The 110,296-nt window shown below is 44.6% G+C and overlaps 4 protein-coding genes across 5 annotated transcripts; 2 read left to right on the top strand and 2 right to left on the bottom strand.

Annotated features, from left to right (window-relative positions):
- Positions 1–518: 518 nt before the first annotated feature.
- NUP205 (nucleoporin 205) lies at positions 519–26,927 on the top strand. Its single transcript, XM_075275282.1, has 43 exons — positions 519–591; positions 2,044–2,186; positions 2,649–2,820; positions 3,158–3,302; positions 4,860–5,019; positions 5,128–5,356; positions 5,511–5,675; positions 5,799–5,974; positions 6,250–6,366; positions 6,465–6,602; positions 7,035–7,185; positions 7,292–7,491; positions 10,132–10,314; positions 10,411–10,461; positions 10,645–10,854; positions 11,008–11,107; positions 11,381–11,518; positions 11,933–12,122; positions 12,278–12,398; positions 13,957–14,038; positions 14,133–14,297; positions 14,400–14,524; positions 14,904–15,018; positions 15,529–15,678; positions 16,748–16,822; positions 16,931–17,088; positions 17,229–17,309; positions 17,399–17,590; positions 17,701–17,971; positions 18,064–18,162; positions 19,089–19,237; positions 19,329–19,520; positions 20,201–20,322; positions 20,796–20,934; positions 21,156–21,282; positions 21,481–21,557; positions 22,338–22,466; positions 22,579–22,708; positions 23,598–23,764; positions 24,555–24,678; positions 24,998–25,123; positions 25,408–25,478; positions 26,728–26,927. The coding sequence occupies exons 1-43, from the start codon at positions 564–566 to the stop codon at positions 26,878–26,880; spliced, it is 6,036 nt and encodes a 2,011-aa protein (XP_075131383.1). The 5' UTR covers positions 519–563; the 3' UTR covers positions 26,881–26,927.
- Positions 26,928–28,470: 1,543 nt separating this feature from the next.
- STMP1 (short transmembrane mitochondrial protein 1) lies at positions 28,471–30,723 on the top strand. Its single transcript, XM_075276479.1, has 3 exons — positions 28,471–28,590; positions 29,244–29,297; positions 30,312–30,723. Exons 1-3 carry the CDS (start codon positions 28,576–28,578, stop codon positions 30,384–30,386), a joined length of 144 nt encoding a protein of 47 aa, XP_075132580.1. The 5' UTR covers positions 28,471–28,575; the 3' UTR covers positions 30,387–30,723.
- A 2,033-nt stretch (positions 30,724–32,756) lies between these two features.
- Positions 32,757–54,035, bottom strand: SLC13A4 (solute carrier family 13 member 4). 2 transcript variants are annotated; one of them, XM_075276476.1, is made up of 16 exons: positions 53,893–54,035; positions 52,347–52,475; positions 47,083–47,219; positions 46,144–46,325; positions 45,900–45,954; positions 44,099–44,138; positions 43,794–43,874; positions 43,511–43,698; positions 41,748–41,867; positions 41,548–41,649; positions 41,043–41,144; positions 40,766–40,872; positions 39,088–39,224; positions 38,782–38,943; positions 37,637–37,774; positions 32,757–32,967 (listed from the first exon to the last, which is right to left on the bottom strand). In XM_075276476.1, the coding sequence occupies exons 1-16, from the start codon at positions 53,992–53,994 to the stop codon at positions 32,830–32,832; spliced, it is 1,920 nt and encodes a 639-aa protein (XP_075132577.1). In that variant the 5' UTR covers positions 53,995–54,035; the 3' UTR covers positions 32,757–32,829. The 2 variants fall into 2 exon arrangements, with proteins under 2 accessions (XP_075132577.1, XP_075132578.1); XM_075276477.1 differs by having other exon boundaries at positions 43,794–43,871.
- Positions 54,036–59,232: 5,197 nt separating this feature from the next.
- FAM180A (family with sequence similarity 180 member A) lies at positions 59,233–72,927 on the bottom strand. Its single transcript, XM_075276475.1, has 3 exons — positions 72,625–72,927; positions 62,860–62,960; positions 59,233–59,791 (listed from the first exon to the last, which is right to left on the bottom strand). The coding sequence occupies exons 1-3, from the start codon at positions 72,698–72,700 to the stop codon at positions 59,444–59,446; spliced, it is 525 nt and encodes a 174-aa protein (XP_075132576.1). The 5' UTR covers positions 72,701–72,927; the 3' UTR covers positions 59,233–59,443.
- Between the last annotated feature and the right edge of the window lie 37,369 nt (positions 72,928–110,296).

Genomic DNA, 110,296 nt, shown 5'->3' with positions numbered 1-110,296 from the left:
CATTTGTCAGAGATAAGAATTTCCTTTCTTACAACATACAATGTAATGTAATGGTCCTATTCTGGGTAATAAAATGAACAGACTCCGGTGTACTTTCCCCTTTTAGGACCTGTAGCAGTGACTGCCCAGCAGTCACTGCTACAGGTCCTAAAAGGGGAAAGTTCTCCCCGGACGATACATGTTACCCATTTTAACTACACCCCAGAACCTAGGCCCATTACATTACATTGTATGTTGTACCGAAAGGAAAACATCCCGTGAAGGCCCTCTAGCGGTGGCCGCTGGGAAATGTAGTTCTCTTACCTGCTTAGTCAACGTCATAAACTGCACCGCAAACTACAACTCCCAGAAGACCTTGCGCTCCGATCGGTTCTTACAGAAGGAGAAATAAGAGATTAAAATCGATATATCTCTGTGCATACGATATTGATCGGACAGTGAGACGCGACTGAGGCGGATGCGGTTTCGTTTTGAGAAGGATTACGAGTTTTTTTTTGGACAGGCCAAAGTGAAGGCAGCCTGACGTGAACAGGCGGGAGCAGGCTGGGAAGTTCAGTCCCAAGATGGCAGCGCCGTTGGCGGTTAATTCAGGTAAAATGGAAACTTATGTGCGAGGGTCGTGTGTGGTGTTAGTGAATGTGAATGAGGTGTTATGTGAGGTGAGAGCTCAGTCAGGGAGGGGGCGAGTCCGGAGATATGGAGGTGGCGGAGACCCTGAGTGCAAGGGAATGGCATGGGGGCTGGTGCAATGACTGTAAACATGTGCTGAGGGCGGAGAGGGAGCTCTGAGGGACTACAGGTCCCAGCATGACAGGGTGTATTGTTACTGGCAAACCCTAATCTGTAATAACCTGCAGAAGTATGAGCGCAGCTCTGGAGTATAATACAGGATAAGTAATGTAATGTATGTACACAGTGACTGTACCAGCAGAATAGTGAGCGCAGCTCTGGAGTATAATACAGGATAAGTAATGTATGTACACAGTGACTGTACCAGCAGAATAGTGAGCGCAGCTCTGGAGTATAATACAGGATAAGTAATGTATGTACACAGTGACTGTACCAGCAGAATAGTGAGCGCAGCTCTGGAGTATAATACAGGATGTAACTCAGGATTGTACAGAACATGTTATGTGTGGTCGGTGATGGAGCGTTCACGCTAGCGTCAGTGTCCGACAGGTAGTGTCCGCTCAAAATCTTGCATGGACATTAGGAGCGGACACTAGCTGTGTCCGTGACATTTTTCATTCATTTATATGGCGATCGGGTGCGTTCTTTTGCACTCCGTGCCCTTCCTTCACTGTCCGTTCCTAAAGACGTCCGACTTTTCAAGCGGACAGAAAAAACCTACGTCGGGTTTTTCTGTCTGCTTGAAAAGTCGGACATCTTTAGGAACGGACAGTGAAGGAAGGGCACGGAGTGCAAAAGAACGCACCCGATCGCCATATAAATGAATGAAAAATGTCACGGACACAGCTAGTGTCCGCTCCTAATGTCCATGCAAGATTTTGAGCGGACACTACCTGTCGGACACTGACGCTAGTGTGAACGCCCCCTAAGAAATTACTAATGAAACAGATTTCGGTGTACACTTTTCCCCCTGTGTTTAAGGGTCTCGGTTTAGTAGAATAGAAGATGCAATATCCAGACAATAAGAGTCGGGGGGCTGCTGTGATTAGTGCTATACAGATAAGCAGCTCAGTATATATCACACAGCAGAGTACTCCGGCCTTTATTATCGGAGTATTTCCATCCCAGGTTGTCCCCTCTCTGTTGTCTATATTGTAGGGGTCTGACCGCTGAGCCCCCCATTGAGCGGTGGTCGGACACTCCTGTTGTACTTCCGCTGTCTCCGGCGCTCTGTGTGCAGTGAATGGCGCCGCGTTCCCACCTGCCGGACCAGCGCACTATGCAGAATGTAGCATAACCCCTGCTGTTATGACTAGTGAGGTCTTAGCGGTCGGACCCCCCGCCAATTACCCGTTATCCTATGGTCCGCTATGCAGTTTGTGTGCTGATAGTGTTGCCTGACTTGTGTTTCAGGGGCCAGTTTGTGGGGTCCGTACAAAAACATCTGGACCGCCGTGGAGAACGCGCTGCTGAGGAGACAACCGGAGGCCGTCCATGTCCTGGACCTGCTGCTGAAGAAGCACAAACCCGACTTCATCTCCCTCTTCAAAAACCCCGTATGTTGTTATGTAATGAGACCCCCTATGGCACACGTTACCCCCACCCCACGGTACTGCCGTGTTTAAGGGGGTTGCTTGGATCCAAATCAAATTTCCAATGCGAGGAGAAGTCATTTGTACGTGATCAATTGGGGTCTGACATCCCGAATTCTCACAGATCAGGGGACAGGTGACCTATTCTGCATTGGTCCTATACAAGTTATACAAGGGGCGCTCCAGGTACCCGTACGGTGTGTTTGGGGCTGCTGTGCAGGAGCGATGCAGCAAATCCAATAGCAGATTCAGGGTGCCAGACCCCAAGATCACATAACTGATCCGATTTGGGGCCAGACACCTTCTTTGACAGCCATCTTTTCTGGCACTTAAAGGAACTTTTGTTTGAGGGTAGAGGGTGACTTTAACCTCCATAGAAGTGAATAGAGCTGCAGTGAGTTTAACCCATTCATTGTTTCCTTGCAGGCTAAGAGCCCCCAGCAACATGAGAAGATCCAGAAGGCCAGCACCGAGGGCATCGCCATCAAGGGGCAGCAAGGAACCCGACTCCTGCCAGAGGCCCTCATCAAGGAGGCCTTCATCCTCAGTGACCTCTTCAATATCGGGGAGGTGGCCGCGGTGGAGCTTCTGCTCGCAGGTACTTCCTACCTCTGACGTTCATATATATCCCATGTATCTTAAAGGGATATCACAATCTCAGGACATTTAGGTCCCCAACCTCCAGGACCTGCACATGTCACCCGACTTCTCCATGCTGACTGGTGGTCGCACGTCTGGAGGTCTATATCGCGTCAACAATAGCCGTCACAGGAGCACGGGTAGACATGTACGTCTGATCTAAGGATAGGTCCGAAATGGATTATGAGATTGCGATACCCCTTTAAAACCCAAATATTGTACATTAGTGCTATAGTGAGCCTGCAGTACCAGTGTCTGCATGCAGGTGGCGTGACCAGTAACTGTTACTATTACAGGAGAGCACCAGCAGCCTCACTTCCCCGGCCTCACGCGGGGTCTGGTCGCTGTGCTATTGTATTGGGATGGGAAGAGAAGTATCGCCAACTCCTTGTGTACCCTCATCCAGTCCCGGAAGGGGAAGACGTTCACCATGGACCTCAGGTAAGGCTTGTATCTCCGCACGCGGACCCCGGGACCAAAACTTACAGTCCCAAGTTCTGCAGCAGTTGGACCTCAAGCAAAGTGACTCTTCCCCTGTGTCCATAACCCCTTTAACCCTTTACTGCCGATGGCATTTTTTGATTTTTGATTTTCGTTTTTGACTCCCCTCCTTCTAAACCCCATAACTTTTTTATTTCTCCGCTCCCAGAGCCATATGAGGTCTTAATTTTTCCTGGGACAAATTTTTCTTCCTGATACCGCCATTAATTATTCTATATAATGTACTGGGAAGCAGGGAAAAAAATTCAGAATGGGGTGGATTTGAAGAAAAAATGCATTTCTGCGACATTCTTACGGGCTTTGGTTTTATGGCGTTCACTGTGCAGCCAAAATGACCTGTCCCCTGTATTCTGTGTTTCGGTACGGTTCCGGGGATACCAAATTTATATGGTTTTATTTACATTTTGACCCCTTAAAAAAAAATCCAAAACTGTGTTAAAAATTTTTTTTTCTAAAAGTCGCCATATTCCGACGGCCATAACTTTTTTATACGTGCGTGTACGGGGATGTATAGGGCGTCTTTTTTTGCGGGGCCGGGTGTACTTTTTAGTTCTACCATTTTCGGGAAATGTTATTGCTTTGATCACTTTTTATTCAAATTTTTATCAGAATCAAAACAGTGAAAAAACGTCGGTTTAGCACTTTTGACTATTTTTCCCGCTACGGCGTTTACCTAACAGGAAAAATATTTTTATAGCTTTGTAGAGCGGGCGATTTCGGACGCGGGGATACCTAACATGTATGTGTTTCACAGTATTTAACTACTTTTATATGTGTTCTAGGGAAAGGGGGGTGATTTGAACTTTTAATACTTTTTATATTTTTTTATATTTTTTTTTACTTTTTTTTAAAAAAATTTTTTGCATTTATTACACCCCCTAGGGGTGTTGAACCCCAGGGAGTCTGATCACTAATGCAATGCATTACAATGCTAATGCATTGCAAAAAAGCATCCTTTCTTTTGCAGGCTGCATAGAGCAGCCTGCAAAAGAGAGAATTTGCAGACAAGCCTGGGAGCCTTGTACAGGCTCCCGGCTGTCTTGGCAGCGTGACGTCGGTCCTAGAGCATGCTCCAGGAGCTGGCGATCACCAGCAAAATGGCAGCGCCCATGCGCCGCCGGGTAAATGGCACCTTTGACCGCGGCGCCGGTGGGGTTAATGCCTCCGATCGGTCCGGGGACCGATCGGAGGCATTAGAGCCGGTTGTCTACTGCTTAAAGCTGTAGACACCCGGCGGCTATGGCGGCCGCCATAATTACAGACCCAACATGCGCCGTACTATTACGGCGCATGTCGGGAAGGGGTTAAAGGGGTAAACCCTGTCCATCTGCCCTATATCACCCTCGGGTCACCCCTCCCAGTATGGGCTGTCATGGCGGCCTCTCTACCTTCCCATCTCTGCCGTATTGGTTGGAGTAGCAGCTCCGGAGCACAAACCGCTCCTGTATACGGATTAGATAGCCTTCTAGTCATTCAGGAGTACTTACTTCTTCACAGCCCGGAGTTGGAGTCCATGACGACTCGATTCACCGACGACCTGATGGACAGCGGCCTAACCCAGAAAATCCTCACCCTGGTGTCCCAGATCGACGTGAACAACGAATTCGATAAACTTCAGAAGGAGCGAGGCCTGGGCAACGAGAAGCACCGCAAGGAGGTGAGCCACAAGGGGGCGATAGCATCATGATAGGAGCGATGGCTGCAGCAGGAGCCTCCCCCCACAAATCGATCACCTCATAAGGAATTTTGTTGTTTCCTCTCACAGGTGGCAGATCTCATAAAGGAAAGCCGCCAGTCCCTTGCCGATAGTGTCTTCTCCTGGGCCTGTCAGAAGCCGCTGAACAAGGACGATACGCTGCTTCTGATTGGCTACCTGGAGAAAGTCTCGGTGGAAGCGGACGGTACCTTGGACAGCGTTAACCTCTACCTCCTCATGGCCCTGCTCTACTGCTTTGATGTCGGCTTCTTGGAGCAGGGGACAGAGGACAGGGACGGTAGGTCGACTTATTGCAGATAGCTCTTAATTTTTGAGCCGCAGTGAGCTCCCCCTAGTGGTGGCAGCCGGCACTCCAATTAGAGATGCGGATTTGGAGAAAGGGAGACAGTACGTGAATAGCTCACTGGATCTTTTCCTGTCTTGTGTCCCAGAGTTGATGCAGCAGACTCCTCTTCTGACCGAGAGACAGTACGTGGCAGCCATTCATCAGAGGCTTCAGGATACCCAGCCCTGGAAACTGTCCGGTCTGCAGGCTACCGTACGCCTGGCCTGGGCGCTGGCACTCAGAGGCGTCTCTCAGCTCACTGAGGTCACAGGTAGGACGCCATTATTCCTTACATCCAAGTGTGCAGGTCAGCGTGGCTGAGCATCGGACCCCCCATCTGGCCCCCGTGGCCTGTACGTTCAGTCTAAGGCCTAACTCTTCTTCTGTGTCTCAGCATTAGCAGAATTCACAGAGGCAGACGAGGCCATGGCGGAGATGGCCATCGGAGGTAACGCCTTCCTCTTCCTCACCGACGCCGTGGTGGCCGCTGACGTCTTCTCCCAGGAGGAATTCTTCATCCGTAGGATTCACACCCTGGTTACCGATTTCCTGACTAGGATGCCTATGAAGGTAGGTGACGCCCGGGACCTCCACCAATCAGCCGTTCCTTACGGCAGCAGCTCAGTCCCATTCACTCGAATGGGCCTGTGCCAAACTGCCAGGCTATGTGAGCAATGAATGTGACATCACATGGCCTATGAAGCCAAAGCAGCACTCAGGGGGGCGGCACTGCTCCTTCTAATGGCTGATCTGTAGCATCCTAGGATTCGGACCCTCACGGATCTGAACGTCCGAGACAACAGAACGTGAGCGCCACGCCTTGGTAGTGACTTGTGTCCTCTTAGGTCAAGCAACTGAGGAACCGAGCGGAGGAGGACGCCCGTTTGATCCACATGAGCCTGCAAATGGGTAATGAGCCCCCCGCCTCGCTACGCCGAGACCTAGAGCACGTCATGCTGCTGGTAAGGAGATACTTCCCATCAGTTGTACCTATAAGGTTCCTGTAGGTGGCGCCGCACTGTTTTTAGCTTTTACACTCACTCGTTCTTGGTTTTGACAGATCAGCGAACTCTACAAGAAAGACCCGTTCCATCTGGAGCTGGCGCTTGAGTTTTGGTGCCCGACTGAACCCCTGCAGAACACCACCTTGATGGGCTCCTACCTTGGAGTTGCTCACCAGAGACCTCCTCAGCGCCAGGTAAGTATACGGGACCCTTATAGGAAGGGTGTTAACAAACATAAATTAATTTAAGGAAATGTATACAAAATTTTTTAAATATTTTCCACTAGTGACCACTAGAGGGGGCATCCTCTGTGTCATCATTGCACCACACAGTACACAGATGAGATCTAATGGCTAAAGGACCTTTGATGACATCATTAGAGGTCCTTAAACAGTTCCGGATTGTCCATAGACTATATAGGTCGGGGGGGGGGGGGATGTACCAACCTAGGAGATAGGGGTGACTTGCATCCTAATTCTCCTATGGACGATGCTCCCTCTGGTGGCAAATCATGTTAAATATCAAATATTTTTTCTGTAATTTGAAAAAAAAAATCATAAAAATGGCCAAAAATCCTGCAGTACTAATACAGAATAATCCGAACTTGTTTTTCCCCTCTTTTACAGGTTTTGCTATCAAAGTTTGTGAGGCAGATGAGCGACCTGCTGCCCCCCACTCTGTATATTCCATATCTGAAGATGCTGCGGGGTCTCGCCACCGGCCCTCAGTGCGCCCATTACTGCTTCAGCTTCCTCAAAGCCAATGGCAGCAGCCAAGGTGAGTAATCCGCATGCTATCCATTATTTGGGGGCACCCCTGTATTACTCAGAGCGGAGGACTCCTATACTGTGACATCACCAGGTCTTACATGTATTACTTACAGCAGAGAACCTGCAGGCCGGCAGCCCCGTGTCCTGGGACCACTTCTTCCACTCTCTGATGCTGTACCACGAACATTTACGGAGGGCCATACCGAGCGCCGACATCATCCACCAGCGGCACCCGCCATTGAGGGGCATCACCCAGCGCGAGATGGACGGACTTATGGCATTCCTGCAGCTCACCACCACAGTCATTGAATGGGTACGTTGGCATAGTGGTATGTATGTACCAGCAGAATAGTGAGCGCAGCTCTGGAGTATAATACAGGATAAGTAATGTAATGTATGTACACAGTGACTGTACCAGCAGAATAGTGAGCGCAGCTCTGGAGTATAATACAGGATAAGTAATGTAATGTATGTACACAGTGACTGCACCAGCAGAATAGTGAGCGCAGCTCTGGAGTATAATACAGGATAAGTAATGTAATGCATGTACACAGTGACTGCACCAGCAGAATAGTGAGCGCAGCTCTGGAGTATAATACAGGATAAGTAATGTAATGTATGTACACAGTGACTGCACCAGCAGAATAGTGAGCGCAGCTCTGGAGTATAATACAGGATAAGTAATGTAATGTATGTACACAGTGACTGCACCAGCAGAATAGTGAGCGCAGCTCTGGAGTATAATACAGAATAAGTAATGTAATGTATGTACACAGTAACTGTACCAGCAGAATAGTGAGCGCAGCTCTGGAGTATAATACAGGATAAGTAATGTAATGTATGTACACAGTGACTGTACCAGCAGAATAGTGAGCGCAGCTCTGGAGTATAATACAGGATAAGTAATGTAATGTATAATGTACACAGTGACTGTACCAGCAGAATAGTGAGCGCAGCTCTGGAGTATAATACAGGATAAGTAATGTAATGTATGTACACAGTGACTGTACCAGCAGAATAGTGAGCGCAGCTCTGGAGTATAATACAGGATAAGTAATGTAATGTATGTACACAGTGACTGCACCAGCAGAATAGTGAGCGCAGCTCTGGAGTATAATACAGGATAAGTAATGTAATGCATGTACACAGTGACTGCACCAGCAGAATAGTGAGCGCAGCTCTGGAGTATAATACAGGATAAGTAATGTAATGTATGTACACAGTGACTGCACCAGCAGAATAGTGAGCGCAGCTCTGGAGTATAATACAGGATAAGTAATGTAATGTATGTACACAGTGACTGCACCAGCAGAATAGTGAGCGCAGCTCTGGAGTATAATACAGAATAAGTAATGTAATGTATGTACACAGTAACTGTACCAGCAGAATAGTGAGCGCAGCTCTGGAGTATAATACAGGATAAGTAATGTAATGTATGTACACAGTGACTGTACCAGCAGAATAGTGAGCGCAGCTCTGGAGTATAATACAGGATAAGTAATGTAATGTATAATGTACACAGTGACTGTACCAGCAGAATAGTGAGCGCAGCTCTGGAGTATAATACAGGATAAGTAATGTAATGTATGTACACAGTGACTGTACCAGCAGAATAGTGAGCGCAGCTCTGGAGTATAATACAGGATAAGTAATGTATGTACACAGTGACTGCACCAGCAGAATAGTGAGCGCAGCTCTGGAGTACAATACAGGATAAGTAATGTAATGTATGTACACAGTGACTGCACCAGCAGAATAGTGAGCGCAGCTCTGGAGTATAATACAGGATAAGTAATGTAATGTATGTACACAGTGACTGTACCAGCAGAATAGTGAGCGCAGCTCTGGAGTATAATACAGAATAAGTAATGTAATGTATGTACACAGTAACTGTACCAGCAGAATAGTGAGCGCAGCTCTGGAGTATATTACAGGATAAGTAATGTAATGTATGTACACAGTGACTGTACCAGCAGAATAGTGAGCGCAGCTCTGGAGTATAATACAGGATAAGTAATGTATGTACACAGTGACTGCACCAGAAGAATAGTGAGCGCAGCTCTGGAGTATAATGCAGGATAAGTAATGTAATGTATGTACACAGTGACTGCACCAGCAGAATAGTGAGCGCAGCTCTGGAGTATAATACAGGATAAGTAATGTAATGTATGTACACAGTGACTGCACCAGAAGAATAGTGAGCGCAGCTCTGGAGTATAATACAGGATAAGTAATGTAATGTATGTACACAGTGACTGTACCAGCAGAATAGTGAGCGCAGCTCTGGAGTATAATACAGGATAAGTAATGTAATGTATGTACACAGTGACTGTACCAGCAGAATAGTGAGCGCAGCTCTGGAGTATAATACAGGATAAGTAATGTAATGTATGTACACAGTGACTGTACCAGCAGAATAGTGAGCGCAGCTCTGGTGTATAATTCAGGATAAGTAATGTAATGTATGTACACAATGACTGTACCAGCAGAATAGTGAGCGCAGCTCTGGAGTATAATACAGGATAAGTAATGTAATGTATGTACACAGTGACTGCACCAGCAGAATAGTGAGCGCAGCTCTGGAGTATAATACAGGATAAGTAATGTATGTATGTACACAGTGATTGCACCAGCAGAATAGTGAGCGCAGCTCTGGTGTATAATACAGGATAAGTAATGTAATGTATGTACACAGTGACTGTACCAGCAGAATAGTGAGTGCAGCTCTGGAGTATAATACAGGATAAGTAATGTAATGTATGTACACAGTGACTGTACCAGCAGAATAGTGAGTGCAGCTCTGCAGTATAATACAGGATAAGTAATGTAATGTATGTACACAGTGACTGTACCAGCAGAATAGTGAGCGCAGCTCTGGGGATCTCTAGTAAATGTAAAGGTGTTCTCTTTAGATTCTCCAGTAATATAAGGGTATGTGTTTCCTTGTGCACAGAGTGAGAGTGCCCGTCTGGCCCTTTGTGAACATGCCCAGTGGACCCCGGTTATCGTGATGCTCGGGCTCTTGCAGTGTAGCATTCCTCCTGTCCTGAAGGCAGAGCTGCTGAAGACTCTGACCGCCTTTGGGAAGTCTCCGGAGATAGCGGCTTCCCTCTGGCAGTCACTGGAGCACACGCAGGTACGTTGAGCACTGTCCGTTTATCAGATTTCCAGACCATTTTTCTTCGTACAGATAATTTGCTGATCTCCGCTTACTCATATTCTGTTTTTGCAGATTTTGCAAACTGTGAGACCGACTGGGCAAAGACAGGCAGCCGGGATTGAGGTATTGTCATTTATAGTGATCCTAGTCATGTGCGGGGACGTTCCCATCTTGTAAGGTGACGGCACATTGCTAGGGAATGTCCTCATTTTGGCACGATTGCTTGGGCCTATCTGATAGCCTGTTGCCCTTAGAAGGTCTCCTAAGCGAAATTGGATTTAAGACATTTTGGTTTATTGTGATCAGGTGGAACTGAATGAAATTGAGTCCCGGGCTGAGGAGTATCCGCTCACCATCGCCTTCTGCAACCTCATCGGTACTTTGGTGGAGAGTTATTTCCCCGTTAACCTTGGAATTGGAATAAGAGCCCCCGGATTCGAGCCATACCTGCAGTTCCTCCGTGACACCGTCTTCCTCCGTTTCCGCACCAGAGCGTACAGGAGAGCTGCAGAGAAGGTAGGACTTCCTCCGTGACTACACATCCCATACACAAGTGGTCACCTACTATTAAAGGGGTGTGTCCTAGATTAGGGAATACAGGAGAGCCCCTTGATATAGGTCAGTCCTAGTAACCTCGCCGTCTGTCTTCCTTTTCTATTCTCCCCTCAGTGGGAAGTGGCTGAAGCTGTCCTCGAAGTCTTTTACAAGCTCTTGAGAGATTACGAGCCCCAGGCCGATGACTTTGTGGAGCAGTACGTGGAGATGCAGGGTAAGCACTTCCTACAATGGCCGGTCATAGTGAGGCAGCTCCTCTCCGTGTGCCTCATGTCTTGGATTTGATGAGTGCGTGTCAATGGTTCCCGCTGGCCCATTCAATGACCAGCGTGTAATACCTCCTTTTACCTGTAGTGGCCACTGCAGTAATAAGTGCACAGCTCTCTCTGATGACAAGAGGCGATCACTGACGATCGCTGAAGATTTTTGCTTTATTTTTAGGTGATGATTGGCCGATCTTCTGCTTAATGTGCCTTTCTCTTTATAGGAGAGGAGAAAGCCGCTTACAAGCCGCCCGGCTTCAGTTTAATGCATCACTTGCTGAACGAGTCCCCCATGTTGGAGCTGTGCCTCAGCTTGCTGGAAGAGGGCGTCACCCAGCTGGACACTTACGCCCCCTTTCCTGGTACCGTATCCCATATGCTATATTACCTATAGAGGTTCCATTATCTCTGGGGCTGTAAGATCTGGACATGGGGGCAGATATTGGAGTTGGATATGAGACAGTACTTAAAGGGATTGTCTTATAAATTAAAAGCTGCAAGACCTTTGTCCCGCTCCACATTCGACCAGTGCACCCATTGAAGTGAATGGGAGCACCAGTGATGGCCAAGTGCGGCACTTCAGCTATCTCCGGCCTGAATGGTAGCGCCGACTGCCCATATTCAATATGGTTGAATGTAGAGCAGATCCAAGGTCCTGCTGCGTTTACTTTGTGCGACAACCCCTTTAAGGACAACCCCTTTAAGTAGGATTCCTTGTTCAGAGGTCCAGCGTTCCTGCGCACGATAACAAGGCGCGCGATGTTTTATGTCTCCAGGTAAGAAGCATTTGGAGAAGGCGGTGATGTGCTGCTTCAGGCTCCTCAATCTGACGCTGCAGAACGAAAACCTCTTCAAGGACCTCCTGCGGGAGAGTCACCTGTCCCTGATCGTCACCCCTCTGGAGCAGTTGTTACAAGGCATCAACCCCCGCTCCAAGAAGGCCGATCATGTAGTGAATATCGCCAGGTAGGTCCTCACACCCACTCACATAGCCATTGTGCTTGATGTGAGGTTTAGGGGAGCACGTGGCGAACCGAATCCTGCAAACACAGTGTGTGCTGCCTTAGTCTACCGTTGTCGTCTTGAGAAGCGGAAGCAATAAAGTTATTCTTGTTGTGCAGGTATCTCTATCACGGCAGCAGCAATCCAGAGCTGGCCTTCGAGAGCTCCAAGATCTTGTGCAGCATTTCCAGCAACGCCAACATCCAGGCCAAGCTGGTGGGAGATTTCACCCAGGACCCGGTAAAGGAAACTTCATTGTTCTCTTTGTATCCGTACTTCAGAAATCTTTGCGGTTTTGGCTCCGAACGACAGACGATGGCTGCAGGTCCCTCCCCCACACTCACTTGTGACGCCTGTATGCCCCTATAGGATATATGGACAGGGATTGTTGATATTAGATGTATCACCTATGTATGGGATGGCACAGACTGTAAGGTGTCTTGACGTCCTTTAGAGCTGCTTTACATTGCCGTGCCCTGGAGAAGACAGCAGATGACATCTTAAAGGGATTCTATCCTTAAAGAGGACCTTTCACCACTTTTGGGCACAGGCAGTTCTATATACTGCCAGAAAGCTGACAGTGCGCTGAATTCAGCGCACTGTCGGCTTTCCCGATCTGTGCCCGGTGTGAAGAGCTTATGGCCCGGTACCGTAGCTCTTCTATGGTCAGAAGGGCGTTTCTGACCATTAGCCAGAGACGTCCTTCTGCCTCGCGGCGCCTATCGCGCTGTGCTGTGGAGCGGGGAGGAACGCCCCCTCCCTCTGCTCACACAGCTTGTCCGTAGACTAGCATTATCAGGAGCGGGAGGGGGCGTTCCTCCCGGCTCCACAGCACAGCGCGATAGGCGCCGCGAGGCAGAAGGACGTCTCTGGCTAATGGTCAGAAACGCCCTTCTGACTGTAAAGCGCTACGGTACCGGGACCGATAGCGCTTTACACCGGGCACGGATCGGGAAAGCCGACAGTGCGCTGAATTCAGCGCACTGTCAGCTTTCTGGCAGTATATAACACTGCCTGTGCCCAGATATGGTGAAAGGTCCTCTTTAAAATCACATTCTTGTTCACACGTATGAATAGCCTTAAGAAAGGTTATTCTTCTCCTACCTTTAGATGTCTTCTCCGCTCCGCCGTTCGGTAGAAATCCCGGTTTTCATTGGTATGCAAATGAGTTCTCTCACAGCACTGGGGGCGGGCCTCAGCACTCAAACAGCACTGGGGGCGTCACCAATGCTGTGAGAGTAATCTTCAGCAACGCCTCCATCTTCTTCAGGAACATCCTGTTCACGCGTCTTCTTCCGGCGCAGGCGGTCAAACCTCTGGGCCTCAGGCAGAGGCGACTGTGCATGCCCGCAGCCACAAGAAAATGGCCACTTACACAGTAAGTAAGCGGCCATGTTCTTGTGGCTTGTGGGCATGCGCAGTCGGCTCTGCCTGAGGACTAGAAGTTTAACCACCTGCACCGGAAGAAGAGGCCGTTCCTGAAGAAGATGGAGAGTTCTCTCACAGCATTGGGGACGCCCCCAGTGCTGTTTGAGTGCTGGGGCCCGCCCCCAGTGCTGTGAGATAACTCATTTGCATACCGGTGAAAATCGGGATTTCTACGGAACGGCGGCGTGGAGAAGACTTCTAAAGGTAGGAGAAGAATAGACTTTCTTAAGGCTATTCCTACGTGTGATCGGAAAAAAAAATGCGATGATAATGATAGGATCCCTTTAAGATCTCTACAAGAATAGTAAGAAGCCTTATGTAGGACTCGCTCGCTGACTGGTCCCGTCTTTGTTCTTCTTCCTCCTGGTAGAAAGTGAGTCAGAAACTAATGGCCGGCTTTGTGGAGTGCCTGGACAGCGAGGACTCGGAGGAGGTGCGGAACCCCCTGGAAGGTGCGCTCATCTGCAGGGATATATATATACACCCGCCATCCTATGTGCTGTGATCTGTCACCTACCGATACTATAACGTCATTTATTGCTATAGAAATCGTGGAAGAGAGGAAACTGGCGACGGTCCACCACGAGACCAAAATCCACATCCTCAACTTACTGATCACCTCCCTGGAGATGAAACCGCCCAACCTGGCCTTGTATCTGCTGGGGTTCGAACTGAAGAAACCCGTCAGTACGACCAACCTGCAAGACTCAGGTACAGGATACAACGGTATATCAGGGCTCCGGACCTCGTGTGCAGGCCCTGACCCCATGAAGGGTCACCTCTAATAAAGTGCATTGTCTTCTTTCATTTTAGGAGTCTTAGGTTTCCCCCGGACCTGTCTACATTCAATCTTAGATATCCTTAAGAGTGGAACGGATGGCAGGATGGGGCCGGTGGCCGTTGTGGAGTGTCCGCACCTCGCTGAGCTCTGCTATCAGGTAGGTCTCACCATATATACCAACCTTAATAATATATGCAACTTTTTTTTTTTTTTAATTAAAAAAAATTTTGGTCGGTGGCGGTCCTATATCCAGCCCCTACACTGATCAGCTTATCCAGCAACAATAATTGTTGCAGCTTCGGCCCCATCCAGTCCATAGTGGTGACGGTGGTTGTCTATTACTTGAATAGGACCGTAGCTGATTCCTGCCCTATAGTAGCATCCGCTACCAGATCAGCTGATCTGTACAGGATCCCGGTTTCGGATCCCAAATGATTGAATACTGGTGACCGTGCTGTGGATAGGTCCAAAAAAAGCAACTGCAGGCCTGAAACCCCTTTAATTCTTGAGCTGACCCTGGTTTTCTTCCTCTTCAGGTCATCCACCAGCTCTGCGCCTGCGCAGACACCTCCGGCCCTACCATGCGATACCTCCGGACTAGTCAGGATTTCCTGGTCACCCAGCTGCATCACCTGCCCTTCTCCGTCAAAGGTAAATCCTCTTGTAGCTCCACGTTCCGAAATATTGAAGACCTTTGTTTAGTAGAGGTCATCAGTATCTGAATGGTGGGGGTCTGACACCCAGCACCCCTGTAGATCAGCTGCTTAATGAGGCTGCAACATTGGGGTGAGCACTGTAACCTCTGCACTGAATGCCAAGCACAGCGCCGTACATACTATAGTGGCTGTGCTCGGTATTGCATCTCAGCCCCATTCACTTGAATGGATTTGAGCTGCTGCTGTACCATGTGACCCATGAACGTGACATCACTGGTTTCTGAAGTGAAAGCAGTGTTGATCGAAGTGATGCTGCCGCTTTGAGTAGCTGATCAGTGTCAGTCCTGGATGTTGGTTCCACCAATCGGATATTGATTAACTATTTTACGTATAGGTCGCCAATATTTAACTCTTAGGAAACTGCTCAATCTGTAAGGGGTGGACCGCTCTGTCCTCTGTCTAATTAATGGAACAGTCATCATACAATTCCCTTCTTCTATTGTAGCCAATGAGATCTCTGCCCTCAATCAGATGTCGTGGCTGATGAAGACGGTGTCTATAGAACTGCGCATTACATCCCTGAACCGCCAGCGCTCCCATACACAAAGACTGCTCAGCCTCCTGCTAGATGACGTGCCGGTCCGTCCATATATAGGTGAGGGGGTGATTACAGCTCTGAGGCATGTAAATACAGCTCTGGGGTATAATACAGGATAAGTAATGTAATGTATGTACACAGTGACTGCACCAGCAGAATAGTGAGCGCAGCTCTGGGGTATAATACAGGATAAGTAATGTAATGTAAGTACACAGTGACTGTACCAGCAGAATAGTGAGTGCAGCTCTGGAGTATAATACAGGATAAGTAATGTAATGTATGTACACAGTGACTGCACCAGCAGAATAGTGAGCGCAGCTCTGGAGTATAATACAGGATAAGTAATGTAATGTAAGTACACAGTGACTGTACCAGCAGAATAGTGAGCGAAGCTCTGGAGTATAATACAGGATAAGTAATGTAATGTATGTACACAGTGACTGCACCAGCAGAATAGTGAGTGCAGCTCTGGAGTATAATACAGGATAAGTAATGTAATGTATGTACACAGTGACTGCACCAGCAGAATAGTGAGTGCAGCTCTGGAGTATAATACAGGATAAGTAATGTAATGTATGTACACAGTGACTGTACCAGCAGAATAGTGAGCGCAGCTCTGGAGTATAATACAGGATAAGCAATGTAATGTATGTACACAGTGACTGTACCAGCAGAATAGTGAGCGCAGCTCTGGAGTATAATACAGGATAAGTAATGTAATGTATGTGCACAGTGACTGCACCAGCAGAATAGTGAGCGCAGCTCTGGAGTATAATACAGGATAAGTAATGTAATGTATGTACACAGTGACTGCACCAGCAGAATAGTGAGCGCAGCTCTGGAGTATAATACAGGATAAGTAATGTAATGTATGTACACAGTGACTGTACCAGCAGAATAGTGAGTGCAGCTCTGGAGTATAATACAGGATAAGCAATGTAATGTATGTACACAGTGACTGTACCAGCAGAATAGTGAGCGCAGCTCTGGAGTATAATACAGGATAAGTAATGTAATGTATGTACACAGTGACTGTACCAGCAGAATAGTGAGCGCAGCTCTGGAGTATATTACAGGTGTATTATGTACCAGTGCTGTTTCTGAGCTCTTTCTCTCCCCCCTGTAGCTGATGGTGAGTCCGGTATGGAGGACGACAGCCGTAGTGTGAATACATTTCTTCACTTTGACACATCCTCTAAAGGTAACGTAGAATTCTGTCCCTCGTCCTGTTCTCTGGTTCGTTACTTCTTTGTTACGGCCATTTCTCTGGGTCTCAGTGTTTCCTCTCAAACTCCTCTTCTTTTAATAGTTCGCAGAAAAATCTTGAGCATCTTGGACTCCATTAACTTCACTCAGGAGATCCCGGAGCCGCTCCAGCTGGATTTCTTCGACCGCATCCAAATAGAACAAGTCATCACGAACTGCGAGCACAAGGACCGTAACGGCCAGACGGTCTGCAACATCCGAGTGAGTGAATGCTATACATGAGGAGTGTGAGTCTATGGAGAGTATATAGGGAGCGTATATAGGGAGAGTATATAGAGAGAGTATATAGGGAGCGAATATAGAGAGAGTATATACTGACTGTCTCCTGTCTGTCTTCTCAGCTCCTCCATCGAGTTCTGGTCGCAGAGGTCAATGCCCTTCAGGGGATGGCTGCCATCGGACAGAGGCCGCTACTATTGGAGGTAAGGTCACTCGTACCGTCCAATAAATTTTATTTTTAACCCTTTCATGTCCGTCTTCTATAAGATGACCTTATGTCGCGTCTCTTCAGGAAATAAACACCATCCTGCAGTACGCGGTAGAAAGAAACAAGATGTTCCAGTGTCTTCACGCCAAACGTCACGCGCTGGAGTCCTGGAGGCAACTGGTGGAGATCATCCTGACCGCCTGCCCTCAAGATCTGATCCCGGGAGAGCAAAGACAGCTGATCATCAGGGATCTACTGCAGGACCTGCACGACAAGGTAATGTAACCTACGGGATGTCCGAGAACGACGTGGCCTTATATTATTCGGATATGTTTCTGATCTGTGTTGGTCTGCTTGTATAATGCAATATCTACCACTGCTTTCAGATTCTGGACGACGAGGCGACTAAGGACCTGATGCCAGTGGTGGCGGGGGCCGTGTTTACACTGACCGTGCACCTGAGCCAGTGTATACGCACGGAGCAGAAGCAGCCGATGAGCGCTCTGGGGGTCAATCAGTCGCAGTACGTGCTGATGCTGGATGGCTCCTTCGCGGCTCCTCCGGGTACTGACACCTTGTCTGCCGGATTCGCCTCCATCGGAGACTCCTCGCTCCATATGATCCTGCGGAAACTGCTGGAGTTTATTCTTAAGACAGGTCAGGCCTTCATCTTACCTACATACCCTAGTACTGTTGTCATCGGTCCGGCACCAGGTGGCGCCATTGTCAATCTCCTTTTTTTTCCGCAGGTGGCGGGCTGCAGCGGGTGCGGGCTCATCTCTACGGGGCGCTGCTCTACTACCTGCAGATTGCACAGAGACCGGATGAACCGGACACGCTTGAGGCAGGTAGGTGCAGGTTGTATGGTCACGGGGTGTGGAGAAGGGGTAAATACTTAAAATCTATGCGGTGCCGTTTCTTTGTCGGGGTTTAGAATACAAAATTGCTTTGCTTTCCCAGTAACGGCGCCACTCTTACCTAGTGGCTGTGTCTTGTATTGCAGTTTAATTCACTCTGCAATACCAGACACGGCCTAAGGACGAGAGTTGGCGCTGTTTTTGGGGAGGGAAAAACCAGACCCCTCCAATTTTAAGACTGTTTTACGACACTCTTACTTAAAGGGATTGCACTTGACTATCAGGGAGTCAGAAGTCTTGTTCTTCCGCCTCCCCTGCTGCAGTTTTGCTTTTCTTAGTCACGTGACCCTGCCCTACTCTATGTCTGAGTAGCAGGGGTAGAGCAGAGTCGATCACATGACTGAGAGTTGGGGAGGAAGACATATGGCCTCCTAGTGGTGGCAACAGGTAACTTATTTTACTAAGTGGCTGCATGCTTAAGGAGTATTTCTTGTCCTGTCGCAACGGCCGGGATGGGGAAAATCTCAGATCCCTGCGGTTAACCCCCTTCATTTACGCCTGCGCAGATTTGGGGCACAACCCACAGCAGAATTATTCCTTGTGGATGTTTCCTTAAAGGGATGTTACATTGATTTAAGGTTAATACCTATCAATTGGAGGGGATCCAAATGCAGGATTGCAGGAACGTATAAACGCAGTGAGTTTGTCGCGCATGCGCAGCCGCATTTACTTTTATGGCTGAGCACAGTGGTGGATATCTCCAGCTCTTAGCGCTCCATTCAGATGAGGGAAGGGGCCCCCATTCTTGTGGGAGCCCCGGTGGTCAGACCCCTGCTGATCAGACGGTTCTTGCCTATCCCTTTAAGCGGATATAATACATACCGTAATATACACTGCAACGTTTCTTACCGTCTCAGCTACTAAGACCATGTGGGAGAGACTGACGGCCCCGGAAGATGTATTCAGTAAGCTCCAGAGGGACAACCTGGCCATATTTGAGAGCTACGGGGCGGCCCTGATGGAGGTGATCTGCAGAGACTCCTGCGACGGGCGTGAAATTGGGCGAGTAAGTAGAGACTGATCAGCCAGGTGTCCAGTGTTGGCGGTTTTGCAGCAGATGGCGGTATTCTTATTATTATATGTTATCTGTTTTCCAGATGTTGGCGCTCGCCCTGCTGGATCGGATCGTCTGCGTGGACAAGCAGCAGCAGTGGCTGGCGTATCTGTGTAACAGCGGGTACCTGCAGGCGCTGGTGGACAGCCTGGCACAGGATGACGCCATCTTACAGAGCCTGCTCAATCCTCAGCCGCCGCTGCTCAAGGCTCTCTACATCTACGAGTCCAAAATGGTAGGAATAAGGCAGCAAACCAGGGTCTTGTCTTAAAGGGATCTATCAATCCTTAACGTGGGTCATCATTTGAAGATTTGGGGGTGGGGTTCAATGCGACCTCTTCACCACTGTGACCTCTTGACCATTGATCGAGCACAGCGCCATACGTTGCCTAGTGGCGGATCTTGGTATTGCAGCTCAGCCCTATTCACTTATACGGGACTGAGCAGTGATCAGACCATGTGATTGATTGAACATGATGGCCGGGTGTTGGATCCCCACCCCTCAGATATCAATGAGCTATCCGAAGGGCAGGTCCTTAGTCTCTTCATACCATTAATAATCAACCTGTATCTTAAAGGGAATGTCCAGGGTTAAGGTTTTTATAGCCTATCCTGATCAGTGGGGGACTGACAGTTTCCGCTGTCTGTTCTATGCATAGGGCCATAAGCAGAAAGCGCCATCCTTTGTATAGTGGCAGGTGCCGGTACTACTGCTCAGCTCCTAGTCAGAGGGCGCTGAGCTGCCGATGGGTCCACAAGTCAGCGTCTGCCTCCCATAAAAACCATCAACCTGGACAACCCCTTTAAGAAACCAGCTCCTTACACGTCTTTCTCCGTATTAACCCTTTACCAGATCTGTTCCATTCGTTCTACTGTTTCTCTCACGTCTTAGTATTAACCGTTTCCTCTCTGCAGGCGTTCCTGACCCGTGTGGCGAAAAGCCAGCAAGGAGCCCTGGAGCTGCTGCGGACGGGGGTCATCGTCAAACTAGCACAGTGCCAAGTATATGACATGCGACCGGACACCGACCAGCACGGGTAATGGCAGAGAGTAACACGTGGTGTTGGTTACTGAGGAATTTGTGGAGTATCTCAGGGTATTCCTGTGCTATGGGGGGGGGGGGGGGGAGGGGTGATTTAGGACTTGTACCTGAAGCCTATGGAAGAAAGGTTCGGAAATGATTTAACCCAAGGAGCCCTGAGTCACCTGTTCATACTGAGATCAGTAATACAGCCCTGACCACTAGAGGGAGCTCACTGCAGGCTGTCCACAGGATTGGTCGTCATTGCGCGGTCTGGGTCGAACCTCTACAGATCAGCAGAAGCGGCGGTACTCCTATACCTGTGCAAATGGGGTCGGGCACCCCCTTTAATAAATCAGTATACAGGAGGCTCCCTCTAGTGGCGGTTCCATACAGACAGAATTAGGGATTGGGATCAGAAATGTATCGGACAGTTGGTTACGTTCACCCTATTATAAGTTACATCTCGCTTTTCTGCTTTGCATTCAGACTGTACGGCATGAGAGACACCCCAGTATTCATCCCGGCACCCCTAGAGAGGTACAGACAGATCCTGCTCCCCGCTCTACAGCTCTGCCAAGTCATCCTCACCTCCAGCACAGCACAACATCTGCAGGTGGCCGGACAGGTGAGTGTTCAGTCATGTACAGGCTGCAAAAAGCCAGGACATCAGATATTAAGGGGGGGTGGGGGAGACCCCCGAGTCCTCAGGTAAGGTTGCATTCGGCAGCCATGTCCAGGCAGAGTGTGACCAGTGAGGGGCTCCGCATACTCCTGCCAGGCGGGGGCGCCCCAGAGCTGTCTGTGCCTATGCCACACGTTATAACGACTTTCTGACGTCCCCACCAGGTCTTACAGTTCCTGATCGCACATTCGGATACCATCCACGCCATTCTCAGGAGTAAAGAGGGCAGTCTTGGCTCTCTCCAGGAGCTGGCGCTACTTACAGGCATCATCAGTAAGGCTGCGCTGCCAGGTAACGTGTCAGTCTGGACCTTCCGTCATCCTAAATAATGGGGGTAGATATTTATGGTGTATCCGCTGTATGTCCATTAGATTCAGGCCTCACCTTTGGGGCTTGCACGTGTCTCCAGATTTGAGGTCCGTCTTGTCCTGCCTGCTGCTGTAACCACTTTTATGGGAATCCTAATCTCTCCCTCTTCTCCTCGTGCAGCGGTTGTCAATGATCTGGCTTCTGTCCTGAACGAGGGTCCCACCATCGAACTGCACGGACATGTTGGCCGATTCCAGGTAAAGCAGAGGGTTCCCCCATCTTCCATGGCACATGCACTCTCGGCTGAGCCTAATATGTGTGTGTATGGGGGAGTTGGAAGAGAGAGCGGTCACCATGTCATACCACTTTTCTCCTGTAGTGGCCGCTGCAGGATTGGGGCATGTGTCAGATCAGTACGTAGTGCGCGGTTGATTTTTGAGCTGCTAAAGGTCCTTTGACAACAACCTCAAGGTCCTTAGGCAATAATTCATTAAGCTGTTCTGGTTGGTGCAGTTATCTGAGCGATGTGTATTAAAGGGGTTGTGCTATTAAGGACACCAGGACCCCCAACGAGGGGAATGGCAGACCCAAAGTTCCCTGTGCCTCCTCCTTTAGAATGGAGCCCCAGTGTGGTTGCTTGACCATTGCTCCAATGACGGCCCATTGTGGGGACAGCTCTGTAGCAGTGGTTTGGGAGAGGCATTGGGGACTTTGGATACCCCCTTTCTCCTCATCACGGTGGCACCCGTATTAGCTATGTGACATTTATTCCCTGTCCTGTGCATAGAAGTGTATATGTGTTATTGCTATTGCTTAAGGACCCGTGATGACATCATCAGAGGTCCTTATGGGCTATATTCATTGACACAGATGATGCTCCATCTAGTGGCCAATAGTGGAAACATTTTTTTTTTTTTTTACATTTACAACCAACGCAAGTATAAAATTGAATTTTTTTTTCCTTCCATTTTATTGGGGTCGTAAAGCTCCAGTATTTCCCGCTCCCGTGTGACTGACACGTCCATCTTGCTTTTCAGCGCCTCTGCTTGGCTTTATTAAACCGCTTTGGGGGTTCAGACAAACTGCGGCAGCTCAGTCTGCAGGATGACGGCTCCCACGTGGATGGGGTGAGCAAGAAGGACGACATGGAGCTGGCCATGCAGCAGGTGAGTCAGACGGCCGGGAGCTCGGCCCATTATCAAGCCCAGACACAGATTTCTCAAGTGGCGCAGGTTTTGATCATTCTCCTCCATGTTGTTTTTTTTTCCACCCCGGTAGATCTGTTCCAATGTGATGGAGTACTGCCATACGCTGATGTTACAGAACTCCCCCAACCTCCAGCAGATGGTCTGCCTCTTCACCCCTAGTCTGACGGAGAGCAGCAGCAGCAGAGACGCCTCCAGAATAGGTACGTGGTGGGTTAATATAGTCAGACCAGACAGTGACATTATGAAAGGGGTTGTCCAAGATGGTGCTAACCTGTCCGGAGCCGAGGCAGCGCCCCCTACTGGATCCATTTTAACCATTCCATTCTGGTCTCAAGCCTAATTTCTATGCTGCTGCATTATGTAGTTGCTTAAGGACCTGTGATGATGACAGAACAGGTCCTTAGACAACAGTAGTGAAACATATACAGCTGTATACAGTGTGCAGGAAAGCTGGTGAAATTGCAGGGGTTATTCATATACCTTGTATATGGATTCCAGCAACTGAATCCGTTGATCGATGCGGGGTCCGGGTGTTGGACCCCCCACCAACCTGATACCGATGACCTGCCCTGTGGATAGATCGTTGGCATCCTTTGCCAATTCTTCTTGGACAGCTTAGAACAGCGCCACACTTGTCCACAGGCTCTGTCGGGTATTACAGATTACGTCCATTCATGTCAATGCAGTACCAATTGCAGCCTGTGGAAAGAAATGGCGCTGTCTTAGGAGCAAAGCGTCCCCATTCTCGGGATTGGTGGGATTTCTAGCAGTCAGCCTGCCCCCAAACTTATCCCCTAGACAATCAGTAGGGGGTAACGTTATAACTTGGTACAGCCCCTTAATATTTACCAAGCATATTGCTGCTGTATTCGGTCATGGCTGTGCCTGGTGCTGCAGCTCAGTCCCGTTAAAGGGTGCGGCCAGTACTAATAACATGGCGGTATGCCTGGTAAACCATGAAGGGATGTAGTGATGGTGCCGAAAGTCAGACCCCTCTGAACTGATCAATGGCCAATCCTAAGTACAAGCCATCAATATCCAAGTCCCAGAGAACCCCTTGACTTTTTGTGCTTCCCCCCCCCCCTACAGAACCTCAGACCTCAATGTTTCCCTCCTGGCGTCTGCCCAGTTTGGGGATCGTCCTGTCTCTGCTGAAGCAATGCTCCGGCGACTTCTTCACTTACTACGACATCCACCGGCAGAGCGTCAGCAAATTACAGAACGTGGAGCAGCTGCCCCCGGACGAGATCAAAGAGGTAACGGCCGAGCCCTGATCGAACACATAAGTCATGTATCTGTATCTGCCCCATCATATATCTGTATGTGCCCCCGCCATCCTGCCCTATGTGCCCCAGCCATCCTGCCCCCTCATATATCTGTATGTGCCCCATCCATCCTGACCCCTCATATATCTGTATGTGCCCCATCCATCCTGCCCCCTCATATATCTGTATGTGCCCCATCCATCCTGCCCCCTCATATATCTGTATGTGCCCCATCCATCCTGCCCCCTCATATATCTGTATGTGCCCCATCCATCCTACCCCCTCATATATCTGTATGTGCCCCCTCATATATCTGTATCTGCCCCATCCATCCTGCCCCCTCATATATCTGTATGTGCCCCATCCATCCTGCCCCCTCATATATCTGTATGTGCCCCCTCATATATCTGTATGTGCCCCCTCATATATCTGTATCTGCCCCATCCATCCTGCCCCCTCATATATCTGTATGTGCCCCATCCATCCTGCCCCCTCATATATCTGTATGTGCCCCCTCATATATCTGTATGTGCCCCCTCATATATCTGTATCTGCCCCATCCATCCTGACCCCTCATATATCTGTATGTGCCCCATCCATCCTGCCCCCTCATATATCTGTATCTGCCCCATCCATCCTGACCCCTCATATATCTGTATGTGCCCCATCCATCCTGACCCCTCATATATCTGTATGTGCCCCATCCATCCTGACCCCTCATATATCTGTATGTGCCCCATCCATCCTGCCCCATAACCCATCTGACCTCTTTCTCTTGTAGCTCTGCCAGTCTGAGACACCCGTCGGAGTAGATAAAATATCCACCACCCAGAAGTATCTGCTGGCTCGGCGGCGACTGGTGAAACTCATCAATAGCCGAGCTAAGCTGCTGTCCGTCTGCTGCTGTATCCTTCTGCTGGGCCAAAGCTCTCGTACAATCGATTGTTCTCTATTGCTCTCTGTTAGCAGCCACTTCCAGCTGGCAGGAGCTAATGTCCCATAATGGGATCTGTAAATGAACCCGATACATTGTATAAACCTAGTCTCAGATCCTCAGGGGCGGTTCTTTGAATGTATCATGCTCCGCCCCCTACACAGGGCATAAGACAGTGTATGGGGGCTGTTAGGAGATTTTGGACTTGTGTGTGCCCCCTCTTAGACTGTGCCGCTCATCTCTGCCTATACATACACCTACTCATTATCCTTAACCAGGTGGTTAAATAGATATCATAGAAACCTGCCTCTTCATCCTGTGGCGCCACCTAGAGTATTATTTGCTCCAGTGCACCCCCAGTGACAGCCAGGACTCCTTATTCTCCAACGCGACTTTTACCAGCAAAAGATTCCAAGGTAAATCCTAAACCTGGCAATACCCATGAGATATATCGACCACCCCCGTACATAGTGCACACTTGGTCTGGCCGAGCATGCGTGTCGCAATAGGGAGGTCTGGACCGTACTAAGAATCTGATCCTTCTTTCCCCAAATATCCTGGTAAGGCTCCAGGCGGCGGCTCCTCTTAGGATTGATTGGTTTGGCGGTATTAATCTAACGGGTATTGCCACCTTATTGATGCCGTAGACGAGTGTGGAGTCCGGTTGTCCACAATATTGACATTTGCTTTTTTTCGGCAGACACACTAAACAGCGACCGGAACACGGACCTCAGGAACCCGAATAAACTGAGCCAACAGGACATGGAAATGGTGAGACCGATCTGTGAGCTGTACGATTGTGATTAAAGGGATTCTACCATTAAAACCTCTTTTTTTGGCGATCACACGTCGGAATAGCCTTTGGGAAGGCTATTCGTTTCCTACCTTTAGATGTGATCTCCGCTGCACCGTTCCTTAGAAATACTGGTTTTTACCGGTATGCAGATTAGTTTTCTTGCAGCGATGGGGGCGTCCCCACCACAGCTCGAGAACACGATCCTGCAACGCCTCTATCTTCGGCTGGATATTCCCCTTCTCTGTCGTCTTCCTCCTGCGTCACCTCCGACGCCTGTGCAGTTGGCTCTGCCAGTGAGACACCAGCAGAGCCGAGTGCGAATGCCGGCCGGCGGCCATTTTTGGGAGGCCGCTCCTGCATTGAACTGCAAGAGCGGCCTGCCAAAAATGGCCGCCGGCCGGAATGCGCAGTCGGCTCTACTGGTGTCTCACTGGCAGAGCCAACTGTGCAGGCATCGGAGGTGATGCAGGAGGAAGACGACAAAGAAGGGGAGGATCCAGCCGAAGATAGAGGCGTGACAGGATTGTGTTCTCGAGCAGCAGTGGGCCCGCCCCCATCGCTGCCAGAGAACTCATTTACATACCAGTAAAAAACGGTATTTCTAAGGAACGGCGCGGAAGAGATCCCGTCTAAAGGTAAGAGACAAATAGCCTTTCTAAAGGCTATTCCGATGTCTAAAGCACACACAAAAAAGAGGTTTTAATGGTAGAATCCCTTTAAAGGTGTGATGGGACGTAGAGAAGTGCTTGGAGTGGGGGGCAGATACTTTCCTACCCCATCAGCCTCTCCTGGCCTGAAATAGTCCGGTATCTAATCTGGACTTGAAGATTGGACACGTGTCCTGTCCATAGATGTAAATGGGAATTACTGCAGCCCTTTACTTTCTCCCTGCTAAGAGAAACCTAGATCCATATATTAGCCTGACATAACCCAAAAGAGTACGGGAGGGGGGGGCTATGGCTGTGATCCCTCCCAAGTGGACCCTGCAAACTGTTAGTTCAGGCTTAAAGTAGCGGGAGACCTCCTCCTCCTCCTGTGTACAGGGGTCCTACTAGAAGCCATGTGATCGCAGCAGCATCAGTGTCCATACAAGCAGGTAACCTGTTGGGAAGAGCGCAAGCTCTGCAGCACAAACAGCTGAACCTTGAGAGGTCACTCACACGTGTATAGGGGATATCAGACAAGATTTGGGCACCTAACACTTGGTTATTTCTTCCTCTACAGCTTCAGAGGGAAGGCGCGAACCTGTTTGGAGAGTCTCTGCAGAAGAGACTGCTGGATATAGAGAGCATGTACTGTAAGGTGCGGTCTCGGCACAGCTTCATCCAGGCCCTGCTGCGGAGGATACGAGGTCTCCTGCGAGTCTCCAGAGCCTGAGCCAGACATTACAAACCTTCTAAATTATGAATGGACTTTTTTCCAATTTTTTTTCCAGACTGTAACAAAAAAAATAAACCTTTTTTATTGCTCAAAAAAACAAAAACATTAAAAATTTCCCTTTCCTATGATTGAGATTTTTTTTTTCTGCTGACTATTATGGCATGAAGCTCCAAACCCCCTGCCTAGGCTTACATGATAAAATTCTGGCTTTCAGAAATCACCACTAGAGGGAGCTCTATAGACTGTAGAGTTTAGTGGAGCTGTGTAGACTCCTATGTAGTGAGCTCCCCCTAGTGGTGGCTTCAAGCAATCACAATTTTACAATTTAAAGGGAATGTCACATTGATAGAGGGTGGGTTCACCATGCAGGACCCTCATCAGCTGAAGCCAACCCATTATACAGTCCTCCTAATCAATTCACTGGGAAATGTGTAATGCCTTGTTTGTCCTTTGGAGGCACTGCAGGAAAACTGAAACCACTGCTGATGTGGCATGTGCAAGAGCGCCATCCATCGTGGGTTGTGAATGGTATTGCAGCTTTGATCCTGTCTTTGGAAGAAAGAAGCCATGTTTTTCAATGCCTGTACATTCTTTAATGTGGATTTAGATGACTACTGCTGCTAGTGTGAACAAGGACTAAAATCAGTCTATGTCTTGTGTAATAGAACTTCCTGCAGTCACCACTAGAGAGCACTGGATTCAGTGTATACGCACAGGGCAGTGAGCTCCCTCTAGTGGTGACTGACAGTCTGTGGAATGGACCTGATTACTGACATGGGATCATGGACTCCCAACATCATAGTCGTGTGGGACTGATCTGAGAAATATGGCTGACATCTGATCCCTATCTCATGGTCCCAAGTTGGCCTTAGGCAGGGAGGGGCATTTGTTTCAAGGGGATGATCAAGATTTCAAAACCATGGCGGCCTCCTTCCAGAAACGACGCAACTCCCCACTAAGTGTAATGAATGACACTGCAATACCACACACAGCCTGTGGACAGGTGTGGCACTATAGGCAGATAAAAACTCCTGCACTGTATATGCCTTCTGTTGTGCAAGTACAGCTGGCACTGTATGGGGTTACATATAAGTGGGCGCTGACTGACATGGAGGGCGACAATAGCGGAAGGGCGTGGCATGTGAGTATTAGTATGGCAGTGGCTGTAAGGGGTGAATCAGTGGCGCACTGTGACCTGTAGGTGGCACCGTTTGAGGATAATATGGCAATGTCATGTTTGTGGGTTTACGTTACGTTGGAGGGCTGTGGGTGGCATTAAGGGGGCGCTATGACGTATATGACTTGTATGTTTATGTGTGTCACACAGCTCATGGTGATTTCTATAGAAATATTCTATACTGTATATATTGTATTAGTATATATATATATATATATATATATATATATATATAATACTGCACTATTTCATCTCTCTGGGGTATTATTTATCCTTTTGGAGACACCAGCTGACCTAAGAAGTCTTCCAGGCAATGCTCCCTGGGAAAATGTATGCAAATTAGCCCTGAAGGCATTCTCACTGTCGACCACTAGAGGTCACTGGAGATCTGTATAATGTTCTGTACAGCCAATAACTTGCCCATTTTAAAGATGGCTGCCTGAGCACTTCCTGTTGCTGCCCATACTACTTCCTGTTCCTGGTGGACGCTTGTGCTGGGAGGAGAAGCTGCTACAATGTTACAGTTCATAGTAAGTTTGGAGGGGCCGGTTAACCCGTATTTGTGGGGTGGGGAGGGCGCATGGCCAGAAGTAAGAGGGGGGTCACTTTGTTTTTAGTGGTTGCCCTTCCTGAATGGCGGGAGGGTTAAGGTTACCCGTGAGGGCGAGGAGTGAGTCACCAGTTACACTACCTGTTCCTAAAACTTCGTCAAGTCTCCCACCCCCCTCTGTCTAATATAGTTGGGGGGGAGGGGGTTAAGCTGCAGATTACTTAAAGGGGAGTTCCATTTGAAATGTATTATTCCCTTCAATGCCTCTGTCTACCTGGGGCATGCGTCCAGGAGGCTCCCGAAAAAAGGGGCGACCTCCCTCCCCACTCCTCCCCTTGGTGTTCGGGATCCTGGTCACAATATATGTGACGTGGGCGCTTTAAGTGCTCGTCCTATCCCAAAAAAATGGGGCACGTTACAAAAAGGGGGTGTGGCACACTGAAAGGGGCGGGTCTATAATAAAAGGGGCCGGTCACCAAAATTTTCACAATGTTGAGATTCCTGGTTTGTCGTTGGAAGCTTAAAGGGGTAGTCCACTCAAAGCAAGTGCTTCCCCCCCCGCCCCTGAGGATAGGGGGTCACTTGCTGATCATTGGGGGTCCCATCCATGACTTGTGCGCTTTGTCTTTACAGCTCGGATTTGCCTTCGGCAACGTGGTGGGGATGTACCTGGCACAGAACTATGAGGTAAGATGGAGGCCGGCAGACAGGGGGCGCACATGGTCATGTAGAAGATTTGTGACACCCATACATGACACTCTACCTTTTTCTTAAAGGGATTGTCCAGATTAGAAAACTCATTGTCATACGGCCTTTTATGGATTCTAGATTAATAGTGGGGGAGGGGGGCGTCCTCTACTCAGGATCGTTATTGCCAAAGAGGGGAGGGGTCACAAAGAGCGTCTCCGTCCCTGGAGGACTCAGGCAACCAATGGATGTGAATGGACACACTTGAGGGGGCGGAGCTGGACTCCCTGTAGTTGAGTCCCTGTGTCATGCTCCGCCCACTCAGGCCATGTGATTATTTTTTGAGTATGACCGCCCTGTTTATGGTTCTGGCAAATGGCTGGCCTTGGTCTAAAAAGTGTTGGGAGTTATGCAAATTCTGCCTAAAAATGGGCGGTCCTTACAGTTCGGGGGTGGTTCGCAAGGAGAAGACTTAAAGGGGCGTTCTGGTCACATCACATTACCCCTTATCCACATTTCTGACCTATTTAAAGGGGTATACTGATCATACCTAATAACCCCAAATCCAAATTTCCATCCTATTTAAAGGGGTATTCTGGACAAAAAATGTTACACTATCCACATTTCTGTCCTACTTAAAGGGATATTCCTATCACGACAAGTATTCCCAATCACATTCCCACATTCTGAAATTTCCCCAATATGGGACTATTAAAGGATTATCTTATCTACTTAAAGGGATATTCCGATCTCAGCAAGTTACGCTCTATCCACATTTCTGGCCTACTTAAAGGGATAGTCCATTCACTACTAGTGATCCTCTAGCCTCTATTTGCAACGTATCAGCCCTTTCTAGACCAGGCTGCACAAATCTCATGATTAGTGGTTGGACCCCCATCTTGTTGTGTCCCGAATCCCCCTTTAAGTCCCGTCATCAGGGGTCACCTCCCCCTGTATACGGTGTCCGGCCTTCTACCTCCGGCATCTCATACTGTCGCTCTCGCCTTCCTCCAGGTGCCGGATATAGGAAAAAAAGTTGAAAACTTCAAAAAGGATCTAGAAGCCAAAAAGAAGCCCCCAAGCGAATAGTGACGAGAAGTCGCCAAGAACCTTTATTTAGTAGACGCGGTATATACATATATATCTATAAGCTGCAGTGGAGACACGGGACAGAGGGCGCCACCAACCTGGAGGACTGAGCTCGGACCCGACACTCCGGACAGCTGGACCTGTTATGTGACTTCCTATACTAATGGGAATTTTCCAAAGATGTCCCTGGCCGTTCCTCTACTGTTCCTCCTGGCAGAATTTCTGATGGTTTCCATTAACCTGGGAGTTAGAGGAACGTTAAACCGTGCCGTGTGTTATTCCGATCGCTGTTGCTTTTAGCTTTGGAAGGGTTTAATAAAGTTATTTGTTTATGGTACGATGGAAAATTTTTGGAGGTCTGTAGGAGGTGTCCACTATTTACCAACCATTGGGCAGACGGTTGTGAGGCCATTTATAAGAAAAAAATTCTAAAAAATTTCCCAGATCTTAAGAATCCTCTTTGTACCACATGCCAACCCTTAGCTTTTATTTGCATCTCGTAGCCTCTCATTCTGATATTTTTGTGATATGATCATGTGACTGTTCTTAAAGGGGTTCTACCATTAAAATCAAATTTTTTTTTGTCGATCACACGTAGGAATAGCCTTAAGAAAGGCTATTCTTCTCCTACCTTTAGATGTCTTCTCCGCGCCGCTGTCCGGTAGAAATCCCAGTTTTTCTTCAGTATGCAAATGAATTCTCTCGCAGCACTGGGGGCGGGTCCCAGCGCTCAAACAGCCATGGGGGCGGGCTCAACGCTGCCAGAGAACTCTCCAGCGTCGCCTCCATCTTATTTAGGAAGGACTCTTCACGTGTCTTTTTTCGGCGTCGGGGGTCAGCCTTCTAGGCCTCGGGCAGAGCCGACTGCGCATGCCTGAGGCCACAAGAAAAATGGCCGATTACACAGTAAGTAAGCGGCCATTTTCTCGACCCCTGGCGCCGGAAGAAGACGTGTGAAGAGGACGTTCCTGAAGAAGATGGAGGCGGTGCTGGAGAGTTCTCTGGCAGCATTGGAGCCGCCCCCAGTGCTGTTTGAGCGCTGGGGCCCGCCCCCAGTGCTGCCAGAGAACTCATTTGCATACTGACGAAAACCGGGATTTCTACCGAATGGCGGCACAGAGAAGACATCGAAAGGTAGGAGAAGAGTAGAGTTTCTTAAGGCTATTCATACGTGTGACTGACAAAAAAATTTAATTTTAATGGTAGAATACCTTTAAAAAAGGTCAAAAAATGTTCAAAAATTTCCCAAATCCTCAGTTTCACTAGGTCACTCTAAGCCTTTGGGTTTCCATTCTTGGGATCCACTTGGGAATCCAAAAATAGAAACTCAATCTGCTTAAAAAGCATTTACCTTCAGAAACCCACTGCCCCCATAGACTATAAGTTGGGTCTGTCGGGGTTTCCACCCAAAAAATGGGGAGAGAAAATAGACCATAGAGCGAATGATGGTGTGAATTCAGCCTTAATCATAGACCTAACCCTTCGAACTGACCAACCCTGGCCTGGAGAGAGTCAGTGGTCCCACCCACAAAAATTTCAGACAGGTGACCACTTTGAGGGGTCAATTTGGGAAGTCGTACCTGCCACCAGGGTGATATGTCTTGGGCACAAGTGAGTCCACAGCTACAAACAACCTAGAGGACACCGAATTAAGGGGCCAAAGTTAAAGGGATTGTATGTTATCACCAGGAACAGCGCCACCCCTGCCCATGTGGCCGTTTCGGGTATTGCAGATCACTCCCATGTAAATGTATACAATGCCGTTGATCACTAGGTCTGATTATTTTGTCTCTGTTTTTTATCAGTCATCCAATGGTTAATAATATTTTTTATTACAGGTGGTGTAAAGTGAATTCAGATTTTTTTTTTCTCTTCTTACAAAATATTACAGAATTCGTTTTATTATTTCGAACGATTGTCGGTACTGTCTTGTTTACTATGGTGACTTCCATCTTATACTCTAGTCACATCCAGAGCTGCATTCCCAATTCTGCTGCTTTCCTGTTCGTTGTCAGGCTGCAGACTCTATAGGTCTCCGCGCTCGGACTACGTTGCTGCGTTGCGTTGTGAGAGATGTGGTGTGTACTGCACAAAGAAGACTACAAGCACCATAAGATCTCTAGTAAGAGGTTGGGGGGTCTTGTACGTGACTGGAGTATAAGAGTGGCCCCCAATGTTGCCCCCTGGGGGTCTCTGACTGGCACTGCCCTGGGGATTGCCACAATGACTGGCCAGGTCCATGTCATCTAAATACTGCAATAAATATTCTGGAGGGAAGTGACGGTATGTACAGGGGGAGGGGGATCTGGTTCCCAGTTTAGGGGGAGACCGGCACGCTGGTGTCCTGTGGTGGCAGCTTGTGCTCCTGTGGCCGCATTCCCGCCCCCTCCATAATCTTCTCCATATGACAAGTTCAGACTCTGCTTCTCCTGCCGCTGCTCGGTCACAGGTGCTGAGTAGAGTTATCAACCATCGCCCAGGCCGGGAACGTGTTCAGCTGGAAGAGGCTAATGCCCCAAGTATTAATGGCCACCATGATGATACCCAGGCCGATGACATTCACTCCGAGGCCGGCCTTCACCTGAGGAGCAGAAAGCAGAGGTAATACACAGAGTGATGTCACAGTACAGGATAATACACACAGTGATGTCACAGTACAGGATAATACACACAGTGATGTCACAGTACAGAGATAATACACAGAGTGATGTCACAGTACAGGATAATACACACAGTGATGTCACAGTACAGGATAATACACACAGTGATGTCACAGTACAGGGATAATACACACAGTGATGTCACAGTACAGGATAATACACACAGTGATGTCACAGTACAGAGATAATACACACAGTGATGTCACAGTACAGAGATAATACACACAGTGATGTCACAGTACAGGATAATACACACAGTGATGTCACAGTACAGGATAATACACACAGTGATGTCACAGTACAGAGATAATACACACAGTGATGTCACAGTACAGAGATAATACACACAGTGATGTCACAGTACAGGATAATACACACAGTGATGTCACAGTACAGGGATAATACACACAGTGATGTCACAGTACAGGATAATACACACAGTGATGTCACAGTACAGGATAATACACACAGTGATGTCACAGTACAGAGATAATACACACAGTGATGTCACAGTACAGAGATAATACACACAGTGATGTCACAGTACAGGATAATACACACAGTGATGTCACAGTACAGGATAATACACACAGTGATGTCACAGTACAGAGATAATACACACAGTGATGTCACAGTACAGAGATAATACACACAGTGATGTCACAGTACAGGATAATACACACAGTGATGTCACAGTACAGGGATAATACACAGTGATGTCACAGTACAGGATAATACACACAGTGATGTCACAGTACGGGATAATACACAGAGTGATGTCACAGTACAGGATAATACACACAGTGATGTCACAGTACAGGATAGTACACACAGTGATGTCACAGTACAGGATAATACACACAGTGATGTCACAGTACAGGATAATACACACAGTGATGTCACAGTACAGAGATAATACACACAGTGATGTCACAGTACAGGATAATACACAGTGATGTCACAGTACAGGATAATACACACAGTGATGTCACAGTACAGGGATAATACACACAGTGATGTCACAGTACAGGATAATACACAGTGATGTCACAGTACAGGATAATACACACAGTGATGTCACAGTACAGGATAATACACACAGTGATGTCACAGTACAGGATAATACACACAGTGATGTCACAGTACAGGGATAATACACACAGTGATGTCACAGTACAGGATAATACACACAGTGATGTCACAGTACAGGATAATACACACAGTGATGTCACAGTACAGGATAATACACACAGTGATGTCACCGTACAGGATAATACACACAGTGATGTCACAGTACAGGATAATACACACAGTGATGTCACAGTACAGGATAATACACACAGTGATGTCACAGTACAGGATAATACACACAGTGATGTCACAGTACAGGGATAATACACACAGTGATGTCACAGTACAGGATAATACACACAGTGATGTCACAGTACAGGATAATACACACAGTGATGTCACAGTACAGGATAATACACACAGTGATGTCACCGTACAGGATAATACACACAGTGATGTCACAGTACAGGATAATACAGTGATGTCACAGTACAGGATAATACACACAGTGATGTCACCGTACAGGATAATACACACAGTGATGTCACAGTACAGGGATAATACACACAGTGATGTCACAGTACAGAGATAATACACACAGTGATGTCACAGTACAGGGATAATACACACAGTGATGTCACAGTACAGGATAATACACACAGTGATGTCACAGTACAGAGATAATACACACAGTGATGTCACAGTACAGGGATAATACACAGTGATGTCACAGTACAGGATAATACACACAGTGATGTCACAGTACAGAGATAATACACACAGTGATGTCACAGTACAGGATAATACACACAGTGATGTCACAGTACAGAGATAATACACACAGTGATGTCACAGTACAGAGATAATACACACAGTGATGTCACAGTACAGGGATAATACACACAGTGATGTCACAGTACAGGATAATACACACAGTGATGTCACAGTACAGAGATAATACACACAGTGATGTCACAGTACAGGGATAATACACAGTGATGTCACAGTACAGGATAATACACACAGTGATGTCACAGTACAGAGATAATACACACAGTGATGTCACAGTACAGGATAATACACACAGTGATGTCACAGTACAGGATAATACACACAGTGATGTCACAGTACAGAGATAATACACACAGTGATGTCACAGTACAGGATAATACACACAGTGATGTCACAGTACAGAGATAATACACACAGTGATGTCACAGTACAGAGATAATACACACAGTGATGTCACAGTACAGGGATAATACACACAGTGATGTCACAGTACAGGATAATACACACAGTGATGTCACAGTACAGGATAATACACACAGTGATGTCACAGTACAGAGATAATACACACAGTGATGTCACAGTACAGGATAATACACACAGTGATGTCACAGTACAGAGATAATACACACAGTGATGTCACAGTACAGAGATAATACACACAGTGATGTCACAGTACAGAGATAATACACACAGTGATGTCACAGTACAGGATAATACACACAGTGATGTCACAGTACAGAGATAATACACACAGTGATGTCACAGTACAGAGATAATACACACAGTGATGTCACAGTACAGAGATAATACACACAGTGATGTCACAGTACAGAGATAATACACACAGTGATGTCACAGTACAGGGATAATACACACAGTGATGTCACAGTACAGAGATAATACACACAGTGATGTCACAGTACAGGGATAATACACACAGTGATGTCACAGTACAGGATAATACACACAGTGATGTCACAGTACAGAGATAATACACACAGTGATGTCACAGTACAGGGATAATACACAGTGATGTCACAGTACAGGATAATACACACAGTGATGTCACAGTACAGAGATAATACACACAGTGATGTCACAGTACAGGATAATACACACAGTGATGTCACAGTACAGGATAATACACACAGTGATGTCACAGTACAGGGATAATACACACAGTGATGTCACAGTACAGAGATAATACACACAGTGATGTCACAGTACAGGATAATACACACAGTGATGTCACAGTACAGAGATAATACACACAGTGATGTCCCAGTACAGGATAATACACACAGTGATGTCACAGTACAGGATAATACACACAGTGATGTCACAGTACAGAGATAATACACACAGTGATGTCACAGTACAGGATAATACACACAGTGATGTCACAGTACAGAGATAATACACACAGTGATGTCACAGTACAGGGATAATACACACAGTGATGTCACAGTACAGGATAATACACACAGTGATGTCACAGTACAGAGATAATACACACAGTGATGTCACAGTACAGGGATAATACACAGTGATGTCACAGTACAGGATAATACACACAGTGATGTCACAGTACAGAGATAATACACACAGTGATGTCACAGTACAGGATAATACACACAGTGATGTCACAGTACAGGATAATACACACAGTGATGTCACAGTACAGGGATAATACACACAGTGATGTCACAGTACAGAGATAATACACACAGTGATGTCACAGTACAGGATAATACACACAGTGATGTCACAGTACAGAGATAATACACACAGTGATGTCCCAGTACAGGATAATACACACAGTGATGTCACAGTACAGGATAATACACACAGTGATGTCACAGTACAGAGATAATACACACAGTGATGTCACAGTACAGGATAATACACACAGTGATGTCACAGTACAGAGATAATACACACAGTGATGTCACAGTACAGAGATAATACACACAGTGATGTCACAGTACAGGGATAATACACACAGTGATGTCACAGTACAGAGATAATACACACAGTGATGTCACAGTACAGGGATAATACACACAGTGATGTCACAGTACAGGATAATACACACAGTGATGTCACAGTACAGAGATAATACACACAGTGATGTCACAGTACAGGGATAATACACAGTGATGTCACAGTACAGGATAATACACACAGTGATGTCACAGTACAGAGATAATACACACAGTGATGTCACAGTACAGGATAATACACACAGTGATGTCACAGTACAGGATAATACACACAGTGATGTCACAGTACAGGATAATACACACAGTGATGTCACAGTACAGAGATAATACACACAGTGATGTCACAGTACAGGATAATACACACAGTGATGTCACAGTACAGGGATAATACACACAGTGATGTCACAGTACAGGATAATACACACAGTGATGTCACAGTACAGGGATAATACACACAGTGATGTCACAGTACAGAGATAATACACACAGTGATGTCACAGTACAGAGATAATACACACAGTGATGTCACAGTACAGAGATAATACACACAGTGATGTCACAGTACAGAGATAATACACACAGTGATGTCACAGTACAGAGATAATACACACAGTGATGTCACAGTACAGGATAATACACACAGTGATGTCACAGTACAGGATAATACACACAGTGATGTCACAGTACAGGATAATACACACAGTGATGTCACAGTTTCTCTTACCATATCTTTGATCTGGCAGTGCCCGTAGTTATATACAATGGCGTTCGGAGGATTCCCCACTGGTAACATCACAGCAAAGGAAATGCACATGGCGACAGGAATCAGTGTGTATAAGGGGTTAATGTGAAGAGCTTCAGACTGTAAGACAGTAGAATATAACATAAGGAGTCGCCTGTAACAACCAGTCAAATTTAGGCCTAATGGTTTCCTCAGCAGCACAACTGGGCACATGCCAGGGCTCACTTAGCTCAAGGGGACCATAGGCAGGTTCTGTTTGTAGTTGTCTGTCAATGGGGAGGTCCCTTGTAATGGGCTAGTAACCAGTAGTTTTAGGGGCCATTTAATAAAGCAGATGCCCCATTACCCGCTGTGTGGCCCTCAAAATTGTAAAGCCAGGAAAATATAAAAGAAGTCATTTGATGTTTGTTGAGCAGGGAATTGCCCACCCAAGTGGCCCCTGTGTCCCATCTCACCCCTGTGACCCATCTTACCCCTGTGACCCATCTCACCCCTGTGACCCATCTCACCCCTGTGACCCATCTCACCCCTGTGACCCATCTTACCCCTGTGACCCATCTTACCCCTGTGACCCATCTCACCCCTGTGACCCATCTCACCCCTGTGACCCATCTTACCCCTGTGACCCATCTTACCCCTGTGACCCATCTTACCCCTGTGACCCATCTCACCCCTGTGACCCCTGTGACCCATCTCACCCCTGTGACCCATCTCACTCCTGTGACCCATCTTACCTCTGTGACCCATCTCACCCCTGTGACCCCTGTGACCCATCTCACCCCTGTGACCCATCTCACCCCTGTGACCCCTGTGACCCATCTCACCCCTGTGACCCATCTCACCCCTGTGACCCATCTCACTCCTGTGACCCCTGTGACCCATCTCACCCTTGTGACCCATCTCACCCCAGTGACCCCTGTGACCCATCTCACCCCTGTGAGCCATCTCACCCCAGTGACCCCTGTGACCCATCTCACCCCTGTGAGCCATCTCACCCCAGTGACCCCTGTGACCCATCTCACCCCTGTGAGCCATCTCACCCCTGTGACCCCTGTGACCCATCTCACCTCTGTGACCCATCTCACCCCTGTGACCCATCTCACCCCAGTGGGGTTCTTAGTGCTTACCAGACTGCATAGGATGGGCAGGAATATGGTAATGGTAGCCGGGTTACTGACAAATTCGGTGACAGCGGACACCAGAGTACAAGCCAGGAGGCTGACGGCCCAGGAGGGGAGGCTACTGAGACACTCCATCTGGCGGCCAATCCAAGTGGACAGGCCCGAGGTCTGCAAGAAGAAATGGTCAGACTTAGAAAGTGATGCTGAAAATCCCTCAAATCTCAGTTATAAGATCAGATTCAGGGGGGACAAATTGGGCATTGGGTACCCATTAAGAATTGGAAATCCATCCCACAGTGCTGTCTCAGTTACCTTGCACCCAGCGGCGAGGGCATAACCCCCTCCAACCAGCACCACAATCTCCCAGGGCATATGTTTCTGGAATTCCTGCCAAGTCAGCATGGGGCCTCCTAGATACGGTTCCTCTTTCTCCTTCTTCTCATTCTGTCCTGAAAGCAAAAATCATATTACATGTGTGCAAGGATTTACCCCAAGTATTCTGGGTAAGGGGCAGGAGAGGGCGCAACACGAAAGTGCGAAATGAACTCTACATCTGCCTCATAATCAGTGCCACCATATAGTGCCCCCATACACAGTGCCCACATTAGTAGTGCCAGCCAGAGTGCCCCATACAAAGTGACCTCATTATCAGTGTCAGACATACAGTGTCCCCCTACAAAGTGCCCTTATTATCAGTGTCCCCATATATCTAGGGCCAGCCATACAGTGCCCTCATTAACAGTGCCATCATATACAGTCAGACATACACAGTGCCTTCATTATCAACAACAGCCATACAGTGCCCCCATATACAGTGACATCCCTAAAGTGCCCCCATATACAGTGACATCCATACAGTGCCCCCATACACAGGCCCTCATTATCAGTGTAAGCCGTATAATGCCCTCGTACACAGTGCCCTTATTATCAGTGTCCCAATGCACACTTTACACAGGCTCTCATTATCAGTGTCAGCCGTATAGTGCCCCCATACACAGGCCCTCATTATCAGTGTCAGCCGTATAGTGCCCCCATACACAGTCCCTCATTATCAGTGTCAGCCGTATAGTGCCTCCATACATAGGCCCTCATTATCAGTGTCAGCCGTATAATGCCCCCATACACAGGCCCTCATTATTAGTGTCAGCCGTATAGTGCCCCCATACACAGGCCCTTATTATCAGTGTCAACCGTATAATGCCCCCATACACAGGCCCTCATTATCAGTGTCAGCCGTATAGTTCCCTCGTACACAGTGCCCTTATTATCAGTGTCCCAATGCACACTACACAGGCCCTCATTATCAGTGTCAGCCATATAATGCCCCCATACACAGGCCCTCATTATCAGTGTCAGCCGTATAGTGCCCCCATACACAGGCCATCATTATCAGTGTCAGCCGTATAGCACCCCCATACACAGGCCCTCATTATCAGTGTCAGCCGTATAGTGCCCCCATACACAGGCCCTCATTATCAGTGTCAGCCGTATAGTGCCCCCATACACAGGCCCTCATTATCAGTGTCAGCCGTATAGCACCCCCATACACAGGCCCTCATTATCAGTGTCAGCCGTATAGTGCCCCCATACACAGGCCCTCATTATCAGTGTCAGCTGTATAGTGCCCCCATACACAGGCCCTCATTATCAGTGTCAGCCGTATAGTGCCCCATACACAGGCCCCCATTATCAGTGTCAGCCATATAGTGCCCCATTCACAGTCCCCATATCAGTGTCAGCCGTATAGTGCCCCCATACACAGGCCCTCATTATTAGTGTCAGCCATATAGTACCCCCATTCACAGTCCCCATTATCAGTATCAGCCGTATAGTGCCCCCATACACAGGCCCTCATTATCAGTGTCAGCCGTATAGTGCCCCCATACACAGGCCCCCATTATCAGTGTCAGCCGTATAGTGCCCCCATACATCATACTGGTCAGTTTACTAGATGCACTCACAGGGCTCCTTCCACCTAAACAATTCTCACCTGCCTCCCCTTTTCCAAAGCAGGTAAATTGGGGTCTCTTAGATGGAATCAGGAACAGCAGGAACCCCAGGAACACCGACACGGTAGCGTCTGTTCTGTAACCCTTCCTAACACACAAAGAGATGGCAACAGAGGTGAGCGGGTCAGTGGTCAGTGGGGCGGTATAGTACAGATCATTCAATAGGAATATTGACCATTAGGCCCGGATGACCCAGACCGCTGACCCATTACAATCAGAGCGACCGGCTGCTAACACAGAACTTTTTATGGAACTTACTTTTCAAATAGGGATTCCCAGCCTGGAACAAACCCGGGTTCTCGTGTAAACCAGAGCAGGGTCATCAGGATGAAGAAGAAGACGGTGACCTTCTCGGGGTAACTACAAGAGAAAAGAAATACAGGAAAATCTGAACATATCAGGACTCAAACTTCATATGATAAACAGGGACATAACCACAGATACTTCATGTGTGTGACATACTGGTAGACATATTAACGCACACGTGTGGATTGTTCAGTGTGTTACATAAGCCCAAGCGTTATCTGATACAGCCGCATCAGGGCTACACTGTGTGATTGTGTCCTTAGTATCCTAATAACACTGACTGTACCTACACATAGTAACGTTATAGCACTGACTGTGAGTACACAAAGGCACGCACTCTCCCTAATGTGTACGTAAGTACACATAGTAAACATAGTGCCCATTGAGTACCCACAACGTAATATACAGCACTCACATATAACCCAGTGTTAATAATAATCCTATATATAACTCCTACCTCATTTTGCCCAGTTTCTCATATTCCTCCTGGATTCGTCGCTCTGATATCTCTTCCTGTCTGGTCTTCTTATGTTTACTGAGGGAGCAGGTTTCACTAAAACTATATATAATAATCCAAATCACATATAGCAGCAATATCAATGCAAGGGAAGAATTGGGAAAAATACCGTCCTCTAGTTTAAAAATACCGCCACTTACTTGCAGCCAAGAAACAACCAGTGAAGCCAAACCCAGGTGAGAAACAGAACAATGACAGTGATGGGAAAACTAAAGACAAACCAAGTACCGAAGTTCACAACCTTGGCATCAGGATACCGACTGCAATGTAAAAATACGGGATATGAGAAAATATCTTGCTATATTTTTGTACATAGGAGATAGGTTTATAGTAGTTATATTCTTGTACATAGGGAGCAGTATTATATAACTACTATAATACTGCTCCTATGTACAAGAATATAACTACTATAATACTGCTCCTATGTACAAGAATATAACTACTATAATACTGCCCCTATGTACAAGAATATAACTACTATAATACTGCTCCTATGTACAAGAATATAACTACTATAATACTACTCCTATGTACAAGAATATAACTACTATAATACTGCTCCTATGTACAAGAATATAACTACTATAATACTACTCCTATGTACAAGAATATAACTACCATAATACTGCCCCTATGTACAAGAATATAACTACTATAATACTACTCCTATGTACAAGAATATAACTACTATAATACTACCTCCTATGTACAAGAATATAACTACTATAATACTGCTCCTATGTACAAGAATATAACTACTATAATACTGCTCCTATGTACAAGAATATAACTACTATAATACTGCTCCTATGTACAAGAATATAACTACTATTCTTGTACATAGGAGCAGTATTATAGTAGTTATATTCTTGTACATGGGTGCAGTATTATAGTAGTTATATTCTTGTACATAGGAGGTAGTATTATAGTAGTTATATTCTTGTACATAGGGGCAGTATTATAGTAGTTATATTCTTGTACATAGCGGCAGTATTATAGTAGTTATATTCTTGTACATAGGAGCAGTATTATAGTAGTTATATTCTTGTACATAGGAGGTAGTATTATAGTAGTTATATTCTTGTACATAGGGGCAGTATTATAGTAGTTATATTCTTGTACATAGGAGCAGTATTATAGTAGTTATATTCTTGTACATAGGAGGTAGTATTATAGTAGTTATATTCTTGTACATAGGAGTAGTATTATAGTAGTTATATTCTTGTACATAGGAGCAGTATTATAGTAGTTATATTCTTGTACATAGGAGTAGTATTATAGTAGTTATATTCTTGTACATAGAGCAGTATTATAGTAGTTATATTCTTGTACATAGGAGTAGTATTATAGTAGTTATATTCTTGTACATAGAGCAGTATTATAGTAGTTATATTCTTGTACATAGGAGTAGTATTATAGTAGTTATATTCTTGTACATAGAGCAGTATTATAGTAGTTATATTCTTGTACATAGGAGTAGTATTATAGTAGTTATATTCTTGTACATAGGGGGCAGTATTATAGTAGTTATATTCTTGTACATAGGGGGCAGTATTATAGTAGTTATATTCTTGTACATAGGAGCAGTATTATAGTAGTTATATTCTTGTACATAGGAGCAGTATTATAGTAGTTATATTCTTGTACATAGGAGTAGTATTATAGTAGTTATATTCTTGTACATAGGGAGCAGTATTATAGTAGTTATATTCTTGTATATAGGAGTAGTATTATAGTAGTTATATTCTTGTACATAGGAGCAGTATTATAGTAGTTATATTCTTGTACATAGAGCAGTATTATAGTAGTTATATTCTTGTACATAGAGCAGTATTATAGTAGTTATATTCTTGTACATGGGTGCAGTATTATATGAATAGAGAGGACATTCCTAATTTCTTACTTCTTGAAGTGCTCCAGAAAAATGAGGCTGGTGGAGGTCCCAATAATGGTGGTGAGGCCTCCAATGGTCGCTGCATAGGACACGCTTAGGGACAGGCACTTGCAGATCATATGGTCGTGTTTCGATCTGTATTTTCCTTGTTCCTTTGGATCTGTAGTTTCGGTCGATGGTAAAACCAGAATCTGGGTCTGTAGTGGACAAGAATACAGTATTATTATTATATGTATTGCACCATATGGTGTAGGGACCCTTGTGCTGCCATGAGGAGGCAGTATTGTCTTACCTGCGGTAGAGACTGGCCATTTGTAGGGGGCTTCACAATTCTCATAGGGTTGGCAATCATATGTACGCCATTGAGATTCTGCTGGTGGAAATGAAAGACATATAACAAGATCCACAAACCCACCAGGGCTGACATGTCCTCACCTTCCGGCCTCCTCTTGCCCACCCACGTTGACCTACAGTAACCCTAGTAGATATATCCTTAACCTCATCTATTAGGACCAAAATATGCCCAAAGATACGAAACTCATAACCACCCCAAACTTCATAAAACATAGGATCACGCCCGGTATCTCGTAGTTGTACCTTGCTTTGTATCAGTTTGCTGAGGTCCTTTGCTGTTGCCCTAGGACAAAAAGTTTCATTGACGTTAGTTCGGCCATGGACCAGGACACATATAAGTAACCATCGGTATGGCATTAACATATTCACTATTTTTGACCCATATCTGCACCCATACTCATATGTTACCTATGTACGTGTAATATTGGGGTAATCCACATCACATTAGAGTTGCCCACAAATTTTTGAACACCCTAATGCAAATAGAAGTATAAACCCGGCAACTTCCCACTTGTTCTTCATTAAAAACTTCCATCCGTTTGGTGTACGCAGCTCATGTGCAGGCCTGTGTACTCTAGGTTCATGCTGCATTTCCTGACTTCAAAAATTTCTTGTGTGTCACCTAAATTGCCAAAAACATTTCAACTCTGTTTTACTAACCTTCTCCAGAGGACCATGGAGTTGTCTATAATAGCCAAAGAAGGTCAGTATTCACACATACAGCGGGTTGTATACGATACATATATATGGTATATCACTGTGGAGATACCTGGGATGGATATTCTTGACAAAAATCCCACCATGGTCAGCTATGTCGATGTGTGAGAGAGGGAAGGTACAGCATTCATTGATAGGAGAAACTTTAGAAAAAACGCCTACTGAGCTCTGAACTTGCAGGTCCTCAAGCACTGAACCTCTCCAGAGACATATATATGGATACTCATATATGGTATATAAATGTGAAGATGTCTGGAGTGCCTATTTTTGAAGAAATCCCAGCATGGTCAGCCATGCCAATGTGAGAGAGAGGAAAACTACAGGATTCTGGGTGGTAGATAAGAGAAGCTTTAGAAGGAACACCTACCAAGCTCTGAACTTGCAGGTCCTCAAGCACTGAACCTCTCTGGATACATATACATGGATACTCATATATCGTATATAAATGTGAAGATGTCTGGGATGCCTATTTTTGAAGAAATCCCAACATGGTCAGCCATGCCGATGTGAGAGAGAGGAAAACTACAGGATTCTGGGCGGTAGATAAGAGGATCTTTAGAAGGAACACCTACCGAGCTCTGAACTTGCAGGTCCTCAAGCACTGAACCTCTCCAGATTCAGAGACTTCTCTAATATCATTTTTGTCGCTGATGATGGCGCCTGCAGGTGACCTCTTATAAATACTGGTGAAATATCCCACCTGGACCACGTTTTTGGATTTGTTTACTAGGTTGTACTTACTCCTCATTGATGAATATGACTTCAATCGATGGTTGGTTCTGCTTCTCCTTTCCACTTACCTATCCATACATGGATACTCATGTGTGAAGATGTCTGGGATGCCTATTTTTGTAGAAATCCCAGCCTGATCAGCCATGCCGATGGGAGAGAAAGTGAAAGTACAGCATCCCGGTCAGTAGATAGGAGAAGCTTTAGAAGAAACGCCTACTGAGCTCTGAACCTGCAGGTCCTCAAGCACTGAATCTCTACAGATACATATACATGGATACTCATATATGGTATATAAATGTGAAGATATTTGGGATGCCTATTTTTGAAGAAACCCCAGCTTGGTCATACATGCCGATGTGAGAGAGAGGGAAAGTACAGCATCCTGGTCGGTAGATAGGAGAAGCTCTACAAGGAACACCTACCAAGCTCTGAACTTGCAGGTCCTCAAGCACTGAACCTCTCCAGATACATAGAGACTTCTCTAATATCATTTTTGTCCCTGATGATGGCGCCTACAGGTGACCTCTTATAAATACTGTTGAAATATCCCACCTGGACCATATCTTTTTGGATTTGTCTACTGGGTTGTACTTACTCCTCATTGATGAATATGAGTTCAATCGATGGTTGGTTCTGCTTCTCCTTTCCACCTGCAAAGATCAAAAGTAGTTCAGAGTTGTGGGACAATGAATGGTAATTTCTGTGGTGGTTACGAGACCAAGGGTAGGTCAGAGGGAAACAACTAATGTCCCTGGTGGTCTGGGGTAGGTAAGAGGTAATGGTATTATCTATGGAGGTGTAAGACAATAAAAAGTTGAGGTTCCAGCAATATGGGTGACCTTTCTGCTGTGCATTTTCGGGTGCAGTAGAGCCATTGACCACCGTCCCCTCGTGTTCCTCATCAGCTCTTGTCAGCTGCTGGAGAACGGCATCAACGATGGGCATCACCATGGCGGTGGAGGAAGTATTAGAGAGCCACATGGAGAGCAGCGCAGTGCAGCACATGAAACACATCAGGAGCCTGGAGAAACAAAACACAAGACATGACTTTTGGATATGGGATGTCCCTCCCTGCTTCCTAAAAACACCCAAACTACGGTAAATATTCACTTTGGAATAAATGCACGAAATCACGGGCGCAAAATAACGCGGCGTATACGCTCCGAACTCCCATTGAAATGAATGGGAGCATTTTGAGCGCATAATCTGCCGCACGTGTATACGTGCCAGATCACGCTCCACGTTACATCGTGTGAACGCAACCTTATAGTAGTTATATTCTTGTACATAGGAGGTAGTATTATAGTAGTTATATTCTTGTACATAGGGGGCAGTATTATAGTAGTTATATTCTTGTACATAGGAGCAGTAGTATAGTAGTTATATTCTTGTACATAGGGGCAGTATTATAGCAGTTATATTCTTGTACATAGGAGTAGTATTATAGTAGTTATATTCTTGTACATAGGAGCAGTATTATAGTAGTTATATTCTTGTACATAGGAGCAGTATTATAGTAGTTATATTCTTGTACATAGGAGTAGTATTATAGTAGTTATATTCTTGTACATAGGGGCAGTATTATAGTAGTTATATTCTTGTACATAGGAGTAGTATTATAGTAGTTATATTCTTGTACATAGGAGGTAGTATTATAGTAGTTATATTCTTGTACATAGGAGCAGTATTATAGTAGTTATATTCCTGTATCTAGGTGGCAGTATTATAATTATAATGCTGTTTTCATTGTATTGTCCTGTCTCCTTGCACATACTCACATTCCCGGCTTGGCCCCGGATAACATGACCATCCTTAGTGCTATTCTCCTATGTAGATTCCATTTCTCCACCGATGCGGCTAAGCAGATGACCCCCATGAGCAGTAATGTTGTGTTCTTCACATATTCTGCAGCCACCTGTAAGGAGATATAATGATGATGAAAGCTCTTCTGGTTATATACGGTAGTTTACTGCTCTGCACATGTTCTTCGCTACTCCTGACTATCCCTCTGTACAGTGATATATCCTGATGTATATATGAGAGGACGTATAGAAACCTTATTTAATAGGGGGATTTAAATTAAAATAATTGAAAAGTGTCACAATAAATGATATTACACATCTCGGTACGCTAATACTTTATTTTCATGTATTCCTGCCTGTTTAGGCTCCAGGAGTATAGTAGAGCTGTTACTTTCTATCTACTTTGCAACTGCTGTAAAGTGAGAAATTCCTTGTCCGGTGAGACTTTTGTGCTGACATCTAGTGGCCAGTAGGATTAGTGCAATTTTCATAACTGGAATTTGAACCCACAAGACTGTAAAAGCTAGTCACCCCATCCGCGTGGAAGTGACTACAGCCTGTTGTGACTACTTTCCTATCTATTTGGGTTGTCCTATCAATGACATTGCGGTATTTTTTTTTGTTGAAGTCTCTGGATTTCCGCAATGCGGCGCGGGTATATTGAGCCGGAGTTGTCATCTCGTCCTTGTCATGGGAGAATTGTGGATCCCGCCCGAGATATTTGTTCACTTTTACACAGATTATGAATTCTTGAGACATCAGAAAACCATTATCTTAATAAAATCTTCTGATCTGTGAGAATAATAAATTTCCCGTTTTGTCCGCTCAGGCGTCCAAGGCGATGGGAGGTTGGAGAAGGAATGTCAGACCATATGTGAACAAAGGCAAAGGAATGTACAAGTCTGATCATGTATATGAAACGCTGCCATTGCTAACACCGCAGACGCCAATGTGATATTATGTAGTCACTTGGCGGTGGAGGCGAGTTATGTAACGACATACAAAGTACACAATACAGTATTATATGTGCTGTACTGGCGGTGCTTTTATCTAAGGCCGACCACCATTCTTTATCAAGTGGAGTTGCCAAAGGCCGGTCCCTTTTGTTATCTTTTTCATGATTTAAGACAATAATACCGCCACATAGTGCTGCTGCTCATGTTCCTTTCCTGAATTTGCAGATATTTTCTTCACATTACTAAATAATACCGCCACATAGTGTCAAATAAGTTTCAGACAGTGTATACATACCATAGTGTCATATAAAAATAATCTCTACACCAGTTCAGCTGCTACTCATGTTTCTTCCCTGTCTTTACAGATAAAGTCTTAATATTGCTAAATAATACCACCATATAGTGCTGAACAATAGTGGCTGCATAAAAAACCCTGTTACAGCTACTTCTCTGCTGCTCTTGTGGCATCCCTTATATATACCAATCATTTTTTAATACCGCTAAATAATACCGCCATATCGTGAAAAATAACAGTATTGAACATTGTCTACATGTAATGGGTAGTGTTATACAGAGCTCAATTCTCTGACACTGCTCATGTCCCCCCTCCCCCATAGTTACTGATAACATCTTGATATTGCTGTATAATACTGCCATATAGTGCAAAATGACAGGTTCAAACAGTGCTTGCATATAACAATGGCGCCATACAAAAATATTCTCTATCCTATTTCAGCCACTTCTCAGCTTCTCATGCCTTATCCTTATATTGAATGATTATTGATTAATATTGCTAAATAATACCGCCATATAGCTCCAAATAACAATTTTGAACAGTGTCTGTATATAACAATAGCGCCATACAATAATACTTTCTACCTGTGTACTACTGCTCATGTTTCTTCCCTATATTTACTGATATTTTTTGGATATTGATAAATAATCCCGCCATATTGTGCCAAGTAATAGTTTTGAACAGTGTATGCTTATAACAGTTGCTTACAAAAATATCTTCTACCCGATTTCAGCTAATTCTCTGCTTCTGATCAGGTCTCTTCCCTAAATTTACTGATAATGTATAAATATTACTAAACACCATTCACACCATGCTTAGCAGTACCGTGATCACATAATAGTGCCACGCAGTGATATATAATGCACATATAATACGGTTCTAGAAGTGCTAGTATAACAATGATATCACTGTAACAGTGATGTAAAGTATATAGCAGTGCTTACAGTGTATGCATAATAGTGCCATATAGTGCCGCCCTATGATATATAATACACATATACTGTAATACAGCTACATAGTGCTAAAATAGCAATGATTCTGTAATGGTTATATACAGTACAGTCTATGAACATAAAGCAGACACTACACAGTACGGCTTATACCAAATACATAATAGTACCATACAGTGCCACCCTGTGATATACTGTATAATACTGCCCTGTAGTGTAAAAATAACACTGATATAGTGTTAAAGTAACAATGATACAGTATATTAACACAATCCAGACCCTACATAGCAGTGATGACAGTGTCATAGTACCGCACAGTGCCAAACAAGTGATATAGTGTCCATATAATACCGCTATATAGTGCCTACATAACGCCGCACATGGAAGAGCTCATAGATACGAGTTTAGAACAGTCTACATATATTATGGAGGGATATAGACTAGATTCAATGTCAGTCTTGTCTGAGTAGATGGAATTTTCCGGATATTACGTTTCGGAACTATTTCTGTATATTTAGCTTTCCGTACGTTCCGTACTTATACATAATATAGGAAAATCTTTGCTCACTTTCCAAGGAGTATATGCCGCCCTGCACGGCACCTTAGTAACCTTGGCGACAGGTTTGTCAACAGTGCCACCTTTGCCCCACTGAGATGACCTCATTTACGGCCGGCCCCTCCTCACAATACTAGGTAGTTATTTCTAATAAAAAACTTCTTATTGGGGTGGGCCGGAGTCCCGTGGCCCGGGCTGAAAGGCGGCATTGTTCTCCATGATCCCTCTGACGCCCCACTGAGGAAGGAAAAGTTCTGCAAACTAAAGCAATGTTCTGACTTCTCCTCCTGATCCAGCCGGGGCTCTGCGTGGACTACTACCAAATATCCATGGAGGGGGGGTGTAGTAGTCACTAAACCCAGTCATCTGCAGGACAGGACATGGCTGTCGGTGACTAGACTCTGAATACAGTGTGGCTGCTAGATGGCAGTTTTATAAGCCACCAGTACATGGCTCCTTCACAGCATTTTGCAGCAGTATACACTTTATGGCAGTATTATTTTTCACCATATGGCACTTTATTGTTGGCATCGGAAAGTATTGATTATTAAATTGACATTATATAGCACTATATTGTTGGGTGGTACTATATACATTATTACATTAGCATTATATGGCGGTATTATTTATACAAATAGTATAACTCTAGATTGTATGTGTGTGTGTGTGTGTGTGTGTGTGTGTGTGTGTGTTGGGGTGCTAGTTATTCTCTAGGTCACCAGCACTCAGGTAATTGACAGGGTATAGCAGCATTCTACACTTTATGGCAGTATTATTTATACACCATATAGCACTAGAGTATATTACCGACAGTATTTTCTCCATTGATTATTGCATTGACATCATATGGCACTATATTGTTGGATGATACTATCTGCATTGAAAGATGTTCGTTATTACATTAGCATTACTTGGCGCTATTATCTATACGTATATGATAACATAAAAAAAATATTTAAAGAAGTCTGTTTGTGTGTTTGGGGTGGTAGTTTGTCTCAGTGCTTACGTCACCAGCACATAATTAAGTGTATTGCAGTATTATGCACTTTATGGCAGTATTATTTATACACGATATAGTGCTAGGGTATATTAACAGTATTTTCTCTGGATATAAAACCATTGCTTATTATTTTGACATTATTTAACACTATATTGTTGTGCAGTATTATCTCTGCTGTGAAGGGTGTTCATAATTACAGCAGCATTATATGGCGGTATTATTTATAAATCATGATGGCGGTATTATTTATATATCATAATGGCGGTATTATTTATATATCATTAATGCAGCACACTGATTAAAAGTGTCTGTCTGTCTTAGTGTCTAGGATAGGCCCTGAGTATATGGTTGTATAAAGACACAATATGGCACTATTACTTGGAAGTTTCCATGCCTGTTTTGCCAAGGGGTCTTCTCTAACTTTGGTCTTTCCCCATTTACATACTTAAAAGTTGTGGACCTTTGTTCTTCTTACTATAGGTGTAGTATGACCTTGGAAATACGGTGGAACACAGGACTTAGATGGCCTTGACTATATGGTGGTACATAGGCACAATATGGCGCCATTATTTGCAGTTCTCCATACATGTTTTGACAAAGGGTCTTCACCGACTTTGGTCTCGCTTACATTTCTGTAGACCTCAGTTGCCTCCACTACAAGTATAGTATGGTCCTAGCAATATGGTAGTATATAGGCACAATATGGCGGCATTATTTATAGTTCTCTTTACATTTTTTCCCAAGGGATCTCCACCAGCTATGATCTGGTTTTCATTTTTGTGGACCTCAGTTGCCTCCACTACAGGTATAGTATGGTCCTAGCAATATGGTAATCTATAGGAACAATATGGCGGCATTATTTATAGTTCTCTTTACATTTTTTTCCCAAGGGATCTCCACCGACTTTGACCTGTTTACATTTTTGTGGACCTCAGTTGCCCCATCATAACTTTCCTTTTGCAGTCTGGGTAATAAAGCAATAAGGTTTATGGCGTTGTTTACACAGGGAATCCTGGCGGACGTTACTGCGAGGTAGCTGGATTTAATCATCTCATCTGGGAAGCTGGAAACAGGAGGGATCTAGGCCAAGGGCCTGGGGTCAGGGTCGGGATCTGTCTTCTGTTAACTAAATGTAACTAAGGAGTCGCCAAGATGACATAACATTCCCCAAATTCCATGTTATCAATTATCACCGCCAAGTCATCGCCATGTGCCACCGCCCAGAGCTGGATCCTGGACAACTCTGCCTATATAACCAGATGGCATCAAACGCACGTGGCTGTACCTTTCTCCTGCAGTGACCTCTACAGGAGACTCTAAGTATTACATGCTGCCCTTTCAAATGAATAGGAAAGCCTGTACTACATGGTCATGTTGGGTCCTCCAGTATGGACGCCGCTCTACTCTCTATGACAACCATATTACACTATAGTGGAGTTGTCGTAACGCCATCATATTTATATAGCAATACAGTACGTCTGACCTCACTAGACTTCAGCACCCCAAAAAGTGGGAAGAGGAACGCAGGGACCAAGGCAGCAGCTCCAAGGGGCACGGCCTCCGACACCCAGTACACGGCGGTCACTATGAGGACGTAAGCACAGGAAGATTCCTATAAAGAGACAAGAATAATGGTCACGTGATAATGGCGAAGCAAAATGCCTCAAAATTAGGGACTCGGGCCAAGAATGAATCGACATGACCCAGTTTTCACCCAATTGTCTTATTGGGCCACATAGAGGAATGGGATTATATCTTGGTATCCTGATAAGGTGGGTCCACGTGTCGCGCCCCATGGTATCCAATGGAGCACCCCATAATACATCAGCAGCAGAACCCCCATGTCATTGCTCACAGTGCCCCATAATAGACAGAGTCCCAGCATTGATCCCCAGGACAGTGTAATACTCAGGTAACCATAGTGTCCCATAATAGAGCAGGTCACAGCGTCCAGACTAAGAATCACCATTACAGTGTCCGTCCCAATCCCCCATAATAGTGTCAGCCACAGAACAGCAAGAACAGGATCACCCAGAGGAGCCACATGGTACCCATCATAATACCCCTATTACTTGGCTACCCACAATGCCCCCATAATGGTGTTATCCACCTAGTACCTAATACATTGTCCCCATAATACTGTCATCCACATGGTTCCCATCATAATACCCCTATTTATTTTCTACCCACAATACCCCCATAATGGTGTTATCCACATAATACATATTACATTGTCCCCATAATACTGTCACCCACATTGTCCCCATAACAGTGCCCCTATTATACTTCTACCCACATTGTCCCCATTACAGTGCCCCTATTTATTTTCTACCCACAATGCCCCCATAATGGTGTTATCCACATAGTACCTATTACAGTGCCTCTATTACACTGCTATCCACAACGTCCCTATAATGGTGTTATCCACATTTTCCCCAATACAATGCCCCATAATACTGTCATGCACATGGTACCCATTACAGTGCCCCTATTACACCGCTACCCACAATGTCCCCATAATACTGTCACCCACATTGTCCCCATAACAGTGCCCCTATTATACTTCTACCCACAATGCCCCCATAATACTGTCACCCACATTGTCCCCATTACAGTGCCTCTGTTTCACCGCTACCCACAATGTCCCCATAATACTGTCACCCACATTGTCCCCATTACAGTGCCTCTATTACACCGCTACCCACAATGTCCCCATAATACTGTCACCCACATTGTCCCCATTACAGTGCCTGTATTGCATTGCCACCCACAAAGTCCCCATTATGGTGTTATCCACATTGTCCCAATTACAGTGCCATCCTCAACACCCCATAACAGTGCCAGCTCCAGTGTGCCAACAATAGCGCCACCCCATTGTCCCTATAATATTACCATTCATAGAGTTCCTCCAGGTTGTCATCCACGTTGTCCCCATAACATATACCATCCTTAATGTCTCGAGTCAGTGTCAACCCGTGTATCCAAAAACGCCAAAATCCCAACCCCCGATGGTGCCATGAGATACTTACACTACTGGGGTGCAGCAGGGGGAGGGGGAGCAGGAGCAGGGGGATGGAGATGACCAGGACCAGGTTCTTGGATCGCATAAGTTGGGTCCACAACGCCGCCATCCTGGTCCGGAGGTGACAGAGTCGTCCCCTGTCCAGATTCTTGTAAGTTTGCTCAGGGGATTTTCTCCTAAGTCTCACTCTAGAAATCCTGTGACGTTCATTAATCCTCCGCTGCCTTCTCCCCCCACAAACTCTGCGACCTAGGGGGCACTTGTTAGGATTTGGTTAGTTACATACATCGCCAAGGTTACTATTCTTAGGGATTAAAAAAAAATTAAAATAATAAAAAAAAAATCCCATAATCCAAAATTAACCACTGCCTTAATGTATGGAATGGAACGCGGAGGGGGTGGGGGTTGGGGGGGATCAGGGGATTTAGCCGATTCTGCACATTACATTATCATGAGATCATTTACTTATTCTTTTTAGAAAAAATTGAAAACCTAAAAAAAAAATGAAAAAAATGACCTAAAAAAAAAAAAAAGAGAAAAGAAAAACGATAAATGTGAAAAATTTTGAGAAAATTTAAAGAGACGCAAAACCTAAAAAAAGAGGAAGTAATAACTGGCAATGGGAGGTTCCCGACACACTTAGGCTAAGTTCACACGGGGGGCGGTATAGCGGGTTTTGGCACCAAGCGTCACTCTCAGGTCAAAACCCACCTACCACGACTGTCGCGGTCGCGGCCCGCTTCTTTTTCCGTGACCACCATTGTGAGGGGGCGGACTATGACGTGGATTACGCACCATAATCCGCCCCCTCTATACCCGTGTGAACGAGCCCGCTGCCAAAAAGAGCTCCCATTGGCTACTAGCTAGCGGAAAAAGCGAGATGCCCCTTCTTGTTCCGCGGTTGACTCAGCCGCAACGTCCACAGCACGAGACTCCCTCCTGATTAGACCCATTCATTCGGATCTAATCCAGAGCGTAACGCCGCGCAAAATGTTCACACGCGGAATGCAAATTCCGCCATGTTGAACATACCCTTAGGCTACAGAGACACGGCAAAAGATGAAAAAATTCATAAAACTGGAAGATTTTGTCATCCAATATCCATCAGTCCATTAGTTACGAATTTACATTTTGGAAATTCAAAATTTTAATTTTTAAATTAATTTTTTTGTTATCCACTCATTTGTAGAAAAAAAATGAACCTAAAAAACACAGACAGAAAAACAATCAAAAATATATATATAAAAAAAAAATGGACACCCTAAAAGATAGAAAGAAAAAAAAAAAAAAAAAAAACGGGAAAAAAATGCATATTGAAAAAAGCAAAACTAAATAAGAGAAATCCTAAAAGGAAGATGAAATATGGAAAAACCTGAAAGAAAAAATTACAAAAAAAGACAACTTAAAAAAATATACCGTATATACTCGAGTATAAGCCGACCGGAATATAAGCCGAGGCCCCTAATTTTACCATAAAAAACTGAGAAAACTTATTGACTCGAGTATAAGCCGAGGGGGAGAAATGCAGCAGCTACTGGAAAATTTCAAAAATTAAAATGGTCGGAGTTTTTCAGTGCAGCAGATGCTGGGGACGGGGAAGGGGAGGGGGTATTTTGGTTGTCTGTCTGCCCCTTCCCTGAGCTTGAGGACTGTGTTTTTTTTTCCCCCACTTGAAATTCAGCCTGTCTGAATATAGGGGATCTGCAGTGCTCCTATTAACCCCTTCCCGATGGAACAGGACACTGGGCACTTTCAGACACAGGGATACACCTATAGACCCCCCCCTCACAAAAAAAAATAAAATTTGTTTTGCTTGACTCGAGTATAAGCCGAGGGGCGCTTTTTCAGTACAAAAACTGTGCTGAAAAATTTGGCTTATACTCGAGTATATACGGTATATTATAAAAAACTAAATAAAAAAAATTCTAAATACAAAGCCAATCTTAAAGAAAAATAGACAACCTAAAAAAACCTTAGAATTAAAAATCTACCTAAAAAAAGAAATAAAATAGAAAAACCTACAAAAAGGAAAAATAAAAAAATATTAAAACCTAAAAAAGTAAAAATATAAATAAGCAAAAATATAATACGGAATGGAAAGTCTAGAAAATGGATATGACAAAAAACTGAAATATTCAATGAAAAATAATTTAATTTTTTTTTTTAATGGTAAATACCATAAAAAAAATTAAATAAGTAAGAAAAATTTACAAGGTGGAAAAAAAAAATCTCTGATAAACTGGATGACTAACAGGTGACGCCAAAGATTTCCCCTCCCCATTGTCGCTACTTTATAGCACATGTGGTGGTTTCCCAGTCACGGTCTTGGCCGCCGCTGTTGGCCGGGTTCGCTTTCGGGAATTTTGGATTCCATGTTGGTAATGACATTTCCAGGGATTACGTCCATGTTCACAAGTTGAGTTTTCGCAGTTTTTCTGATGTTTTTTACATGGAGGACGGAACATAATAACATGTCTTATGCTATAGTCACATGACTAATGGTGGCAATGGCCACTTGTCACGCCCATAGGGGGCTCCCATACATTTAGGCGTGTAGAGGGGTCCGTGACAACAGTCTTCAAGTCTTCTTGTCGATAGCAACCAATAACAGCAACCAATCACAACACAGCTTTCATTGTTCAAGCACAGAATATAAATTGAAAGTCGCTCTTTGATTGGTTGGTATGGGTAATACAGACCGTTTTTCACTCAGACAGTTTCCTACATTTCCCTTATAGTTATTAGATATACAGCCACTAGGGGGAGCTCTACCCTTACATAGGATCCTATATGTCTCCATTCAGAGGACTTCAGGAGAAGATTGCGCTGCGCACTGAAGGATCTATCTCCCATATAGCCCCCTATAAAGCTGGACATGTGTATGACGGGTGTAAAGTGATCCCTCACATCATGTCATAATGCAATGCTCCATAGAGGACAAGATGGCAGACACTCTTCTCTATACATTACCTTATGGACACCGCAAAAGATGCCACAATAAGAGAAAACGGCAAATATCACAACAACAACGCCTAACAATATTTATTCAAGAATAAAAGAACACAAAATGAGGCCGGGACGTAGAAGATCCAAAGACAGTAACATTTATACAAATCACATTATATCATATACCAACCGCAACGCAGCACCTATATGTGGTAGATGGTACATTCCATTTAAAGGGCAGGTCCATGTTTGAGCACCATTGTATAGATTATATATAGAATGACTCTAGTTCTCTGAGCTACATCCAGTATTCATCCATTGTATCCAGAGCTGCGCTCACTATTCTGCTGGTGCAGTCACTGTGTACATATATTACATTACTTATCCTGTATTATACTCCAGAGCTGCACTCACTATTCTGCTGGTGCAGTCACTGTGTACATATATTACATTACTTATCCTGTATTATACTCCAGAGCTGCGCTCACTATTCTGCTGGTGCAGTCACTGTGCACATACATTACATTACTTATCCTGTATTATACTCCAGAGCTGCACTCACTATTCTGCTGGTACAGTCACTGTGTACATACATTACATTACTTATCCTGTATTATACTCCAGAGCTGCGCTCACTATTCTGCTGGTGCAGTCACTGTGCACATACATTACATTACTTATCCTGTATTATACTCCAGAGCTGCACTCACTATTCTGCTGGTACAGTCACTGTGTACATACATTACATTACTTATCCTGTATTATACTCCAGAGCTGCACTCACTATTCTGCTGGTACAGTCACTGTGTACATACATTACATTGCTTATCCTGTATTATACTCCAGAGCTGCGCTCACTATTCTGCTGGTACAGTCACTGTGTACATACATTACATTACTTATCCTGTATTATACTCCAGAGCTGCGCTCACTATTCTGCTGGTGCAGTCACTGTGCACATACATTACATTACTTATCCTGTATTATACTCCAGAGCTGCGCTCACTATTCTGCTGGTACAGTCACTGTGTACATACATTACATTATTTATCCTGTATTGTACTCCAGAGCTGCGCTCACTATTCTGCTGGTGCAGTCACTGTGTACATACATTACATTATTTATCCTGTATTGTACTCCAGAGCTGCACTCACTATTCTGCTGGTACAGTCACTGTGTACATACATTACATTATTTATCCTGTATTATACTCCAGAGCTGCACTCACTATTCTGCTGGTACAGTCACTGTGTACATACATTACATTATTTATCCTGTATTGTACTCCAGAGCTGCGCTCACTATTCTGCTGGTGCAGTCACTGTGTACATACATTACATTACTTATCCTGTATTATACTCCAGAGCTGCGCTCACTATTCTGCTGGTACAGTCACTGTGTACATACATTACATTACTTATCCTGTATTATACTCCAGAGCTGCGCTCACTATTCTGCTGGTACAGTCACTGTGTACATACATTACATTACTTATCCTGTATTATACTCCAGAGCTGCGCTCACTATTCTGCTGGTGCAGTCACTGTGTACATACATTACATTACTTATCCTGTATTGTACTCCAGAGCTGCGCTCACTATTCTGCTGGTGCAGTCACTGTGTACATACATTACATTACTTATCCTGTATTATACTCCAGAGCTGCACTCACTATTCTGCTGGTACAGTTACTGTGTACATACATTACATTACTTATCCTGTATTATACTCCAGAGCTGCGCTCACTATTCTGCTGGTGCAGTCACTGTGTACATACATTACATTACTTATCCTGTATTATACTCCAGAGCTGCACTCACTATTCTGCTGGTACAGTTACTGTGTACATACATTACATTACTTATCCTGTATTATACTCCAGAGCTGCGCTCACTATTCTGCTGGTGCAGTCACTGTGTACATGCATTACATTACTGATCCTGTATTATACTCCAGAGCTGCGCTCACTATTCTGCTGGTACAGTCACTGTGTACATACATTACATTACTTATCCTGTATTATACTCCAGAGCTGCGCTCACTATTCTGCTGGTACAGTCACTGTGTACATACATTACATTACTTATCCTGTATTATACTCCAGAGCTGCGCTCACTATTCTGCTGGTGCAGTCACTGTGTACATACATTACATTACTTATCCTGTATTATACTCCAGAGCTGCGCTCACTATTCTGCTGGTGCAGTCACTGTGTACATACATTACATTACTTATCCTGTATTATACTCCAGAGCTGCGCTCACTATTCTGCTGGTACAGTCACTGTGTACATACATTACATTACTTGTCCTGTATTATACTCCAGAGCTGCGCTCACTATTCTGCTGGTGCAGTCACTGTGTACATACATTACATTACTTATCCTGTATTATACCCCAGAGCTCATGTGATGCAACTGAACACTCGAGGCCTAATAATCTAATGATAACTATTAGATGTCCATAGGACAGCACCATTATGGAATCTTCTACCCAGTAGTCTTTAGATACCTCGGCATTGCTTAGATACAATAAATAATATTTTCTGATATACTGGTTGGTGTATGACAACATGCAGGGATGGTTGCGTTGTGGGTGGTGACGGCCCCTGCCTCAATGGTTACTCCTTTTATTATTCGGGAACATCAAGTCTCTCCTCAAGGCTATGAAGAGCTTGGTGAGACTTTGCATCCAGAACTTCTGCTGGTCATTACTGTCTGACTGCGATGTCTTCAAGACCCCATATGCCATGGTCAGCAGAGTCCTCTCAAAGTCCTCTCTATTTAAGGGACCAGGGAAATGAGACAACTTATCTCCCAACCGTCGTATTTCGGAGATAGACTTTGGAATCACATCATTACATATAACGTCGAAGGTGGTGGCCTTCCTTAAAGTAGACAACTCGGGATCACGGAGAGTCAACCGGTCATTGGGGTCAATGCGGACTCCAGTGGAGAGAAACTAGGAAAAGAGGAAAGACATCAGGATTTAAATTGTTGCAAATATTTTTCAGTACGTCGTTTCAGTCTCTTTGTCGTAGTCTGGATCGAGACAACTAAAACCTGTGGGCTTAACCATACCTCCCAACCTCCCGATGACGTCCCATCGCGTCTAAAACTGTGCGCCAGTGAGAGAGAGAGGCGTGCAGAGAGCAGCGGGGGAACGAGGAGAAGGTAAGTGTAATGTGGAGGTGGAAGGTGGAACGTGAAACTGGGGGCAGATGAAGGAGAGGACGGCATGACACTGGGGGCAGAGATGGAGGGGACATGAATCTGGGGCAGAGATGGAGGGGACATGAATCTGGGGGAAGAGATGGAGAGGACATGAATCTGGGGGCAGAGATGGGGGGACATGAATTTGGGGGCAGAGATGTGGAGACATGAATCTGGGGGCAGAGATGGAGGGACATGAATCTGGGGGCAGAGATGGAGGGACATAAAACTGGGGACAGAGATGTGGGGACATGAATCTGGGGGCAGAGATGGAGGACATGAATCTGGGGACAGAGATGTGGGGACATGAATCTGGGGGCAGAGATGGAGGACATGAATCTGGGGGCAGAGATGGAGGACATGAATCTGGGGACAGAGATGGAGGGGACATGAATCTGGGGGCAGAGATGGGGGGACATGAATCTGGGGGCAGAGATGGAGGGGACATGAATCTGGGGGCAGAGATGGAGGGGACATGAATCTGGGGGCAGAGATGGAGGGGACATGAATTTGGGGGCAGAGATGGAGGGGACATGAATCTGAGGGCAGAGATGGAGGGACATGAAACTGGGCGCAGAGATGGAGGGGACATGAATCTGGGGGCAGAGATGGAGAGGACATGAATCTGGGGGCAGAGATGGAGGACATGAATCTGGGGACAGAGATGGAGGGACATGAAACTGGGCGCAGAGATGGAGGGGACATGAATCGGGGCAGAGATGGAGAGGACATGAAACTGGGGACAGAGATGTGGGGACATGAATCTGGGGGCAGAGATGGAGGACATGAATCTGGGGACAGAGATGTGAGGACATGAATCTGGGGCAGAGATGGAGGGGACATGAATCTGGGGGCAGAGATGGAGGGGACATGAATCTGGGGGAAGAGATGGAGGGGACATGAATCTGGGGGCAGAGATGGAGGGGACATGAATCTGGGGGCAGAGATGGAGGGGACATGAATTTGGGGGCAGAGATGGAGGGGACATGAATCTGGGGGCAGAGATCGAGGGACATGAAACTGGGCGCAGAGATGGAGGGGACATGAATTGGGGCAGAGATAGAGAGGACATGAATCTGGGGGCAGAGATGGAGAGGACATGAATCTGGGGGCAGAAATGGGGGACATGAATCTGGGGGCAGAGATGGTGGTGACATGAATCTGGGGGCAGAGATGGAGGGGGGACATGAATCTGGGGGCAGAGATGGGGGGACATGAATCTGGGGGCAGAGATGGGGGGACATGAATCTGGGGGCAGAGATGGAGGGGACATGAATCTGGGGGCAGAGATGGAGGGGACATGAATCTGGTGGCAGAGATGGGGGGACATGAATCTGGGGGCAGAGATGGGGGGACATAAATCTGGGGGCAGAGATGGAGGGGACATGAATCTGGGGGTAGAGATGGAGGGGACATGAATCTGGCGGCAGAGATGGGGGGACATGAATCTGGGGGCAGAGATGGGGGGACATGAATCTGAGGGCAGAGATGGGGGACATGAATCTGGGGGCAGAGATGGTGGTGACATGAATCTGGGGGCAGAGATGGAGGGGGGACATGAATCTTGGGGCAGAGATGGAGGGACATAAATCTGGGGGCAGAGATGGGGGGACATGAATCTGGGGGCAGAGATGGAGGGGACATGAATCTGGCGGCAGAGATGGAGGGGACATGAATCTGGGGGCAGAGATGGGGGGACATGAATCTGGCGGCAGAGATGGGGGACATGAATCTGGGGGCAGAGATGGGGGGGACAAGAATCTGGGGGCAGAGATGGAGGGGACATGAATCTGGCGGCAGAGATGGGGGGACATGAATCTGGGGGCAGAGATGGGGGGACATGAATCTGGGGGCAGAGATGGGGGACATGAATCTGGGGGCAGAGATGGTGGTGACATGAATCTGGGGGCAGAGATGGAGGGGGGACATGAATCTGGGGGCAGAGATGGAGGGACATAAATCTGGGGGAAGAGATGGGGGGACATGAATCTGGGGGCAGAGATGGAGGGGACATGAATCTGGGGGCAGAGATGGAGGGGACATGAATCTGGCGGCAGAGATGGGGGGACATGAATCTGGGGGCAGAGATGGAGGGGACATGAAACTGGGGGCAGAGATGGAGGGGGGGCATGAAACTGGGGGCAGATGAAGGGTGTACATGAAACTGGGGGAGAGATAGAGGGGGGACATAATTTACGGGTGACTGTAGGAGGACTATACTGTGTGCGGGCAAATGAAAAATTAATGAGAATGGGCGGAGTCAACACAAAGTGGGCAGGGCTAAATTTGCCATGGCGCGCATGCACATTTTGTCCCTCTTTCTGTTCTTCAAAAGTTGGGAGGTATGGCTTAACTGGTCTATGGAGAGATTAAGCCCAGTATGTAAGCCGGTCTTGAGGACATATAGTTGGGGACTGGGGTTAATCCCAGTTTTTGGGGACAGAGGCCATAACTACTGGTTACCCTGCAGGCCTACGATATGGAATAGACGGTGATGAGAAGGAACAGAAGTTGTAACTGGAAGAAACCAAGAGAAAACATGGTAGGCCGAGCCCTTGAGATGTGGGGATCTGTGCCCCGAAATGGAGCCCCAAGATGTTGGCAGCCCGGTGTAGGACTACATGATGGCATCTTGGAGAGTAGGGTGATATTCAATATGGCTGCCACCCGGCTGTTCCCTGTGCACGTGTAGGAGTTAATAACGTGCAGTATATTGGAGCATCTGCTCGGGGTTGGGCGTCCGCTGAGCACTAATAATAATAAGACGCTCCTTGTCATCGCCCCGTTTTGGAAAGAATCTATAGATTTTCCACTGACCTCATAGAGAAGTTCAACCTCCGGCAGAGACATCTGAAGAACGGGGTCCAGGAACTCAGCGGCAGAACGGCGCACGCGATGGGCGGATGGAAAAATCACAGCTACGGATACAAGAGAACAGGTTGTATATGAGAATCTATACTGGTTGTATATATAGAATTATATACAGGAGATACCCAGGTTATACCAGCACAGTACATATTATATACAGGTTATACCAGCACAGTACATATTATATACAGGTTATACCAGCACAGTACATATCACTATATACAAGATGTATGACTTATACCAGCTGTACATATAGAAGTATATACAGTATATACCCAGGTTATTGCCGCTATACATATATAATTATATACAGGAGATACCTAGGTTATACTAGCACAGTACATATAAATATATACAAGATCTATAACTTATACCAGCCATACATATAGAAGTATATACAGGTTATACCAGCCAAACATATAGAAGTATATACTATATACTGTATACCCAGGTTATACCAGCTGTACACATATAATTATATACAGGAGATACCCAGGTTATACCGGCTGTACATATAGAAGTATATACAGGTTATACCAGCTGTACATATAGAAGTATATACAGGTTATACCAGCTGTACATATAGAAGTATATACAGGTTATACCAGCTGTACATATAGAAGTATATACAGGTTATACCAGCTGTACATATAGAATTATATACAGTATATACCCAGGTTATACCAGCTGTACATATAGAATTATATACAGTATATACCCAGGTTCAACCAGCTGTACATATAGAAGTATATACAAGTTATACCAGCTGTACATATAGAAGTATATACTCTATATACAGGCTATATCAGGTGTACTTATAGAAGTATATACTGTATATACAGGTTATACCATCTGTACATATAGAAGTATATACAGGAGATACCCAGGTTATACCAGCTCTACATATAGAAGTATATACAGGCTATATCAGGTGTACTTATAGTAGTATATACTGTATATACAGGTTATATCAGCCGTACATATAGAAGTATATACTGTGTATACAGGTTATACCGGCTGTACATATAGAAGTATATACTGTATATACAGGTTATATCAGCATTGTCTCTTTTCCTATGTATTTTCTCTGGAAAGTTCTTCAGACATTTTCAGGCCAAGACAAGAGTGAGGAGAGAAAGTCGTGATCCTGTGTAAGGAGCAGAATAAATAGATGACATTCCGGCCCCGTATAAAGCGTCCTGGCGAGGGTCTCGGAATGTGTCTGGGGCTGGTGCAGGGGGGCAGGACTATGTGTTTTGGCTTCATGTGTGTATATTGGACATATAAGGCCTGTGTGTATTACTGGAGGTCCTGAGAAGGTGCCGGGCGTTCCCTGGACAAGGAGTTCCCAGCACTGCCAGTTCTGACTGCACTTCCCTCTGTAATGTCCATGTTTACATCTCTATAGGCTCCTTCTTTCTTATTTAAAGGAATATTCCACTTTTAATATAATCATCGTACAATGACGAGTTCTGACACTTTCTCTTATATTTTCTGCTTCAATTCACATTTGTAAGATCTCTGCTTGCTGTCAGTTCATGAGAGGTTTAAACCCAGCACAGACCTAACACTTCTCAGAGCTGAGGGTTTGTTACAGTTGTATCCAGCCTAGACTCTCCTCTGTGGATTCCATTATCAGCATCTGATGTGACTCTCAAGGGAGTAATGCAGCTGGTGCAGCCAGTCTTAAATGGAATGTTTTACCGGAACTGAGCCTATTAACCCAGCAGTGGATAGATAGGTTAGAGTCACCCGACTCCAACGGTGTTTTCCTCTTGTAAATCGCTGCCTCTGTTGCCGAGATATTGCAGTTTTTGTCAGTATACAAGGGCGCGGCCATTACTCCAAAGAGCTAATTTGCATATTGAAAATACGGTAATATTTTGGCAACGGAGGGTCTGATTCACATGGGGAAAACACTGTTTCATTCCGGTGTCCCTAACCTATCTATCTGTGATTTGGGGTGATATGCTGGATGCCAGTGACACTCCCTTTAAGGGCAATGCTCCATGGGAAAAAGTAGCTCTCCTCCCTGAAGAAAGAAAAATCTCTCTCTAGTGCCACCTTTGGGTTGTACTGATATGATAATCTGTCACTAGTGAACCCATTGGACAACATTTGCCTTGTTGGGGTTTTATCAGTTTTTTATCAGAGCTCGAAATCCTCAATGATCGGTTGTGATCACCTGGCTGCCGGCTATACAGTATTTCTAACAGTGGCCACTGCTGGAGAAAAGGAGTATTACACAATGCTCATTGAAAAGAATGGGAGACTGTGTCATACATGCTTGCACTGAGTCCTCCAGGACGGGAGCCAGGGATGGAAGGTCCCAACTATCCAGATTTTCACGGATTAGCCCCCCAAAAGGGCAGAGTTTAGGTTTAACTAATAAAGGGGGGTCCTATCATTGAGGATTAGCCCCCCCATATTGCATCAATTCTCACTATTTTACAGCATTGATGTAGGATACAATGGTGAAAGTTGCCGACTCACCTCCCTGTAGGAACGTATTAATGGCAGCCCTAAATTTAACACCGCAGTCCTAAGATAGCTGGTATGATTCAGCGGGCAGACCTGTTTCCATACCTCACCCTGAGAGCTGCGACGGGTGCCAATGTGTTATAAATACATTCACAGGAACCTGGCACCAACACACCCTGAAAGAAGCCGGTCAGTGTGTTACTGGGTGGAGATGCAGCTAAATGGGGTCATTGTGCGCTCCCTGCCAGGGGTCTCCCTCACTCAGTGCCATGGAAAAGATGGGCTGGACTGTTAGTAACCATTGTTTGTCCAGCCCCCCTGACTACGACACGTAGCAGCGTCATCTCCCACCTCATCACTTGGTTCACTTCAGGTCATTGCCTTTGGCTTCTTGTGCCAAATTCCCAGTTTGGAGTCTTTCTGGTATCTGTCAGCTTTACCCATCATCCCAGTAGTCTGAGGATACATTTTATAAAAGTGGTATCATCTAGAATAGTAGGGGGCACAGTTACAAGAATGGGGTACAGGTTCAATGAGTTGCCAGCTCCTTCCTTGTTTGGGGCCCCACTTTACCAGGACTAAGCTGAAGAACTTGTCATCACGGATTCCCTATTTAGCCCTGTGTCTGGTCTCTTTCATATTAAAGAGGACCTTTCACCCCGCCACTTCCATCATTTGCATCATTCAATAGGCGCCGCTCCACCGATTCCGGCGCAGTTGGAATTTTTTCTCTAGCCCCTACCATTCCTGAGTAATTGGTGCTGTTCGTTCCAGCATCTAATATGCTAATTAGGCTCTCTACCGTGAGGTGGGCGGTCCTAGACTACTTTGTGCTCCAGCCCAGGACTGCCCACCTGAGAATAGACAACCTAATTGTCTGAAACAATCAGCACTGATTGCTCTGGAATGGTACGAGCTAGAGAAAAAATTCCAATTGTGCTGGAATCAGTGGAGCGACGCCTATTGAAGGATGGGAGAGTTGAAGATGGTGGGGGCAATTAAAGGTTCTCCTTAAAGGGGTTAGCGCTGACCTTCACACCCCTTTATTACAAGAGTCTTTGATGTTGCTGCGTCTACAATACATCACTGCTTAGATCTGCCAGAACGTGACCTATTTTTCAGTCTTCACCTAGGACGAACGGCTAATTGATGCCACGTGTCATATCAAAGAGCTTGTATTTTTGGTATTTTCCCCTGTCCCTTAGAACTGCAAATATAGAGGAGTAAATCTGTCCGGTTTGCGAAATCCACCATTCACAGAGTTTGTCTAAATATCCCCCTACTTGAATACGGCTCCCACTTTGGGGTGCTAGCTGCAAATACTCCTCAATAGGTGTATGCAACAAGCTCCCTCTAGTGGTGACTGCAGGTAGTCCTCCTGACAATATCACAGGAAGCAATGGAGGTACTCCAGTGCTGGAGCTTTTTCCATTAAGCCACCCATAGCAGGTGCTTGTTCTACCTACAAGGTGTCGGAGATTACATCCCCAGGCCAGGAGGCTATTCAGTTGCTTCAGAATGCAGAATGCTGGGATTTGTAGTTTTGCAACAGCTGGAGAGCTTCAGATTGATGTATGTTACACTACAGTAATCATTGGCCCATGTGTGCTCTGGTTCGGCAATTTATGACGTCAAACAAGCGGTAACTTAACCCCATGTATTTTGGACCGGTCAGCACATGTGCCCAGCATATGGATTGATAGGGGTTAAGGTTCTCAGAACTCATTACACTTCTAATAAATGTGCTGTCATACTGAGCCTTTGATCAAGAGACTTCACAAGCGCGGAGGAAACATGTAACACATGGACACCTGTGGCGGTTTAATGCAGTGTACTCAGGATGGTGCTCACATGACAGCGGAACTTTAAAGGGTTCCTACAGGTTGTTATGACCGGTGGCAGTAATGATGATTAGATTTCGGTATCCGAGCTCACGTGTATAAAGAACATATGTTATAGACACGTAGACATCTAGAAAACATCTTGTGATAGGATATATGCACGACATGGCGGTGGTGTAACTATAGGGATTGGTGTGGTAGGAATTGAAAGGATGTCTCAAGATCTGGGTGGCCTGTAAGGAGTAAAGTTGGGGCTGTCCGTATATATGTGCACTACTATGTCATCAATGGTACGGTGTAGGTTCTGACCATGTTCTGTAAGAGGGTGGCTGGTGAGACTGTAACGAAGAGAAACCCATACTGCAGTAGGACCATTGGTCACATGACCTTCAAGTGCAGGTTCTTAAGATGGTAAAGAGAGGAGAAGAGGAGATGGTAACAAAGAAGCCCATGTGGTCGATAGAGTGTGGTATCATGGGTACCAGTTACCCCCAGTCTGGGTTTTCATGTCCAAGGGCACTGGAAGGATTAGGCGGTGCTGGAGTCACGGATGGACACATGCCCTTGTTATGTACATCTTCCCCTCAAAAGATGACTAGTCTTCAAGGCTCGAGAATCACACCACACTTCTCTTCTTCAAGGTTCATGACACTTTCTTTCTTCATTGATCAGGGATCACAGTATTCTTCTTTAAGGCTTGAGGATACCACCATCAGTCTCTTCTTTAAGGCTTGAGAGTCTCACCACTTTCCTCTTCTTCAAAAGCGTGAAGACCACAAAAATCTTCTCTTCTTCAAAGCTCAAGGATCACTTCTTTAAGCCTCAAAGGCCTCAATACTATTCTCCATCAAGGGTCGAGTGTTTCTTCTTCGAGACCTTGAATTTTTCATGATTTGAGAACCACACCACTTTTCTTTTCTTCAAGACTTGAGAATCATGCCACTCTTCTAGACTCAAGGTTCATGCCACTTTTCTTCAAGGCTTAAGAATCGCACTACTCAAAGCTTGAGGGCCACACCACTCTTTCTTTCTTCAAGGCTTGAGGACCACGCCACTCTTTCCTTCTTCTCGACTTGAAGGCCACACCACTCGCCATTCTCAAGGCTTGAGGACCACACCACTTTTCTCTTCTTCTCCAAGGTTCAATGATTGCACCGCTCTTCTCTTTTTAGATGTATTAAGGCCACACCACTCTTGACTCTTCAAAGGCTTAATGGTCTCAAGGTTTTTCTCTTCAAGGCTTGAGGTCCACATCAGTCTTTTCTTCTTCACAACTTGAGGGCCACACCACTCTCCATTCTCAAGGCATGAGGACCACACCACTCTCCATTCTGAAGGCTTGAGGAACACACCACTTTTCTCTTCTTCTTCAAGGTTCAATGATCACACCGCTCTTCTATTTTTAGATGTTTGAAGGCCACACCACTCTTGGCTCTTCTAAGGCTCAATGGTCTCAAGGTTTTTCTCTTCAAGACTCGAGGTCCACATCAGTCTTTTCTTCTTTAATGGACAACCTCTGAATTTCGTGACCTTCCCGCTCATTACCTCATATCAGTACAAATACACAAACATATCAGGTTCATCCATTTAGCGTAAATCTCCTTGTCTTCAGCCCGAACTGGCCCATGATCCAGAGCAATTCCATTTCAGGCTCTGCCAAGTCCTTCTAGAGTCTACCATAAATTTTACATGTAGCTTCGGTCGTTGAACTCAAAGAGGAAAAACAGGATTATTGGCAGAAACCGCAGATAAAGTCAGGACTGGAGAGAGAGTCAGAAACCAATTTAGAGATGGAAAAACCTCTGCCACGCGGAATCTTCTGAGACCTTATTATGTTCCGCACGACGTCTCATCGCAACATGTTCTCCTATGTGATGAGTATTTATGGGGCTCAGTTACATGGAATCAGGATAGGTGGGCGGTGAGCTGTAGGTAGGTATGTGGCGGGACTATACAGTGTATTGGTGTGGTATGATGGCGGTGCTGTATTTAATAGAGATGTGTACGCATGTGCACTGTATGACTGCTATGTGTGTATTATATGTGCGCTGTATGGATGATGTATGTGTATTATGTAAGCATTATATGGGTAATGTGTGTGTATGTATGTATCGCATGGATGATATGTGTGTATTATATATGTATCGCATGGATGGTGTATGTGTACTATATATGTATTATATGGGTTATTTATGTGTATTATGTATATATTGTATGGGTGATGTATGTGTAGTATATATGTATTGTATAGGTGATGTATGTATACTATGTATGTATCGTATGGGTGATGTATGTGTAGTATATATGTATTATATGGGTGATGTATGTGTAGTATATATGTATTGTATGGGTGATGTATGTGTAGTATGTATGTATTAGATGGAAGGTGTATACATGGTGCACAGTGGTATGGGGAACAAAATGCCCAAATACTAGGTTACCAAGGCAGGTGTGATGGCTACAACTCCTGCCCTAGGGGTAGAAAAACAAATGACCCCCCTGTTATTGATAGCTTTACATTCTGCCTCCTGCTGGTTGGTCATGCTCATTACATCAGGAGCCCCTATTTGTTGGACAATGGAATGCCGGCTACCTGTAGCCACCACTAGGGGGAGCCTAGGAGCTTACTGTATACACAGCCTGCAGGGAGCTCCCTCTAGTGGTGACTGCAGGAAGAGAGAATTTTATCATGCAGCTATGTCAATGCTGAGGATTTGGAGCTCTGTATCTGCTGATAAACCTACATGGGCTGAGAGATGGGGGGGACCAGTGGCCACTCAGGCTCCATCCACATCCACAGCTCACGTTCTCACAGCCTTGTAGTCAGCACCGCTTCCTTCTCCAGACGTTGTCGGGAGGGGCTGCATACTTCTTACATATATAAACATTTCCAGCCCAGATCCATTGACTACAGTGATGTCATAGTGTGAAAGGAGACGCTTGTAGAAGCGAGGGGCTGCAGGAAGCCGGGAGTGCCGCCAGCTGGACCACCTCGATCTCATGTGCGACTGCTGCCGACTGCCGTCTAACACTGATGGATAGTCCTTAAAGGAACTGTCCAGAGTTATGTAGAATACAAAGTCTGCAACATTTTAATATACTTTGTATATATTTGAGCCTCATTTGTGGTGAAACCTCAGCAGTGACCAGTGGGGATACCAGATAACTAGTATTTGATTTCCTGCATCACCCCCATAGGAAAAGTGGGGAATTACACTGCTTGGTCCTCCAGAGGGAAACACACACTTTGTCTCCACTGTGGACTGTAGATGATTGAGGAGGGGCCAAAAAGGAGCCAGTGATTCGCTATGATCTGTGGACAGCGCCACCATAGGATGAATGTGGTATTACACACCTATGGGCTGTCCCATAGCCCAAAAACAGAATTACCGACTAAATAATAAGACATAATAAAATATTCATCTTTGTTGACGGTATCATGCTGACAGTTTTCAGGGAGTAACAAATCTATCAATACATCCATATCAGTCAGCAGCAGCCTGCTGACAGTTTCCAGGGAGCAACATGAGTCACCTGATTCACAACTGTCAGCAGCAGCATGTTGATAGTCTCCAGGTAACAACATATCAGCCGGCATATCTGTCAGTAGCAGCATGCTGACAGTCTCCAGGGAGCAATATATGAGTCAGCTGATCCAGATCTGTCAGCAGCATCATGTTGATAGTCTCCTGGTAAAAAAAAAACCTTGTCAACAGCAACATCCTGACAGTTTCCAGGTCGAAAAATAAATCTATATCTGTCATGTTGGCACTTTCCATCTTGCTGACAGTTTCCACATAGCAACATGAGATTTCACCAGACACCAGTAAAGCTCCAGAGATGTTCGGAGGTGCTACGTGTAGACCGCTGGATACTTTAAGGTGTAGCGTCACTTTAATTGACAGATTTCCTTCACTTGCCCCCCCCCTTCTGTAATAAGGAATTCATGTTCCCCCCAAATATAAAGTGTGTGTGTGTATGAGGGTGGGTTGGGGTGTGTATGTGGTTGGGGAGGGGGATTCAGCAGGGGAGGGGGTGACAGTCACGCGGCCCAGGCAGAAATATGTATTTGTCTCTGTAAAACTAATTATAGATGTCGGCGACAGCCTTATATATTACCCCGACATTCCAGCGCCCGCCCGCCTGGAAACGACAAAAATCCACAAAACGGATCCATACATTGGGGTTTGTGGCGACGCAGCAGAGCTGGGTTTGTCATTGAACTGTCTCATCTGGTTACCATTCATGATATAGAAACCTCGGATTGTCACAAGTGTATTGACCTACTTATAAAATGTACTGCAGCTGGTCACCCAGCTTTCCCAGGAGACTGAAGGACACACAAATCTGTAATGGTACGTAACACGGCATCGCTCTCCCCACCTAGCAGTAAGATAAATGATGCCTTGTTATGGGGCAATAAATCCTGAAGAGTGGGGCAGAACTACCATTCCGGATTCAGAGAAAGCTGGGTGACTTCGATAACAGATATAAACCTCTGATGCCAAATATAGGACTGGAATATAATGATCTATAGAGGCTTTGTAAGGCAAGTAGTGTAGTGGAGAGGAATTTGTTATATGCAGCAGTGCTGAATTTGTCAGATATAGCACAGATAAAATGGCCGAAAGCGACAGGTGTAGCAGAGCTGGATTTGTCTTAGGCAGAAGGACTAAAAGTGTTGCAGATGTAGCAGAGCTGAGTGTGTGCTGGGCGCTTCCTTGGAATTTGTCCTATGCAGCAGAATTGAAAGTGTCAGGTTAGATTTGCCCTATGTAACAGTGATAAGACTGTCAGGGAGTCTAATATGTAGCAGTGCAGAATGTGTCCTGTGAAGGAAAAGTGCAATGTCTGCCGTGTAGCAAAGCTGAGTTTGTCCTAGGCTGAAGAGCTAAATGTAGCAGAGCTGAATGTGTCCTGAGCAGCCCAATGGAAATAGTCAGGTGGATCTGAGTTAGCCTGGTAAGGATGTCAGATATAGCAGAGCTGAATGTGTCTTATGCAGTAGTGTGGACTGTATCAGTGCATTGCTGTTACACGTGTCCTATGTAGCAGTGACAAGTCTGTCAGGCACATGTAGCAGAGCTAAACTTTGTCCTATGAAGTAGAGAGGAATGTGTCATCTATGGAGCAGACCTTGTAATATACAGAGCAGAAAGTGATCAAGTTTACATAAATCCAAGAAAAATCCTCCCAAATTTCCAGATCTCTACTTTCTGAGGGTTGGTTCCAGTTGTTTCCAGTCTAGGCAATCCTGGCCGACTGATACATTGTAACAAACCATAGAAGATTCCATTCACTGACAACATGCAGAGATATTGAAGACAATGAAGTAGAAATGGAGCATTATAAGATGACCTTTAACCCTATAGGGCATCACATGGCCACTTACCTCGGTGCCACTTGGTGGTAAAGTTGGCATCGACATAGTGGTAGAGGAGCAGCAAGAGGCAGGACTGGATGAACATGGTGTGTCCTGGGCAGGTGGTCTCGGGGCAGGTGGTGGTCTCGGGGCAGGTGGTGGTCTCGGGGCAGGTGGTGGTCTCGGGGCAGGTGGTGGTCTCGGGGCAGGTGGTGGTCTCGGGGCAGGTGGTGGTCTCGGGGCAGGTGGTGGTCTCAGGGCAGGTGGTGGTCTCAGGGCAGGTGGTGCTCTCTGGATAGACAGCGGTCGGTCTCTGGCAGATGGCAGGTTCTGGCGTCCTCCCTGTGCAGCTCCTGCCTCCAGTAGTCAGCTCCTGGGATCTCTGAAGCTTCTTGTTCTTGTCCTGACTTATGACTGGTGAGGATTTTTTTTCCCCTCACACATCTGGAATGAGTCAGGATAACAGCACGTGAAAGCTCAGCAGCCGCAGGAACCCAAACAGCATCCCAGCACTGCCCAGTTACAGGGTGATCCCCGGGGAACCGGACTCTGGGCTCAATGGGAGTCCGTCTGGATTTACTGCAGTCACTCACTGGTGTTCAGGGTAAGGCTGTGTTCACACTTACAGGATTTGATGGAGATTCCTTATAGAATTGGAACATCAGTCACTACATCCTGTCCCTGGTGGTCAGAGGGGTATACTGGTATACTGGGTTTTCCAGGTGGCAAGAAAAGTCTTGGAATAATGGAAACCACATAACCATGACCAAGTCAACATAATGCTGACCTGTTGTGCATCTGAGGTTTTGAGGGGTCCGACTACTGCACATTATACCGCCCCAAACCACAATGCCGGAGTAGGACTGGTGTGATATAGCCTTGTGAGAGCCTCTTATGGAGTTGTCCATGTGGTCTCCAGACCAATCTCCAGCTATCATTGAATTGGAGACCAAAGTAGGACTCATGACTGAAGAGGATAGACCTCCATTCCAGGAGTCATTGCTGAAGAGCGTAGACCTCTATTCCAGAAGTCAATGCTGAAGAGGATAGACCTCCATTCCAGAAGTCAATGCTGAAGAGGATAGACCTCCATTCCAGAAGTCAATGCTGAAAAGGATAGACCTCCATTCCAGAAGTCAATGCTGAAGAGGGTACACCTCTATTCCAGAAGTCATTGCTGAAGAAGATAGACCTCCATTCCAGGACTCATGGTTCAAGAGGATAGACCTCCATTCCAGGAGTCATGGCTGAAGAGGATAGACCTCTATTCCAGGAGTCATTGCTGAAGAGGGTAGACCTCCATTCCAGGAGTCATGGCTGAAGAGGATAGACCTCTATTCCAGGACTCATGGTTCAAGAGGACAGACCTCCATTCCAGGAGTCATGGCTGAAGAGTGTAGACCTCCATTCCAGGAGTAATGGCTGAAGAGGATAGACCTCCATTCCAGGAGTCATGGTTGAAGAGGATAGACCTCCATTCCAGGAGTCATGGCTGAAGAGTGTAGACCTCTATTCCAGAAGTCAATGCTGAAGAGGATAGACCTCCATTCCAGAAGTCAATGCTGAAGAGGGTAGACCTCTATTCCAGAAGTCATTGCTGAAGAGGATAGACCTCCATTCCAGGAGTCATGGCTGAAGAGCGTAGACCTCTATTCCAGAAGTCAATGCTGAAGAGGATAGACCTCCATTCCAGAAGTCATGGCTGAAGAGAATAGACCTCCATTCCAGGAGTAATGGCTGAAGAGGATAGACCTCCATTTCAGAATTCATGACTGAAGAAGATAGATCTCCATTCCAAGTCTCATTTCCGAAGAGGAGTAGACCTCCATTCCAGGACTCTTCTCTTGCGATTATGGACCTCAGTTCCAGGGTTCATCACTGAAAAGGATAGACCTCCATTCCAGGACTGATCTATGAAGAGGATAGACCTCCATTCCAGCCTCCATTGCCATCTCGCTGTGTACCATGATGACCTTATAGAGCGGGGACATGACGTCAGCGGATCACCTGTGGTGGACATGTGGCTTGTAGCCCAATGTGGTGTTAACCCCTTCTGATGGTTGTGTCCACACTGTTTCCCGCCTAGACCAAGGTCTCTCAGTTCTTTCCTCCAGTGTATAAATGACCGGTCGATGAGACCCCACCCGGTATATTACGCCAGGACATGATAGTACATAGAGCTTCAGTATAACTTACTATCACGCGGGGTGGATTTGTTCCATTTGCAGCGCTGCCAGGTGACCCCAATTCTGAGCCATAATAAACAATTCTTGCTTTGGACTGGATTCCAGTCTAATCCTCTATGATCCCTTTATAATCAGGCACGTGTGAGACGTCCAAAAAACAAATCATCTCTCATCCAGAATGTGCAAAAACCGGCCACATGGAGGTCCACACCCAAAATCATGTATAAACTGCTCACCTTTAAAGGGGATGTCTGGATTGGAAAACTACATTTAAACATCTTGTTAGGGAATATGGGGTTCATGGGGGTGGGGTGTATGTCCCATTCAGGGCCTTCATCTATTACCTAGACCACCGGGTGGCTATAAAGAGAATTTCACTCTGGAGGACCTAGCAGTGTAATTCTTCTTTTCTCCAGTGGGGGTGCTGCAGGGAAATTCAAATCTAGTTGTTATCAGTTCTAAAAGCAGGATACCTGTGATGTTGGGGGACTCTTCTAAATAAAAACAAATTAAAAAATAGAAGAGTTTTCCAAAGTTAACATCTAGCCATTTTACTCTGGAGGACCCAGAAGTGCAATTATCCATTTATCCTGCGGAAGTGCCAGAGAGAAATTGAACACTTACTATCAGGTTTCCCTATAGATTACAGCTGATTACTGGGGGTCTCATTAGATGATCAACCTGTGAGCAGTTTAATATTGGAGAACTCTTCCAACCAAATTGGATTGTCCAAAGTGGAGAACCCCTTTAAGATTTATTACAACATACCAGCACTCCTGTATTCCATATTTAAAGGATATTAAATAAGGAGAGGAAGTTACTATTCAGGCCCCTTACCCATTAACCAGAGTGTAGAGTGGATAGAGTTTGTTTCACTTTGGAGGACTGAGTGTAATTCCGATCTTCTCCGCTGGGGGTGCTGCAGGGAAATGTAACACTTGGCATGTACTTCACTTGTGCAATACTTCACTTCTCCTGTGGGGGTGCTGTAGGGAAATTGAATACTTGATATCAAGTTATTTAGGGATTTTAGCTGAATATTAGAGGTCCCAACAGCAGAACAACCTGTGAACAACCTCTTATTAGGGAATTCTTCTAACATAAAGGGATTGTCCAAACCAGATAACCCCTTTAAGATGATAAAACATGAGTACCCCTATATTACATTTTAAAAGGGGATGTATTAGGAAATTCTCCCCTAAAGAGGATATCAATTTAAGGAACCTTTTCTATTAGCCAGTGAGTAGAGAATCTAATAAAGAGAATTTCACTTTGGAGGACCCTGTAGCGTAATTCATCACTTTTCCTGTGGGGGTGCTGTAGGGAAACGAAACACTTGTTAGGTGCCTGCACCAATTGCTAACTGTTAATACATTTGTTGGCTCCCAGTTTGGACTCTTAACTTTTAGCCAGTGAGTATGGCAGCTAGCAAAGAGCAATTCACTCTGGAAGACCTTGCAGTGTAATTCCTCACTTCTCCTGCGGGAATGCTGTGGGTAAATTAAACACTTGTTGTTAGGTGCCTGCACCAATTACTCCCATTCTGGCCTCTTATCTTTTAGCCAGTGAGTATGGCAGCTAGCAAAGAGCAATTCACTCTGGAGGACCTGACAATGTAATTCCTCACTTCTCCTGCGGGAATGCTGTGGGTAAATTAAACACTTGTTGTTAGGTGCCTGCACCAATTACTCCCATTCCGGCCTCTTATCTTTTAGCCAGTGAGTATGGCAGCTAACAAAGAGAATTTCACTCTGGAGGACCCTGCAGTGTAATTCCTCACTTCTCCTGCGGGAGTGCTGTAGGGAAATAAAATACTTGCTGTCAGGTTCTTCTGCTGGTTAGAGCTGATCACTGGGGGTCCCAGCAACAGGATACCCTGACTTTTGATACAAAAAGGAATTTTCCAGCATATTCAGCCTGTGTCCCTTTAAGTTATAACCCAAGATCTTCTCAATTATATTTCGATTTTGGTTTTGAAAACAACTTAAGAAAATGCAGGAAATTCTTCCCATAACTTTGGCTTTCATTATCTTCGACTTCCCAGAAAGTTCTGCTGGTTTATCTGCGCCTTCTTCTTCTCTGGAATTTCGTTCATTGGGGGTGAATGTGAAGTGTTTCCCATCAGCCGGTGGAGGACTGACCTCTCTGCCGTCTGCTCCTTGTACAAAGTGACAAAGTGCTGTAGAAGCGGAATCCCTGCTGAGATAAAGCAGATGGGCCCCTCTGGCAGGGGTAACCAATGTCTGAGAGTCTGTCTTATTGACTCTGGGTGTCATCTCGTCACTCCTGCTTCCTCTTACTGCAGTGTCAGTCTTCACTGAAAATCTTGCATTCTATTCAGAAACCAGTAAGATTAGGATGGATAGCTTTATAATGTAAATTGCGTACGGTATATAGTAACACATCCTCAGCTGTAAGAAGGTCTCTAGATATAGACAAGCAGAGATGAACCAGGAGGTCCAGGATGAGCGGTGACATGGTGGCCGTTGTGTGACCGCTCTGCTGTGTTTATTGCTGCCGTTGTTTATCTGCCGGTGTCACATCTGATAAAGACTTGTTGAATATTTCAGCAGAAGATTGTATACAGTGAGTGCAGCTGCGTGATGCGTGTGACCCGGGGTCAGGGAGATGACGCTGTATACATTGCTGTATATACCCGGTATGAGCTGTCTGTATACTGGTTTTACAGTGATAATTAAACTGTACTGTCTGTATACCAGTTCTGGTGAGTCACTGTATACTAGCACTGGAGACTACCACTCTGCGGGTACACAGTAATGGAGACTACCGCTCTGCGGTTATAGAGCACTGGGGAGTATCACACTGTGCGGATATACTAGCACCGGGGAGTACAGCACTGCGGATATACTAGCACCAGAGAGTACCGCACTGCGGATATACTAGCACCAGAGAGTACTGCACTGCGGATATACTAGCACCAGAGAGTACCGCACTGCGGGTATACTAGCACCAGAGAGTACCGCACTGCGGATATACTAGCACCAGAGAGTACTGCACTGCGGATATACTAGCACCAGAGAGTACTGCACTGCGGATATACTAGCACCAGGGAGTACTGCACTGCGGATATACTAGCACCAGGGAGTACTGCACTGCGGATATACTAGCACCAGGGAGTACTGCACTGCGGATATACTAGCACCGGAGAGTACTGCACTGCGGATATACTAGCACCTGAGAGTACTGCACTGCGGATATACTAGCACTGGAGAGTACTGCATTGTGGATATACTAGCACCTGAGAGTACTGCACTGCGGATATACTAGCACCTGAGAGTACTGCACTGCGGGTATACTAGCACCAGAGAGTACTGTACTGCGGATATACTAGCACTGGAGAGTACCACACTGTGCGGATATACTAGCACCGGGGAGTACTGCACTGCGGATATACTAGCACCAGAGAGTACTGCACTGCGGATATACTAGCACTGGAGAGTACTGCACTGCGGATATACTAGCACCAGAGAGTACTGCACTGCGGATATACTAGCACCAGAGAGTACTGCACTGCGGATATACTAGCACCAGAGAGTACTGCACTGCGGATATACTAGCACCAGAGAGTACTGCATTGTGGATATACTAGCACCAGAGAGTACTGCACTGCGGATATACTAGCACCGGGGAGCACTGCACTGCGGATATACTAGCACCAGAGAGTACTGCACTGCGGATATACTAGCACCAGAGAGTACTGCACTGCGGATATACTAGCACCAGAGAGTACTGCACTGCGGATATACTAGCACCGGGGAGTACTGCACTGCGGATATACTAGCACCAGAGAGTACTGCACTGCGGATATACTAGCACAAGAGAGTACTGCACTGCGGATATACTAGCACCAGAGAGTACTGCACTGCGGATATACTAGCACCAGGGAGTACTGCACTGCAGATATACTAGCACTGGAGAGTACTGCATTGTGGATATACTAGCACCAGAGAGTACTGCACTGCGGATATACTAGCACCAGGGAGTACTGCACTGCGGATATACTAGCACCAGGGAGTACTGCACTGCGGATATACTAGCACCAGAGAGTACTGCACTGCGGATATACTAGCACCAGAGAGTACTGTACTGCGGATATACTAGCACCAGAGAGTACTGCACTGCGGATATACTAGCACCTGAGAGTACTGCACTGCGGATATACTAGCACCAGAGAGTACTGCACTGCGGATATACTAGCACCAGAGAGTACTGCACTGCAGCCACTAATACTGGTGGGGTACATATAGTATTAGGAACTATACCGCCCGTAATAGAGAGTTATACAGTTATGCCAGCAGCGGAGGATCACTGTGTACTGGCACTGGAGATGTATTCTCGGTGTCCGCCCTTACACTAGAGGCTTGCAGCAGTGTAATAATTTGGGGAGGGGGCTCTGCAGGTATTTGCAGGGACAGCCAGGGCTGCATTCAGTATTATTGTATCCTGGCGCTGAGCTCTGCTATGTCCAGACGTGTGAGCCCAGAAGCCGCGCTCCTCCAGTAGCCTGGACAGCTCCGCTATTCCCAGGATACATGGAAGTGTCAGGACATCGGCTGCCAAAGAGAACACAGTGAACTGTCTGCTCCATCCAACTGCCTGACCAGTGCCCCCCCCTGGTGGGGAAGGTCTGAAACTGCAGAGAAACACTGAACTCCTCAATAGGGAGGAGGAGAATGAGTTTTCATAATAAGATATAAAATACACCACAGCTGCTGCAGAACATCTTTAAAAAGGAAACATTATTGCAGCAGTCTACTGCTACCCCTGCTTACTGTCATAGCAGCTACTTGAAGACACCTCTAGGGGGAGCTCACTGCATACAGATTGTTCATATACTAGATTCAAACTTATTTATACTGTAGGGGGCGCTAAGAGGTCATTATATTGTGCTGGCACCACTAGGGGGGGCATTACACTTTGTAGGGGGATTATTAAACTGGGGTGGGGGCACGAATGACCCGGGTGGGGGAAGTAGCTTAACACAAACTTTCCACTAGACTTACCCCTCTTGGTATAATTTTAAAGATCAGATGTATGTCACTTGTCACCCAGCTTTCCCCAGACACAGATAGAACAATGAACCCGGTGTGTGTTTATTTTTTGTTATTTTTGCTTGTAATTCTGCATGTCTACCACCAGGTGGCGCTGAAGCACCTGACAAAGCAGAAGTGTTTCCTATGCAAGAAAGTTTGTTGTGCTTGTGAGACAATGCGTCCCGGCGTCCCAGTTCAGCAGTTTTATTATTAGATTGTGGGATACGTTATGTTTTGGACAAGTAACAGATGACATTCGTCTCAGATCACAGACTGCACTGCAGGAGAATTCTGCACCTGGTGACACAAAGAGTCAAAATCTGAAGAAAACGCGGAAAGATTCATCAACAAGCGTAAAACAATAGACGGCCTTATATACAATACTCACCGTACCAAGTCTCCACTCCTCATTGCCATGCAGGGGGGCTTCAAGTTTCTCCTCTGCAAATCGTGTGTGATGCGGCTCCCGCACCGACTACGACTATCGTCTGACTCATTTTCATAAATAATAATAATAATAATACATTTTATTTATATAGCGCCAACATATTCCGCAGCACTGTATAAATCAATAATCCTGGTTTGCAAAAGCACAAAAGTAGTGTCCGGCTATTAGGGGTTAGGAGGCACAGCGGTGTTGTCCGGTTATTAGGGGTTAGGAGGCACAGCAGTAGTGTCCGGCTATTAGGGGGGTAGGAGGCACAGCGGTGTTGTCCGGCTATTAGGGGTTAGGAGGCACAGCGGTAGTGTCCGGCTATTAGGGGTTAGGAGGCACAACGGTAGTGTCCGGCTATTAGGGGTTAGGAGGCACAGCGGTAGTGTCCGGTTATTAGGGGTTAGGAGGCACAGCGGTAGTGTCCGGCTATTAGGGGTTAGGAGGCACAGCGGTAGTGTCCGGCTATTAGGGGTTAGGAGGCACAGCGGTAGTGTCCGGCTATTAGGGGTTAGGAGGCACAGCGGTAGTGTCCGGCTATTAGGGGTTAGGAGGACAGCGGTAGTGTCCGGCTATTAGGGGGTAGGAGGCACAGCGGTAGTGTCCTGTTATTAGGGGTTAGGAGGCACAGCAGTAGTGTCCGGCTATTAGGGGTTAGGAGGCACAGCGGTAGTGTCCGGCTATTAGGGGTTAGGAGGCACAGCGGTAGTGTCTGGTTATTAGGGGTTAGGAGGCACAGCGGTAGTGTCTGGTTATTAGGGGTTAGGAGGCACAGCCATAGTGTGGGGTCATTAGGGGGTAGGAGGCACAGCGGTAGTGTCCGGTTATTAGGGGTTAGGAGGCACAGCGGTAGTGTCCGGCTATTAGGGGTTAGGAGACACAGCGGTAGTGTCCGGCTATTAGGGGTTAGGAGGCACAGCCATAGTGTGGGGTCATTAGGGGTTAGGAGGCCCAGCGGTAGTGTCCGGTTATTAGGGGGTAGGAGGCACGGCCGTAGTATCGCTATATACAGTAGATACGTATCTCTAGCCAGCAGTGCACACTATAGTACAGGTCATGTGATCAGGGGCCGCACATATCTCGAGGTCTGTCTTGCTGCAGCGACCGCTGAGAACATCTGGACAGAATATTCTGTGTGGACTCCATATGTTTGATAAAAGAACAAGAATTCCGCTCAGATCTGAACACAAGTCACTGGTGGCGGCTGGCAAGAAGAACGGGGACTCTCCTGCCGGGAGCAGCGTCACCAGAGATGATGGCCTCAAGTAAACTATGATGTCATCAGAAGACAGATATCTTAACCTATAAGGACAGAGCTATAAGGCAAGTTCCTCCAGCAACACAGAGTATTTCAGAGAGGAATGTAGTAATCTTGAGCAGAGTTCCTGCAGCAGCACAGAGTACTTCAGGATAGGAGTGTGCTGACTTTGTGGGGGGCAGTGACTTGTCCATGCGTGTACAGGGCTGTAGGTGACTTTACCTTTAATAGGTCTGACAGGTAGATGAAAGAGTTAAGTGCGCGCCTATAATGACATCTGTTGCGGCAGTCACCTGGGAAAGCATTAATTACCGCAGCATTTTATAGCAGGATTAATTTAATTAAAGGGGCGGTAACCTTCAGTCACCATCGCCTACTCAACAGCACCGGGGAACGCCACCGTCACTTAACGCATTATCGCATTGTTCCTTGACTTAAAGTCGCACACCCACCTTAGGCGAGGAGGACGCGGCGTGTCAGCGGGACCGCGCTAAATAATAAGAGTCTTATGGGGAAAGGAAAATCTGCAAAATATGAAGAAAAATGTCAAAGACAAGTCAGACAGAAGGAAGAGATTATGGAGAAAGTATTATTAGTACAGGGGCAGACAGGGGGCAGCACCGAGCACTATCCTACCTGGAGGGCCGTAGTATTGTGTCACCTTATGGGGTGAGTATACCGTATACATCAGATAGTAGGGGGAAGCACTGAGCACTATCCTACCTACACCGTACACATACCACCAACCCACTGGATACACACTATACCCGTACCACTAACCCACTGGACACACACCATACACATGTAACCAACTCACTAGATACACAGTATACCTGTACCACTACCCCGCTGGATACACGCCGTACACATGCCACTAACCCACTGGACACACACCGTACACATGCCACTAACCCACTGGACACACACCATACACATGCCACTAACCCGTCTGGACACGCACCATACACATGCCACTAATGTACTGGCCACACATTGTATACATGCCACTAACCCACTGGATACACATCATACACATGCCACTATCCCTCTGGACACACACCATACACATGCCGCCAACCCACTGGACACACACCATACACATGCCACTAATCTACTGGACACACATTATATACATGCCACTAACCCACTGGACACACACCATACACATGCCACTAACCCACTGGACACACACCATACACATGCCACTAATCTACTGGACACACATTATATACATGCCACTAACCCACTGGACACACACCATACACATGCCACTAACCCACTGGACACACACCATACACATGCCACTAACCCACTGGACACACACACCATACACATGCCACTAACCCACTGGACACACACCATACACATGCCACTAACCCACTGGACACACACCGTACACATGCCACTAACCCACTGGACACACACCGTACACATGCCGCCAACCCACTAGACATACACTGTACACATGCCACTAATTGGCCATATACCATACTCACCATTTGCAGACTGGACATATACCGCCACATGCCACTGACCTACTGGACATACCGTATACATGCCACACATATTCTGGACAAATACCACACATGCACACGCCACAAACACACACTGCACACGTACCGGACTTGTCCAGAGATTAGAAAAAACTATTGGACGGCCAAGGAGGTGTTATAAAAACAAGAGTCGCTTAGAGCTCACCTACCCGGGCACTCGGTGGTCCAGTCCAGGTCACCGAACCAGCAGAGAGGCCTGACCTAATCAGTGACCTCAGCACTCGCTGGAGTGGGACCGATGACATCACTCTCGTACATCACCACTTACTTACCAGTGACCACTGAGGCCACAGGTCAGTGTCCGCGCCCAGGTGAGCCCCTCTGGCACAGCGATCACAGGAGGGAAACTGGGACCGGGAACGGACAATAGAACGTCTATAGCGGCACATTCTTAATGGAGATGGCAGTAAAACATGGAGGACAATAGAGACAGGTTTGTCTGCAGGATGAGCTGAGGCAGCAGATTGTATAGCGGGCCGGGAGGAGCTGACACAGGACATTATAGATGTGCAATGTACAGAAAGAAAACCTAATTGTCCCATTCAGGGCCCAGCTACAGCGTCATCCTCCGGAGCAGAAATCCCCTGCTATTGTCCTCCAACCCATCAAGCTTGCAATAAAAATCTACGCTCCGAAATCTCTCTGGAAAATTCTGTATCTCGCATCCTAGCAGCGGTGGAAATATTCCTGAATTCTTGGAAACCGAAGGCTAAGCCGCGCAGTTACCAGAAGAAGCGGGATCACAAGTAATATCTTAATCCCCGCAGCCGCTGAGCAAAGAAAGGAGGAACGTGGAGATCAGGTCAACGGCAGCCAAGGAGCTTCATAACACCGCACACAGGGGGAGCCAACGTGGCCACATAATGGCTTACCACCCCAGGGATTGTGTCCACCATTGTTGTACTGACAGGTGACACGTGGTCGGCCACCTAGAAGACTAACCCTTACAGACCCGCACCGGATGCCAGACCGCTGTGACTTGTAGTGGGGACAGCTGCCCTGAAATCATGGAGAATGGGCATCATAGTCATGTCGTGAGCCCTGAGGTGCTAAGACTGGAGTGACCGTGTCCTGTAAGGTCCTGAGAGGTGGCCATGGATGACCTATTGTGACCAACCTGTAGTCTTGTTGCCCAACCACAAAATGCAAGTGCCATATTTCGGGCTCTAGTAGACTTAGGGCCAAGCTGTGGGCCATTGTCCTATGGATTGCCAGGGTGTGGGCCCCATCAGGTTTGTAGCCATCACACCAGCGGTCTCACTTTGAGTAAAGGCTTTGTTCCGGATCACCTATATCTGTCATCCTCGAGTGGGGCCTCACTTATACCTCGCCCCTGTGGTAGGTCATTCTAGTTCCATCTACTCTCTGGTGGTCCTACAGTGAAGCTCCTGCTCTACAACAAGCAGAGGACCTGGTGGAGAAGGACATGGTGGAGCAGGACCTGGTGGAGAAGGACCTGGTGGAGAAGGACCTGGTGGAGAAGGACCTGGTGGAGCAGAACATGGTGGAGCAGGACATGGTGGAGCAGGACATGGTGGAGCAGGACATGGTGGAGAAGGAGCTGGTGGAGAAGGAGCTGGTGGAGAAGGACCTGGTGGAGCAGGACCTGGTGGAGCAGGACATGGTGGAGAAGGAGCTGGTGGAGCAGGACATGGTGGAGCAGGACATGGTGGAGCAGGACATGGTGGAGCAGGACATGGTGGAGCAGGACATGGTGGAGCAGGACATGGTGGAGCAAGACATGGTGGAGCAAGACATGGTGGAGCAAGACATGGTGGAGAAGGACCTGGGTGTACTTGTAGATAATAGGTTATAGAACAGGACAATGCCAGTCAGCTGCTAGGATATGGACTGCAGGGACAGGGATGTAATATTACCACTGTATAAGTCATTGGTGCGGCCCCATCTGGATTAGGGAATTCAGTTCTGGGCACCGATTCATAGAAAGGATGTCCTAGAGTTGAAAATCAGAGGGCCACAAAACTGATTATAGGTCCGGAGAAGCTCAGTTATCAGGAGAGACTATACTGTAAGGACTGTAAATCTGTGGAATAACCTACCAAGGAGCTGGCTCTATTCTATAAGGACTATAAATATATGGAATAGCCGACCCAGGAGCTGGCTCTATACCATAAGGACTGTGAATCTGTGGAATAGCCTACCAAGGAGCTAGCTCTATACTGTAAAGACTGTGAATCTGTGGAATAGCCTACCCACGAGCTGGTTCTACACTTTAAGGACTGTGAATCTGTGGAATAGCCTACCCAGGAGCTGACTCTATACTATATGGACTGTGAATCAGAGGAATGGTCTTCCCAAGAGCAGGGTATATACTGTAAGGACTGTGAATCAGTGGAATAGCCTACCCAGGAGCTGGCTCTGTACTGTAAGGCCTGTGAATCTGTAGCATAGCCTAACCAGGAGCTGGTTTTATACTGTAAGGACTGTAAATCTGTGGAATACCCTACCCAGGAGCTGGTTCTATACTGTAAAGACTGTGAATCTGTGGAATAGCCTAACAAGGAGCTGGCTCAGTACTGTAAGGACTGTGAATCTGTGGAACAACTTACCCCAGGAACATTTACAGTTTAACTGCTTAGTAAAAAGGCACCTTAGAGCTGACCCTTAGATTCTGGCTGCTTTGTCAGTCCCCCATGCTGCACACTGCAGTTTTGCTTCTGTATATACTTCTGTAGCAGATACAACAGGACAATATATATTCTAAGCACAGAAATCCGGTGAAAATAAGAATTATCGGGGATGGAGACCAGAGAAGTGGCGGAGTACCTGCCGCAGATCGTATTGTTGTGCTCGTCCTGCAGTACCGCTCGTCACCTGCAGATGTCACAACATCCCCAATCACAAATCCAAAAACATTCAATTTGTGTCTTTTGTTGGACTTGTGTGTTGTGCAGATAATGAGCGGCTGCGCCTGCTGTGCCGGGGGCTCAGATACTCACTAAGTCTGGACAATCGCTCTCCCAAACGTACGCTCAAGAAAATCTTTCCTAGCTGCCCGGCACAAGATGTACCCGCTATATTTACTGAGGCCTCCGCTGGGTGTATTCTGCACAAACTACCGCCACACTGTCAGCTCATGATACCGCCATAGATCTAAAAATGAAAAGCACAACAAGTCAACTCCACAAGATATTAATAGGTATGGCGCCATTAAGAGTGTCCTATATATGTCTATTACGGAGGTCAGACTAGGGGTTGTACCTTGTTACAAAAACATCCCTGCATTCCTTCAAAAACAGCGCCACACCCGGCTGCAGGTGGAGTGCGGTATTGCAAGTCGACTCAATAAACTTCAATGGATACCGTACAGACTCCTGAATGGCACATCAAGAACATTGCCACTGCCACTAGGGGACACTATAGGTCCTATTGACTTCAGTATAAGCTTTATGAATCCATATGTAGCTCCCCCTAGTGGCATCTCTACAAGCTATGCATAGAGGTAATTGGGCCATGTATGTTATGTTGGTTATTTATGTGTACAGTATGTTGCCATTACTTATATGTAAAGTATAGAAGATCACTAAAGGATATTGGTAATATTTATGCTTACTGTATGGCAGCATTATTTATGTGTACTGTAGGATGACATCAGTTATGCGCATGGTGTAGTGGAAACACTATTTATCATGTATCAGCATTATATCAGTGCATTAGTTATGTGTACATGGGGGTGTTATTTATGCCTATTCAATGCAGCATTATTTATGCGTACTTTAGGGTGATATCAATTATGTGTATGGTATGACAGCATTACTGATGTTGTGTGGCAGCAACATTTATGAGCACTGGATGGAGTCAATAAGATGTATAGTATGGTGGTGATATTTATGATTAATATGTCATCATTAGGGTGATATTATCAGTGTGTAGTATGACAGTATTACTTATATTCACATTATGCATGTGTACCGCCTGGTGACATTGATTATATGTACTGTATGGTGAGAAAAGTTATGTGTATGGTATGGTGGTAATATTTATGTTTAGTGTATGGCAGCATTGTTTAAGAGCACTGTATGGTAACATTAGTTATATGGGTAGTATGGCGGTAATATTTATGCTTACTTTATGGCAACGCTATTTGCTGTAGGATGATGTTAGTTGCATATGGTATGGTGGTATAGTTATGAGTACTGTATGGTGATATTAGTAACGAGTACTATGTGGTGATATTGTTTATTTTTATTGTATATCAGACTTATTTACAAGTACTGTATGTTAACATTAGTTATGTGTAAGTTATGGCAGGATTACTTATGTTTATTGTATATCTGCATTATTTATGTGAACTCTATGATGACATTAGTTCTATGTACAGTATGGTGGTGATATTTCTGAATACTGTATAACAGCACTGTTTATGTGTACTGTATGCTGACATTAGTTTATGCATGTTATGGCTACATTACTTATTTTTATTGTACAGTATGGGGATAATATTTTTGAATACTGTATATCAGCATTATTTATGTGTACTGTATGCTGACATTAGCTATAGGAACAGTATAGTGTTACTATTTATGTTTACCGTATGGCAGAATTGACAGTATTTGGGGTAATATTTTTGAATACTGTATGGCAGCACTATTTGCGTTTCTGTTGACATTAGGTATGTGTACAGTAAGGCGGTACTTCTGCTTACTGTATTATTTATGTATTCGGTATGGTAACATTATTAGCTCACTTTATATTGAGGTCAGGTAACTACGTCCATATGTGTGAGCCGACTTGTATCTGAGCACATCTATGGCTATGAATCTCTTACTCGCTTGGGACAATGGCGATAATACTTGTTGTCACCCAGCTTTCCCAAAACCAGATAAGCCTAAGAAATCGCTAAATAGGATTTCTTTCTAGAAACTTCTTAGACGTACAGTTTAGAGATCAGACCAGGATTTCTTACTCACTAAAGGCCCCGCTAAATCTTCCTGTTATACCGCACTTAACTTTTCTGGGTTCCCTGCGGCAGTCAGTATACCGATACTATGAATTATTCACCGTCAGGGGTTAAATGTTGTTCTGCAGGGGCTCGTGTGAGGTTACCGAGGCCTGAGGTTCTCCTCTGCCTCCGGGAACCCTCCGGGCTGTATGTAAGGAGGGATTTCTTGTGCAAAACATTCTTAAAGGCGGTATAATAATAACCCTCCGATCATGTAATATTTATTACATCACAAATATACCTTTCCCTCGCAGACATCACCTGTAGGATTGAGAATTTATATAGACATGCCCTGAAGTGGGGCAACGCAGGAGCCGGGGACCCCCATAGCAAAAACGAAATTGGTCCCAGGTGCTGCTTCATACCGCCATAGCCCCCTAGTCAGGCTGCAGTGTTTAGTCGTATCCCTTTCAGATCCTGGATGGGATATTATGACCTATGGGACACGTGGATTAAAGGGATTATCCTAAATTTTTATAGACCATTCCAATCTGAAAAGGGGTGGGGCTTAAGAAAACTCTGCCCACTAGTGGTCAACCCCAATTAGGTCAAGGGCATCCTGCAGTCAGTTCCTAAATTCTCCAATCTTACTAAAATCTTATTAAGTACGTGACTACAGGATCAGACTAAACAGGGCTTGTAGTCCGTATAGGAGCTGTATACACAAAACGGCGCTGATGACATTGATAAAACCGCCATTTATGGTTTATTTTTACACCAATGGTTGTAAAACGTAGCCTAATTTTACGCCAAATTCTAAGGGCAAACACTTCCGTAAATCCGTCCCATTATTTTCAATGGCCACTTTTGGGTAGAGTACCTCGATCAAATAATTAAAAATGGGGTTTTCTGTTTCCTAAAGCTCTTGCTATATTTATTTTAGGGTAGAAAATAACTTAAGAGAAGATTAAAATGTAAAAAATTAATAAAAAGTGAAGAAATGATAAAAACGCAATTGTGAAATGAAAGAAAAATAAGTAATAAATAATAAAAAAATTATATAATTCTATATAAAAATCCTAAAAAAAAATCCTGATAAAATTCTATAAAAATAAAACAACACAATAGGCTCTATAAATACCTGCACATTCGGTTATTTCAGTTTTGCGCCCGGCGCTCTGCCCGTCCTCGAATTCTCTTCCACATATTTAACCAATTACTGATTTTATCGAATAATGAAATTATATCTGGCGCTTGCAGGTTTCTGTTTGACAGAATATATTCCCCTGAAGAATCCTCTCGCTTTATAAAAATAGAGCGGAAATTATTTATGAGAACGGAGCGGACGAGTAAAAATTAAGTGATGGTCGTGGTGTGTGGGGGAGAGGATAACATATGGGGGGGGAGTAATTGTACTTGTTCTATGGTGGATAAAGACCTGTTTTTGACTAGTATTTTTTGATATATTATGCTGGAAATTTTACAAAAAATTTTTAAAACAGCGCCACCATTGTTCATGTGGTCATGTCTGGTATTGCGGCAAAGCCAGATTTAACCACAAACAGAAGGTACTTCAGAAAACATTGCCCAATCGACTTATTTGATCTTCTTAAACCACTTAGATGTCTTCAAGTTCCCGCCTAAGACGGCAGACCCAGAGATTGGCCCCTTAGACAGTCCTTATCAAGGTCAACATACTGCCCCGGTCATAAGACACACCCAGATGACCTATGGCAAGAGGAAACTGCCACGTCCAGCCCCTAAGATGCAAAAGGAGTCCGTACAATATGTAATGTGTAATCTAAACATATGCCAAAAACATTTTATGAAAGGCAAATTTTTTTACTAACCGTACAAAAAGTTCTGTCGAAAACTTTTGATTTTCCGTCTATGGCACCTCAGTGTTTATAGGTTTCCTTTGTCTTTTCTTCTCCTCAAAGTTTTAATCTTTTCTATATTAATGATGTGAAGCAATTCATTAGTTTACTGAAGCGCAGGAGGGATAATTGCTTTGTGAGGTTCCATCGGCTGCTTGTTACACCAGATCCACGAGGAATATCCAGATCTGCTTGTTGTTAATGATGGAGAGTCCTCCAGAGAGGGAAATAATACAACAATATCTTATTATACCGTAAGAGGGTAAGACAGAGGAAAGTGTCAGCACTCACTGCAGTGTCCACAATAGTAGAGCTATAAAAACTAGACTGATAAGTACAAGAATATAACTACTATAATACTGCCCCCTATGTACAAGAATATAACTACTATAATACTGCTCCTATATACAAGAATATAACTACTATAATACTGCCCCCTATGTACAAGAATATAACTACTATAATACTGCCTCCTATGTACAAGAATATATCTACTATAATACTGCTCCTATGTACAAGAATATAACTACTATAATACTGCTCCTATGTACAAGAATATAACTGCTATAATACTACTCCTATGTACAAGAATATAACTACTATAATACTACTCCTATATACAAGAATATAACTACTATAATACTGCTCCTATGTACAAGAATATAACTACTATAATACTACTCCTATGTACAAGAATATAACTACTATAATACTGCCCCCTATGTACAAGAATATAACTACTATAATACTACTCCTATGTACAAGAATATAACTACTATAATACTGCTCCTATGTACAAGAATATAACTACTATAATACTATTCATATGTGCAAGAATATAACTACTATAATACTACTCCTATGTACAAGAATATAACTACTATAATACTACTCCTATGTACAAGAATATAACTACTATAATACTGCTCCTATGTACAAGAAATAACTACTATAATACTGCTCCTATGTACAAGAATATTACTACTATAATACTGCCCCTATGTAAAAGAATATAACTACTATAATACTACCCCTTATGTACAAGAATATTACTACTATAATACTGCTCCTATGTACATGAATATAACTACTATAATACTACCTCCTATGTACAAGAATATAACTACTATAATACTACCTCCTATGTACAAGAATATAACTACTATAATACTGCCCCTAGGTACAAGAATATAACTACTATAATACTGCTCCTATGTACAAGAATATAACTACTATATACTGCTCCTATGTACAAGAATATAACTACTATATACTGCTCCTATGTACAAGAATATAACTACTATAATACTGCTCCTATGTACAAGAATATAACTACTATAATACTACTCCTATGTACAAGAATATAACTACTATAATACTACTCCTATGTACAAGAATATAACTACTATAATACTGATCCTATGTACAAGAATATAACTACTATAATACTGCTCCTATGTACAAGAATATAACTGCTATAATACTGCTCCTATGTACAAGAATATAACTACTATAATACTACTCATATGTGCAAGAATATAACTACTATAATACTACTCCTATGTACAAGAATATAACTACTATAATACTACTCCTATGTACAAGAATATAACTACTATAATACTGCTCCTATGTACAAGAAATAACTACTATAATACTGCTCCTATGTACAAGAATATTACTACTATAATACTGCCCCTATGTAAAAGAATATAACTACTATAATACTACCCCTTATGTACAAGAATATTACTACTATAATACTGCTCCTATGTACATGAATATAACTACTATAATACTACCTCCTATGTACAAGAATATAACTACTATAATACTACCTCCTATGTACAAGAATATAACTACTATAATACTGCCCCTAGGTACAAGAATATAACTACTATAATACTGCTCCTATGTACAAGAACATAACTACTATATACTACTCCTATGTACAAGAATATAACTACTATATACTGCTCCTATGTACAAGAATATAACTACTATAATACTACTCCTATGTACAAGAATATAACTACTATAATACTACTCCTATGTACAAGAATATAACTACTATAATACTACTCCTATGTACAAGAATATAACTACTATAATACTGCTCCTATGTACAAGAAATAACTACTATAATACTGCTCCTATGTACAAGAATATTACTACTATAATACTGCCCCTATGTAAAAGAATATAACTACTATAATACTACCCCTTATGTACAAGAATATTACTACTATAATACTGCTCCTATGTACATGAATATAACTTCTATAATACTACCTCCTATGTACAAGAATATAACTACTATAATACTGCCCCTAGGTACAAGAATATAACTACTATAATACTGCTCCTATGTACAAGAATATAACTACTATAATACTGCTTCCTATGTACAAGAATATATCTACTATAATACTGCTCCTATGTACAAGAATATAACTACTATAATACTGCTCCTATGTACAAGAATATAACTACTATAATACTACTCCTATGTACAAGAATATAACTACTATAATACTGCCCCCTATGTACAAGAATATAACTACTATAATACTACTCCTATGTACAAGAATATAACTACTATAATACTGCTCCTATGTACAAGAATATAACTACTATAATACTACTCATATGTGCAAGAATATAACTACTATAATACTGATCCTATGTACAAGAATATAACTACTATAATACTACCTCCTATGTACAAGAATATAACTGCTATAATACTGCTCCTATGTACAAGAATATAACTACTATAATACTACTCATATGTGCAAGAATATAACTACTATAATACTACTCCTATGTACAAGAATATAACTACTATAATACTACTCCTATGTACAAGAATATAATTACTATAATACTGCTCCTATGTACAAGAAATAACTACTATAATACTGCTCCTATGTACAAGAATATTACTACTATAATACTGCCCCTATGTAAAAGAATATAACTACTATAATACTACCCCTTATGTACAAGAATATTACTACTATAATACTGCTCCTATGTACATGAATATAACTACTATAATACTACCTCCTATGTACAAGAATATAACTACTATAATACTACCTCCTATGTACAAGAATATAACTACTATAATACTGCCCCTAGGTACAAGAATATAACTACTATAATACTGCTCCTATGTACATGAATATAACTACTATAATACTACCTCCTATGTACAAGAATATAACTACTATAATACTACCTCCTATGTACAAGAATATAACTACTATAATACTGCCCCTAGGTACAAGAATATAACTACTATAATACTGCTCCTATGTACAAGAATATAACTACTATAATACTGCTCCTATGTACAAGAATATAACTACTATATACTGCTCCTATGTACAAGAATATAACTACTATAATACTACTCCTATGTACAAGAATATAACTACTATAATACTACTCCTATGTACAAGAATATAACTACTATAATACTACTCCTATGTACAAGAATATAACTACTATAATACTGCTCCTATGTACAAGAAATAACTACTATAATACTGCTCCTATGTACAAGAATATTACTACTATAATACTGCCCCTATGTAAAAGAATATAACTACTATAATACTACCTCCTATGTACAAGAATATAACTACTATAATACTGCTCCTAGGTACTAGATATTACCGCTATAATCCTGACTGTGTGTATGAGTAGTCACATATGATAGGTAGTGTTTAGTCTTGCGCCCCTTGGGTGATATTCTGTGAGGGTTTTTTTTTTTGTGCTGATAGAAAAACCTCCAAATCCACAAGTTGTAATATTTTTACCTTCTCCATAATACATGAGTGACTCGGCTTTGTGGCCATTGTATTCTCAGAGGAGGGGTCCGTGTAGGATACAGCGATGAATATTGTTTTGCGTTGCTTTCTGTTGTGTGACTGATCGGCGACATCATAAACAGAGCAGAGAGCGGGGATGAGTCATCGATCAGGGAGCAGAGACACAGATAGGGATCAAACCGGGAGCCAAGTTCACAGGATGCAGGAAGGAGGGATCCGACCTCATCAATTTCTGCACAGCAAAATTCCTTTGGATACGTCTCAATAGGGAAAAGACTGGCAAAGTTTATATATACGGCATTAATATACATCGCACAATAGTGAACTGTGAAATTAAAAGGTTTAATACCGCTGTAGCTTCCAGAGCAGCAGCTGAGCTACAAGACTGGGACTGAGATATATGTATATACCGTAATAGATGTGCAATATATAGGTGGATATTAAAAAAACACTGAAGCATCTTTGAAGGTCGTCCATCAGGGCCAAATAACCCCCGAAACAAGTAATAGCGCCATGTAGCGGCATTAAATAGGAGACACAAACCAAAGTAGTAATGACAGACAGAATTTCATAAACATCCCAGGGCGTAGAATGAGCAAGACAGCCACAAGTGCTCCTATGTACGGTGTATATTCTTGTACATAGAAACGGTATTATAGTACTTATCCTACAAGTTTGTGGGTTTGCATGTTTGTTCCTCAATCACGCAAAAACGGCTGAACGGATTTGCATGAAATTTGCCACATACATAGATAGGAACCCCGATTAAAACATAGGCTACTTTTTATCCTGTAAATCACGTCACTACATGACCACGGTGAAGGAATATAGGTTCACAGGACACTAAAGGACCTGTGATGACATCATCAACCATTCTAGGATAGGATCATGCTAGGTAGTGGGTGGAGCTATATAGGATGAAGCTGGACAGTGTGAAAGCTGAAAGAAAATGGAGTCTCATGGAAGATCAGGAGACTACAGAACATGCAGGATGTATGTGGGCAAGAGGAGTATATCAGGTGTAGAGTTTCAGTGAGTACGAAGGGGAATGTGTTGTTGTGCCTCTGATGGGGGAGGGGGACAACTTTGGCACATTTCAGCAACATCCATTCAGCCCTTTGTAACACAGAAGCTGCTCACACACTGACATAAGAACAGCCCTATAATCCAAATGGCCAGATGTAGCAGAGCTTAAGCAGCGTTGTAGCACAGCTGAGTATGCTCTCCATATGTAGAGATGTACATACAACTGACTATGCTGCGCATATGCTGCGATGTAGCAGAGCCGAGACGTGGGAACAGGCGGATCATCCACATTAGCAATTGTCTAAATATAAGCGGATCAGCGCCAATACAAACCCGCAGACGAAGTCGCGGGCAGATGCTAGTATTCTTATATATAAGAGGCAGTATTATAGTAGTTATATTATTGTACATAGGGGGTAGTATTATAGTAGTTATATTCTTGTACATAGGAGGTAGTATTATAGTAGTTATATTCCTGTACATAGGAGTAGTATTATAGTAGTTATATTCTTGTACATAGGAGCAGTATTATAGTAGTTATATTCTTGTACATAGGAGCAGTATTATAGTAGTTATATTCTTGTACATAGGAGGTAGTATTATAGTAGTTATATTCTTGTACATAGGAGTAGTATTATAGTAGTTATATTCTTGTACATAGGAGCAGTATTATAGTAGTTATATTCTTGTACATAGAAGGTAGTATTATAGTAGTTATATTCCTGTACATAGGAGTAGTATTATAGTAGTTATATTCTTGTACATAGGAGCAGTATTATAGTAGTTATATTCTTGTACATAGGAGCAGTATTATAGTAGTTATATTCTTGTACATAGGAGGCAGTATTATAGTAGTTATATTCTTGTACATAGGAGCAATATTATAGTAGTTATGTTCTTGTACATAGGGGGCAGTATTATAGTAGTTATATTCTTGTACATAGGAGGTAGTATTATAGTAGTTATATTCTTGTACATAGGGGGCAGTATTATAGTAGTTATATTCTTGTACATAAGGAGCAGTATTATAGTAGTTATATTCTTGTACATAGGAGCAGTATTATAGTAGTTATATTCCTGTACATAGGAGTAGTATTATAGTAGTTATATTCTTGTACATAGGGGGCAGTATTATAGTAGTTATATTCTTGTACATAGGAGCAGTATTATAGTAGTTATATTCTTGTACATAGGAGTAGTATTATAGTAGTTATATTCTTGTACATAGGGGGCAGTATTATAGTAGTTATATTCTTGTACATAGGAGGTAGTATTATAGTAGTTATATTCTTGTACATAGAAGGTAGTATTATAGTAGTTATATTCCTGTACATAGGAGTAGTATTATAGTAGTTATATTCTTGTACATAGGGGGCAGTATTATAGTAGTTATATTCTTGTACATAAGGAGCAGTATTATAGTAGTTATATTCTTGTACATAGGAGCAGTATTATAGTAGTTATATTCCTGTACATAGGAGTAGTATTATAGTAGTTATATTCTTGTACATAGGGGGCAGTATTATAGTAGTTATATTCTTGTACATAGGAGCAGTATTATAGTAGTTATATTCTTGTACATAGGAGTAGTATTATAGTAGTTATATTCTTGTACATAGGGGGCAGTATTATAGTAGTTATATTCTTGTACATAGGAGTAGTATTATAGTAGTTATATTCTTGTACATAGGAGCAGTATTATAGTAGTTATATTCTTGTACATAGGAGTAGTATTATAGTAGTTATATTCTTGTACATAGGAGCAGTATTATAGTAGTTATATTCTTGTACATAGGAGTAGTATTATAGTAGTTATATTCTTGTACATAGGAGTAGTATTATAGTAGTTATATTCTTGTACATAGGAGCAGTATTATAGTAGTTATATTCTTGTACATAGGAGTAGTATTATAGTAGTTATATTCTTGTACATAGGGGGCAGTATTATAGTAGTTATATTCTTGTACATAGGAGTAGTATTATAGTAGTTATATTCTTGTACATAGGAGCAGTATTATAGTAGTTATATTCTTGTACATAGGAGGTAGTATTATAGTAGTTATATTCTTGTACATAGGAGTAGTATTATAGTAATTATATTCTTGTACATAGGAGGCAGTATTATAGTAGTTATATTCTTGTACATAGGAGGTAGTATTATAGTAGTTATATTCTTGTACATAGGGGGTAGTATTATAGTAGTTATATTCTTGTACATAGGGGGTAGTATTATAGTAGTTATATTCTTGTACATAGGAGCAGTATTATAGTAGTTATATTCTTGTACATAGGGGGTAGTATTATAGTAGTTATATTCTTGTACATAGGAGCAGTATTATAGTAGTTATATTCTTGTACATAGGAGTAGTATTATAGTAGTTATATTCTTGTACATAGTGGGCAGTATTATAGTAGTTATATTCTTGTACATAGGAGGTAGTATTATAGTAGTTATATTCTTGTACATAGAAGGTAGTATTATAGTAGTTATATTCCTGTACATAGGAGTAGTATTATAGTAGTTATATTCTTGTACATAGGGGGCAGTATTATAGTAGTTATATTCTTGTACATAAGGAGCAGTATTATAGTAGTTATATTCTTGTACATAGGAGCAGTATTATAGTAGTTATATTCCTGTACATAGGAGTAGTATTATAGTAGTTATATTCTTGTACATAGGGGGCAGTATTATAGTAGTTATATTCTTGTACATAGGAGTAGTATTATAGTAGTTATATTCTTGTACATAGGAGCAGTATTATAGTAGTTATATTCTTGTACATAGGAGGTAGTATTATAGTAGTTATATTCTTGTACATAGGAGTAGTATTATAGTAGTTATATTCTTGTACATAGGAGGCAGTATTATAGTAGTTATATTCTTGTACATAGGAGCAGTATTATAGTAGTTATATTCTTGTACATAGGGGGTAGTATTATAGTAGTTATATTCTTGTACATAGGGGGTAGTATTATAGTAGTTATATTCTTGTACATAGGAGCAGTATTATAGTAGTTATATTCTTGTACATAGGAGCAGTATTATAGTAGTTATATTCTTGTACATAGGAGCAGTATTATAGTAGTTATATTCTTGTACATAGGAGTAGTATTATAGTAGTTATATTCTTGTACATAGGGGGTAGTATTATAGTAGTTATATTCTTGTACATAGGAGCAGTATTATAGTAGTTATATTCTTGTACATAGGAGCAGTATTATAGTAGTTATATTCTTGTACATAAGAGTAGTATTATAGTAGTTATATTCTTGTACATAGGGGGCAGTATTACATTTTGCCAATATCACCTGATCTATAAGACTACCGGATGTCTCCCACCAATCTTATGTTAATGACCTCTCCTATACATATCATTATGTGTTCTGAACATCCCCATCACTTCGGGAGCAGTATGCTGTGACTAGTGTGATTCTCTGACCTGTACTATTAGTAGACCATATAGTGATCGCCCTACTTGACCCCCATTGTGTATTAGCTATCTGTAGTATTGCAACCTTACTTTTATTGCTATAACCACTTCATATCTGATTTATGATTTCCAAAAGAAAGTGCACTGCAGATATGACTGTGAATAACTCGGGGTTAGGCAGTTACATGCTGCTATATGTTTGCTTAGGCGACAAAAATCTTAGTAAGCAAGGTCGGCTTAAATTATTAATCATGATTTAACTAAAGTAAGTAGGAAGTGTGGACTGAACCCGCTGACCCCGAGCTGTGCTGCACATCGGTAATACAATAGAACATTCTCTTCTACCTTCACACATTGCTGCGGGCGCCGCACTGACCCAACAACGCCTGCACAATAACCCCTAAGCTATAACATTTCAGCAGGACACTAACAAATCCTGTTACAGAAATATATAACTTCTATTTTTACATATATACTTATATTCCAAAATTATTCCAGCATGGTCTATATCACTATATACAAGATGAAGTATAACTTATACCAGCTGTACATATATAATATATACAGGAGATACCCAGGTTATACCGGCTGTACATATATAGGTGATACCCAAGTTATACATATATAAGTATATACAGGAGATACTCAGGTTATACCAGCTGCACACATTTAAGCAATGCCCAGGTTATACCAGCTGCACATCTATAGGCAATGCCCAGGTTATACCAGCTGCACATCTATAGGCAATGCCCAGGTTATACCAGCTGCACATCTATAGGCAATACCCAGGTTATACCAGCTGCACATCTATAGGCAATACCCAGGTTATACCAGCTGTACATCTATAGGCGATGCCCAGGTTATACCAGCTGTACATCTATAGGCGATGCCCAGGTTATACCAGCTGCACATCTATAGGCAATACCCAGGTTATACCAGCTGCACATCTATAGGCAATACCCAGGTTATACCAGCTGTACATCTATAGGCGATGCCCAGGTTATACCAGCTGCACATCTATAGGCGATGCCCAGGTTATACCAGCTGCACATCTATAGGCGATGCCCAGGTTATACCAGCTGCACATCTATAGGCAATACCCAGGTTATACCAGCTGTACATCTATAGGCGATGCCCAGGTTATACCAGCTGCACATCTATAGGCAATACCCAGGTTATACCAGCTGTACATCTATAGGCGATGCCCAGGTTATACCAGCTGTACATCTATAGGCAATACCCAGGTTATACCAGCTGTACATCTATAGGCGATGCCCAGGTTATACCAGCTGTACATCTATAGGCGATGCCCAGGTTATACCAGCTGTACATCTATAGACGATGCCCAGGTTATACCAGCTGTACATCTATAGGAGATGCCCAGGTTATACCGGCTGTAGATCTATAGGCTATGCCCAGGTTATACCGGCTGTACATCTATACACGATGCCCAGGTTATACCAGCTGTAACATCCATAGGCGATGCCCAGGTTATACCGGCTGTACATCCATAGGCGATGCCCAGGTTATACCGGCTGTAACATCCATAGGCGATGCCCAGGTTATACCGGGTGTAACATCCATAGGCGATGCCCAGGTTATACCGGCTGTAGATCCATAGGCGATGCCCAGGTTGTACCGGCTGTAGATCCATAGGCGATGCTCAGGTTATACCAGCTGTACATCTATAGGCGATGTCCAGGTTATACCAGCTGTACATCTATAGGAGATGCCCAGGTTATATCAGCTGTACACCTATACGCGATGCCCAGATTATACCAGCTGTACATCTATAGGCGATGCCCAGGTTATACCAGCTGTACATCTATAGGCGATGCCCAGGTTATACCAGCTGTACATCTATAGATGATGCCCAGGTTATACCAGCTGTACATCTATAGGAGATGCCCAGGTTATACCGGCTGTAACATCCATAGGCGATGCCCAGGTTATACCAGCTGTAGATCCATAGGCGATGCCCAGGTTATACCGGCTGTACATCTATAGGCTATGCCCAAGTTATACCGGCTGTACATCTATACGCGATGCCCGGGTTATACCGGCTGTACATCTATAGGCGATGCCCGGGTTATACCAGCTGTACATCTATAGGCGATGCCCGGGTTATACCAGCTGTACATCTATAGGCGATGCCTAGGTTATATCAGCAGTACATATATAGGCGATGCCCAGGTTATACCAGCTGTACAACTATACACGATGCCCAGTTATACCATCCTCCACTTTAATGGAATGAATTGATTTCTTTTCAGTGTTGTACAGGAATGGATCAGGCCGTTGCTCGTCACTTATGGGATCGGAGCCTTCACGCAGCGCTGACAGCACACGATGAATCAGGAGCCCAGAGACACATCTGATAAAAGGATCTGGAGAGACGAGGCGACAGTATAAAAAGACACCGCCTGAAAGTCACGGCGCCCTCTGTTTTCTTTTATTTTTTTTATTATTTTTTTTCCAGTTTTTAAATTTTTCTTTATTTTACTTGAAATGTCCCCGTGCGATTCATGTTGCAGATGAGCGGCGGAGATTGTGCTGTTACTCGCAGTTGTTCTCCGCTTCAGGCTTAACTCGTATTTCCACAATGGTGAGGAATACAAATAGAACAAAAACAAGCAGAGCCCAGGGACCCGGCCGCAGACAGCGACTCCCAGGATTCACATCGGGTCTCTCCATCACTATCACAAATAAATCCGCCTGCCGTCTTGAACTTTTACCCGACAAGCCATCTTAAAGGAGAACTGACTTAAAGGTTATAGCCCTCATGTATGAATAATCCCAAAAACGTGTCTGGTCCTGAACCAGGGGCATTGGTCTGGCAAAGAAGTGGTCAAATTTGCAGCATGTGTCACTTTCTGATCATATACTTATATAAAAGGACCGTTGTTTATCTAGCTTGATACATTTTAAATATTGGCTTCCTGCAGCCACCACTAGGGGAGCTATTTGTATACGGGTTTATAGTGAATACAGTATAAATGTGTATACAGTGAATTCCCACTAGTGGTACCTTCACGTTATACCTATGAAAGGTAAGCTGCCATCTCCCAGCCCGGATAAGTAGTGCACAGGCCTCTGTCTCTGTGGGTCAGACAATTCTCCGCTGTTAGCTTAATCTATCTGCGGATTGGAACCCGGACATGTCCATTCAGTTCCTCTAATCTCAGTGAAATGTTCTTAAGAGCGGCGCAAGCAAAGGCTGCAGTATCCTGGTCCCTGGACAAGACTCAGTCCTCATGTATCTCACTGACACACAGAGGTCACTGATTACAGACTTCTGCATTAAATGGTAATGAAATGTTATACAGGAGGATTGTTATATACATCGTATAATCCGGAATATCACCCGCACCACAGGGGCAAACAATGGACATGCAGAAGGCAGATCTTAGATGTGTCTGTACTTATGGTAAAGAATATAACTATTATAATACTACCTCCTATGTACAAGAATATAACTACTATAATACTACCTCCTATGTACAAGAATATAACTACTATAATACTACCTCCTATGTACAAGAATATAACTACTATAATACTGCTCCTATGTACAAGAATATAACTACTATAATACTACCTCCTATGTACAAGAATATAACTACTATAATACTACCTCCTATGTACAAGAATATAACTACTATAATACTGCTCCTATGTACAAGAATATAACTACTATAATACTGCTCCTATGTACAAGAATATAACTACTATAATACTGCTCCTGTGTACAAGAATATAACTACTATAATACTGCCCCCTATGTACAAGAATATAACTATTATAATACTACTCCTATGTACAGGAATATAACTACTATAATACTACCTCCTATGTACAAGAATATAACTACTATAATACTGCTCCTATGTACAAGAATATAACTACTATAATACTACCTCCTATGTACAAGAATATAACTACTATAATACTGCTCCTATGTACAAGAATATAACTACTATAATACTACTCCTATGTACAAGAATATAACTACTATAATACTGCTTCTATGTACAAGAATATAACTACTATAATACTGCTTCTATGTACAAGAATATAACTACTATAATACTACCTCCTATGTACAAGACTATAACTACTATAATACTGCTCCTATGTACAAGAATATAACTACTATAATACTACCTCCTATGTACAAGAATATAACTACTATAATACTGCTCCTATATACAAGAATATAACTACTATAATACTACTCCTATGTACAAGAATATAACTACTATAATACTACTCCTATGTACAAGAATATAACTACTATACTACTGCTCCTATATACAAGAATATAACTACTATAATACTACTCCTATGTACAAGAATATAACTACTATAATACTGCTCCTATGTACAAGAATATAACTACTATAATACTACTCCAATGTACAAGAATATAACTACTATAATACTGCTCCTATGTACAAGAATATAACTACTATAATACTGCTTCTATGTACAAGAATATAACTACTATAATACTACCTCCTATGTACAAGAATATAACTACTATAATACTGCTTCTATGTACAAGAATATAACTACTATAATACTGCCCCCCTATGTACAAGAATATATAATAATATTCTCCCCTGTATATAATAATACATACTAATGGACATATAGTAGCAGTGCGGTATGTTCCTGATATTACTCGGTATCTTATTTAATGATTTTGACCTTTTTTGTGACATCAATTAGCTAATTAATAAGTTATTATCCTCGCAAAGTCTTTCCTGAGTTGCAGGATCGGTAGGTCACATGTCACATTTCCACCTACAATTACTATGACTGGCCGTGTATAAGTCGTCCCCACTTGTAGATATGTCAGTATTTTGTACTTGGTGTCTGAAGTTTTGCCTTTTTTTGCTGAAATCTTTCAATTACCGCTCCTGTTCCTACTGAACCTGTGATGGGACATCGGGAACATCGGTGACATTTACTGGACTGAACCTTGAGATGTTCCAATCACAATTAATGGAGGAAAGTCTTCTCATACAGTGCGCCAATGATGGGTCATAAAGACGCCAGGTACACAGTGTGGCCCACGGCCCCGGTACAGGCAGTACAGCGCCCCGGTAATGGAGAAACAAGCGACATTATAGAGGGAGTAACCTGATATACTCTGATGATCTAAGGGCTGTAAAGGGGTTAATGCTAGCTTCCATGGTGGTCTATAGTAGTAAAGAGGGGAATGGCAGCCTTCTTGGTGGTCTTGAGTACTGAAGAGGTTAATACCAGGTTCCATGGTTGTCTAGAGTAATGAAGAAGTTAATGGCAGGTTTCCTGGTGGTCTAGAGTAGAGAAGAAGTTACTTCCAGCTTCCCTGGGAGCCAAGTGTAGAAACAAGGTTAAAGCCCAGTGGTGGTCTAGAATAGTGAAGTAGATAATGCTGGGTTCCCCAGTGGTCTAGATTAGTAAATAGGGTAATGCCAATTTCCCTGGTAGTCTAGAGTAGTGAGGAGGTTAATCCCATCCTCCTTGGTGGTCTAGAATAGTGAAGAGGGCAATGCCAACCTCCTTGGTGGTCTAGAGTAGTGAAGAGGACAATGCCAGTTTCCTTGGTGGTCTAGAGTAGTGAAGAGGTCAATACCAACATTCCTGGTGGTCTAGAATAGTGAAGAGGTAAATGCCAACATCCCTGGTGGTCTAGAATAGTGAAGAGGTCAATGCCAACATCCCAGGTGGTCTACAATAGTGAAGAGGCAAATGCCAGCCTCCTTGGTGGTCTAAAGTAGTGAAGAGGTAAATGTCAACTTCCCTGGTGGTCTAAAGTAGTGAAGAAGTTAATGTTAGCCTCTCCTGGTGGTCTATAGTAGTGGGAGAGCCCATCAGTGGGAATGCTGAAAGTCTGTGCTCCCCTCCGAAGTCTACATCATCAATTTCCATCTTCCCTGGTGGTCTAGAGTAGTGAAGTGGTAACTGCCAGTCTCCTTAAGGGTCTAGAGTAGTGAAGAGTTTAATGCCAACTTCCCTGGTGGTCTAGGGTAGTTGAGGGGTCAATACCAGATCTCCGGTGTAATTGTCATTGCCGTAGGCCGTCGCTCATCTGACAGAACCAAACTTTGCCTATCTAGAGTCCTCGAAGGTTTGGGTGACTCCGACAACCTTTGTGTAAACTGTAATAATGGCCATAGGGGTTGTCAGATATAACATAGAAGAACTGGATGAAGCAAACTTCAGTAACTAGAAGGTGAGTGAAGGATTTCTATCTGTTGGATTCTGCGTTGCGTCTCAGCTAATAATTGCCCGCTCCGGAGGGACGGCGATATAATAATAAGGGGCTTTATCGCGCTTTACAAAACTTTCCGTATTACTGAGCTGACAAATGGCTTCGTAATCTCAGCGCAAGGAAATAATGGCCGACGCCTGCATTACCATAATGTCATCGTATAATCCCCTCGGACGCTTTGTTTGTATGTACATTTAATCAATGGCAGCCGGCGCTGCGGAGGGGGCGGGGGAGGGGTAATAACAATCAGACGCGTCCTACACGAAGGCGAGACGGGAATTATTAGATTGGAAACTCTTGTCAAGTGACAACGCTGGCCCTGGATAGGTCGCAGTCTATCCTTATACAACCCGCGCTGTGCAACTACAACTCCCAGCATGCCCAGGACTTTCAATGACTTAAAGGGGTTGTCCAGAAATTATAGGAAACTCAAGGTTGACTGAGGTGGGTGTAGAACAGCGCCGCACCTCCCATGAGGCTTAGGCTCCCACTGGCTTAGCGTCACCGTCTCGGCAGCCCGAGAAGCGAGCGGTGGATTGGGGAGGCCCTGTGGACGCAGCGCTGCTCCAGCGGCCTCCCCTCACGCTCAGGCAGAGAGCAGGTCCTCTCCCTGCCTGCTAACGCAACTCCGCCCCACCCCCCTTCGATCCGCCCCGCCTCCTTCCTGGGGGGGTGGGGGGTGGGAGGCGGCTTTCTGTCGTCCACCTCAGTCGGCAAAAAAGGTAGGTTCACCCCTGGTGTAGAACAAGACAAATATGTCATTCAGACCTATCCCTGGTGCTCCGTTGTACAGTCCTGGTCTCCTTTCCGGGGGAATCGGTGATGATCACATGATCGCCAAGATCAATCAGTGGTAGGGAACCAATCACAATATTGGTCATGGTTGCCTCTCCGCTTTCGGCCTGGGATCCAGTGCTCCAAAACAGAACCTGCCAAGTCAATGGAGACATCAATGGAGAGGTCATCCGAGTAGGGTTGAGCCGATCTTGAGATTTCAGGATCGATTTCAAAATCCGATCTCCAATCGTTTTCCACCCGATCCGGATCGTGAAATTTGCTCGATCGCCGATCGGGATCGATCTTTCCCGATTGCTCAACCCTACATCCTTGTGCATTATATTATAAATTCGGCCGCTTCTCCCGCTTAACTTATTTAGCTTAACCATCGGCGTCTGACCGAGACCATGGCTCACAAAAATTTTAAAAAAAGTAATTTGTACAATTCCACATTTGGCCACTAGAGGGCAGCGACTCCTCAAACAAGAACTGCTGTTTTTGAAGTCTCGGATCCTAAAACTTCATTTGGATAAATTCACCTGATGTTTTTTCCTAAGGGTTTTTTTTTTTTTTTTAATCGTCACCTTGTAGTAACCATGAATTTTTTTTTTTTTTTTTTTTTGCGAGGTGTTTTGAGGTCGACTCTTTTCATGTAAAGCCGCTAATTGCGGAGTGTTTGGCCGTTAACGGGACACAAGAAAGTGACACTTGGCAGGATAACGCTGCGAGTCACTTAATAAGCCGCCAAGTTTTCCATCTGTTGTCTTTGATGCTTTACTAAATCGCTACGGAAAACAGAATTTAAAAAAAAATAAAAAAATAAAAATTTAGAAAGATATAGATGGGCCTCCTCCATCCCCATCCCCATTTTACTGACCCTCAGAATGACTGAATTGAAAAAAAAAATTAAAAAATTTAATGAAATTTATCCCCTTTAATAGCCCGCAGTCAGTCAATTACACCCGCGAGTTGTCAACTTGTTAAAAATATACTCACAAATATAAAAAATACCGCCCCCCTCCTCCAGATTGACATATTGGATTGCTATAAATTTCGTCCTCCAAAGGATTACAGGTGGTAGTTTGATCTTTTCCCCCAGAGGGCGTAATCGTGCTCCCCCCACTGTCCTATACAAAGGCTCTCAGAGGATACTTTTGGGTAGTGTAACTCTTGGTGAGGGATCACTGACTACTAGACATGTCTCTACAAATATATTTTGGGCCTCATACAACCCCTTTAAAGAAGACCTTACACCAACTGTAGCTCTTTTCATCCTTTAATAGTCACATCTCCACTGATTCCAGCACAGTTGGAATTTTGCCTCTAGCCCCCACTGTTCCGGAGCAATAGGTGCAGCTTGTTTATGCCAACTAGACTCTCTAATACCCAGTGGGTGGTGTCAGGCAGGAGCAGGCAAGGGGTGTGATCATGAGCTCTGACACTGTTCACCTCTGATTGGAGCTCTGAGTCACGCCCCCTTCCCAGTCACGCCCCCTTCCCTGCTCCTCCCTGACACCACCCATGTGCTATTAGGGAGTCTAGTTAATATATCAGGCACCAAAATTAACAGCAGTGATTACTCGGGAACGGTGGGGGCTAGAAAAAAAATTCCAACTGTGCCAGAATCAGTAGAATGGGCCTTATTAAGGGATGACCAGAGCTGGGGTTGGTAGAGGTGGTGAGAGGTCCTACATTAGTATTTGAGAGTGCTGAGACTTCCTGCTGTGCTAGAGGGAGTTGCCGCAAAAAAATTAAAAAACATATATACATCTGTACCGGTTTTATTTTATAGTCAAGAATAATTCCCGCTCCTATATTTTTTTCGATTTTTTTGGGCACAATCTATTTGATGTTTTCATCCCCTTTAAGGAATGAGGAGTAGAAACAAGAGCAAAAAAACACCTAGTGACATGTCGCCTTCTGTGATTTAGCTTGGCTTTTACAAATCACATCACCAGGCAAGGAGGGAGATGGGATTATATATAGAGTGATGGAGGAGCGGCGGCGCGGCAGAGGTCAGCTGGTAATTTACTGGTGGCGGAGAGTCATTCCCCAGTCTCGGGGGCTCAGACACTTTAATAATAATTGGTGGTCACACTGAGTTACAGATAACATCTGGTGAGGACTAGAACAAGCCGCGCTCACACATATGCCTCACACTCCATAGAAAATGAGGACATGTACCCCCGGCCGAGGTAACACAAGGTTATCATGCCATAAGGGGGCGCTCTAGGTGGGGTCCCCTCATTGCTATCTGTAAGGGAACGGTTACGGTAGCCAATTCAGATGGCACTGTTATGGGGTACAGTTATTCTAGGACTGGTAGGTTTACGGGGACACTGTGACCGACACGGATATGGGAGCACTATAAAGAGAGTGTTAGGACTGGCGCTATGCTGAGGGTGCGGTAGTGATGTTGTAAGGGCAGTGATACTGTTATGGTAGCACATGCGTGGACAAGTTAAGGGGAGTACACTGACTGGTACTGTTGTAGGGTCATTGTTATGGGGTTACTATGGCTAGCACAATTTTTGGGGCATGGAGACTAGGACTGTGATGAGAGCGCTGGTGTAGGGATACTATTACGGGACTACATCGGTTAGTACTGATGTAGGGGCACTGTTTTGGAAATGTTGCGACCGACACTGTTGTAGGGGCACTTATGGGAGTACTGTGACTAGCATTGTTGTAGGGGCGCTGTTCATGGGGCATGGTGAATGGCATTATGATGGAAACATTGTGACTTGCAGTGTTAGGGGAGCCCTGTGACTGGCACTGATGTAGGGGTACTGTTATGGGAACACAAAGGTTGGCACTGATGTAGGGGCACAGTTATGGAAATATTGTGACGGCACTATTATAAAAGCAATGTTACTGGCACTGATGTAAGGGTGCTCTTAAGGGCACTGCGACTGGCACCGTTATGGGAACACTGACTTGCAGTGTTACAGGGGAGCAGAATGGTTGGCACTGATGTAGGGGCACAGTTATGGAAATATGGTGACGGGCACTGTCATAAAAGCAATGTGACTGGCACTGATGTAGGGGTGCTCTTAAGGGCACTGTGACTGGCACCGTTATGGGAACACTGACTTGCAGTGTTACAGGGGAGCAGACTGGTTGGCACTGATGTCGGGGCACTGTCATAAAAGCAGTGACTGGCACTGATGTAGGGGTGCTGTTATGGGAGAACAGTGACGGTCACTGTTATAGGGGCACTGTGGCTAGATGAGAGCGCTATGTGGCTAGTCCATTGTGGCTGGCACTGTGGCTACAACCATTATAGCGGCACTGTTTATGGTACGGTGAGGGTGCACTATAGTTACGAGGGCACTGGCAGGTCACATGCCGCCATCACTTTCTCCTGTGACAATGTACAAGGAACACAAATTAACGACACAATGGTTAATTAGTGAATCACATGAGGTTAATTATACAAGCCATAAAGTATGTGCCCCCCGGTGGCGGCCGTTGATCACCCCCAGCACGCGGCGGATCTTAATGAGTAATGTATGTCATGTACGGCTCATCAGCCCGGCGCAATCCTAAAGTGTATACCATGGCGGTCGCCTCTGGATACAGCACATTATTTCCTTCCTGGATTAATAGGTCGCTATTAAAGGGACATTAAGGAGCGGTAATATGGCAGGGCGGCCGCTGAGATGGCGGCCTCAGGTAACGGGGTGACAGGGACCTGCTGTAAATAAGAACCTGTCACTCATAGGAGTTCATTATCGGGCGGGGGAACCGTCACTGCGGAGATACAACATGGCAGCGCAGGGGGCGGGGAAGACGCCTATGGGGAATACATGCACTTATTAGCCCAGTCAGCCCCCGGGCCTGTCAGTCTCGGCCTCTTGTTTATCCCTCCCCCCCCCCCCACTAATGAAGATTTATAGCTCTCTCATTGCTCTTGTCTACATTTAGATAGCGTTGCGTGTTATCTGTATGTAATTTGTATGTATCCTGACAGCCGCTAAGGAGCAGCGTGAAGGGCGAGCGATACGCGAGGGAGAAGACTGCAACTTTAATAAGACAACATGATCAATATCGGGGAGGGGGTGTCCGTAGTAAGGTGTCCCTCTGGGTACGTGCCGGCCATGGGTTACGGGCAATTATCTCATATATTCATCGCAACACCAAGAACCCGAAATTTTGGGGCTTTGCCACCCATCAGCAATTATATTAATCAGATTTCATCCAATGAGAATGATGCCTTTAGGGCATCGCTTCTCGCAATGCAAGATTTGTTTTGTGAATACCACGAGGTTTATCCCTCCCTTATTTTGGACAGGGCCTGTTCAGAATGAACCGAAGGTGGTGGTATTATAATCGGAGTCTCTTCAGACCCCAGATTCTAATCATGGAAGGTCCAGGGGAGGTGTGGAGACATAAAAAAGGTGCATATTCCTTGGCGGAGTCGCAGCATCGGGTCCAATATATGTTCAATGTCCCTGGTCATCGTTGACGGGGTTTCGTCCCCAAATCCGTTTGACAAATGTGCACTTCTCTGCATTTTTTTGGGTGGAAACCCGGCGGTCCATGGGTAACCTCTTTTTGAGCAGAATAGGTTCTCATTCTTCGGGTCCCCAAGCGGAACACTTTCAGTCAGAAAGGGTTAAATTACAAGTCAAAACCAGATCGACCCGAAAAGCGCTTCCTGTAGCCGCCCTGTAATAGAGCCGCCTCAGCCATCACTACACGAAACGTATTCTATCTTGTAATATTGTTTCTACTGATCGCCAGGGGTGGGGGAGGGGAATAATTTCGCTGCAGCAATATCTCCGGTACGGAAATAATCGCATCAGTTCCTTCCCTAACCTCTTATTTATAGGACTATATAATGACACCCCGTCCCCTCTAGGTGGGCAATTTAAGGTGTGCACATTTTAACCCTTTGCAATAATAGAACAATTCTGGTAATCTGGCATCAGCAGAATCTGTGTAAGTCTGAATTAAAGGGGACCTGTAATTGCAGTGTTCCCCTTTAGGATGGCTCATCAAAGACAACCCCTTTAATAGAAAAGGCCCTGCTAGAGGAAAGCCTGTTCCTGTCTGGACTCTCTGAGCTCTTCCCTTAATAACTAAGCAGTTACTCCT

The sequence above is a fragment of the Leptodactylus fuscus genome, chromosome 5, assembly GCF_031893055.1.
Source record: "Leptodactylus fuscus isolate aLepFus1 chromosome 5, aLepFus1.hap2, whole genome shotgun sequence".
Lineage (NCBI taxonomy): Eukaryota > Metazoa > Chordata > Amphibia > Anura > Leptodactylidae > Leptodactylus > Leptodactylus fuscus.
The sequence above is the reverse complement of the archived record's forward strand: the minus strand, read 5'-3'. Positions and strand labels throughout refer to the sequence as shown.

What these genes read in the sequence shown, in the direction of transcription:
- NUP205 (XM_075275282.1), top strand. Translation starts at nt 564, where the DNA reads ATGGCAGCGCCGTTGGCGGTTAATTCAG. An exon ending in GACAGGCAGCCGGGATTGAG is followed by an intron (nt 10,462 to 10,644) that starts GTATTGTCATTT and finishes TATTGTGATCAG; the next exon opens with GTGGAACTGAATGAAATTGA. An exon ending in CAGAGACGCCTCCAGAATAG is followed by an intron (nt 22,709 to 23,597) that starts GTACGTGGTGGG and finishes CCCCCCCTACAG; the next exon opens with AACCTCAGACCTCAATGTTT.
- STMP1 (XM_075276479.1), top strand. An exon ending in ACCTGGCACAGAACTATGAG is followed by an intron (nt 29,298 to 30,311) that starts GTAAGATGGAGG and finishes GCCTTCCTCCAG; the next exon opens with GTGCCGGATATAGGAAAAAA.
- SLC13A4 (XM_075276476.1), bottom strand. Translation starts at nt 53,994, where the DNA reads ATGGCGGCGTTGTGGACCCAACTTATGCGATCCAAGAACCTGGTCCTG. An exon ending in TTTCTGGAGCACTTCAAGAA is followed by an intron (nt 41,868 to 43,510) that starts GTAAGAAATTAG and finishes TTTACATTGCAG; the next exon opens with TCGGTATCCTGATGCCAAGG. An exon ending in TGGGAATCCCTATTTGAAAA is followed by an intron (nt 40,873 to 41,042) that starts GTAAGTTCCATA and finishes TTTGTGTGTTAG; the next exon opens with GAAGGGTTACAGAACAGACG.
- FAM180A (XM_075276475.1), bottom strand. Translation starts at nt 72,700, where the DNA reads ATGTTCATCCAGTCCTGCCTCTTGCTGCTCCTCTACCACTATGTCGAT. An exon ending in TACCACCAAGTGGCACCGAG is followed by an intron (nt 62,961 to 72,624) that starts GTAAGTGGCCAT and finishes TTGTATCCGTAG; the next exon opens with CTGTGATTTTTCCATCCGCC. An exon ending in AGGTTGAACTTCTCTATGAG is followed by an intron (nt 59,792 to 62,859) that starts GTCAGTGGAAAA and finishes CTCTTTTCCTAG; the next exon opens with TTTCTCTCCACTGGAGTCCG.